This window comes from Osmerus mordax, chromosome 14 (genome assembly GCF_038355195.1).
Source record: "Osmerus mordax isolate fOsmMor3 chromosome 14, fOsmMor3.pri, whole genome shotgun sequence".
NCBI classification, from domain to species: domain Eukaryota; kingdom Metazoa; phylum Chordata; class Actinopteri; order Osmeriformes; family Osmeridae; genus Osmerus; species Osmerus mordax.
Genome location: NC_090063.1, coordinates 12186163 through 12318356, shown reverse-complemented (window position 1 = coordinate 12318356; position 132194 = coordinate 12186163). Strand labels below are relative to the sequence as shown.

The 132194-nt window shown below is 44.7% G+C and overlaps 15 protein-coding genes and 3 non-coding genes across 28 annotated transcripts in view; 12 read left to right on the top strand and 6 right to left on the bottom strand.

Moving 5' to 3' along the window:
• ctnnd1 (catenin (cadherin-associated protein), delta 1) overlaps positions 1-1665 on the top strand; it is an 11345-nt gene extending 9680 nt beyond the window's left edge. For both annotated transcript variants that reach the window (XM_067249804.1, XM_067249803.1), the window contains one exon: positions 1-1665. This exon is cut by the window's left edge and continues 679 nt beyond it. The gene's annotated coding sequence lies outside the window, so the exon portion shown is untranslated.
• Positions 1666-8862: 7197 nt separating this feature from the next.
• On the top strand, positions 8863-9892 carry timm10 (translocase of inner mitochondrial membrane 10 homolog (yeast)). The gene is made up of 2 exons (XM_067250844.1): positions 8863-9055; positions 9517-9892. Exons 1-2 carry the CDS (start codon positions 8985-8987, stop codon positions 9710-9712), a joined length of 267 nt encoding a protein of 88 aa, XP_067106945.1. The 5' UTR covers positions 8863-8984; the 3' UTR covers positions 9713-9892.
• An 807-nt stretch (positions 9893-10699) lies between these two features.
• On the top strand, positions 10700-15834 carry unc93b1 (unc-93 homolog B1, TLR signaling regulator). Its single transcript, XM_067251091.1, has 13 exons — positions 10700-10867; positions 11143-11262; positions 11514-11652; positions 11759-11912; positions 12030-12191; positions 12357-12486; positions 12629-12722; positions 12895-13019; positions 13277-13459; positions 13643-13916; positions 14098-14216; positions 14293-14415; positions 14624-15834. The coding sequence occupies exons 2-13, from the start codon at positions 11143-11145 to the stop codon at positions 14846-14848; spliced, it is 1848 nt and encodes a 615-aa protein (XP_067107192.1). The 5' UTR covers positions 10700-10867; the 3' UTR covers positions 14849-15834.
• An 841-nt stretch (positions 15835-16675) lies between these two features.
• Positions 16676-18431, bottom strand: LOC136956053 (beta-crystallin A1-like). The gene is made up of 5 exons (XM_067249864.1): positions 18357-18431; positions 18146-18264; positions 17775-17916; positions 17398-17540; positions 16676-16823 (listed from the first exon to the last, which is right to left on the bottom strand). The coding sequence occupies exons 1-5, from the start codon at positions 18429-18431 to the stop codon at positions 16676-16678; spliced, it is 627 nt and encodes a 208-aa protein (XP_067105965.1).
• Positions 18432-21638: 3207 nt separating this feature from the next.
• Positions 21639-24413, top strand: crybb1l2 (crystallin, beta B1, like 2). The gene is made up of 5 exons (XM_067249863.1): positions 21639-21734; positions 22737-22855; positions 23072-23204; positions 23412-23554; positions 24242-24413. The coding sequence occupies exons 1-5, from the start codon at positions 21639-21641 to the stop codon at positions 24411-24413; spliced, it is 663 nt and encodes a 220-aa protein (XP_067105964.1).
• Positions 24414-32362: 7949 nt separating this feature from the next.
• On the top strand, positions 32363-34957 carry rtn4rl2a (reticulon 4 receptor-like 2 a). The gene is made up of 4 exons (XM_067250924.1): positions 32363-32420; positions 33167-33393; positions 33649-33882; positions 34085-34957. Exons 1-4 carry the CDS (start codon positions 32363-32365, stop codon positions 34955-34957), a joined length of 1392 nt encoding a protein of 463 aa, XP_067107025.1.
• Positions 34958-43359: 8402 nt separating this feature from the next.
• Positions 43360-44899, top strand: LOC136957028 (N-acetylaspartate synthetase-like). The gene is made up of 3 exons (XM_067251118.1): positions 43360-43561; positions 44088-44252; positions 44505-44899. Exons 1-3 carry the CDS (start codon positions 43360-43362, stop codon positions 44897-44899), a joined length of 762 nt encoding a protein of 253 aa, XP_067107219.1.
• A 4370-nt stretch (positions 44900-49269) lies between these two features.
• On the top strand, positions 49270-50418 carry LOC136956423 (CD209 antigen-like protein C). Its single transcript, XM_067250319.1, has 5 exons — positions 49270-49390; positions 49567-49752; positions 49864-50012; positions 50094-50203; positions 50292-50418. The coding sequence occupies exons 1-5, from the start codon at positions 49270-49272 to the stop codon at positions 50416-50418; spliced, it is 693 nt and encodes a 230-aa protein (XP_067106420.1).
• An 11755-nt stretch (positions 50419-62173) lies between these two features.
• LOC136956422 (uncharacterized) lies at positions 62174-75602 on the top strand. The gene is given in 16 exon segments (XM_067250318.1): positions 62174-62290; positions 62909-63101; positions 64538-64640; positions 64753-64798; positions 65629-65733; positions 67013-67108; positions 67312-67437; positions 67639-67758; positions 68159-68295; positions 68456-68675; positions 68959-69141; positions 69643-69787; positions 70234-71550; positions 71853-72217; positions 72365-72823; positions 72881-75602. Coding segments are annotated over 16 exon segments (6417 nt in total). The 3' UTR covers positions 75566-75602.
• A 1588-nt stretch (positions 75603-77190) lies between these two features.
• trnaq-cug (transfer RNA glutamine (anticodon CUG)) lies at positions 77191-77262 on the bottom strand. The gene has a single exon. It is a non-coding gene; the product is annotated as a tRNA-Gln (tRNA).
• A 736-nt stretch (positions 77263-77998) lies between these two features.
• On the bottom strand, positions 77999-78070 carry trnaq-cug (transfer RNA glutamine (anticodon CUG)). Its single transcript has one exon. It is a non-coding gene; the product is annotated as a tRNA-Gln (tRNA).
• A 561-nt stretch (positions 78071-78631) lies between these two features.
• trnai-aau (transfer RNA isoleucine (anticodon AAU)) lies at positions 78632-78705 on the bottom strand. Its single transcript has one exon. It is a non-coding gene; the product is annotated as a tRNA-Ile (tRNA).
• Positions 78706-82956: 4251 nt separating this feature from the next.
• Positions 82957-97161, top strand: LOC136955946 (high affinity choline transporter 1-like). Its single transcript, XM_067249721.1, has 9 exons — positions 82957-83226; positions 88933-89132; positions 89541-89654; positions 90061-90216; positions 92595-92743; positions 92883-93026; positions 93167-93320; positions 94625-94842; positions 95568-97161. The coding sequence occupies exons 2-9, from the start codon at positions 88949-88951 to the stop codon at positions 96084-96086; spliced, it is 1638 nt and encodes a 545-aa protein (XP_067105822.1). The 5' UTR covers positions 82957-83226; positions 88933-88948; the 3' UTR covers positions 96087-97161.
• A 499-nt stretch (positions 97162-97660) lies between these two features.
• slc25a51a (solute carrier family 25 member 51a) lies at positions 97661-104267 on the top strand. 7 transcript variants are annotated; one of them, XM_067250679.1, is made up of 6 exons: positions 99628-99720; positions 100015-100117; positions 100255-101009; positions 101247-101389; positions 101526-101608; positions 102191-104267. In XM_067250679.1, exons 3-6 carry the CDS (start codon positions 100863-100865, stop codon positions 102700-102702), a joined length of 885 nt encoding a protein of 294 aa, XP_067106780.1. In that variant the 5' UTR covers positions 99628-99720; positions 100015-100117; positions 100255-100862; the 3' UTR covers positions 102703-104267. The 7 variants fall into 7 exon arrangements, with proteins under 7 accessions (XP_067106785.1, XP_067106780.1, XP_067106784.1 ...); XM_067250682.1 differs by having other exon boundaries at positions 99643-99720; positions 100015-100032; XM_067250681.1 differs by having other exon boundaries at positions 99643-99720; positions 99944-100032.
• A 115-nt stretch (positions 104268-104382) lies between these two features.
• On the bottom strand, positions 104383-107505 carry exosc9 (exosome component 9). The gene is made up of 12 exons (XM_067250678.1): positions 107365-107505; positions 107108-107202; positions 106902-107021; positions 106708-106810; positions 106316-106453; positions 106114-106196; positions 105837-105969; positions 105568-105656; positions 105262-105408; positions 104885-105024; positions 104691-104773; positions 104383-104542 (listed from the first exon to the last, which is right to left on the bottom strand). The coding sequence occupies exons 1-11, from the start codon at positions 107428-107430 to the stop codon at positions 104691-104693; spliced, it is 1197 nt and encodes a 398-aa protein (XP_067106779.1). The 5' UTR covers positions 107431-107505; the 3' UTR covers positions 104383-104542.
• Positions 107506-107811: 306 nt separating this feature from the next.
• Positions 107812-115159, top strand: clgn (calmegin). Of its 2 annotated transcripts, none has more exons than XM_067250114.1 (15): positions 107812-107962; positions 109436-109624; positions 109863-109936; positions 110069-110127; positions 110253-110394; positions 110916-110997; positions 111141-111333; positions 111592-111781; positions 112026-112139; positions 112243-112399; positions 112615-112830; positions 113007-113123; positions 113245-113404; positions 113540-113670; positions 113785-115159. In XM_067250114.1, the coding sequence occupies exons 2-15, from the start codon at positions 109436-109438 to the stop codon at positions 113866-113868; spliced, it is 1908 nt and encodes a 635-aa protein (XP_067106215.1). In that variant the 5' UTR covers positions 107812-107962; the 3' UTR covers positions 113869-115159. The 2 variants fall into 2 exon arrangements, with proteins under 2 accessions (XP_067106215.1, XP_067106214.1); XM_067250113.1 differs by having other exon boundaries at positions 113537-113670.
• Positions 115160-115161: 2 nt separating this feature from the next.
• Positions 115162-120168, bottom strand: scoca (short coiled-coil protein a). 3 transcript variants are annotated; one of them, XM_067250110.1, is made up of 4 exons: positions 119903-120168; positions 117686-117757; positions 117476-117556; positions 115162-116978 (listed from the first exon to the last, which is right to left on the bottom strand). In XM_067250110.1, the coding sequence occupies exons 1-4, from the start codon at positions 119964-119966 to the stop codon at positions 116836-116838; spliced, it is 360 nt and encodes a 119-aa protein (XP_067106211.1). In that variant the 5' UTR covers positions 119967-120168; the 3' UTR covers positions 115162-116835. The 3 variants fall into 3 exon arrangements, with proteins under 3 accessions (XP_067106211.1, XP_067106212.1, XP_067106213.1); XM_067250111.1 differs by lacking the exon at positions 119903-120168 and adding an exon at positions 118588-118699 and having other exon boundaries at positions 115208-116978; XM_067250112.1 differs by lacking the exon at positions 119903-120168 and adding an exon at positions 118295-118322 and having other exon boundaries at positions 115208-116978.
• Positions 120169-130639: 10471 nt separating this feature from the next.
• The window catches only part of maml3 (mastermind-like transcriptional coactivator 3), a 42146-nt gene continuing 40591 nt past the window's right edge, over positions 130640-132194 (top strand). The window contains 1 exon segment of the mRNA XM_067251052.1: positions 130640-131707. Within this exon segment, the coding sequence (XP_067107153.1) occupies positions 131273-131707 (435 nt within the window). The 5' untranslated portion in view covers positions 130640-131272.

The following is a 132194-nucleotide window of genomic DNA, read 5'->3' as shown; positions in this document are numbered from 1 at the left end:
GACGTCGTTCTGGGATTTCCTGTGCATTGCTGCATTTGCTACAGTGATGTATGCGTGCCAAATGTGACCCCACTGAAGCTGAAACTTTATACAAAGTGTTTCTTGATACCTTGCTTTACGCCAACTTATGCAGATGTCATACTGAAGCACTAGGGTTGCTTTTTTTTAATTAATACTGCTGTTTTGTTTTCGGGGGAAGGAGATCGGAGAGATTGGATAGGGTGCGTTTTTTCCAAAAGTGGGCTGTTATTTAGTCCCACAGAGGAAGGAGTTGTCACACATGCAATGACATGCCGTTGGTTAGTGAGCCAATGTGGTTTATGGGCTCAAAGGCCACTGACTTTCATTGTCATTGTGCGTACATTTGACTTTATAATGCCAAATTCATTTTTTTGTACCTGATGGAACATTTAAACAAATTCTGTCATGTACAGAATCATATCTGCTCTTAAGGAGACGTGCCCATCTTAACAAACCCCTATCTCTGATTCTTGTGAAGTTTTCAGAGAAACCATGATTTTGATTGTTGTTGATTCAGTGAGTGCATTTTTTTTCTATCTGCAACTTTGTCAATCTTTCTCTACATATATATAAATATGAATGTGTACATATGAGACTGCCTCTAACAAAAAGTCTGTGTTGCTAACTGGAGTGCCTCGCTTGTTGAGTAGTCTAATCGGTGGATGAATGTCAGAGACCAGGGACAATAAATGGAGCCAAACTATTCTTTGTTCTTTAAGACTCCTGGGTAGAGTTTCCCCAAAGGCCTTGTAGTCCTAAGATTATTTCTAGTCCTGTTGTAGGCCTGTAGAATTCAGGCTTCTGAAGGAACCCATCATTGTTCTGTAACCAGTAGCTACAACACAGTACGCCTTCTAGGTTTTTTACGTTCCTTTAGTGCTTGTTCCCTATTCTATGTGCTGAGCAAGATGTAGATATTTACTGAGTGGATAATTAAAAAGCACTAGGGGTGATGTTTGTGGCTTTTGTTTTGTTTTCCTTTTTTATTTAGATGTATTTTTGCGTCATGCCAGACCAACACTAATGATCATCAATGATGTGTTGAAATGTAAAAACAAGTTGCCTTCCGGAAGGGTTCTAGAATGTTCAGAGAATTCCTCTTTTCAGAATCTGTCGCAATGTAGAATGTGTACTTGTTGGGGTAAACGGGGATTGTGGCAGACAAGGGGTTAAAATTGGCACGTTTGTTTCAATCTATGGGGGGGAAATCTGACTATGGGGGCAAATCTGATTTAGATTCTAGTTATTTAGATAAAGTACAGAAATACAAATAAAAAGCACATTTAACTATATAATACAAGAGAATATTTGTTAATTTTTATGGTTTTATGTATTCCTTTTTTATATTTTATTTGGGGTTTAATTGTTTGGGGTATTTTGGATGAACGCATATGCAATCAGTTTTATTTTTGGATTGAGAACATTTACAGTTTATATATTTTAATTAAACACAAAACTAGCAAAAACAACTCATTCTGTCATGCTATGTTGGCGATTTGTTATTGGAACACTAATTGAAAAGCTGATTCAGGAGTAAACCCTTATCTACTTGCCTTGGCTCTTAAAATTGCACAAAGTTATCATAAATTAAATGTGTAACTAGCAATACTGTTTTTAATAAACAAAAAATGATTTTTTTCCCCACTCGCGTGTGTGTGTGTGTGACGAGCTAGCTGACCCTTTGACCTTTCTTCGAGATCTACGCTGTCAATGGTTTTTGCTTTACAAGTGAACTTGTTTAGATCCGCATGTTAGTTAGGTGAAATGCCATTCCGAATCAGGTGCAAGCGGATCAACCAACAAACGTCCGTATGGGAACTGGCCCACGTTGTATGTCATTAAGATATATATATCTTATATGTCATATATAAACTCATTTTCCTTTTGAAAGGTGTTTGTTACTGCATTAATTGTATTTTTACAAAGAAAAAATATATCACAAAAACTCGGCTAGATAACGAAAGGTAAGCTTGTGTGCAATACCTGTCTGCAACCTAGCTGTCTTAATCAGTAGCTAGCTAAAGTTAGCTAAAAGCGAGCGTGCTTGCAAGGAAACCAATCCATCGCATGCTCTTGAGTGATGCGCTGCTCTATACTTGCCCAAACATACAATAGGGTTACACTTTTAGCAAAAGTACCACATTTATTGTCCTTTAAGTGATTGTTTTACGTAATTTGTAAATAATTAGCCACATGATTAAAATAATTTTACTGACCAATTTGTGTAATTAGCATATACGTGAGGGCATCCATAACGTTTACATTAATTTCCGCAAAGTATGAACTCTCTTTCTTTGCCCCTTTGTTGTGAAGATGTGGCGTTATCGTCTGCCAGACTACGAGCAGAGACTCCTAGGAGAGCTGCAGAGACAGCAGCATCGTGGCCTCTTCTGTGACACCATGTTGCAGACAGACGGTAAAGAGGGGAGGGTGGAGAAGAATGGAGAGGGTGAATCACAGGTTGCAGGTTGAGAAGGAAGAGGGGGGGCTTTACCTGTTAAGTACAATTAGGGTGTTGCTTTCTTGGGAAGGTGCGATATATAATCTGATTGGAGAGAGAGAAAAGCACACTGACAATTGAATGATTTTCAACGGGAATAGAAGCAGAATGGATAAGAGTGAAGGCAGAATTACTGTTCTCTGAAAAGCCCTGCCTGTCCCTTTGTACCAAACCTCTCTTTTTCTCTCTGTGTTTCTCTCTCTGTCTCACTGCAGGAGTCACAGTCCCAGCCCATGGTTGCATCCTGGCAGCCCTCAGACCCCGTCGGTCTCAGCCCCTGTCTGCTTCACCATCCCCACAGGTTGTCCATCTCCCGACAGTCAGGGCCCAGACCCTGCTCAAGCTCGTGAGCCTCCTTTACTCAGGACATCTGGAAGGAGAGGTCGGAATTCTATACATTTGATTGATATATTATACTTTTTTAATGTACTGTTTTCTGTGTCAGAGAGAGCAGTTCAATATAACTTATAGTAGATTTTGGTTGTGTTCATATGTCTGCTTATCTGACTAGGGAGAGAGGGAGCTGGATGAGGTGATGGCTGCGGCCGGCCATCTAGGTTTAGGCCGCCTAGTGGAGGGGTTGAAGGAAAGGGGGACAGAAGGACAGGAGTGGCAAAGGCAGTTCAGAGAAGCAGCTATGCAGACGGAGGTTGGAGAGAGAGGGGTGCGAGAAGTCGAGGTGCAGACGATGGAGAGAGTTACGGATGGAAACGCTCTGGTGGAAGAGAGGAGTGGTGTGAACACAGGGACTCAGACTGTCAACTCTGACACTCTAACCCTTGCGGAGCTTCCAACCCCCTTTCATAAGACCCCATCTTCAAACTCATTCTGTGATGATGGGCCCCCTGTTTTGAGTCCCCAGAACAACTTTCTGCCTCAACACCTGGTCCCTTGCCCTTCCATACCTGCCGACCAATCAACTGTTGCCTTCAGAAGTCCCACGCCCTCAGGAAACCCTGGTCTATACTTCGAACCAGGGGCCTATTCTACCTTCGACGTCTCAAAGCCCACCTCCTCGTCAAAGCTCCCAGTTACCCCAAACGATGACGCAGCCCCCCCTGTGGCCCAGGGAGACGGGGCTCACCCAGAATACTTAACAGCTAAGGAACACATCACAAATGAGTTGTATCCAAGGAGGAAGATGGAGAAAAAGGGAGTCACAGAAACACTGGACCCCAGCCTTACCATCACAGGAGGAATAGAAGAAAATGAAATGAGGGAGTCTGAAAGAGAAGGTGAGTTACACAGAAAGGCCTACATGAAAAGGAATGTGATGATGAGTATATCGTATTTATGAAGTAATCGCCGATCTGTGATGATAATGGGCGATGATGATGATGACCACGACAGGGGTGGTGTATGACAATGAGGTTGCTGAGGAAGAAAGGAGGAAGAGTCGGAGGGGGAGGAAGAGCCTGTCCAGAGTTTTGCAGATGGAGGCCACGGAGACCAGGATCTCCATTAAGGTGAAGCTTAGGAGGAAGACCAGAGGACAGGTGTGGCAAGTTGTGAGCCTCCAGGAGAAGATACGGTCCCCTCAACGACAGGTAGGTGGCAAGATAAATATACAGCTGGCTCACAGTTACATACGTATGCAGTTTAATTAGCCTGTGCAGTTTATGTGATTTTTAAAATGCTTCAGGAATATTGTCATAATCTCTCTCCCACTCACATTCCTCATGAAGCATCCAGCCCATGTCACAACACCAGCCCCACCTTACCAGGCCCACGACCCCAACGATGACCCGGCTGACCCCCAGCTCACCATGGCCCCAGTAGAGGAGTCAGACGAGCAGATAGAGAAGTTACTAGAGGACATCATGATGGGGCTGAACATACTGCCCCCTATTGTCACGGAGAGGGACTACGAGCGCCAGTCTCCTCACCAGGACAGAGAGCCGGCATGCGAGCACCTGAACAACGATACGGGGCCCCACAGGATGCAAGGCTCTGTTGGCGCCACGCCCAGCGTATGTTCCCATGGCAACGGAACAGGCGGGGACGAGACATCGACAGAAATGGGTAACTTGATGAGCCCATTGATTATAATAACGACACACCTTTCCAATTTGCCATGCTCACCTTTTTTGATGTCTCCTGTTCAGTGCAATACCTTCCTGATCATTTATACCCCACACACATTCTGTGCTGTCATAGGTTGACATCTCATTTTCACTCACAGCTTCTACAACCTTTTCTCCTTCTCCCCTCCCTCTCCCCCTTTTCAGCCTTCCACTCAATACCCTCCTCCAGTTTTGTCCCCACCCGCACCAACCCTGCACCCCCGGATCCCCACCCTCATGTCCAGCCCCAACCCCTCACTGTTTTCTGCCATTGCGCCCATCACCCCTCCACCCCCCACCAACACCCAAACACCAACCCTCACCAACCTCACTGCAACCAGAACCAGGCCAAATGCAGAAATATGTCAGTCCAGCCTGCACCCACCAGGCCCAGTTGCCACCAGTGCCCAGCTTCCAAGGGTCATGCATCTTGGAGAGACACTGGGGAGGGAGATGCAGGCCACTGGCAAGGTGGTCCTCTACAGAAGGTGCTTTCACAGTCAGCCAGAGAGCATGTTTTTAATCTGTCTATGGAATGTCCAAGCGCTAATGTTGAGGAGACCACGCCAAGACAAACTAGTACCAACAAGGACTGGGCACAACACAATCCGTCCAGAGCTGGTTTGCACCCCCCCATTGCTGTCCATTCCAAAACAGCCTGTGGTCATGACGAGCAACATCATCTGGCATGCCAGGGGGCCACCCCCCGTAACGAACTATGCTTCCCAGAGTTCATTATACCTATGTCCCAAGGCAGCGAGAACCATTCCTGCCAAACCATTGCCATGCCCACCTGGGAGGATCTACGTTTGCCAAGATGTGTGTCTCCCATTGACTCAGAACCCCCCTCCTCTCCTGTGATCAACCACCAGTCCCCCTTTCACCACTCCACGCCACCTCATGTCCACAGAGCTCCTCAGCCCTCACTGAGATGGCCACCGTGGCTCTCCCAGTTTCCAAGAGAACTACAGTACCCACTTGTATGTATGGTTCACCACTCTGAGATTTGCCCAACCACACTACAAGATCCAGAATACCCCTGCAGGTCGAAGAATTGCTTGTCACGTCTGTCATGTTTGAGCCGCTCCAACCATACCAGTACAGGAAACTGGTTTAGGAGCACAACACCAGGTAGCAAGAGGAAGGAAAGAAATGTAAGGGAAAAGAAGATAAGAAATGCCAAAACTTCCAAAGGGGTCCAACTGAAGCCTGAGAAATTGAAAGACGAGACAGGAAAAAGTACAAGAAACGGGGTGCATGATGGTCCAAATCCAAAGAGGGAACCACAAGAGTTAACAGAGCCTATATGTAAGAGGAGGAGATTAGAAGAGAGTGATGCCACCTTTCTGAGTGGTGAGGGGGGAAAAAACCTGAACAAAACAAAGAGCCATATAAACATGAGTGTCTGTTCTATCAGTCTGTCCAGCAACGACATAGTAAAAGGAAGCAACATTGACACCAGACCTACAAAGACATGTCCTGGATATGCATCAGATACAATGATGAACTCTAGGTCATCAGAGAGGCTAAGAACACTTGTGAAGGTCCCAGAAAAAGAAACCCAGGCAAGGAAGTTAGATACAAGTGGAACTAGCCTCACCCGCCGGAGAACAAGGAGTTCCTTTGTAGGACATGGTCAAGACTCCCCGCAAGAACATAAAATAAAGGACGATTCAGGCTCTGAAACTAAAGCCTCAATCGTTCAGCAAATGGGACTTGCCAGTGGGATTCAGCCAATGAGACTTTGTAACATTATGGTCCCCAAACGAAAGCGTGGAAGGCCTAGAAAGATTAGACGGGGAGATCAGGAAGTCCCCCAACAAGCCTGTCCTGGTCCTATTATCAATGGTCACAAACGAGAAGATGTTGAGCATAGAGGAACAAGAAACCAATCGGTGAAGAGGCGGGTCAGACCGAACAGAAAGTATTGGAATGGAAAGAGAAGTGTGGAAGTGGAGGAAGACGATGTGAGTTCAGCAGGGGACAGAACAGAAGAGATCCTGTCCTCTCCTGCCGGTTGTGGCCAGATCATAAGCCTGCTGAAGCCTGCTAGTAAAGCAGTAGATGTGACGGAGGGTTTCAGAACTGAACCAAGATCAGAATCCCAATCCTGTATGGTGCACCTGCAGATCTCCAGTCCAGAACTTGGTGGACCTCAAATCGAAAAAAAGAAAGCGGGTCGGAGTCCGGTGGAAGTGGGGGTGACGGCAGAGGACAAGATGACCGCAATCAGACGGCCTCCCACAGTGATTCTGAAAAAGTTCCAAGAACTCCTGAAGCACCGGCACCCGAAGACCAGGAAGACAGATGAAGTGAAGAAGAAACAAGGGAGCAAATCCGATAACGATGTTGGAACTATAGAAGAAGAATTAGTGAAACTAAGTGAAAAGTGCAACGGGAAGGAATCAACAGAGGGGATCTTCCTGTCTGTTGATGGCTCACATATGGCAAATATAAATACAACTGATGAAAATCATAATGAGATCATCCGACCAGCGAAATCAAGCAAGCAATCAGAAGACAAGACTTTGGCAACATCAGAGAAAAAAAAGAGGTTGCATGAAGAAAGAGAGGCTATGACTGGCATGCTGGAGAACCTTAAAGGAATGATGGCGTTGCCACTGGAGATGAACACAGCAACAGTAGAAATAACCATCGTGGAGGATCCCAAACTAGTTCCAAAGAAACAAAACAAGGAATATGGTGAGAACACTAACCCCAAAAGTAAAACAAGACAGTTGCCAACTTTAAGTGAGATTACCAAAATGACAAAGAGAGGAGAGCCAGAGATGGGTTTCAGAGGAGAGAGAGAAAAAAACTCAAAGGAAAAAAGAAGACTCGAAGACAGATGTGTGATTGAAAAAGAGATGAAAGGCAGTATGGATGTGGACATTTCCAGTGAAGAGTTGGATGTGGTGGGCGACATTCAAGGGAGGCATATCTATACCGCTATCGAAGACGTGAGCGGAAAAGAAGAGATGGATGTGGGCGTAGATGAGGTCAGTTTGGAAAAGGAGCATCCGCCAGCTCAGCCTAATGCAGCAGGTAAACTGGCATTCATGCTTTTTATGTTTCAACATTTGGATGTAGACCATGTATCAAATGCATAGCATATTACATTTTAAGAATGCATCACATTTTTGACTGGAAATATGTTTGTCATGTACTCCTGTATTTTTTTTTTTTATAGCTTGTGTAGCTTCAGAGAGCACCAGACAGGAGGATACTGAAGGCTTTAAGGCCACTATGGGATGTCTCACCCCCAATCCCATCTTCCTGTCTCAGAAAAACAAAATGACTCTGCCCGACCACCAGACCCAAAGTAAAGAGAACCCATCTTCCAAGAACTCTTGCAGGGTCACCCCAGGGTCAACAGGAAGCTCTGATCCGGAGGAGGAAGTGGAGGTTGACATTCTGGTTTGCTCTCCATGCGCACAGCCAATAGTGTGGGAGGAGGGTCTTACAGTTCCGGAATTTACCACTGAGGAGGAGATGGAAGAGGAGGAAAACGAGATTGATGTGACAGGGTATCAGACAGACTAACTTTCTTTTAAAAAGAAATTCCTTTGTTAACTTTACCAAAACAAATGGTATCCCTAGTTTTACCAGTCTCATACAACTGGTGGGTGAAATTTCGATTTTAGCCTTTGCCATTCAAATCCTGCACAAATCTACACTCGCACTATGAAGGTGTAAAAATATAACTTTTGTGAGGCCTCGCTAGCTTTTAGAATTATTGACCCATGATGTGGTGAGTTTTGCTTTAAGCTTTGCAAAATATAAAGTGAAAGAATTAAGTTAATTATGCTCCTTTGGTTTGTATGTGCATCATTCAAAATGTCTTTGTGAATGACCTGTTACCAACCACCTTTCTGTTACATATTCGGTCATTACATGGTTGATCCAACAGTGGGTTCACTAATGTTTTTACCGATACTATCCATAGCTGTTTTTGTTTTGCGTTCTACAAGTTCTTTATAATGTACTACTTCTAAAGGTGTTGTGTATGGTTTAATGGTATGCTTGCCCGTGCAGCCTAAAATATAAATATTTTGTTTCATTAAAGTAACTATTAAGCTCAGTTTTCCTCGAATTACTTTTACTCAAGTTAATATTTTGACGTTTTATTATTTACCACTTAAACCTAAATTAATTGAATACGATCTAGTTTTGCAACATATCGATGCCTCATCAAGAGGTTCATTTATTCAAAATATTAAACTTTATTGACACCGGAAGTTAGTGCTGTCTATTGCTGACCGGAGGGAACACGTGTATTTTCCTCCTATTCTGAAGGTTACCGAAGAGCCACAGAAGCAGTGCCGGTTAGCCGCTGTTTGTGGTCATTTGGACGGTTTAGCTTTGGTGAACGTCGGGTCCGGAGCAGTCTTGAATCAGACATGGACCCTCTGAAGGCACAGCAATTGGCGGCGGAGCTAGAAGTAGAAATGATGGCCGATATGTATAATAGGTAATGCTGGCTATCAAGTTAATAGTAGCTAGCTTTCGACCTAGCTTCCTTTTGCTACGTGTTATTTAATTATGTTTGACTCAGCCTCCCTCGTGTTTTAGATAAATAGCAAGCTAAGTAAGTGTGAAATCTGATCGCTCTTACTGGTATGGGAAAATATTGAACAACAAGCTTATGTTCTTGAACGGTTATGGGACATGGGTAACCAGCAAAACGTTGTGACAGTGTTTCTATTTGTTCATAACTATGTTTACAGTGTACAGTGAATTTACACCCCAAAGACACCCACAATATATTTAACGCTACATTATCATGTTATTGTGTTTTCCCTTGCTAGCATTCATGAACATTGGTAGATCACGACTGTTGTGATCTTACCAGAATTTGTGCATATTGATGACCCCTACCTTACCCACTTCTCCCTCCATCCCTTCTGCCTCCTTTTCTTCCTCCTCTCCCAGGATGACCAATGCTTGCCACAGGAAGTGCGTGCCCCCCCACTACAAAGAGGCGGAGCTGGCGAAGGGCGAGGCGGTGTGCCTAGACCGCTGTGTGGCCAAGTACCTGGACCTCCACGAGAGGCTGGGCCGCAAACTCACTGAGCTCTCCGTGCAGGATGAGGAGATGATGAGGAAGTCTGCTGTCGGAAGCGGATAGAGGGATGGAGAAACAGACAGAGGAGAATGGGATTAGAAAGCGAGGGAAAGTAGAAGGGGTTTGAAGAAGGAGGCAAGAGGGGGTGGGGTAGAAGTTGACTTGCTTGAAGAGGAGATGAGGAGAGATGGGACAGGGATTGTCCTGTCAGAAATGGGGTTTCACTGAGAGTTGGGATGAGGGTAAGGGGGTGTGGGGTCATTGGGGCCGTCCATTGAAAGTGAGGGAGTAGGGTCCAAAGTGTTATGGAGGAGAGAAATGGAGATGCATTGGGGAGGGGGGGGGGGTACTTGGAGTTAATTTATGTCTGTTATAAAAACTGGTTGCACTTCTGATGTGAGTCAAGTAATTTCTATTTATACTGAAGAGACACTATGCATAGTTAACTCTTTAAAGGCTGATGATCATGCTCTTTTGGCATTGACCATTACAAGGTTTCATCAAGAAGTAAATAAAGTTTCCTTTATTGCCACCATGAAACTAATCAGGTCTGGGTTCTCAAAGATTTGGACTGCAAAGTTCACCCAGGAGTCAAATCAAGTTTTGTGGACCAGAGATAATTGAAGTGCTTTTAATGATTTTGGAAAGAATTCATCCCTTTATCATAGTCAATTTTCTATTGAGGACTGTTGCTATGTCAATGTGGAGTACAGCATGTGTTTTTTTTGGGCTGTTAATAAGCATTTTGTTTAAACGGTATGCTTTTCTACAACGTTTTCTGTCTTCTACTGATGTTTTTGTTAACATTTCTGTCCTGTCATTCAATAAATCTTTGTTCTGGCCTCATGAGTCAGTCATGCACTTTCACTTTATCATTTCTACTTTCTTTAGGTTTGATATAGACTAGTTTAAATACGTGTAATAGTGCTAGATTGTATCTAGAAAACTCAGCAGATGCAGTAGCCTACTCTGTCCTGTATCTTTAAGAGGCACTGGATACGGATGAAAACGAGGAAGTGAGAAGAGCAGAGGTTTCATTTCCTTGGTGAAAGTTTATATTTGTTCTGGTTCACACTAAAAAGGAGAAGTGCAGAGTATGGTACAGGTTGCTTTTGACAGACGACACATGTCATTCTGCAAATATTTGAGAGACGACACACTGTGTTGTATGCGAACTCGGACATTCTTCAAACCACTGTAATACATGTCATAATTGTGGTAAGTGTTTTCGCTCATCAATCGACATTTACGTGTTGATATATTTTATACCATGGACTTGAAATTAGTGTTTGAAATTTCACCAAGTTGTCAATATGACTGTTAATATTACAACGTGTATGTTCAACGTTATCCATTTTATTGTCTCGACCTGCTTTCTAGCCTTTCGGGGTTCTACCGCTAAATGTGTCAATCTTAAAATATTATTTATAGAAATACATGTATCAGAGAAGTGATACTAGATCTTCTTATTGTAACACCATCATGTCCGCTAGATGGCAGCAGCCGACACAGAAGATAATCTGAACGGTGAGGCCGAACACCCTGGCGTACCCTTTCACGGCGATGTGAACAATCTGCTGGAAATAGGTCAAGAAGGGAACATCCAAGGAAATGTAAATATACTACTTTGTGTCCCTCTACGTTGTGCACGACTTACTTACTTAAAATTTTTTTTTTTATATAACTTCATAAATATTCTCTCTCTCTCTCTCTCTCTCTCTCTCTCTCTCTCTCTCTCTCTCTCTCTCTCTCTCTCTCTCTCTCTCTCTCTCTCTCTCTCTCTCTCTCTCTCTCTCTCTCTCTCTCTCTCTCTCTCTCTCTCTCTCTCTCTCTCTCTCTCTCTCTCTCTCTCTCTCTCTCTCAGGAAGAGTTTCTGGGCCCCCAGGCAGAGTACGATGAGGAAGAGGAGGAGAGGAAGTACTACAGGAGGAAGAGGCTGGGTGTGGGCAAGAACGTTCTGGGGGCCAGTGTGGGGTGCATGATCATCTACAGTGTTTATATGGGTAGGTGAGAAAACGGTGGTTTGTGTGTGCATGTGTGTGTGTACATATGTACATCTCTTATGTGTCCATCTCACTGTTTTCTCTGTGTGTGTATGTGTGTGCGCAGGCCTACTACAGATGCAGTTAATCCTCCACTATGATGAGACCTACAGAGACGTGAAGTATGGGAATCTGGGTCTGGAGGACATTGACCACAAGATGCTGATTGGGATCAACGTTACACCTGTTATTGGCCTACTCTACACCCCTGTACTCATCAGGTAGAAACACACAAACACACACACAGGCACACACGCACATACAGACCCACTGATGTGTTGGTAATTACAGTTGCATGCCCTCAGACCCTCTCTCTCTCTCTCTCTCTTTCTTTGCAGGTTCCTTGGCACCAAGTGGATGATGTTCCTGGCCTCTGGGATCTACGCCCTTTTTGTCTCGACCAACTACTGGGAGCGATACTACACCCTGGTACCATCGGCCGTTGCGATTGGTGTAGCCATCGTCCCTCTGTGGGCCTCTCTGGGCAACTACATCACAAGGTTAGAAGGAGGAGGACAAAGAGGTGGAGAAGGAAGTATTACCGTGTCATACTGTTGATACTGTGAAGTATTTTCTCTTTCTTATCACGCTGACCACGCATAAATACTCATGGAAATAAACAAATTGGACATTTATAACATGCACGCACACATACACAATTTTAGGATGGCCCAGCAGTATTATGAGTATGTTAACTACAAGGAAGAGCATGTCCAGGAGCAGAAGAAACTGCCCAAAGGAGCTTCTCACCAGTATGTGATTGTGTTCCAGGCTGTCTTTTACAGCATCTTCCATGTAAGTTGTTATTGTAGTGTGTGTGTGTGCATGTGTGTGTATGAGTGAGAGAGAGAGAGACCAACTTCCATTGAGCCTCCCAGATAATGATGCGCCTGTATCTGTCTAAGTTGTGTGTGTGTCTTCCTCTCTGCCCCCTCAGCTGAGTTTTGTGTTTGCGGAGTTCCCCATGCGGTTCTTCATCCATGGCCTCCTACAGAAACACGAGCACACTCTGTTCCATGTCCAGGACTGTGGTAAATCTCCAATCTTCTATGCACTGTGTACATTATCGAATGTCTATCAGTTATATATTTCAAATACTTAACTTTAGAAAGAATGTAATTATTATTGTAACAAGGGTATGTCAGGGTATATCATATGTATATGATATGGAATCATTTATGTTATTTTTATTACCCCAACCAGGTGCAAATTCCACTGGGATCCTCATGGGGTTCAACAACACAGTGCTGAAGAGCCTCCCACGCTCCCTGCTGCTCATCCAGGTGGAGAGTATTCTCATGGGGGCCGCCTTCCTCGCCATGATCATAGTAAGACCACCCCCCACCCCACCTCATCCACTCCACTGGTGGGCCAGATATATCTGTTAGATATGTAAATGTATAACAATTTAGCTTTGTTTTTTTTTGGTGTGTGTGCATTTGATTTAAGAGTTTGTAATCTTTTGGGACTGCTTCACTTGTTCCATGGAACAGGGTGACCACTCCCCTCGCCCCACCCCCACCGCACACACAGACACACAGTTTACCTTTACCTGTAACTGCCGCCTCCCCCCACCTGCCCACAGTTCCTAGTTGTTTGCGGTGCAGCGTACCGTCCCACTGAGGAGATCGACCTGCGCAGCATTGGCTGGGGCAACATCTTCCAGCTGCCCTTCAAACACCTCAGAGACTACCGGCTGCGGCTGCTCTGCCCCTTCTTCATCTACAGCGGCCTGGAGACCCTCTTTGCCATCACTGGGCTCACCCTGGTAACCAGCCAGCGCTGCAACATTATAGGAACTAGAACAGGAAGTAGATTTAAAACTGTCCGGCCTTGGGACACAAGACTCATACTGTTGCTTCCCTCCTCTCTCCCTCCTCTTTCACTCCTCTCTCCCTCTTCTCTCCCTCCTCTTTCCCTCCTCTCACCTTTCTCCCCCCTCCCGCCCCAGTCGTACGGAGTATGCACGGTGGGTCTGGAGTGGCTCTGGCTGCTGGTGGGGGTGTATGGCCTCTCCTGCTCCCTCTTTTCCCTCCTCTCCCTCTCCCTCCTCCGCCTGCCACGCTGGGCCACTCTGGTAGCGGGCGCTGCTGTCCACGGTCTTCTGCTGCTGGTGCTGCTCTGGTGGTGCCCCAGACCCAAAACCCCGAGCCTCCTCGCCCCCCTCCTTGTCCTCACTGCCCTCTGGGGTCTGGGCTCCGCCCTCAACAAGACTGGCCTCAGCAGTGAGTATAACACAGTACTGCTGTCTTAAGACGCCCTGTACACTAACATATTACAATAGTAACACCAACCCCTCCCTGTCCTCATCCTCTCTCTCTCTCTCTCTCTCTCTCTCTCTCTCTCTCTCTCTCTCTCTCTCTCTCTCTCTCTCTCTCTCTCTCTCTCTCTCTCTCTCTCTCTCAGGCCTGCTGGGGATGCTCTATGAGGACAAGGAAAGGCTGGACTTTGTGTACACCATCTACCACTGGTGGCAAGCTATCGCCATCTTCATTGTTTACCTTTGGTCTGGCCTCCCAATGAGGGTGTGTGTGTTTTTAATATTTACTTTCCTTCCAGCTGTTGTTGTCATGCTAATTTCCTCTTGTTTTTTTCCGCCAGGCTAAACTTTCCATCCTATTGGTCACTCTGATACTGTCCTGTGTCTGCTATTGGCTGATGGAGCAACGTCAGGCCAAGAAGATACCAGCCAGAATCCCCCGTATACCCCGCCCTCGACACAAGGTAACCAGTCCCTTCCTATTGAACTTGGTTGTTTCTCCTGTGTGTGTGAGAATGCATGTGGGTGAGGGTGTACAGGGACTTTTATCCATGAGTGTGTGTGCGCTTTTTTCAGTGTGTGTGCTTCTTTCTTTCAGAGTAAAAAGAGTCAGAGTTAAATCTCCGCCTACATGTGAACAGTTTACATCCAGTTGTTCTTTCACTTCCTCAGGTCAAAGGTTACCGTTACCTGGAGGAGGACAACTCAGACGAGTCAGACTCAGAAAAGAGTGATGAGGAAGAGGAGGAGGAGCATGAAGGGGAGGAAGGAGGGGAGATCAGGGAGGATGTGGGCGTAGACTCAGGCTCAGAGGGATCTGATTCACTGAGGGCCAGGATGGGAGGTGCCAGGGATCGACGGAGGCAAAAGGACGAGAGGGTAGGCCACAGGGAGTAGAGCTGTTCCAGAGAGAGAGGAGGAGAAGAGGAAGAGAGAGGGAGGAGGGAGAGTTTAGGAGGGCACAGGAAGATGAGGTGGAGAAATGCAAAACAGAGAGGAAGTAATCAAAAATGAACGATTCTACCACCACTGAGCTAATTTTGTTTATTGCAACTTCAATAACAAATGAAGTCATCATACTGTATTTCTGACACATACTTTTACCTGTTTGACTGATTGTGTCTGTATCTCAAAAGTGTATCTTCTCCTTAATTCACACACTGGTTGGAAGGCACACTAGCAAGTTTAATACTGTACTTTTGCCTTGAAAGAGAAATGGGGTTTTTGATTACAGCGGTACATAAAAGAATGAATGACGATCTCTAACTCAAGAAAGGGAGGAGTAATTGAGTAATAAAGGTTCTTGTGACTCTTAAAGGGGAATCACTTTGTCAGCACTGTACTCACTTCCTCTCAGGTGTCTACAGAGATATAAGTTTATCTTGGACTCTGGTACTTTTAGTGAGTTTGAGCACATTGAAAACAGATTTGTGTTATGTTTTCTTGATGTATCTTCTTAACGTGCCATGTTTCATCGTTATATATAAATAGAAAAGCTAAGTAGAAGTGTTTGAGTATAATTCATTTAGCTTGTGTAGGCTGCTGTAAATGTTCCTGAGGATGAGTGTCACAGTGTGTTTTTGTTTAAACCGTTTTAATTAGGCTTTTCGCAAGGATTCCAATGAAAAACGAACGTCCATGATTGGATGATCACCAAAATGTCAAACAAATACACCCCTTATTGTGAGAGGACATTTCAGTTGTTTCTGACAGTTGAAAGGGTCACCAGAAAGCCCAAGTCATTGTGTTCACTTACTTTGTACTGATGCATACAAGAATATGTAAAGATTTAATGATCTCTAAACAAACTCTGTACTTATTTGATTCAGAAATAGTATGGTGTTATTGTGTTTTCAATGATAAAATAAGTTCAGTGACTGGGATCATTAAGATGTGACTTGAGTTTTGATGCAAGGTTTGAAACAGAATGATTGTCTCTGAGTGGGTGTTCTCTTATGAAAGACAAATACGTGTCACCATGGAAACTTATGCACTTGTCGTAATGAAAAAATGGTTATGTTATAGCATACGCCTCAATGAAGGTAACTTTCACTTTCCTACACACAACTGTCTAATATATATATATAGCATGCACACACATTTGCTGTTTAACAAATATTATATACATTATTTTGAATAATGTTCACGGTATCTATTACCATTTCTCTTTCTTTTTCTTTCTCTTTGTGTTTCTCTCTCACAAACACACATGAACAAACACACAGGAGTTACAGCTCAGGACACAGGTTTGAGGTCAGCATGAGTTTATTGTTCAGAGGTACTCTCTATCTCTTTCTCCTTGTCCTCTCCCCTCTCTCCCTCCTTTCTCACTACCTCTGGTTATTGCTGTCAGTGTACCTAGTGACCCAATGTCCCTGATTTAGATCTGATACACACCTTTCTAAAGGACTGCTACACTAACAACCCTTTACACACACACTTTCTCTCGCACACGCACACATAGTGTGTTACTGAAATGAGCTGTATCATGCTGCCGATGTTATTAAGCTGACTCAAGTTCTGACCGTCAGAAAAACACCCTAAGTGCTGAGTGTTTACAGAGGATCAACTGAGTGTTCGAATGTTGTAAAGTCGATGTGTGCCTGAACGGGACTGAGGTGGGTGGGTAACTGAGTAAATGCTGACTGACTGGGGTGGATGTGGTTTCAGACGCCGGCCCAGGCCTGGGTTAGGCCCGGCTCCGTATCTGGTCCGGTCCCGGTCTTAGTGGTGAATACGGCGGATAGACTGGATCTGGGGGGTCTGGCAGTGAGAGCCCCAGTTCTTCCAGTGCTGGTAGTCTCCGCTGTGCCTCTCACACTCCATGATGTACTGCTGCCCTCTATAGCCAGGGTACTGGTAGCACACAAAGCTGAGGGAGAGGAAAGAAAATACTTTTAACACACTCACACTGGCTATAACAATGACACACTAAGTGTATACGTACGGCGAGGTGTTGATGTATTTGCATGTGTGACGAGTATGTAACAGACGTGGTCTTGCAAGTTCCGTCAGAGTTTTCCGGACCGTGTTCATCCTTCACCGAGGATCGAACACGCCATCTCTGACTTCCCAAGCGCCACCACTACCAGCTACGCCAAAGAAAAGCTAGCTATTCAACGATGCGGGTGGCCTGTTATATACTTGCGGAGTGAGTTTCACCGATTCACACCGACTACACATGGATTTGTATTGTTTATCTGTTTGTCAATGTATCTGTGTGTCCATCTGTTGTTCAGCTGTTCAGCTGTATCTGTCACGCGTGTGTGTGCGCATATTAGTCTGTTTATCTCTGTGTTATCTCTCCCTGCTTGGGTTGTTGCCCCCGCGACCCGACCCCCGGAAAAGCGGCAGATGATGGATGGATGGATATCTGTGTCAATAAATATGTGTGTGTGTTTGCGAGTGTGTGTGGCCTTGGCATCCGGTCTAGTTTGTCGACTCACGCGCCACACTGCACGTGCATGGAGCCCACTTCGGGCATGCACCAGCCCATGGCCTGCAGGGAAGGGTAGTCATCGCACAGCTCCACGCTGCGGCCCATGAAGTTCTCCCTCTCGAAGATCATCATGCGGCTGCTCTGGTGGGCCTGCGGGACAAGCAGAGAGAGGGCTCACATACAAAATACTCTGAATTAAAAAAAATAGGAGTGAGACGGAGAGGAACATTTTTCAATTCACTCACACATAGGTTTGTGAATGGCACACACTTCACAGACAACCACGCACAAACTTCGAAATATAGATCCCATAATGAGCATGTGCGATCCTCTGTCTCTTACACCGACACACACACACGCACACCCATCCCTCGGTGTACTCACGGCGCAGTAGATGGGGCGCAGGGACATGAGGCGCTCCACGTGGTAGGACAGGGAGCCACTGTAAGCGTCCCAGTGGGGGTACTCTCCCCTCTCCAGGATGAACTGCTGGCCCTGGAAGTCATGGTGCTCGAAGCCCACCCAGCTGCGAGGGGAGGAGGGATGAAAGCGAGAGTCGGTGAGCAGGACGTGAAATAGGCCAGCTGTATGGGCGCAGCGGTGTTTCAAGTTCCCTGTCACCCCATAGTGGTCGAATGTTAGCCATGGACGCTATAGCACGCATACGTTAGAGTTGGTTCGACAAACACTTACTCATAGTGGCACATAGACACACATACACACGGACACACAGACATACAGGGTGTGTGACTCACGCTCCACTCTCCACTCTGATGGAGCGGATGTAGTCCATGCCACAGTCATGGATGTTGCAGCACTCGGAGGTGAACTCCTGGCACTTGCCCTGGAAGTGCTCCTGCTCGAACACGGTGACCTGTAATTGACATGTACAGGTTAGTGTGTCATATATTTGTTTCTATTTTTTTCCCTCCTTTTTTATGTGCGTGTATGTGTCTGTAAAGTCACCTTGAAGAATGGGGCCATACCCATGCCAGGGAAGAACATGGGTGAGGTCATGTGGGTTTTAGTAGCTCTGTTCATATCTTCATAGAGAAAATGAGTGGGAGAGAAAGATACAAAATAATCATCTATTGACTTTAGAGACATATTCAATTTAGATTGTCCAAAACGCGCATGCTCAATAAAGCTGAAAACACCCCCGAGGCATTAATATCATCTTCAATCAATCCGAACTCCAAGAAAATTTTTATAAATACGTTCTTCTCTTTGATATGAAGCTTGTCATCCCCTAATAAAAATCTTTAATCCTTTTTGCTGCTCGAATAATGTTTTTAAACATTGAAACCGCCCCAAAAGTAAATGTAAAGGGTACGTTTCAGGCCCACTAAAAATAATTAAAATCTAAATTTTAAACGATCACAAATCAAATCTTAATTGTAGTTTCCAATCATTCGCAGTCAAATATCAGTGGAGCCCAACATACAGTTTTCCTTTTGTGCAAAAAAAAATAATCTGTAAATCCACCGTTTTTTGTTGCCCCGGGACCTTACCTGCTTCTTCTCTATCTTTGCGCTGGAAAGTGACATGCGCCAATGCTCTTTACATAGACTTTTGTGAGAATCTGGCGCAACCGTTTTATACCGGCGTCCACAGTTGCTCGCGCGTAACCATTGGCGACATTGTTCGTGCGTGTGCGTGTTCCTCTATAGGCTATACTTGAGCGTCAGTGTATTGGTGTGAGAAAACGTGGCCGCGCGCTCACTACACTCGAGCGTGCTTTCGTTCGTTGGTCTGTGCGTAAAAGTCAGTGTGAGCGCGCGCCTGTTCGACAACTCATTCTTCGCTCCCTCTCACTCCTCTTTGTTCCCCATGCAATAGTGGGCACCATGTCGACTCAGCACATAATATAGCATAGTCCCCGCTGAATACACGGTGGATAGAGCCAGTGCGCGAGCTCGTTTGGAGTGAATGGGGGGCCCGTGGTTGGGTTAGCGCTGTTATATTCGTATAGGTCAGCAGTGCTATCGTATAGCGCAACAATGGACCAGACTAAAGGTAGAGAATGAGGAGGATTTGGCCCTTCTGTGACAATCAATTAGGAAACCTCTTTGCAGTAAGAGTTCATAGTTGGGGATATGATGGGGAAAACAGTAAGCTAATGGTCTTTAGTATAAATAAATAAATAAATAAATATGAAATGTAGGCCTATCACCGACAGCAGACAGGAGTTCTATTAACATCACAATCCACTTTATCAGGTAATTTGTTATTGTGGTTAGTTCAAAGCCTCATTGTGGTGTCAATGCTCTGACTATAGGCTACATTGTCATTGTGAAGCCATTATGAGAGAACAGTGATGGGGATGGCACATGACGCAGCCAATGGAGGAATAGCCACCTGTTTACTGAAAGCCCTAGCAGAAAAATGACATTTCCGTTGCCAAGGTGACCATCCTGCACCCCACAGCTTCACCCCACCTTTAGATCTGCTTACCTCATTTGACCCTTGAACTGTACCTAGAACCTTTGGAACTTACGTTCCACAAGTCATTTGCAGTATGTCTGTGATGTCAGTGATGATTTGCTTCATGCAAGTGAAAAGTGTTATTTATAGAAATCTGTCTCGCAATATAATAGTAGTTCTTCTGAGTTGTATTAATTTAATTATTGTCAACTTGATTGGATAACTATGAAAATGAATGACTCATAAAATTCCAAAAAAAGAACAAACATTGTTAGTCCCATTCTATTGTAATGGTTTTGTTTTACAGTTTCTGTGGGGAAAGAAATAGATTGTGTGAGGCTGTGTCAACTGTGGTAACCCCCAAGGTATGTGGTCATGTCACCAGGAGCCAATTAATAGCCTAGCATGCAAGGGTCAAAGGTCGCACAGACCGTTCCCCTGCAACTGGTCACAAGGATGATCACACAGATTCAAAATGGCTGCCGTACAGTACTGTACTGACTCTGACTTAAAAGTCTTCAAACTGCAACATTTGAAACTCTCTAATGTCGAGTAGTCTTTTGCAACTGTTTATCTAATTGTAATGTGTAAATTATTGCATGTCATCTAATTGTGCCAGCCCGTCATTCAAACTATTTTGGGTTTAGAAAAAGAAAGATAAATATATACTGTAGTGAATATCTATATTATTGCTCGAATTCCACGTGTCTTATCCTCCCCCCTCTTTCTCTTTCTGTTCTCTATATTACTCACTTTCTTTAGCTCTCGCCTATCTCCCTCCTTGCTGTGTCTATCTTGGCTCTTTCCCATTCTCCTTTGCTCTCTCTCTACTCTCATTCTCCTCTGCTCTCTCTCTTCTCTCATTCTCCTTTGCTCTCTCTCTCTCTTCTCTCTCTCATTCTCCCTTGCTCTCTCTCTCTCTCTTTGATGATGGGGGATTTCTATTCTTTCTCAGCTGTGAGCTCAGCGGGTTTGCTTCTGTCATCTAATCCCTCCTCTCCGGGCGCCAGGATATAAAAGCTGAGAGTGGCCCACCGCACTCACACACACAGACAACACCACAGAGCCCGAATCAACCCCCCATACGTACACACTGCCACAGGTAAGAAACACACACACACACATGCATACTCACACACACACACACACACACACACACACACACACACACACACACACATGCATACTCACACACACTGCCACAGGTAAGAAACACACACACACACATGCATACTCACACACACTGACAGACAAAAGGATCAATGGCCAAGACAAAGGGGGGATGGCATTTAGAGTTAAATTAGTTATGTTAGTTTCAAATGAAATAAAAAAAATGCATGTAGATTAAAAATCAAGAGCTAAGGTCACTATAAAAAGTATAATTTTAAATTTGAATGAGGACAATTCTATGAGATTTTCGCATAACCCATATTTTCTGAGTGGCCAACAATTGGACCTTTAACTGTAAATGGATTGAAACGGTTTATGTTTAGATCTTGTGTTCCTTGACCAATAGAGCACGGCAAAACTCTGAGCTAAACTCTAGCATAAAGTTTTTTTGGGAAATATGGAACCACAGAACTACTACCACAGGCTACTAATACCTAGTTTTTCATGTATTTAAACGGACTATTAAACACTCTTATTATTGTAAACAGGAATTAAACTAACACATTCTGGACTAGGAGGAATGTTAGGAATACAATCTGATAATTTCATCCTGCTAGGCATTAAACTTTCTCTCATGCCTTTTCTTTCTCCTTCTCACAATGTTTCTGTGGTTCCCCTTTTCTCCTCTCTCTATCGGTGGTTTGTTCAGTCATCATGTCAGCAGGAGGAGAGAAGGCTAAGACTGCTTCCCAGACCGACGGGAAGGCCGCTCAGGGCAAGAGGTCTGAGATGGGCATGATGTCCTACAAGGTACACTCATGCAACCACACACACAAGCATGCTCACACACACACACACACGCCATGATTTCACACGCACACACACACACACACACCATGATTTCACACGCACACACACACACGCCATGATTTCACACGCACACACACACACACACACCATGATTTCACACGCACACACACACACACACACACACACGCCATGATTTCACACGCACAGTGAGAGGCATCAGACTTGTCTTATATTACAAACACACACACACGCACATCTTAGATAATTGCTTTTACAGTTTGACACGTTTATCAACACTTGAGTTCACACATTGATTCTCTTGCATTCTTGCTTGTGGTCCTGAGTTTCCTGTTGCCATAGATATGCAAGTGGGTGGTAAACACTGTAGAGACAATTTCTACATTAAAGTTGATATTGATATTGAAGCCAAAGGTATCAAACCTTGGTTTTAATTAATCACGCTCTTTAACTAATAAACTGCTTTAGTCTGGTATTATGCAAGAAGCAGATGCATCCATGCATCTTCTAAGCTTACGGATAGCAAAATGAGTGAGGCAACTGGCAATACATAGCATTGAAACATGATTTCAAACCGATTTCTTGACAAATAATGTTCAAACTAGGAGTTGTGGGGTATCTCTTATGATGCTATGAGTAACAGGTGTGTGATGGTCTTTGCAACACTCCTGAGTAGCTCATTGTAGTGATACAGTACCTGATCCTGCAATACACCATGGTATAGAATGACCATGACTGAACCACCAACCCTGTGTATGGGGGCTCTCACTTATACCACAACACCGAAGGGCAAATACATTTTCTGGTGCTAATAATTTGCGATAAATTGCAATTCCTCAAATGATTCACATTAATTCATAACATTAATTAATTCATTTTAATTAATCGAAAACAAACTCTCAAAATCTAAAACTCTCAATCCCTCAAAATACCAATTTAACCTGTCTCCTCTCCTGTCTCTCCACCCTTTCTCTCTCGTTTCAGATGTGTGTGTTCGACCAGGAGAACTTCCAGGGTCGCTGCATTGAGATCACCAATGAGTGCATGAATGTGTGTGAGATGGGCATGGACAGGGTTCGCTCCCTTCGCGTCGACTGTGGACCGTGAGTGCCTCGCCGCCGCTAGTCAATCTGAAATGCAACAGCAAAGATTAGACAGCTGACACACTGAGAGCAAATCATGTCTAAGCTTCCCTTCCTTCCTTCCCTCATTCACACTCCCTCCCCTTATCACACTCCCTGTCTGCCTGGTTTACGCTCTCTCCTCTCCCTCCCTCCCTTCCACATCCCCACCCCCTTCTCACTCCCTTCCAACCTCAGTTTTGTGGGCTACGAGCAGATGAACTTCTGTGGAGAGATGTTCATCCTGGAGAAGGGAGAGTACCCTCGCTGGGACTCTTGGAGCAACTGCCAGAAGAACGACTACCTGCTGTCCTTCAGGCCTGTCCGCATGGTAAACTTCACCCACATTTGTTAATCTGTCCACTCTACTTATATTCGTTATTCATAATAAGAATAATTTTCAACAATATTTATTAAGCGACCATGTCAAAAACCCGTCTAATTGCTCTGTCACACTATCCTTTCGGAACTAACTTTTTTTTGCATTCATCCATCCATCAGTTCAATATTTCACCCTTCCGTTGTCCTCCCTTCACAGGACCCTGAGAAGCACAAGATCTGCCTGTACGAGGTGGGCCAGTTCAAGGGTCGTAAGATGGAGATCATGGACGATGACGTTCCCAGCCTGTTCTCTTACGGCTTCACTGATAGGGTCGGCAGCATCATGGTCAGCTGCGGAACGTGAGTAGTCCTCATACAGCAACGTCCACCTGCCACATCCCATCACATTCATCCACTCCATAGCCTCGAACCGGAGGGAACAAGAACACATATCATTCTACAATTAAATATAATTTAGAATGATGACTTTAATGTAAAGTATAGCCCACGAAAGACATGTATCAAAAGTGGTTTTGACAAAAGTTTCCTAGACCATCCGAGCAGGTCGTTTTATTTTTAGCCTCCTGCTCCTACGTCACCCTCCTCTGGGGTGCGTATGTGATGTCAGTGAGACCCTGCTGAAGATGAATTCTCTAATGGATCTATCTCCTTCCCCGCCAGCTGTAAATCAGCCGCGCTCCAATCGTAGCACATACTCACACACGCAGGCAGACATCCCCCTGTGGGTTTTCCAGACAAACATGTAACAAACAAATCAAATTTGTTATTTTTCTTTTTCAACCCCTACCTCTCTCTGTATCTCAGTACCTCTCTCCCTCTCTCGTTGTGTCGCTGTCATACCCCATTTTATTTCTCTGCTTCCTTCCCTCCCTCTTTCCTTCCATCTCTCTGCACATTCTTTTGACTTGCTTTTACGCTTCCGTCTGTTATTCGTTTATACACTTATCATTTTTGTATCATCTTTTAATACTGCCTCCATCTCCACCTCCTTTCTTCCTTTGTTTGCCCTCCCTCTTCTCTACACAGTTTTGTGGGCTACCAGTTCCCTGGCTACCGTGGCAGCCAGTACCTGCTGGAGAAGGGAGAGTACAGGCACTTCAACGAGTATGGCGCCCGCTGCCCTCAGATGCAGTCTGTCAGACGCATCCGCGACATGCAGTGGCACCCCCATGGCTGCTACACCATGGCCAGCAAGTGAGACGCAGGGAGGGTGAAGAGGGGAGTGAGCGGGGCGGAGGGAGGGCAGGGGTAGAGAGGTGTAGGGGGATAGGAGATTGAGAAAGGAGAGCAAAGAAGGGAGGAGAGGAAACTGTAGGAAGATTGCTCCGCCTCCACCTTTCCACTCTGAAGTCTTGCGGTGGATAGATCTTGTAGGATGACGAGTAAGGAAGAGAGGGTTGGGGATGCAATGAAAAAGAATTTGGGGGGGGGAAGAACGCCACCTAGTGGGAAAAAAGAGTGCTCTGTTCTTTTTGGGGGATAGATAACCAGCAATGAAAATACATTAACCACGATTAACAGATAAACTTAACAGATCAAGATCTGGTCTGTAAATAGATCTATATTTTCTCTCTCCCTGTTTGAAAGCCTATTTTGCCATCCATTCCCATTGATCCTCTTTTTGACCCTCACACTGCTTAATTGTCATCCCACCTATCTTCCACCTGAATTCATCATAAGATCACATGGCTTAATTGACACTGATAGGGAAGGGTGTGTCTGTTTGCTTGTGTTTGTGTGGGTGAGGAGGGAGGGCATCGGTTACTGTGGACACTGCTTGAAAGGGATTTGTGGGAAATTGAGTTTCCACCCATACCTTTTTTGGCAGCCATTCCAAATGATGTACACAGACACCAGACTCTGCTCCTTCTTCAATCTGAACCCAAATAAAGAGACTCTAACCCATTCCACATCGTCCCTGTATCCTTGGCCACATCTGTGTGTTTTCATCCATAGGCATCACAGGGTGGGAACTGTTATGACCATTGTCATTCAACATGGAAGACCTACGACCTTCAGTAAATTACTTTAAGTGATGAAGAAACAATTATCTTCAATAGACTGCACTCCATCTGCTTGAATTCATATTGAGTAAATATGTGCTGCTTGAAAAGATGAGGATCATGTAAGTTGAGTCTTACATGCTATATTAAGTCTGTATAGTGACATCACACTGTTTTCAAAGACTGAAGAGTTGAAGCACACCCATTATTGCGATGCATCCATTTTCACAAAAGACACTACTCTCTTAGATTAGTGGTATACCAGGGTCAATAAACTCAAACATATGGTAAGTAGGTTGACGGGAAATATATTTGTGGATAGAGCATGACATCCATGAACACAATGTTAATGATTTGAATCTGACTCTATACAATGACGTTTTAACAATATTAAAAAAGCATGCAGAAGCAAACATTGCTCACAAAATATATCTATAGACTGTGGTAACTCAAGTGTGTTCTGTTCACTCAATGTGTGTTTGTGTACAGTTCTTTCATTCGAAGGATCAATGAAGTGCTCTTGGCACCTACAGGAGCCCAGCCTATTGTGGTAAATCTGTTGAAGACTGTGAATAATTAATTTGTTTTTGAAAACAACTTTCTGTGACCTGTGAAACCAGCCCCTTAGTCCTGCCGTCCTCCCCCTTCCCTCCCTCTGTCTATCCATTCTTCACGTAAAAGGAAAACTTTACTTCTTCACCTGCTGCATAATTCCATCTATACACACTCCTACTCCTTCACTCTGTCTCCCCCCTCTCCTACCTTTTTCCTCCTCTAACAAAAAACATCTCCACCTGTTCTTAAGATTGCAATTAGACTTCTGACTATAGACGTTCCTTCCTCTCCATCCAAGCCTCCCTCCACTTCACTTTCCACTATACCCATTCTTTCATCCCACCTTCCTTCCCCTTCTTTCCCCTCTTTCTCCCCCTCGTTACAAACCTACTAGTACTATTTAGTTTCCCCACCTGCAGCCTATCTACCTCTTGCTATAAATACTGGCAGGAAGGATACCTTAGAGAGCCAACACCCTCCTCCACAGGCTGCTAAACTTGGATCGGAGCGAGGAAATTGTTGACGTCAGTTCCCCCGACCTCGGTTCTGCTTGCCCCCCAGCTCAGACGCCGACTCGACTCTGACGTCATTGTGCGAATTGGGACTGCTCTCGGCTGACCAGGAGTGCAGTGGTTTGTAATGAGAATGTGTGAGTGTGTATGTGTGCATCATCTTTCAATCCACACAATTCCCACTCCCCCTCCACCCCCCCCCCCCCCCCCATCCCACTCTGCTCCTCCTCAATCCTCTCTTCTTGCCTGAAGGGTTTACGGCAGCATGAGGACACATACGGCTGGTTAGTTAGAGAGGCTGTCACTAACATGGAGGAGGCTGAGACTGGAGGCAGGTGGTCTGGATGAATGAGGTCTGGATGAAGTGCTGTTTTTACAACGAGGCATCGTTGCACAGCAAACAACTCAACTCACCTTAAATCAGTTTCTATCCAATACACCAGTATTATGGGTGTCTCAGTTTAACTATATTGGAGAGCCTGTCTTTGAGGAGGGCCTGTAGTTAAGCTCTCCTGGCACTAGAGGGTGGGGTTTGTTATTTCACAGTAAAGGATGAACAGGGTAGGGACCAAAATGCATTAATTCCACATTCAATTTAATTCAATTTACTTAGACTAAAAAGGTAATACATGAGAGAAATCTGGAAGGAGCTCATGTTGGAAAGTGCTCAAAGCACGGCCTGCTGTCTCTACGTAGCTTCTGTCTCTACCGCTCTCTTCTCATCTCCATAGTCGGGCAAATGAAGATGCTAAAATGAACAATTATATTTACATCTATTGATCTGTGCTGTACACATATAATGTATGCTCAGGAGACATGAGCTGAATGTTTAAAACAGTCACATACACAACACAGCTTGTATGTGTCACGTCACTGGGCTTTCTCAGCCTCCATAAAGAAATCTTTCCGTTGGTGATGTAAGGATGGTATGTAACTCTGTCAGTGAACGAGTGGGTGAGTTAACGTTATAGGAGAGACAGAGACAGAGGCTTGATACCCCACAGAACTCAATGCAACTACATGGAATACATGAACTCCAGGTACTGACATGAGTAACTCACAGCAGGTGTGGAACTTGTCATCATACCTATGGGGGGACCTCAATTTATTCCAGTTAGTTGTCTGTCTCTGTCAACCCTCCCATCTCTTTCTCACTCTTCTGTCTCTCTTGCCGGCTCTCTCTCTTTCTCTCTCTTTCTCTCTCTCTCTCTCTCTCTCTCTCTCTCTTTCTCTCTCTCTCTCTCTCTCTCTCTCTCTCTCTTTCTCTCTCTCACTCACCACCTTTTCTTTCTCTCTTAGCGATCTATCAGTGTTGCGCCACCATCTGCGTCATCAGTGACACGCACTTGAGGCTGTGTGTTTAAAAATAAAGATGAAGAAGGAGGAGAAGAGCAGAAGGACAAGGGGCTGAGGGAATAGAGTCTGGGGTCTGGAGGAGAGGAGGATGGGGCAGGGAATAGAGTTTGGGGTCTGGAGGAGAGGAGGATGGGGCAGAGAATAGAGTCTGGGGTCTGGAGGAGAGGAGGATGGGGCAGGGAATAGAGTCTGGGGTCTGGAGGAGAAGAGGAAGGGGCAGGGAATAGAGTCTGGGGTCTGGAGGAGAGGAGGATGGGGCAGGGAATAGAGTCTGGGGTCTGGAGGAGAAGAGGAAGGGGCAGGGAATAGAGTCTGGGGTCTGGAGGAGAGGAGGATGGGGCAGGGAATAGAGTCTGGGGTCTGGAGGAGAGGAGGATGGGGGGGATGAAAGAGGATGCAGAGGAGACTGTTGTCTGGGGTGTGGGCCTAAATGGAGATGGGGGGTGAGTGGGACCAGAAAATATATTTCTCTGGAGGCATCTACTGGCTAGTGGTATTTGAAACAATATTGTGGAACAATAAATGCCCATTTGTAATAGATGGGGAGCGAATTGCAATTAGAGAGAATGACAGAGAGAGAGCGAGAGAGAGAGAGAGAGAGAGAGAGCGAGCGAGAGAGAGCGGGGAAGAATGAGAAAGACCGAGAAAGAGAGAGATAATCACAAAAAGAGAGACAGGAAGAGTAAGCGCACAGAGAAATTGGAGGTTTAAGTGAGAGAAGTGAAAAGCGACAGAAAAAAGAGGGCAAGTCGAGAGAGAGGATCATCACTATGCAGTGTCGATGAATATTTTCACAACAAGAAGAACTGGCGGACGCTTACACCTGCCTTTCAGCGTTAACGAGGGGGATGCTTACACACACAATGTTTAACATACACAAGGCATGTTAGTGTATGTTTGTGCACATACACGCACACACACACCCACACATGTCGAGGGGGCTGAAAGGTGATGTTGTGTAAATTCAGTACCTGAAGTGGAACTGCTTGGATGAATGGATAACGAACAACCACACTTCGTAAAAAGGGGAGTGAGAGAATAAAAGAAAGAATGAGAGATGAAGCACATGAAAATACTAGTACTGAGGAAGGCGCACAGGAGAGAAAGTGTGTGGGTGACACAAAGACCAAGTGTGCAATGAAGAATGCAAGGAGAGTGGAAGATCATGAGAGAGAGGGGAGGGAGAGAGAAATAGAGGGGGGGGGGGAGAGGAAGGTACTAATGGTATTCCACAGGGAAGGGTGGGTGTGGGTGTGTGTGGGTGTGTGTGTGTGTGTGTATAGGTGTGTGTGAGAGAGAGAGAGAGGTATCTTCCATCTAGAAGCCTCTAGATAGAATGAGAGGCAACATATCAAGTATAAAGGAGGGAGGACAGAAGATGGAAGAAGGGGGGGAAGAGTGGACTGGATGGCCATGGGCATGCTCATGGGGGTCAGTGTTATACAAGAACGTGACATCATACACGTTTTAGGGCCAAACAATTACTCTGGAATGCTTTCACAGACACAGATTTCGACGCGCACATTCCATTGTGCTTATACAGTGTACCACTTGAACTAAACCGAACATGAGCCTCAAAGTGCGGCAAATGAATAGAGATGAATGAGCTCTAAATGGTCCGAGCGGACAGTGAGAACCAGGCTGCCAGGACTGCCAGGATGGAGAGATGGGAGAGAAGAGGGTCAGAGAGTTTGTGCAGGGAGGGCTAAACAGTATGACGGTGTGGCGACAAGGCACTGAGACGGAGGACAGATATGGGAAATCGGAAGTGGTGACGCCAAGGGGAGGAAAGAATGAAAGCAGAAAAGTTGCACTGGAGGGGAGGATGTGTGCGTGTATGAAAGAGAGAAAAGGACCGGAGACACAGAGGGAGATGGAGAGAGGATCTGAGCAGGCAGGGTATAAAGAAAACATAAAAAGCTTTTGTCAAAGTGGTATTCTTGGAGTTCAATTAAAGCATGCACGTCTGTGAGTGTGTTTGTATGCGTGTATTTCCGGGTCCGTGTAGCCTACATCTGTCTGCATGAGTGAAAATGTGTGTTTATGTGAGTGTCTTCTCCATCATTATCCGATCCCCACAGGTGGTGTCGCCACTGTTTCCACATCACAAGGATAACCGCATTGCCATTGCCCTGGCAACCCTCCGTCCCCTCACCACTCGTGTGTTTGATTGCGCCCGGTCCACTCTAAACGGGACGCTTCACACACATAACTGGGTAGTGTGACTGTACCTGAGGCAACCTGCTAACACATTCTCACACACATTCTCACACACACACACCCTCTCCCAAACACACACACACAAACTTGGTGCCCCGTGTCTCGTACCACACGTGTGAATTTTTTACATGGTACAGTTTGGGAAATTGCACCATTAAAATAAAATAAAAATGTTGGAGTATTAATGGAACTTACAGTATAGGAACTCCAATTTGACAAATGAGATTGATTTGCCTTATGTAGAAAACTCATATAGTCTCATAAAAAGTATGCACATCTATAGAGTTTACCATTGATAGGTTGAACCCCTTACAGAATTCCCCCCGCCCCTCACACACACACATGCACACACACACATGCACACACACACTAACTGGGGAAGAGGGAAGCCCATGTATGTCAATGTAACTTAAACACATAGAAGCCGTTGACTGTGACTATAACCAGTGCCCACACGGCAGTTTCTTCCCTTCCGCTGTTGGCCTCTTCAACAAGGCCAAGGGACCACACTGACTCAAATGACTTATTGCTTAAAACACACTGCTTTTGCACTGCACCACAACATGGTATCTTGTACATTTGTATTTTTTGTAATATTTGTATTTTTGTATTTTTATATTGTAATTTACGGCAACTTATATTTATCCCACTTAGTACTGCTAGTTTATGTACCCTTAGTATAGTTAGTCCACATATTTAAATTTTAGGTATATGTTTATTGTATGCACCTTCCTGCCAAAGCAAATTCCTTGTCTGTGCAAACTTTCATGGCGAATAAATCCCTTTCTGATTCTGATTCTGATTCAATACATGCCAACCATAGATGCATAGATCAACACTGTTCGATAAGACTGCATTTCAAACACACAGCTGGTGGCGTGGGAGTAGAAAGGGAAAGCCTGTGTGTGTGTGTGTGTGTGTGTGTGTGTGTGTGTGTGTGTGTGTGTGTGTGTGTGTGTGTGTGAGAGAGAGAGATAAAGAGAGAGAGACTTAGTCATGCATGTGGGCTGGAATGTTAGCAACATTGGGTCCAGATCGCCAGAGGAGGAGGTGTGAAAAACAACACAAATGGATGAATGGATGGATGGTTCCCCTGGCTTACTCATTTGTTTATCTGTCTGTCTGACTGACTCTCTGACTGACTGACTTATTGATTGACTGTCTGACTGACTCTCTGACAGGCTGACTGTCTGTCTGACTACTTGTAGCCAATTACCTGAAGTTTCAAAAATGTAATCCAACTTCTGTCTACCTGCATATATGTCATCAGTCGCCCTTCAGTCTTCCTGTCTGTTGGTCTACATGCATGTCTATCCCACTTATTTACCTGTCTATTGGCACTACAAATCTCTCATCTCTTTTAAATCTCTGTCTGTCTTCATGTTCCCTCGTTTTTAGCTAAGTGTGCCTATGCAGTAAGCTACCAACTCAAAGGAACCCCAAAACCTACTCCTAAAAAAAATTGTTCTCTTAGTTCCACCTGCAGTCCCAAAATGAGGGGGTTTGTTATACAATTGGACACAAGCTTAAACTTAATACTTAAGAGTCAATAAGCTTTGGTCTAGTTCTGATTAACTGACTGACTGACTGACTGACTGACTGACTGACTGACAAGATACCCAAGTTGATCTGAGTTTCTGTCCCAGCCATGACACACAAGTGTTGAATTTGAAATTATAAAGCCATTCTGAAGTGCATAATTTTCACCATCACCCTCGTCAAAACCATCAATATTATGACGCTCCTCATTACCAGTAACGCAATCATCATAATCTATTCTGGTTCAGCTCATGCATGACTGTGTCTCGGTCAACCAACACTTTAAATCCTACATCAAATATGTCGTTCAAAAGTGTCGATTTTTTGACTGCCTCTTTCTTTTGGCGGTAAATGGGTCCCTTCGAGTGCTTAATCATATTTCAGGGGTTTACTCCTGGCCTCTATGAATCACATCACCACTATCTTCTTTTCATTCAACTGTTTGACTCTGCGAAATGCCGGAAGCAGACCATACCGGCCTCTCTAAACGCAAGCCAGGAAGTGAGCCTCTTGCCCATCTCCTACCCGTCATCCGCTCCTCCACAAAGCGCAGTCATTACCGGGCACCGTGCCGTTCCTTGGGCCCCCCTTGCTTTATCGGTATCTCCACGCCTCTCTTCCTTTCATTTGTGGTGATGCATCGAGTCTCCTCCTTTCTCTTGTCTGAGACAAGGAAAGGTCTACTAACTGCGATTGCGCGCGCTCAGTTCTCCAAGAATCCTCCCTCCCATCCTCTTTTCGTTGTGCGCCACCCGCCCGCATTATTGACCTGGGCTGTGACGTATGAGAGATTCCACGGTGCCCACTGCCGTAGGCGCTACGACAGCTCGAGTATAAATGGACACCGGGTTCTGACAATCGGCACTCTCTCAGTCGCTCCGACTCAGGAACCAGATCATCAGCAGAGATAGCAGGCATTACTTCGCCCTTTCAGGCTAACTCGCTTTCGACTTTGGTTCAGGATGGAAACCCCTACGACTGCTCGGAGCCGACGATGCTCCATCATACGCAACTGCAAAAGTAAGTTTCATTCGTGTCTCCTGCGGTTTATGTGCACTTAGTTGTCTTGCATACATGTGAGCAAATTATCATTGCATTACGCATTTGATAGGATTGTTGGATCCTTAGTAGTCTAAATTATGCAGTGTTTAATACATTGGGAAGTTTTGGTATTGTGTTGGGAAAAGTTTAGTTCTGTTTCATGTGGCACGTAGGCTATACCTTAAATATGGAACTGGAGTTTGTAGCATTCATTACATTTTGGGGTTGTAATTATCTAATTATGTTTTACCTATTGCATTCCAATTGCACTGTGCGTAATTGTTGGCGCAAATAGAGTGAGCTATCTGAGTTTTACGCATAGACTTTGCAACACCTACACCCACTGAATCTATCCTCTGCGTCATATTTCGTAATCATATGAGGAATTGTAGACGCAGCAATGTTCATATTTTGTAATATAACTCGAGAAAACCTCAGCAATGCTTTAAAATGGGCCTACCGGGGAAATATTTCCTATCTTAAATTGCTTGATTGATGGTTAAAAAGTCCCAACACTAGTTATATATATATTGTTATGTATTCTACACATAGAAAACCAATGTTTGCATACGAAATAAGCAATTTTCTATTTCATTAGCGGGAGTGCAGCGGGAGTGCCTATAGTCATTTTAGCAGCACGGCCGTTGGACAGCTCCTTGGCCGAACGGCCTCTCGCTCAGCCCGCAGTTGGACTAAATTTTCACGGTGACCCCCTTTTTTCCCAGGTGGTCTCTCCATGTGGCTGGTTGTGTGGTTGGTCCTTGGCAAGCCCAGTCCGGCTCAGGCGTGCCCGCACTTGTGCGTGTGCTACCCGACGCCGATGACCGTGAGCTGCCAGGCGCAGAACTTCACCCTCGTGCCAGCGGGAGTGCCCTACGACTCGCAACGCGTTTTCCTCCAGAACAACCGGATTACGGAGCTCAGAGTGGGATCTTTCGGATTTGGAACTCAGGTAAGAGAAATATTATGAAGTAAATAGAGAGACAATGCAGACTGAACTGTTTGAACTGTCAGACAGACAAACTTAGTTTGTGAGTTTTACATTTATTTAGTGCCCTTTACTCAGAAAAAAAATAAAAATAAACCTCAAGTGTTTATTGTGTGTCACACGTTGCCATATATAAATAGCTAGATAAACAAACGGCATGTAGATAAATATAGATCAATGATCAAATTAAACATGATCCCTATTGAACCCTCTGTCCAGGTTCTGTGGCTGTTCTCCAACAACATCACATGGATTGAAGCTGGTGCTTTCAGTGAGCTGAGGGACCTGGAGGAGCTGGACCTTGGAGACAACCCTCACCTGCACAGGCTGGAGGGGGGCGCCTTCCGGGGCCTGGAGAAGCTCCAGAGTCTCCACATGCACCGCTGCAAGCTCAACGCCCTGCCCCATGACATCTTCCACAAGCTTTACAGCCTGCATTTTCTTTACTTGCAGGTAGGTACTAACACACACGAATGCACACACACGGACACACACACACACATATACACCGGACAGACATACATACACATAGAGCATGCTCATCGTGTACACTCATGTCAACACAAAAACATACTCACACACACATAAGATTGTTTTGAGAATGTTGGAAGCCTTCCTCTCCCTTACCCAGCCTCTATTTCCTGCCTCCTTTTAGGAGAACCAGCTCCACTTCCTGCAGGACGACCTCTTCTCTGACCTCATCAACCTGAGCCAGCTCTTCCTGCATGGCAACCGTATCCGCACACTGTCCGAGAACGTGTTCCGTGGCCTGGTCAACCTGGACCGCCTCCTCATCCACGACAACCGCGTGCGGCAGGTCAACCGCCGGGCGTTCCGCGACCTTGGCCGTTTGACCATGCTTTTCCTGTTCAACAACTCCCTGGCGGAGCTGCCCAGCCAGGCTCTGAGAGACACCCAGGGCATCGAGTTCCTCCGTCTCAACGACAACCCCTGGTCCTGCGGCTGTGAAGCCCGCTCCCTGTGGGAGTGGTTCCGTGGCGCCCGCGTCTCCTCCTCCGAGCTGATGTGCTCCTCCCCCTCCAATCGCCGTGGCACCGACCTGCGTTTCCTGCGCGAGATGGACTTTGCCCCCTGCCCCCTGCCCGACCCCGGCTCCATCGGCGGCTCCACCACCACCACCTTCAGCACCAAGACTCGCTGGTGGTTCTCCAAGAACAAGCCCCAGTCCGCCAGCAAGGGCCTCTTCGAGAAAAGCTCTGAGACCATCAAGGCAGCCCCCTATGGTGGCAAGAGTCCCTCCTTGACCACCTCTGTCAAGTACGAGCTGGGCGAGGAGGAGATGGCGCTGCCAAAGCTGGAAGCCGAGGAGTACTGGGCCAACTACGGCAACGAGGATGCGGGCGCCACGCTGCGCTGCTTCGAGCTCGAGTGCCCGCCCGACTTTGACCTCCTGCCCCCCTCGTCTGCCGCCGCCCCTTCCTCCACCCCTCCCACCCCCTCCCTCATCTCCCTCCTGGCTCTTGCTGTCCTCTCCTTCACTCTCAATCTGCACCTTCTATTTGGCTGAACTCTTTAGTTTTGTCCGATGCCCTTTTTAGGACAGCGAGGACCCATCCACCTCCCTGTTGAAAACTCTGCCACCCCCCTTTGCCTAAATGTTGAGAATATCTTACCTCAACAGCTCTGGAGATAGGGGGGTATAGTTAGAGAGATAGAAACATCTATCACACACAGGGCTATGTACACACTACACTGGGCTGTTGAATGTTAACAGCTAGGGCTATAGGACTACACCACCAACAGGTGCAGGTGCTCAACTATGACCCTTGTGATATCACAACGGTCAGAGGTCACACTGCCAGTGTTGCCATGACAATCCTCAGTGCTACTGCTAACTACTACTACTACTACTACTACTGTTGTAAATGGTTCTCTCGGTGTTGTCACTTAAACTAAACTTCCTAACAGTACAACTAAGATGACATAGGTTCAACTAGCTGCTAACGACAATAAGTACTGTTAGCATCAGCGCTACCGCTACAGTTTCGTTGATAGCTATACAGCAGCCATAACTGCCATTGTTGCATTAACTGTAACAACTGAAGATGTAAATAGATTCATTGACATGCTAGCTGATGTTTACATACCCACCAAGTCTGCTGTGAACATTTCATTTAAGCATATTCTTTCTATTGAAAGAGTGAAGGTGATTTTGTGCAGGGCTGAGCAGAGAATAAAACAAGTAAGGGATTTGGATTGAAGGACAGTCATTCAGAGAGAAAAAGAGTTGAAGCTAGATAGGGAGTGGTAGGATGAAATCAAGAAAAGAAGAGGCAGAGTGAAAGCTAGGGGGGGAGAACGAGCATGCAAGAATGCTGTTGCGATTCTACGAGGAAAGCAAGGCAGCGGGGGAGTGAGGGATGGACAGCAAGGTCAGAACAGGCAAGAGAGAGTTATGAAAAGACTGAAAGAAGCTAGAAAGAAATAAGAAGATGGTGTACGCGACAGTGCTGGCCCTAGACACTGAGACAAACGGAGAGACAAGTAATACATTCATTGCATCAAGCATTGTTTTATTAGCCATTTAATCATTTCGTGTTTTTCACCTCTTGTAAATTTTATGTCATCTCGGAAGCCACAGGGAAATAATGTTTCCTGAAAGGCTCTGATTGGTGATTTCTGTATGTCATACAATTGATTGTTGACAGAATGTGAGTTTACGAATGAGCTGTCTGGATAAAAGAGTGATGGAATATTCTAAATAACCTTGTGAGACATTTCTTTGGGGACATCTCCTTCCTACAAATATGACCAACATAGCGAGTACACTCACATCTCGGAAGGCTAAAAGAATCTCAAGAACCTAAGAGAACGAGACTCTCATCTCAAAAATATCCTTGCACTTCTCACCTTGTCACCACCCTCAGCCCTCAATCCTTCTGCTTTCAACTGAAATGTGAGCAAGACAATACATGACATTGAGCAAGAAAAGTGAAAGGTCAGAAACTGGCCTCATTGGCACCCGAAAAAAGGGAGAGAAAGAACTGGAATTAGGGCGCGGGATGACTAAAACGTGACAAAACATGTCTGAACCGAACTCCAAACCCACCCTTGGGAATAAACTGACTAACCAGACCTTCTGTTGTCCTAGTGCCGCCCACAGGATGGACATCTGTGGTTGGAGACTGGGGGAGAATGGATGTATAGATGGATGGATTGAATAATAGATAAAGGTATTTGCAAACATATGGATGAATGGATGGATAAAAAACAGTCTGGCAGATTATTCGATAACTAAGATGCCAAGATGATGAGGTGATTCAGTGATGGACAGACCGACTAGGGACAAACTGTCCGGACAGACAGACTTGTATATGCTTTTACAACTAAGTATAACCAGCAGAAAATAGATCAGTCAGACTGAGAGAGAGTGAATAACGAGGGGGAGAGAGAGCAATCCGATTGGTGTAATGCTGGGTTGACGTCAACTGGAAGTGACCAAAAACAGGCATCCATTCAACTTCACACTTCCATCACTTCATTCACTTCCCCATCCCTCTTTCCTGCTTTTCCTCTCTCCTATCATCCATCCTCCCAGCATTCTCTCTTAGTCTTCACTAGGCTTCATGGGAGATCGGATTTAGGAGGCGTGATGACGTCTTTACTTATTTTCGCCTCTCCTCTCGATTCTTTCTTTTTTTCACATGCTTTCGTGTTCACCTGTTCCTTTATCTGGTCACCTCTCTCTCAATCCTTTTATGAAGAGTTGAGTGAAGAGAGGCAGATGGAAAAGTAATATAGAATGGGTGGGAGAGAGAGCAGTTCCTCTCTCTTATGAAGCTTGTTGCCGGTAGGTGGGAAGGGTAAGGACAAGATCTGGGAGAGTAGGAGGCCAGCGAGGCGTATACAGACCCACACACAAACAAACACACATATACATACATACCTACACACACACACACACACACACACACACAGACCCACACACAAACAAACACACATATACATACATACCTACACACACACACACACACACACACACACACACACACACACACACACACACACACACACACACACACACACACACACACACACACACACACACAACTAAATGCAGGACAGACAGCTCTAATGGTTATGTACTTGGAACATGTTTTGGTTTTATTTTAATAATACTTACTTGGAGCTTTTTTTTTTTCAGTATCAGTGAATCAACAGCAGACTGTTCACTAACAAGAAAATAGTCCAGTAGTTCATACTGAATATACTGTATCTCAAGTCTCCTGACTATGTCAGAGTGTTTGGCCTTTTGTGTACATGTCAACCATGAGGGTGAGGTCAAACTGGGCCTTGGTGCTCTTTAGCTGCCACAACAGTAAGGTCACTTTCAGATGACCAAAGCACCATTCAACATAGCATTTCAACCCTGTGTGAGTTGTTTGTATTTGTTTGTCTCTGTATGTGTGTGCATGTGTGTATGTGTGTGTGTGTATACACACTCAGGCAAAAGAGCATTTATTGTTTTTGCTCGTCTGTGGGATTGATTTGTCAATCTGTCTAATCTCTTTATTGTAAAAGATGAGTAGAAGGCAACATGTGATCATAAATAAATATGTACATTTATTTGAAGAAAAAAAATCTCTTTGTGTGGGTGTTTCATTTTAAGCCCTGACTATCATCCAGATACTGTTACTGAAGTCCAGAGGGACATCCAGCTCACACATACACACAAATACACACACACACACATACATACTATAGTTCCAGGCAAATATCTATCTTAAGTTAATAGTAACCAATAGCAACACACAGGATAATGACATACCAAAAGATTGAAGCTTATGCCCTGCGGGACATTCTGGAACACACAATGCTGCTGCACCAATCTGCTCAGTATACACAATTGGTGGCCAGAAGTCATTACCAAGCAACACACACACGTCTGCACACATGCCACACAGGCAGCTCCAAAAAGCCTGTGCCTAGCCATTATCTTTGTCTTGTTTCTATATCTCTGTTGATCTCTCCCTTCCTCTCTTTTTTCTTCCTTCTCTCTCTTTCACACACTCCCATTCTCTCACGTGTCATCCACTTCTTTCTCACCACCTCTTTCTATTGTCTCTCTCTCTCTCTCTCTCTCTCTCTCTCTCTCTCTCTCTCTCTCCATCTCTTTCTCTGTGTTTGGGCAGATGGTGATGGTTGAAAGCAGCTGTGCAGGGTAGGCACTGCCAGCTTTGAGTGTGGCCAAAATCAAACAACGCACCTGTAACATGACACCAACACGTGACAGTATATACATATCCACAGGAAAGTAGCTGTACAAACTTATCATCCATGACTAACACAACAGCTTTCCAAGTCTATATTAGGCAGGGGTGAGGCAACACTGTGGAGGGACACTGTCCAGCACCCTGATTGGATGGGGCAGACTGAGTGACGCAGTGACAGCACGCAGGATGCGTGGGCATTGATTGGATGGCGTCCATGCCAATCAACGGCGAGGCAGTGAGATCATTTGTGAGATCACAGAGGCCGGGCCTCTAGAGGAAATATGCGTACTGATGTGAATATTAATGAGTCTGAGTAGTGAGTCAGAAGAGCGGGTGAATGAAAAAGAGAGAAAAAGATGGAGAGGACAGAGAGAGAGAAGGGGGGGATGAGGTAAGGTGGAGATAGGGGTGTGTCTCCAGGCGTGATTTCGCAACACAAGTCTGTGCGTCAACAGTATGATGTACCATAGAGATAATGCAACTTGCCTGTACATTCTATTCATAAGCAGACACACAAACACTCACAGCCAACTAATTTTAGCATCTTCTTTGCATCTTTTTTGCCATGTTTTGTTGAAAAAACACCCACGTAATTTTGAAAGATGTTCTTCTCTTGTCTTGTTCTTTCCATCCCTCCAAACTGTAACCCTTTACTGCTTTCACACATCCCTCCCTCCAACGCCGTCATCAGACGTCACCGATCCTCCTCTCCCCCTGCGTCCATCGCACCTTTCTCTAACATCTTTCTTTTCAATATGACACTCAGATAATCACAGGTTGCAACATGTTAAAACTTCTCCTTTTTGTTTCTCTCTCTCTCTCTTTATGTATGTGCAGGATGACTCACACCGGGCTCTGATCTAACTCTACCTGGTCTGTTTGCCACTTTGTTATTTCTTTGTTCACTTCATGTCGGCGTACTGTGCCCTCGTCTCTCTTTTTTCCTCTGCCGTTGGGGATTTAATTAGTGCTTGACTCAAAGAAAGGAGAGGAGAGTTGTGTCTCGCTAACAAGATCTCCCTCAAAAAAGCCTTTGATTTGGATCTTGAGTATCTGTATAAATGCCGCACAAATCCATGCACACAGACACAAGCACACATGCACATTCACATGCACCCACACACATGTACACTCAGGCAAATGTTCATCTGACAATGTGTCACCATGAACTTTCTGACAGTCCTCCATGTACAAGGACATCTGACTGTCCCCTGCATGTCACTGTGAAATGGCATACATTTATGGAACAGTTTAATTTTGCACAGAAACATGAAAAACACACACACACACAAAGAACGCACTCCAACACACACACCCCCCCGAAAAGATGCCAAACTGTTGCAGAGGAGGGAGGGAGGCAGCTCAAACATGGGGGAGAAAAAGAGGAGCAGCAGAAGAAATGTGATGTTTTAGTCACGTAGTTGGATCCTTCTCTCAGCGAGAGAACATTTGGAGGGCTTATGTGCTCACGCACACAGACACACAGGCATACAGACACACACGCACACAGACAGACACACACTCACACAGGCACACAGACACACACGCACACAGACACACACGCACACAGACACACACGCACACAGACACACACTCACACAGGCACACAGACACACACGCACACAGACACACACGCACACAGACACACACGCACACAGACACACACTCACACACTCACACAGGCACACAGACACACACGCACACAGACACACACGCACACAGACACACGCCCGCGCTGGCAGTCTTTGGTGTCGTCAGAGCGCCCGCTGGGAGACAGACGTTATTCCTCACGTCACTGTCACACAAAACGCAACACACACACGTGCAAACTCCGCACACGTGATACACACACACAGACACACACACCTCACGAGGCAGGCACACTCACACCAAGCTCCAAAGCCTAAATAGCCTAAGACTATGTCACAAGATACGCATGAACAACTGTGCTACAGTGTATTCCAGTGATATGATATTGCATATTGCATTAGATAACTAGGTAATGTGTGCACATTTTGTTTATGTGCGTGCATGTGTGTGTGTGTACATTATGTGACGTATGTTCACTGGCATTGTTCTTCAACCTCTAAGCATGTCTCATTACCAGAAGTTCATCGAGTTCTCGATTCACTCCCATATAGAGTAATTGGGATTAATCAGGTATGCTCAACTCATCTGTGCTTTATATGGGTCTGAGAAAGTAACCTTACAATGACTTTGATGACATTCATGCAAACTTCTATAACATAAGGATTGTACAGGAGAAGGTACAGTGTCACTCCAATAATCAGTCACGTCATGGACTTGCCAAGCAGTGAACAGATGACTTAAACCATCCGCCCCTAGAACGCTTTAGGTGGGAAACAAAAGATTTGTTAGGAGAAATGTGACAGGCTTGTCATTGTGAAAATGAAATGACATGAATGAAAGGCTCCCCCACCCCCTCCTCTGTCTGTCTGTTTTGCTAGCTACTATTTCTGAAACATCTTGTGTGACTATCTTCCCTGCCATCCTCACCTCCTCACACACCCCCCCCCCCCCCTTCGCTCCCACTGTTCAGCTCTCCCTCTCTCTCCGGTCACACTCCACTGCTATTTTCACTCTTTCTCTCTCCCCGTTTCTCCACATCCAAGTTTCTGTGAGACTCGTTAGTCGAGCCTACTCCGATCCTGCCCATGGCGCTGTGCAACCACTCCTGTCAATCTCTCTGCCTCTCCTCTCACTCTACCACTCTCATCGCTGTATGTATGTCAACTTGTTTTTGCATCATTTCAGTCAACAAGGTATTCAGGTGTGGGTTGTATTGATCCTTTGATGAAACATAAACTATATGACAGTCAGGAGGTTATTCCATCCCACATAGCTCTAACCCAATGTAACACATATGCACACACAAACACACACATCTCCCTCCCAAACACAGGACGGCCAGGAATCGCATCTGTGACAAGAGGATTATGTCACCATATCTTTGTGAATGATGAGCATGTGACACTGCTCCCCTTCGACCTCTATCTGCATCCATTTTAGAACCAGTCCTGAACCGCTCTTGTTTCACCTCTTCCTCTCTCTCTCTCTGCCCGTGCCCCAACAATCTTGCCAAAGATCTAGATAGATTTAAATTGATGGAAACATAGGCAATATCCCAGAATAACAATCTCCTGCTGTAGGTGACATGTTCATAGAAGTCTTCCTCTTTTAATGGAATGCAATGCTACAGTTGAATACATTTTTGCCATATTTATCCTGTGACAATTGGGACAGTGTGCTTTCAGGTGGAGACACTGCAAAAAATTGCATAATTTCTCACTCTTTCTCTGAGTGTAAAAATAATGTTCAGCTGCATCATCATGCTTTTTTGGGCTTGCCTGGTCTGACATTTTTCATGATCCTCTCTGATGTCGACAGGTCCTTCAGTCTGTCCGCCCCTCCACGACTCATCCTACTGCAGAGCTTTACTCGTCTGTCAGTCTATAGTGCCAGCTGAATTTGGCTCATTTTCTCTCTCTCTCTCTCTCTCTCTCTCTCTCTCTCTCTCTCTCTCTCTCTCTCTTTCACACTCTCCATCTATACATTCGTTTTAATTCTTCAATACTTTATTTAATGTTTAACACTAGTGCAGTGTGCTTTGGCGTCTCACGAGATCCATGGCTCCATCTTAATGCAGCTCATCATGCGTTTATGCATTTATTATTTCTTTGTTGTGATAAGCTCATCCAAACAATTTCACACCCTACGCTGCAAGTACATGGGTCTTCAGCAGTATACCTGTTTATTTTCTACTTCATACAGTGCCAGGTTTGCAAGATAATTGAACCACAGACACACACACACAGATGTGTGCTATGACAGTATGATGATTGCGTTCCCTTCTAGTTAAACGTTTCTGTAGCGCCCTCTATTGCTTGTACTGTTGAACTGAAACAACACTATCTCTCAGTACCATTTACAGCTCATCATGGTGAAGTCAAGGGAGATGGTAGTTGACTTCAGGAGGAAGAAGGCACTACTGACTGCCTGTTGTCAATCCAGGGATGCCGAGGTGGTCCACCCAGAATGTGTACAAGGGTCAGTGCTGAGTGACTCTGAACCGTGTATAAACATTAAAGAAATAATGCCAATACCAATGGAATTGCAGGTATTTCAGTCTATGGGTTAAATCAGATCAGGAATGGTGAAAGTAAGGTTAAATTAAAATTAAAATTTAATAACATTGCAATTGAATGAAATCAATTACAATTACAAGGCAAACATGTTACAAAATGAAGGTTAACTCTTATCTACTCTACCTTGATTATTGTAAACCAGAGAGAGAAAGCAAGAGGTGAGGAAGGAGAAGGAGTAGGACAAGCCAGAGCTGAGGAGAAGGCCTGCCTCAGGAGATGAAGAATCCCCCAGAACAATGGTTCACAATTCCCTTCATACACAACAAGATCAACCAGTTGCTTAATATGACTAGCAATGCAACAGTTAGTTACACAATGAGGTGTGAGACCCATCAAGCAGAGACTCTGTCCAGCAACTCCAGATTTGAGCAAATGAGAGGAGGGGCAGGGTGACAGCCAGCCTTACACAACTTTCAAATGAATTTGGGAAGCGCGTGACAAACTAATTGTTGTAGGTTGTCCTTGCTTAAGGGTTAAGAACTAACAGGTAAAGGTTGTAGGCTACTGATCACAGTCCAACATCTGTCAATATGAAAAACCTTATACATAGACGAGAACAGAGGAAAGTTGTTGGCGACAAAAACGCCATTATTGTGCGTCAATTCGAACACTCAGATAACCCAGAGGTCCTGCGCATTTTTCAAGACGGACTGCATGAGATGATTCCGGACACTGCATTTAGAGCTTTAAAATATCATCCTGAAAGTATGTCCTTGTATGTCATTATGACACGTAAGTGAAATCAAGATTATTATTTTTTCTGGCCCGTGTAGGCCAGTTTGTCTGGACAGTTTGTTTTTGGTTCCAAAATAAATCTTAACATTTTGAAAAGGCCATAAGGGCTTGTAAAACAAACCATAGAATATTATTTGTTGGTTCATTAAGAAAACGACACGCGTTGTCTTTTTTGACAGACATGGACGAGGACACCTTGTCACCACACAGTCGGTCCGATCGCAAACCTTAAAACTTTTAAATTTTGCATTTAGTTATTTACACTGCCTGGGTTAGTTTATTCTTTATTGCCCTTCTTCATACAGACTAGGCGTACTCTAAAAATTCAAGGATAATATGGATGCTTAGACTTTCCGATATGTTATGCCAAATGTTATTCCTTTGGGCATGATAGTGAAAGAAGTCTTGAAAGAAAAGCAATGGCATTTCGTATTAGGCAGTTTGAGTCCAGTGATATTATGACAAATTACAGTATATACATTTTTCATGTTGTAATTTAAGTTGTTAATGGTTTCCCTTCCAGTTGTGTGTCTTATTGCAACAAAATCTTGGTGCTTGACGGCACTGGTGCCTATCGCTGTCCTGTGCGCGAGGTACTACTACAGCAGGCAAATCGCCCTAGGTTACCTGGAGATTGCTAAACGCACTGACATGGGAGACATCGAGGGATGTTATATGAACACACCAGGTAAGAGTGAGACACTATGTTGAAAAGGTGAATACAAGTGAGAAGTGCACGTTGGAGGTTGGTTTAAATTTTAAATTGTTGTAGAACAGGATGCAAAGAAATGGGAATGTACAGTATGTAGCCTATTAACTGAGCATGTTCAGCAGGCCCGGTGCGATAAGGATAATATCATTTAGGAATAACTGCTTTAGCCAACATGAATTGTAAAAAGGCCAGATATCTCCCATTCTCTTCCTGTCTCCTATATTTCAGACTGCTGCCTGTGGGTTGCAGTCCAAGGGGACAGAGTAATAGGTGTGGTAGCAGCGGTCAGTCACCTGAGTGGAGATGGTGCTGTGGAGCTGAAGCGTATGGCTGTGGACCGAAGCTGTAGACGGCGCGGGGTCGGCGAATTGCTGGGTCAGAAAGTTCTAGAATTTGCTTCAGCTCGCGGAAACCCTTCGGTCGTTTTGGGAACCACCTCATATTCGCCAGCCGCCCACAAGCTGTACCAGAAATTGGGGTTTCGGTGCAATGGCGTAACCAACGGATATACGGTACCCGGAGCAAGACGCTTGGTTCTGGAATGGGTGTTCTACTGGGTCCGGCATCATCACTACCACCTGGACATGCCTAAGGCCAAAACAAACACTCATGGACAACACTAACTCTCTTGACTTAACCTAGTTTAATATTATGAATCAGTAAGGAGTATAGAAGTTTGAGGATACAATGTCAGGTTTCACAGTTTTTCACAAATAATATCCTTGTCTTTCAAAATGGTTTCTTGTTACCAATGAGTGAATTCTGCTGATGGACTGTTGTCTCAGGGGCTGGAGGCCCCCCAGATGTTAACTGTACCATGCTACATCTGCCAAGGCATGATAAGGGACAACAACTCCACCCCACCCTGCCCTGATGTCAGGACCTCCTGTACCTCTTCCTCTCGCCCCTTACTCCTCTCACTCTCTGTCATGCATGTATGAATATGGAAAAGGCGAGAAAACAAAAAAAATATTTATAACAAAATGGAATGAGGTGTGTTCTACAAGAAATAAATGGATCTGCAAGAAATAGGTGCTATAGGAGAACAGTTGTTTGTGTCATCGGTGTTACAATTTCCTCTTGTGTTCAGTTTTGTTCTCTTTAAGATTTTGCTTTTGATGTAGTACACTTTGAGAACACAGTCTGGTCTGGATTACAAAAGCTAAGTTTTATGATTAACATTTATTTTATGAGACTTAAGTCCAGCTGCATAATGCTCACAGTGAGATGATGGACAGAGACAGTGCTGACTGAGATCTGGTGAGAATAAAAGGGAGGAGAGATTAACAGAGAGGAGGAATGGTGCAGAGTGAATATGTTGACTTTGTTATTTATATGTTATTTATGTATATGTTATGTATATGTTGTAACTATACCTCAATAGAACTCTATAGACTGTTCATTCTATACAGTTTAACCCACGCAGAAAATTCACAACTGTAGGAACTCCTTTTACAAACCCACTCTCATTCTCGAGGTGTGTTCTGCAGAAAATCAATGGATCTTTGAGAAATAGGTGTTCTCTCTGAGTAGTGACGTTGATGGCATTAGCTACTGTACAGCAATTACAATGATTTTACTAGCAGATTAATAAATATGATGCTTAGTATATAAAGTCCTGCTTATTTTGTAAATACTTTATATTTTACCTGCATCCATTTACATGTAATAAAATCTCTCCAAAATTGCATTTGTGTGTGGAATTATGTATACTGCTGAATACCTTGATCCATGCCATAAAACAATATACCACACAAAAGGGAAAACATTTTATTGAAGGCTTGCTTTGTGTCACACTGCCCTCTTGAGTTCAATGCTGTCAAAGTTATTTTCAAGACTCAGTTTAGGACTCCATAGATATGTGTGAGGTAGGACACACAGAGAGTAAACAGTCTGGACAGGACAACAGCTGTTGGCTGTTGGTTAACATTTATTACATGCTATTTTATCATGGTCAGACTTATAGAAAGCATGCATGTTATTCTCAGACATTATAAATTAGAGTTAGTCTTCCCCTCTAGATACCCTGCCCCCACCTTGTATAAGCTAAAAGCTTACCTTGCTGGGTGAAGTTTTTGCTTGATGTTTATCACACCTCATTGTGTAATTGACTTAATTAATTTGCATTGCTATTAAATATCATTTTCATGTCACTTTACTTTGACCATTATTGCTCTAACTGAACTCAATAACTACATCTCCAGTGTACTCAAAACTTAATACTAATGCACTATCCAGTTGACCCCTCTTCTGTCAGACCAAGGGGCTTAGTTTTGGTTGTTTGGCCAATGTAAAAAAACCTTAAACTAAAGGTTACATACTGTGCTGACAAACCAAGCCTTTACAAACTTGAGAAAAAAAAACACATCAGAAAGTCTGAGGAAGTAGATGACCAGCACTCACACTCAGACGCTTGACACAAGCTCACAAAGAGAGATGAGGCACTGAGACTGTCATTGTGAGAAAAGTGAGTGAAGATGTCAGAAGAAATCTATGCAAACACAGATGAGATTGTAGCTGAAGCTTATTCTAAGAAGAAGAGGACCATCAATATGGATGATGACATTTATCAAAATGTGAAGACCTCCTGTCCCAGCACAAGAGAAGATCCATCTACTGCTCAGCTATCAGGTAATATTACACTTCTGACCTATACATATTTTTGGTCTGGAACACTGTAGGAATCTTTGATCAATATTTACAGTTACTTGTATTCATTTAGCAGACACTTCTACCCAAAGTGATGTACAAATTGCATATAGTAAGTGCAACAGATAATTCAAGACTTGAAGCGCACAGACACAGAGTAAAACAATAACAATCTCAACTATATATCAGAAAATATCTGAAAAACAACAAAAGTAATAAAAGAGCACATATTTGAGACTTTATAGATCCTACTTGTACATATAAACTAATATTCAGGTTGTGGTCCCTAAACGTCCACTCCATCCATACATTGTCATCCACATGTTTATTAGTCAGCTAACAACAACATGTTCAGGTCAAATCAGGTAGAAGTAAAATTCACCATCAGATGTCTGTTAAGAAACAGCCCTATCATTTTTACTAGTGTATAGATATAGACATTAAAAGAGGCAGGTAGTGCATATCAGCCAGAAGCAGTGAAAGATACTTTGTGGTCTGTACTGTTCCTTTACTATTGCTGCTGTGCGGGCTTTACAAGTCAGTAGCACCTCCACTAGCTTTGTACTTCTGCTGCATAATTAGCTTTACAAGCTTGCTTTGAAATGTTTCTTGTTTTCTATAATGCTGTTTGTATCCTATGGTTTTTCAGGTAATATAGGCCCTTTTAGGCAGGTAAGTACTGTATATAGGCCTCTCGTTAATCCAATATTTTCCAGTAGCTTGCTCTTAAATGCTTAGTGGGTTTTGTAATGTATATACTCTTAATGCACATATATTTCCCTTCCTTTCATTTAAACTGTTGTATTTATTTTATGAATTCACTTAATTATTTTTTAATTTTTGTTTGTATAACATGTAATGCTTCCTATAATGTAATAATAATTCATGCTATGTGTGTGCTTTGTAATATGTTGGCACCTCACATTCCCCAGGAGAGTGCTCGATCGTCTCATTTCAGAGAGGTCAGGGATGATTATTTACAGTTCTCCTATATTGGTCCAAAGCAGATTTTTTGCTTCCCTCTGGAAAATTTGTGTCAAACATAAGTGTTTGTATTCCCCCTCCCCTCTTTTCCCCTCTTAAAGCGCATTGTATTGCCATCTGGTATGAAATGCGCTATATAAATAAAGTTTGATTTGACATCACATGGGCTGATGTTTTGAAGTAGGGGTTAAATTCTGGTTCGTTTTCTGCATGTCTTCCCCTCTCTTTCTCTTCTGTATGCCCTATATATTCTTCATATATCAAAACATTTGTTAAGAAAAGGAAGCTTTTTTTCGACATGATAGATGTGCTTTTTTACACTTCCTTCAAACAGTTAGCTCTGTGTTTTTGGTTTAGCAGGTGTTAAAAAAAAGTACTACATTTGCAGTTGCTGAAGAGTTATAGAAATCTACTGGCAGCATGGTTTACCACAACTTGAGGAAGTTTCACCGTACTGCTGGGCAGTACATTTATCATGAAAGGGGAAGGTTGCTTCCGGTGTTAACTTAGTTATATACTATTTCAGTCTTAAATAAAATGACGCTACAGTGCTCTGGGAGAACACTGACAGATTAACCCAAATCTCAATTTGATTATGGGTGTTTATATAGCATTCCTCAGAGATTTTGGTCCATCTTGACGTGATAGCATCACTAAGTTGCTGCAGATTTGTCAACTGCACATCCATGATGCGAATCTCCCATTCCACCACATCCCAAAGGATCTCTATTGGATTGAGATTTGGTGACTGTAAAGGTCATTTGAGTATAGTGAACTCATTTTAATGTTCAAGAAACCACTTTGAGATGATTTGACCTTTGATACAAGGTGCATTATCTTGCTGGAAGTAGCTATTTAAAGGTACACTGTGGTACACTGTGGTCACAAAGGGATGAACATGGTCAGATCGTTCATGCAATTCCCTTCATGATAAATTGGCTAGTTTACACTTCCTTCAGCCTGTTAGCTCTGTGTTTTTGTTTTAGCGGGTGTTAAAAATGTAATACGTTTGCTACTGTTGCTGAAAAGTTACAGAAATTTACCGGCAGGACGGTTTATCGCAATGTGTGTTGCCTAAAAAGTACTTCCTGCTGCTGAGCAGCAAATTTATCATGAAAAGGGAAGGGTGGTTTCACTGTTTTCAAGAAAATGACGAATGCTCCTTATCAGCTGCTGTGGTATTCTGCACTGGGAGAACCCTGACAGATGGTTCTAGATCTTTCTATGATTATGTGTGTTTGATATGGGGTAGCAATACATCAGTATGAATGTCAAAATGTATATATGTTTTACTTTGGATTAATTCTACAAAATTATATATTAATAATAATGATCTTACATGCTGAGTCCAATACTTATAATGAAACCCTGTGATTCAGTCTCTCAGCAGAGGGGGAGGAGTCCCTACAGAGCTGCTGTAGTGTGTCTGGGTCTGCTGTGTGTTCTCCTGCTGGCTGGGATCACTGGACTGGGCCTCCACTGTGAGTAGGATGGGTTTCAACCTACACTTTTTCAGTACTGGTGAACCATAAATAGAACTAGACCTTTTTTATGTCACTGTAATGATACTGTAATTCTGTAATTCTCTTTGGACATGAGGTTGTTGTCTAATAGGACCTGGTTCCTGTACATCAAATCCTCTGTTTCTCTTTTTCAGATCAAGGGTTCAGAGGTCAATATCATGCTGAGGTGAGAGACCAACAGCTCCGATACAGTAACTTGACTGCTGACAGAGACCAGCTAGAAAGGGAGAGAGACCGTCTAGAAAACAATTATAACACCCTGACTGCAGAGAGAAAACAGTTGAAGCAAGAATCTGACCAGCTGAATGAAAGAATCAGAGGTAAGCTTACATAAGTTGTCATTAATCAGTGTTGTGATTAATGACACAAGTCATTTAGCATGTTCTTCCTGGTCTGATTTGTCACATGATCTCCATGTCAAAAATATATAGTTCTAGAAGGTCCATGTCCACAAGGATGGCAGAGGTTTAGCTCCAGCTTTTATCATATCTCCACTGAGGATAAATCCTGGGCTGAGAGCAGACAGGACTGTAAGAGCAAAGGAGCTGACTTGGTGGTCATAGACAGCAGAGAGGAACAGGTGAGAGCCAACCATTTCAATTGATGTGATTACCTTGACAACTCTGAGCCCAACACTGAATCATGTAATTATCTACTTTAGACCTTTCTCCAAAATTTTGGAAAACGAGTCTGGATTGGTTTGACTGATGGTGAGATTGAGGGGACCTGGACCTGGGTGGATGGAAACAAACTGATCAATCCATCACTAAAGTAAGACAACAAAACCTGTTGCTTATAAATGTTCATTATGGTATGACTATGATGATAATGTGTGGTGTTCTCTGTGTGTGGATTGTAGCTTCTGGGATCAAGGGGAGCCGAATAATGCAAACTCAGGGGAAGATTGTGTTGAGTTTGACCCCTCTAGAATGGCTTGGAATGATATGCCTTGTGCTAAAAAATTGCATGCGGTCTGTGAGAAATAGGCCCAGGTTTTACAGTTGGTCTATTGCTCTCTTTTCCCAGTCAGAAAAGAGAGGAACAACATTATCTGCACTGTCTTTTTAGATAATCTGTTGTAGAAAGACAACAATTGTGGTTCTGCCATGTGTATGGATTTTTTAACATAATGTGTTCATCATTATTCCTCATAACTTGTCTGTACATTTATTATATTTCAATTTGACATTGTTTTCAAGTAGCCTACTACGACAACAGCATAATAGAATAACTGAAATTCAGTTATGGCTTTTGATTTTGGTTTGTGCTTTATTTATCTGAGGGCCATAGACTAATACCGGCACAGTTAACATTTTGAGTAAAATTAAGAACAACAAAACATTCCAGACAATATGTGACCCGGGAAAACATGCTTTGTCAATACAAATTAATCAGGCCAACTCTTGTATGAATCAAGTTAAAGTATGAACTAAATAGGCATTTGTGTGGCTGGCTGTGACAGTGATGGTGTCCAAACATGCTTTGTTTTCAGTTATTTAGCATTTGGCATCACTTAGTCATTTTTTAATGATTTTGAAAAGCATGCGTGGTTGCCTGTCGTAGAGTAGCACATTTATATTTTTATATCAATATATTGGGGGGGACATTTTGACCAGATTTGAATATTGGGGGGGGGATGTGTCCCCCCCAATATGTATTATGATTACGGCCTTGACTGGCATTAATAAAACATATTCCGCCCTCAGTGTCACACTGGCCAGTTGTGTTCAGTTAAAATGTCAAAATGTTCTCTTCAACATTTAGCTTAAAACATAGGTCCATGTAAGGTAGGACACTATATGCCTGCACACATGCAGTACATGACAGCTATGTGTGTGTGTGTGTGTGTGTGTCATCAGAGACTACTGCTACAGTATCAGTAAGCTGACATAGAAGCCACATTCAGTACCACAAGTGGAGTTTAATCACTCAGTGATAATCATAGTTATTGCTTTTACAAATATGTCCTGTTATTCTTATAGTTCTGTTGGGTTGAATCACTCTGCCATTTAGACTTCACGTTCTGCTTGTACACTGATTATATATATATAAAATGAAATTGTATTTAAAAAAAAAATCTTTTTACAAATAAATAAGTTGAGTCAAGAAGAATTACTTGATAAGAGTATATCGTACAAAATAGTATCAACAATTTAAATCCTAAAAAGTTGCAAGATGCATCAGATTTTAGCACAGTTTGCGACTACAAATATTAAATTATTGTTTGGCTAGCGGCTACCCTGCGAAGACATGCTGTGCACACAGGGGAGAAGTGGAGACAGAGATCCACTTCCTGTAACACTGTGTGTGTTTCTGTGTGAGCATGTGTGTGTGTCTGTGTGAGCATGTGTGTGTGTCTGTGTGAGCATGTGTGTGTCTGTGTGAGCATGTGTGTGTGTCTGTGTGAGCATGTGTGTGTGTCTGTGTGAGCATGTGTGTGTCTGTGTGAGCATGTGTGTGTGTCTGTGTGCTGCTATAGCTCATCCTGCAAGCTCACAGAGCCATATGGACCACAGTGTCCTAGACTGATTCCTACACTACAATGCATCCTAGACCCTAGGACCTTCATCAGGAATAATACTTACCTGTGCTGTACAACAATACAGGTAGGTACAACTCTGTGGTAGAACATATCACTGTAGATCAAGAGGTCACAGGTTACAATCCTACACCTGTATGTTGCTTTAGCATTGGTGGAGAGCTACAGGGTGGAAGACATGGTGAAGAAGAAGGGGCTGAGCAAAAGAAGGTTAGAAACACTGAAGACTCGAGGGCACTGAAATCAATTCATGTTGTGTTGTAGTGTTCACACCATCACAGAAACACTTTTTCTTATCTTTCAAACTCTTTCATGAATGAGTTGGCCTGTGCAATGCAAGACTATACTGCATGCTAACCATAAACGCAATATGAGAGTAAATGTTTACGTTACTTTAAAATGTCATTTTTTGTTCTTGCACTCTTTGCTATCCAAATAAATGGAAAGTAATGATTCTAGTGTAAGGCAATTTCCTGTTGTGAAGAATTATAAGAACTTACAATGATATTGAATACACACAGAGTGACTGAAGTTTTCTGTCATCCAAGTTACAGCTTTAATCAGAAGATATAATGATGTACAGTCATGGCCATAAGGTTTGGCAATAACAAATGTTGTGTTGTCGGCTGTACAGAATATACTGTTTCCTGAGGGCCTCCCCCTTCAGGTCCAGAAGGTTCTTTAGTCATGGAAATGGAAAATATAAATATAAATTCTTGAAGAGACAAACATATAATATTTTGTCTGTTTTGGTGATATTTAGATTTTTCTTTTTACATATATATTTTGGCCTGCAAAACTATTACTTTTCAAATATTTGAGAACTTCAATTTTGTTACAGTAAGAATCATTTGATGCTAACTCTGACTGGGAAAGTGCCATGTATGAAGCTTACTCTGGTTACTCATACTAGTCCCCTCAATGTACAGTAAGAATCATTTGATGCTGGGTTATACAGAACTGAAATTATATGGGGGGTGTATTTCAGGGCAGGGCTGTAGAAATGAAGCGACAACTTTGAACTCAATCAAATTCCAGAACCCTGCTTTCTTGCCTTTTTCTAGATTTGTGTTTTTGGTCACCCAGTATTTAAAATGTTATGTTCTAGTTTAAAGGTGTTTTGCTCCTGTTTATGTAAAATTGCTTAACTACTGAACTGACTTCCGGATATACTTCAATGCCTTCCGGATATAGTGAAAATGTTCATACACTCTTACATTCTCAAAGCTTCTTACTCATCCTTACAAGACTTGAGCATTTCATATATGATTTTGTGAATGTGTTTCACATCCGTCTATGCGAGCATTTCATAGGCCTATGTATGTGTATCAAAATGTTCAGTAGTATGAATGTGTGTCAACATTTCACATGTGAACGCGTTTCATATGTGTCGATGCGAGCACTTCACATGTGGATGTGTTTGTTTGTGTAAGGAGTCGGACAGTCTGAATTATTTCCTAAACGGCCCCTCATACTCTCAAACATAAACTCATCCTATCAATTAGCCTATATTTTGCCTTTTTTCTCAGTCTTTTACGTTTTATCCCTTTATCTTGGGGCTTGTTGGCCGCCCCCTTTTCATCCTTTTTCTATGGCATGTTTACAGCAGTACCATTTAACGAAGCCAGAAGAGGGCGACACACCAAAGGTAGGCTACTGGCAAATACACATTGATACTCACAATTTGGAATGGATGATGGGGAGCAATTCACCACTGAGGACAATACCATATTTCATACCTTTGGGTGTCATTATAATAATGACAATATCGTATGTACGTACGTATCAATATTTAGTTTTTTCCGCACAAGTGCACGTTATACGCTAATTAGAGACAATAAGAGATAGCTTTGCTCAATAATAATAGTAATTATTATAGGCCTTCGGTCACCATTTTTCTAGTTTCTGGTCACTTGCCTATGTATGTATGTGTGTGAGAGAGAGAAAGAGAGAGAGAAAGAGAGAGAGTATAGGAGGGAGAAGGGGAAGATCAGTCGGATTAACGTCGTTTAACTACGCATGGTTTTGCCGTCAGCATCCCGCGCGCACCTGCCCTGGGACTACGGTACACTGTAGCTGCTCCACCAAAGCTGCCTTTCGGTTTTAACACCTTTCTCCAGTCCAAAGGTAAACGGGATGTATAACTGATTTATAGTCTTTCGATGTCGGAGGCAAGTGTTAATCTTCCTTTACCGTTTTTCTGTTGTGAACGAAGTTGTTTTACGTCAAAGACACGCGGGACGGATCGCCCTGAGCGCAGAAGGCGGATTAGAGAGGAGATTCCGGGTACCCGGTAAGGTTTTAAGGAGGTCCGCTATCGTGGACCAAACTAAACAACAGACAAGAGACAAACGTAGACTAGGGGACACTGTGATATTTTCTTAGACATATGAAGTTACGTGCGTTGGTAGGCTCGTGAGAACCCTTGGCTACCTAAGGATGAAATTACAATCGACAATTATTTTTAAAGCCGTTTCCTAATCGGACAACATGATTAGAGTGACAAGACCATACCAAGCTATATACAAGACTATTGCTATAGAACTGTCCGATACTTTTAGTAATATTCTGTAGGTGTCTCAACAGCCGATTTTTGACCCTAAATACAGTTTTGGTGACAATGGCATTAATGATCGATTAATGAAAAGTCGTATAACGTGTTTTCTGTAGGGCTTAGTAAGCCTAGACCTACATTCTAACAAACTCAGTTTGGTTGTTTGTTGGTGGGTGCCATCGGTGTATAATTGGTGTCAACACCAGTACAACAACAGTACACACACACACTCAAGGAGCAACATCATTCAAAACATATCTTTCTCTCAAGTATAATGGTGTCAGTAGTTATTTAGACCATTAATGTTCTATGTCTCTCAACCCTTACTCTAACAGACACACACACACACACACACACACACACACACACACACACACACACACACACACCATAAAGGCATTGTCCTATTACTATTTACTTTACTATTTTGCCATCAGTTTCGCATGTGTCTATGTGTCTATGAGTAGATGTGCCTGCATGAGAATGTGTGCAAGTGATGTGTGCTCATTCAGCGTTCAGGCCATTTAAAACAAACGTGACTACAAAGCCTCGTTGTGGAACCTGCAACGGAATATCGGGCACAGTTCTGAAGGACCTCCCATTCTTAGTTATTTATGATGTTATTTTTAGGCAATGCTACATTTTTGATGCTGTATATTTGTCAAATTTAATACAGGTTGGAATTCCAGGTGTCTGTCAGCCTCTATGTACAGTACTTGACAGCTTGCAAGTCTCCTATACTCCAAGACAATTCCCAAAACACAGCTTTACTATTGAAAACAGACTTTAAACTGATCTCTCATAATGGCTTTGTCCATTAATGAGATCTCACGGAGCTTAGTTAGTAACACAGTTAAGTTCACATCATAAAGTTTCTAGTATGGAGTACTGTCTCATACAGTCTAGAGAACTATTTATTTACCAACTCTATGAGGTAGTTGACAGCACTGGAATTTCATGAAAGGAGAAAGAAGTCCAGGCCCTGTGGTCACGCCCACACGCACGCCCAAACACTCACATGCACGCACAATCACACACATGCACACACACGCACACACACACACACACACACACACTTACACACGCTCACCCATGCAGACACAGGAACACATGCTAAGTTGCATGACAGAGTGGAAAGTGATGCACAACATTCATAGATAATTAACAACCAGTTTATCTCATCTTTCCAAACGATTGGATCCGACATCTACGTACATGATTGTGGGTATTTAACAGGTGTAGCTCAGGTTTCACCCCCCCCCCCCACACACACACACACACAAACACACACACACACACAGACACAAACATACACACAGCTGCTATACTCTACACACTCTTGACAATCGAGTGTGTTCTTTTATCAGTATATGTGAGCATGTCACTTGTTCTTGTTCCTGTGCTTATGTGGCCGTTTGTTTGTGTTTGGCCGTTTGTTCGCATATGTGTTTATGGATCAGAGATAATTGGCAGACAGTCGGAAGCCATTTCCTGGCCTATGGGTGGGGATTTGAGAGCTAGGAGCTAATTGGATTGTGTCCCTTGTCTCCTGTCATCGGAACACAGCAAACTGCAAATCCTGGAGAGAGAGGGATGAGAGACAATACACACAGGCAGAAACACAAATGCATATGTGCACACACATGCCTTCTTGGCTGTTGACCTGCCTGTCTGTCTTTCTGACTGTTTCCCTTTTTGTGCCTGTCTGCCTGCCTGCCTATCTGTCTGTTGACCTGCCTGTCTATCTGTCTGTCCGACTGTTTGCCTCTCTCTCTGCCTGTCGGTTGGCCTGCGAGTCTGTCTGCATGTCTATCTGTTTGCCTGTCTGCCTGCCAGTCCGTCTATCTTTCTGTCTGCGTTAGTAGGGCTGTGAGGATGGAGTTGTTGATGGAGTGGTGCGGCTGCATTATCTAGATGCATTATTGATGGGAGCAGCACTCTGAGTTACACGCTCGCACATAGACACACACGCACGCACACACATGCCGACATACAGGCAGGCATACAATCACCACCGCACAACCATGCACACATGAAAACACACAACCACACACACACTCAAGAAAAACACACCCACAACAAAACAAACACACTTAAACATGTAAACGCACCCAAACATGTGCACACTCAAAGATGGAAACACAAAATACCTCCACCACATTTGCTGTCAGCTTCACTTTGGTGATTAAATGCTTGTGTATGAGTGCATGCCTGTGTGTGTGTGTGTGTGTGTGTGTGTGTGTGTTGAGTGCACAGACCTCCCAACTGTATGGAGTACTGAGAAGAGGGTGGTGTCAGGCTTCACTCAGCAGCCCAACCCAATGGAGAAGTCTAGAACAAGCCATTAACATCTGCGATTCACTTCGGTCTAGAATGGCTTTGAAATTTACAGTCGGAAAACCTCCTGTGGTGTAAACCAGCTGATCAATCATGCCTGCTACACAGACAAAATATATATAGATAGATAAATAGACAGAGAGAGAGAGAGGTAAATTAAGAAACAGGTAGATAGACAGACACAGACAGACAGACAGACAGATGGATAGAGAAGAGAGGGAGGAAGAGAGGTAGCAGAAGAATTCCAGCATCTCTGTTCCTAAGGCTTTGTAGAGGCTTAGTTAAATATTGATGATGTTTGGAGCAGCGTAGAGGCAAGTGGGACTCCGACAAACAGCAAACCCTTTCTACTGCGATGGGGCTCGCCGCGCACCCTCCTCTTCTCCGCTCTTCATTTGTCGGACCGACTTGCTTATTCAGCCCATACATCGTCTTTTTTGTGCGTCTTTCTGCACCCTCCCTTTTTAAGTTGTCTATTATGGTGCCTGTCTGTATCTCTCCCTCTTTGGTTCTCTCCATTCTCTCCATGTTCCCCTTTCCCTCTTCGGGCCTCTGTCCTCCTCCATGGTGTCTCACGCTCTTGACGTATCTCTTCTTTGCCTGGATGTGTCTCTCTATCAACCTCTCCCTCTCCCTCTCTCTCTCTCTCTCTCTCTCTCTCTCTCTCTCTCACACTCTCTCTCTCTCTCTCTCTGATGGCAGCCAAACGCTTTGATTAGAACGACAAATGAAAGCCAGCCTCCCCTTCTCATTGTTTCATTGTTGCGTCTCCTCTCTTCAGATGAAAACACACACGGTGTGAGGAGCCAACACAGAGACATTGATCAGACACCTGCCTCTCTCCAGATCATGCACTGCACGCAAACACAATGAACCGCACACACGCACACGCATGCTGCCCCCACCATCAGACACGTAGCTTTAATGAACCTTCTCATTTCGATGTCTATTTCTAGGAGATGAAGAGGCAGCACCCTCCTCTTCCTCAGCCTGAGGACCGGAGAGAGAGCCGAGCAGGGGTGTAGCTACTGCCCCCACCATGGAGCCCTGATACACGGGGGCTGAGAGCAGGTCAGTGTGTGTGCATGTGTACGTGTGCGTGGCTCCCATTATGTAGGTCTGTTGGTTGTTGGTTGAGGTGAGGCTCTAATCTGGCTCAGCAGGGGTGACGCAGTAACACCCTGTCCACAGTCTAAAGAACACACACTCTAATCCCATTAGCTGTGTGTGTGCGCGTGGTCAGTTTGTGGGTGTGTGTGTGTGGGGGGGGGGTTGATATGATATGTCTTCTGCTATATTTTTGAATTTCCTGTCGTTGTAACGGAGAGCCCTAGATAGTGGAAGTAGAGACGCTTGAAAGACGAGAGAGAGAGAGAGAGAGACAGAGAGAGAGAGAGAGACAGAGAGAGAGAGAGAGACAGAGAGAGAGAGAGAGACAGAGAGAGAAGGTAAGAAAGTGGTGGAGAGGGAGAGCGAAAGAGCTGAGTAGGGCCTAATCTGTATGGGCTGCCATAGCCCATTAGCCTTTACAGTGTGTGTGTGTGTGTGTTTGTGTGTGTGTGTGTGTGTGTGTACAAGCATGTCCTTTGTTGCTCTGTAGCTACTCAGTTTGAATAATAGCCCCCACACAACCATACATATTTTGTAGTATTAGATCAGAAGTACAGATGTACTGGAATTGGAAATCCGATTGTTACATAGACCACTCTAAGCTGAAGGAGAAAGAGAGAGAGAAGATACAGAGAGACAGAGATACAAACACAGACACAGAAAGAGAGTGGAGTGACAGATTCTGACAAAGACTACTTACACTCACAGTAAGTGGCTAAATTCTATGGAAAGTGATTAAATATTTAACTTTTCTCTTTAATGAGATTAGTTATCTTTCTTGTACAGGGTACGGCACTCTTCCAGATCAGATCAATTCTTTTTTTACATTGTAGTTAGGAGGATCGTAAGGCCGGAGACGCTTGGTGTTTGTCCCCGGCTTGGGAAACCCAATTCAATTCTGGTTAGATGTTCAAGGAGAAAATTGACTTGTTAATATCTGACTCCAATTTTAGAAATGTGCACAAGTGCGTTACCTGTAACCTTGAGCGCTAAACAGTTAATGACATGAAACTCTGGCGTAGGTAAAAATCGTCTGCTTGATCAGAGCATCAACCCTAAAGTATGCATGTTCACTAATCAGTCATTTATCTCTACTATAATATGGATTTAACCACCGACCTAGTAGGATATTTAAACCGATCACTCAGAGGCTCCGGTAAATTCCTTCGGAGCGTGGAGATCCACTGTAAGTGACTCAGAGGCCTTAAGTTAAAACCTACTTCAAAAGTCTATGTTTATAATCAGTTAGCCGCATCAACCAGACTAGATCAAAGTTTTCACCGCCGTTGCTTGATAGATAAGTTTTAAAGGAGAACAAGTAACTTAAAATGCACAATAATAGTTTATTATCTAAATAGTAAGATAATCAATACAATGATAATGAAATATCATCAAATACAAAACATACCTTCAGAGCAATGGTTAACAAAGGTATTCACAATGAAGACTAGGCGCCTAACGCACCGGAGCTGTATCGTAAACAGAACTCAAAGTTAGTGGTAAAAACTTCTTCCTATATATACCCAAACCTGACTAAAATGGGGACACCGGTCATATGACTGGAAAGTTGTCTAACGCATACACATTCAAATTGGATCATTAATCAAGGCAAGTGGTGCTCTTGCAAGACAAGGGAATATGTTAAACACATGTTGGTCTGCTGCAAGCACAAACTCTGTAAACCCTGTAAATGTACATGTTACAGCAATACAATTATTTCTAGAATGTAATACATAAAATAAGAAGCAAAATCATATCAAACATGACATTAAAAGCTGTTTAGAACAATATTTACAAGAACACAACACTTTTAATGATAATTTCAGAGTCTTCCTCGGTCCACCTTCCTCTTCAACTGTTGAGACCACCTTTCCAGAGGTGTGTCATTAAGGTGTGATTGTCATTTTAGCATTCATGCAAATCAACGACTGTCCCAGACGAGTGTCTGGGTGACCAGTGACAAAGGGGCTGCCAAAACAGCCCTACAACATGAAATGAAAATATGTTTACGAAAGATTTGAAAGATTGGGACACTTGGATTACTGTTATGAGATAATATGGTTGTTTTGCTATTGGATTGTGTTTGGATTTTGTTTCATAAAACATGACGTCCAATAATCCATTTTGAAAGCAAAGCAACATGTACATTTCCAACATTTGGAGGGTCAGATGGCTGAGCGGTTAGATAGTCGGGCTAGTAATCAGAAGGTTGTTGGTTCGATTCCCGGCCGTGCCAAATGACGTTGTGTCCTTGGGCAAGGCACTTCACCCTACTTGCCTTGGGGGAATGTACCTGTACTTACTGTAAGTCGCTCTGGATAAGAGCGTCTGCTAAATGACTAAATGTAAATGTAAACATTTACTACTGTAGGTGAATCCAGATAAGATATTTAGGTTATGGCATGTTTTGCTGTTGTATTTTCAAAACAGCCGGAACAAGCATTTCGTCACTTTGAACACTACAAAGGCCTCCCATACCTATCCATATCTCTGATATAACATGATCAGATAGGTCAAAGCTCTCATTTATTTACATTATTTTTCCAGCCACCTATCCACATCACTGACTTCTCAAAAGGCTATGGAGAACGATAGGCTGCATTCAGTGAGTTGGAAGAGGGGTTTTTCATCCTTCAAAACAGTGGGAATGGTCTGATGGCTGAGTGAATGATGAGAAGATGATAATTCAATGATTTTGTAGCGACATCAAAGCCATTACCCAGTTTCTGGTACTTTTTTGCCGGTGGTTTAGCCTGGTTCAGCCTATTTCTCTCTCGTGGCCATTGTGTAATATGAGAAGGGTGAGATGGGACAGACAGATGGAGACATAGAGTGGCCATGACTCATATACAAGGTCTCTGGAGATACCCCTCTCTCTCCGGTACTCCTCTCACGTCATCTCCCTCTTTCCAAATCTGTGTGTGTATCCCCTCCTCCGGGTTCCATCTCTACCCTTGCTGTCGATCCTCATCCTCTCTCTGTTCCCCATCCTCAGACCCTCCACTCCCCCTGGCTCGCCTTTCACTTTCTGGCTCCCCTCTTCCTTCCCCCTTCTTTATTCACTCTTCCTCTGTCCATTATCTGCTTTCCTTTCTGCCACCCTCTTTCTGCATTTCTTTATCGTCCTCCATCCCTCCATTCTTTCTGTCTCCCACACCCCCTGTGTGCTCTCCCGCTGAACTCCCTGCCCCGTCCCTCCATCAATCCCCGTCTCCCTCCTCCCTCCCTCTCTAATGGACGGTTTTAATGCCTGATCATCAGTATTGATGATCAGGCACTGTTCGTTGTGGCTTCCTGTAGCCATGTCAAGTGGGAGTCCCAGAGACACGGTACAAGTCATTCATTCAATCATTCAAGCCTTTTTAAATGCAAAACACCAATTCATTCATTCATCCAGTCACTAACTTGCTAGTAAATCTAATGCAAATTTCTGCAATAATCTTTACACAGTCAAATCTTTGGAGCACTCGGTCAAAGCAGATCACTTTCTGAGGTGAGCCTTTAAGAGCCCTCTTAAGATTGACCAAACATTTAGGAGGGTCCACCAGAAACTATAACATGTAACAAACACTACTTAAAATCACCACACACTGTACACACACCATCCCTGTACACCACAGAAAAAAAAAAAAAAAAAAAGATCATAACCAGAAATTCAGCAATAACCAGACTTCAACTTTCTCAGACTAGTTTCTAACGAGCACTTCACATAAGTGTCCCACTGAGGGACCCATTTTCAGGAGACGCCACACCCTGTACTAACAATTAGAGATCATATTAATTCAGGCTTATTGACATGATTGGCCATCAGAACCCTTTTAGCATGAGATCACCAGACTGAGACTATTAGGACGTGGCCACAAGTGACATCCCCTTTTACCCCAACCCATCGCTAATGCTCATCACCCAGCTTAGTCTTAGATGAGAGAAAGCAGAAATCAGCCTATACTTATTGGACTACGGTTACTTTAATTTTGTCTTTCTAATTAAGATAAGCAGAGTAAGCTATGAGGAATGCCCTTTACTTCATCTACATATACGTTTCCATAATTAACTGTGAATACTGTGTGTCTCGTAAGCAGTCCTGTTCCCCACATGTGCCTACCCATGGCGCATTTCGAGTGGATGGCCATGTTGACCTATGCACTCACCCCTGTCCTCGCTGACCTTTGACCACGTGCCCTCTGACCCACGCAGCCAGATGGAGGAGCGGGATCGTAGCCGCTCTCCCTCCCGCAGGACCAGCCGGGTGGAGCAGGTGGTGGGGAGGTGGCTCCGACGTTCCCGGGACTCAAGCAGCAGGTCAGAATTAATTTAGGTTCAAGTGTATTTCAATTTGACTGTGTTTAAGAGCGCAACATTCTACATAGGAGGCGTTATGAAGTAAAAGACTAGAGATTAATGCCGCATATGGAATTGCATATTGGTGTCTTTAGAAAAACAGCTGACAGCCTCCACAAAATACCAAAATGAACATTAAGTATTATAAACACTGAGTTTATAATAAAGATAGGGTTTGATTCCCCCAAGGTTTATTAGATTACCTTTCATCAACTATTGCCGCAATGGGTTTTGTCATCGAAAATGAGTGGTGTGTTATCTCACTGTATGAGATCTGGCCTACTAGGTTAACCAAACACCTTAACATACACATGGTCTTTAGCTTTTCATTGTTGATAAAGAAGTGCTTGGTTAAACATTACCAATAATATACATCAGCGTTTGATGAAAGTTGATAAACAGACTTCCCTCATGTACTCTTAATTATTACTAGACGCCAGCTGTTAACAATTACAGCTCTGTCAGCATGGCAGCTTGTTTAAAAGAGGACACAAACACAAGCACATTGCAGTGCTTCAAAATCAATGTATTTCATTAAATGTATCAGAGTGTTAGGTGCAAACCAAATGGGACGTGTCTGACACTCATCCATGAGTCTCCATCTTGTCCGTCTTTGTTCTCCAGAGAGAGGATCCTGGTGGACGGGAAGGCCGGGGAGTCCGGCGCGTCGGACCAGAGGAACTATCCGGTGCGCCTGACGGTTCAGATCCTGAAGGACCCCCTGCTCAACTCCCATGGGCTCAGCCTGTCTCCCCAGACCCCCATACTGGTGCAAGATGTCCACCCAGGTAGGGTCTAGAATCAGGTTCAGGCCATATTACAAACGGCCATGTTTGTTGACAATTTGTATAAAATCGATGTACTTACAAGCTTGAATTTGGGAAAAAAAGAAACTCATATGCAAAAAAAAATCATACTTTCATGAAAAGAGTTTAACAGAGAATGTAATGAGGCAACGGGAGTATTTTTTTTTACTGCGCTTAACCTCTGCCCCTCATACACACACACAGACACAAAAGGAAGGTATTGTGACACTAACCTGTTGCACAGTACCTGGAAGAGTGAGGGAAAGGTCTTCTTTGCTGAGGCAAGGCTGCAAGTTGCCTCAGGACCTACCAACTGGCATAATCAAATCTACCCTCACTGCCCATGACGGTGTGTCCATGTGACACTACACCAGCTGCCTTCTCTAGAATCTGAAAGAGTAAACTTCACACCCCAATTTCTGTCTCAGTCCGCCTCTTCAGATATGTATATATATATATATATAAAAAGCTTTTGTTAAAAGGTGCTGAGTAGGGGATGTTTCATGAATATTTTTGTGGGCTTCCTAAATCAAAGTACCTAAAAAACACTCATACATTAAGTAAATTAAGTCTGGTGGTTATTTACTCAGTTGCAAATATCTTAATGGCATTTTTTAATTCAGTGGAACACTAGCCTATGCAATGAATGGTGAATCCATTTGTCATGTCAGAGAGTTTGACTGACTGTCATATAAAATGTTTTACAGTGTTTTGTGGAACCCATTAGGGGTTTCTGTTAAGACTTGTGGTGATGGAAATAGGTATAAGATATTGCTGAGGTTGTGGAAGGAACTGGCATGGTCACAAGAATTACAGGAAACAGGGAAAATAATGGTCATGTGAATCAATAGCAAAGTTCCCATCAAAAGTGCTACGAAGACAGTGATTGACCTCTTGGGTGGTAAAAAAATATCACATCCCAAAAGTAGATAATACATCCTATATAATACATATACTGTGTATCATATATTAAGAGTTTTATTGAGATATCCCAAATTATTCACAAAATCTCATACAAACTAATCTGACCCCCGTAAAAGAACAGGAATGTTGTTTACAGCTATATGTGTTGGCATGTGGGTGCATTTGTTTGAGTGTTGTCCATAACGTAGGCCACGGGGGTCTTAGTTGGGAGACAAGTGTTTATAGCCCAGTGCCCAGCCTGTCACCATCTGTCCCTGCCTGTCATCTTGGTGCTCTCACTGTGGTCCTGCTAAGCTCTGGCTCAACCTGCTCCTCCCTCCTCTCCCTGTCCCTCTCCTTGTCTGGGGGAGGGATTCATCTTCACACTGAAATAGGAATTTGTTATGGATTGTGTTATGTTGGGAGAGGACACACACACAGCTGTTTGATGTGTTCTCACTGGTGAACTTGATGGCTAAGGGAGTGGTGAGGATTATATGTGTGTGTGTGTTTAGGAGGTCCTGCTGATGGTCGACTCATCCCCGGCGACCAGGTCGTAAAAATCAACAATGTAGCCGTTGATGACCTGACCCCGGAGCAAGCTGCTGACATAATCAGGTCTCTCACCCACACACACACACGCACACACACAGACATGTTTGTCATTGCAGTCCTGTCTCTGCTCCTCCCCTGTCTCCATACTCACGTCATCTTCTCTCTCTCTCTTTAGGGAATGTCAGGACTCAGTGACAATGACTGTCCTGCGAACCACTGTGGTGAGTGACACACACACACACACACACACACACACACACACACACACACACACACACACACACACACACAGGTATACGTATATGCACACATGCACACCAAAAATAGGCATGCAGGAACTTCTCACCCACACACAGAATGCTGAAGCGCTGTTGTCATCGAACCTATTTTAGATCTGTCATCGTAGTTGGAAGATTGCGGTGCTTACACACACACACACACACACACACACACACACACACACACTAATTCAGGAGGCCAAGGTCTCACTTAATCATCGTAAAAGTGACAACACTGAGTCCCTCCCTGCAGAGCCCTTGATGGAGAGCCTTGCACCTGGACACACACTATCATGTCTCCTGTGTCTCGTAATCATCGTGTGTGTATGTGTATAGGCGTCTGATCTTCTGAGTGTACAATATGTTTGTGTGTGTTTGACATGAAGAACAGAAACGGCTAGAGTGCCTCTGATGATCACAAATGCACCATATCTGATTCAGACAAACAAATCCATCTAAATTAGATGTTTCTGTCTGGCGGAAAGCATTTGGGTGCTTCACCGGATGTCATCTGCTGTATTCGTCTTTTACATTTGGAAATCACCCTGGTCTAATATCACTTTGAGTGGAAAGCGCTTCAAAACAGCTCTCTCGTTCAATTGCACTGGGTCCCTAACATTGATCTGTTTTACATGAGAACTATAAGGACATAACAACCGTCCTCATAGAATCTTAATCGAGCATTCCCCAGTGAAGCTAACATTCCCCAGTAAAGCTAACGTTGTGGTGACGCTATTCACCTCTTAATCTGTGTCCCGGCCTCAATTCTGCAGGGACCCAAGTCCTCTTTTATCACTCCAGAGAAGAGGGCCAAACTGAAATCCAACCCGGTGAAGGTACGCTTCGCCGAGGAGGTTGCAGTTAACGGACACTCTCAGGTGAGACTTGAAAGACACCTGCACGCCACCCTCCCAACCAATCAGCTCCTCACACGCCACCCTCCCAACCAATCAGCTCCTCACGCCACCCTCCCAACCAATCAGCTCCTCACACGCCACCCTCACAACCAATCAGCTCCCCACACGCCACCCTCTCATACTGGGGACTCATGTCATACTCATGTACAGGGTTTCCCGCATAAAATGTGTTAGTTAAGGTGGTAGGGTGGGGTTTGCCGGCGGACCAGGGGGGGAGGGGGGAGGGCCAGGCTCCATGCAATCCACTGGAACTCTGGACGGCATTGGTCTTTTACAGTGTGCAGCTCTGACTGCTTGTGATCTTCATCCTTTAAGTAAACTTTTGAACCGTCATTATCAAACGCTTGATATGGCGTCGCAAGATAATCACGCTTAGTCTCCCTTTTCCTGCCTGTGTTTGGAAGGAAACCCAATCTGGCGCGGTTTAGAGTTCCCATCCTCCCAGTGGATTTATAAATAAATACTATGGGTCAGAAAACCGCACAAGCAGACTGGGCTGCCATTATTTTTCAGGAGGGATCAATCTTTCCCAGTCACGTTTCCCCTCCTGAACAACAGTGATTAAAGGACAATAAATACCCCGTTAGAGACAGGGATGGAGGGAGAGGGGTGGAGAACAAGAGGAGGTGGAGAGGAAAAGCGAGAGAACGGTGAGAGGAGAGAGCAGAAGGGAGTGGAGGAGAAAGCAAGAAAGAGAGCGGGAGACGGAATCAGGCCAGGGACAGAGAAGTGAGGGCGGAGAGAGAAATGATGCCGTCACAGAAATATGGAGAGAGACCTAGTTGTGACGTGCACAGCATTAGGGAAGATTTGAGGGAGGCGGGCAGAAGGATGCAAGCAGAATGAAAGAGACAGATGGAGACGTGGTCTGAGAGATATGAAAGAAGCCCCTATTAACAGAACTCTATTAACAGATTATGTCCCTGTAGACACACAGCTTCAGATTTGATATTAAAATGTTTTCTTGTTCCACTTGCTGTCTCTCTCTCTCTCTCTCTCTCTCTCTCTCTCTCTCTCTCTCTCTCTCTCTCTCTCTCTCTCTCTCTCTCTCTCTCTCTTTCTTTCTCCCACTCTTGCTCTATATTTCCTGCTTACCTAATGACAAAGAAGTCAAATTTCCCTTCTTGTGTAATGTTGGTTCAATGCATAAATCATCCTCGTACTCATTCCCCTCTCCTCCTTCCTCTTGTCGTCCCTCTGTTTCTCTATGACCCTGCTCTGACTCCTACACGGTCTCCAGGGCAACTCTCTGCTCTTCCTGCCCAACGTTCTGAAGGTGTACCTAGAAAACGGCCAGACCAAGGCCTTCAAGTTTGAACCCAACACCACTGTAAAGGTACCTAACCCAACACACACATTGAGGGTGGGAAAGAACACAGTCGCTACTACAACACAACCGTGTGAAGCACAACACCAGCACACCACTCTCACGCGGTGCTATTAAAAGCACAATACAAGCCCACGTAAGCTGCTTCCACAGCACTACTGTTATATTTCCTACAAATGTGGGATGATCTCCGTTTCTCTGGCCACTGCTAGGACATTGTGATGACTCTGAAAGAGAAGCTGTCCCTGTCTCGTATCGAGCACTTCTCTCTAGTGCTGGAGCAGCAGTACAGCATTACCAAACTCCTGCTTCTACACGACGAGGAGAGGATACAGCAGGTACACTGCACACACACAGTTCCACATGCTGCACTACGCCAAATTCCCAGTTGCACTTTGAAGCAAATGCCGTATTGACGTGCATGTGCAGGACACACACACTCACAAGCACATAACTCATTTGACCCGTTTCGAACAGTCACCGACCATTCATTTCTGAATGTGTGTGTTTGTGTGTGTGTGTGTGTGTGTGTACTACAGGTGGTCCAGAAGAGGGAGTCTCATGACTTCAGGTGCCTGTTCCGTGTGTGTTTCATGCCCAGAGACCCTCAGGACATGCTGCAGGATGACCCCACAGCCTTCGAGTACCTCTATCTGCAGGTGAGTGCATGTGAGAGAGCGGACGCGTGCGTAAAATGAGGATGAGGTGTGCCTTTAACAAAGTCTCACGTGCGTAACAGACACGTTTACACTCATGAAAATACATCCATATATTTTGATGACCTATCAGTGAAAATGGGACATGTAATCGTTTGAGATGTTTATGCTAGTGTGTACAAGGATGTGCGTACAACATTTAGTTATTTAACAGACGCTCTTATCCAGAGCGACTTTCAGTAAGTACAGGGACATTCCCCCGAGGAAAGTAGGGTGAAGTGCCTTGCCCAAGGACACAACGTCATTTTTGTATGGGCGGGAATCGAACTGGCAACCTTCAGATGACTAGCCCGATTCCCTAACCACTCAGCCACCTGACTCCCCAACTCGCGTGTGTTTCCAGGGTGTGAACGACGTGCTGCAGGAGAGGTTTGCGGTGGAGATGAGGTGTAACACGGCCCTGAGGCTAGCTGCCCTGCACATCCAGGAAAGACTCGCCAGCTGTGGACAGTCTCCCAAGACCAACCTGAAGATCATCACGTGAGTCTCACAAGCTCACGCACACACTCCCACAATGCACTGCAAGTACGGATACAGGCACAAATGGTTTCCACACACACGCACACAATGTACACACGCAGCCCTCTTTCTGCACCCTCTTACGCACATGCACGGTGGGCGGTTCTGAACTCACCTGTAGGAAAACGTGGGGCATCGAGAACTTTGTGTCGTCCACCCTACTGAGGAACATGAGGGAGAAGGATCTGAGGAAGGCTATTGGCTACCACATGAAGAAGAGCCAGGCACAGATTGAGCCCAAGCAGAAGGTGCTCACGGCAAATCAGGCGAGGACTAACTACCTGGAGGAGCTGAGCGACCTGAAGTCCTTTGGGGGGAAGTCCTTCAGCGCCACCATGATGGTAGGAGAGAGAGAGAGAGAGAGAGAGAGAGAGAGAGAGAGAGAGAGAGAGAGAGAGAGAGAGTACAAAACTGACAATACTTTGTAATAAAAAAAATATTGTGAAAATTAAGACTTGAACACCCGTCTTCCTTCCTTATTAACCGTACACAACGCGCCCCCACCCCTACACATAGCAATGGAGTCTTTCACCTGTCATGTAAAAAAACTTGCTATGCAACGCAAGTTCCGCCACCCCCTTCACGTGCACACCGTCTCTACTCCCCCCCCCACCCCACCACCAGCTGCAGGATAGGGAATCCATGGTGACCCTGTTGGTGGGCGCACGCTATGGCGTGAGCCAGGTGGTCAACCACAAGCTGAGCATCATGACCATGCTGACCGAGTTCAGCAGCATCACGCGCATCGAGCTGCTTCCCGAGTCGGAGCGCGTGAGCCTGGTCAAGATCTACCTGCAGGAAATCAAGGTCAGATCAAACACACGCATATACACACACACATAGAAGCATACTATCTCTGTCATGCACACGAGAGACAAAGACACACACGCTACACTTAAGGCCCTCGCACACTGAGTGTGAAATTTTCGTATGCGTTTTTTCGCAATCGTCAGCCTCAACATTCGGTGGCTCTGAATTGCCCAAAAAAACTATCAAAATGCTGGCTATGGATGCGAATACGCACAAAATCGAACCCGATTTTTTTTTTTACGTGCGAACATTTCGGATAGGAATTTCGGACTCAGTGTGCAATGGCCTTTACTGTATATACGGATACACTTAACACTACATCTTTCCACTTCTTCTTCTATATTCATTACATTTGCCTAAGTTGGGAAAGAAAGCTTGTTAAGAAAGTAACCCTGTAGCCAAACATCTAAATTGGGCTCAAAATCAATATCTAACCTGCTGAGTTGAATAATATTACCTTAAAAATCTTCTCTCTCCTCCTCTTCTCCTCTGCTCCAGCCCATAACTCTGCTGTTGGAGTCTGTAGCAGCCAAGGACCTCTCCTGCCTGGTGGCTGGCTACTGTCGTCTGCTGGTGGACCCCAACATCAACATCTTCCCGTGGACAGACCCCACCAGGAAACACCGGGTGTCGGCAGAGGAGGGTACAAACACTTGCACCCACCCTCAACCCCATTAGCCGCAAACCAAACTCGCTACCTCTACCATTTCTCTATAGTGTATTGACATAACTACTCCTACCTTCTTTTTCATCCAAATTCACCACCTTACTGCTTATTTCACAAACCACGAACATGGGCCAGTGCGCTAAGGCCAACTGGTATGCCTTGATTTAAGGCCTTTTGGATGATGAGTTCAATTCTGTAAGCCATGAGCCATACCTTGACATAGAACATTGTACAGAGATGAGGGAGAAGACTGTGTCTGAAACTATACTGCCATTTCCGGTACACTGATCGATGATACTTTGATATAATGTAGATCCGATTCCAGAGAGGACATACATTTGGTCTGTTGAAAGTAACAGGAGAAGATGTAGTCGGAGGTTTCATGTTGTTCTGAGTGTGTGTCTGTGTGTGTGTGTGTGCAGGTTACGTGTCGCGTTGTGGCAGCGATACCGATGACTCGTCAGATCTGGACATGGACACCCTGGTCACCCTCGTGTCCTACAACAAGCAGCCCAGGCCCAGGTCCACGTCGGACCCCGAACAAGCGAGGGAGCAGCTGAAGAAGAAACGGAAAGAGCGTGAAGAAAAGAGGAGAGTGCAGAGGAGGGTGAAGTCGTGTCAGGAATCTCACAAGAAAGAGGAAGGGGAGAAGGACGAGGAGACAAGAGCGGAGCACGCTGAAAGGGTTTCTTCTGAAAACAGACAGAACGAGAAACCGGTGGAGGGAGGAGGAGAAACGGAGGGGACGGAGGAAGAGAAAATGCAGGGGGCTGGAGAAGGGGGAAACGAGAAGATAGAGGAGCAGACTTGGGATGGAGTGGGGAATGAGGAGGCGGGGGGAGGAGGAGGAGCAGAAATTCTAGCCGTGGAGGACCACCCCTCTGTGTCGGAGGCGTCCGAATCCTGTAGGACAGACTCACGCTTCATCACCAGCATCTCCAGCGACTCATTGGACGCCCTAGAGGAAGACGACCTCATTTCCTGTTCATCCTCTGCCCACCATCACATTCACCCCCATACTTATCCCCCCCCTCATCCCCACCTCCTCTCTCCCCCTGCCCCACATGCCCATCCCCTCTTCCGCCTCACAGTTGACCCCCCTCATTCCAGGTGGGAACCGTCTGCACCCCACCAGGTGAGAGAAGGGGGACACAGGACGACCAATGACGAGGACGACCCCCACCTCTCCCCCGCGGACATGACCTTTGACCCTGTGTCGGACAACTTCCTGTGTTTTGCCGAGCTTTCCCGCATGGTGGACTACCTGCCCAGCCCCCCAGAGGCCAGCGAGGATGAGGACGAGGACGAGGGGGAGAGGGAGAGGAGGGAGACGGATGACACGTCAGAGACGGGGGGCGAGGAACGAGACAAAGGCGGGGAGGGTTGTCTTGAGCGCCTCCCCACGTCCCCTTCCCCCCCCTCCCACCTAGACTGCGTGTTCAACTTTGAGCAGAGCGACGCCAGGTGTTACTACAACATCTGCTCGAACGTCACCCCGGATAGCGCTCACAGCCTTTCCCGCCTCCACAGCGACCGCAGCCCGGCAGCGGTAGAGACCGAAGAAGAGGAGCAGGAGCAGGAGGAGGAGGAGTCGCAGCCCCCGACGCTGGAGCTGGAGTCCGTGCCCATCCTCCAGCCACCACCCGGTTTTGGAGACAGCAGTTCGGAGGAGGAGTTCTTTGACGCCAGTGACCGCTTTGCCTCGCCCGAAGACCCAACGTCGGGAGCCGTACCTCGAGGTGAGTGGGGGTGGGGGGGCGTGCTGGGTGTGGTGCTGGAAGGGTAAACTGTCTCTCATACTGTAAAAAATAATTATGGGTCTACAGGTCTGTCAACTGCGACACCCGAAAGAGCACTAGTATTATTATTGAAGCGCTGCACATTTAAAACCCAATTAACGATAAAAGATTAGGAGGTCGGGGAGGTTGGAGTGTAATTATTCACAGTCACATTTGTGGTTCTCCAAGGAGGCAATTGTCCCCTTTCTTTGATAACATTTGATTTTGACATTTATTTTGACTTGAATCATTCTTATTTCCAGATTTTGCCGCAGAGATGAGAGAAGATAGTCGAAGTGTGAGCCCGAGCGATATTGGAATCAGCATTCCAGTACAGCGGCGGGACGGAAAAGAGGATGAAGGGGGAAGCGAGGAGGAGGGAGGAGGAAGCGAGGAGGAGGGAAGAGGACGAGAGGCGAGGGCCAGACTGAGGAGAAGGTCCAGAAAGCGACGATCCTTCATGGAGACAAACTTCACCTCCAGAGTGTCCTTCCCAGAAACAGACCCTGACAACAGCCAAGACCAGGACCAGCATCCTTACCAGAACTCGGGCCAGAAGAACCACATTGCACAGGCCGATGACAGCCAGATGCTGAGCTCTGACCCAGAACCTTCTGAACAGACCCAGGTGTGCAGTCTACAGACAGTAATGAACCGTAACCATTTTATTAGTACCCTGTTGTGGTGTCAATAGGTGTAGAAGTAGATAGATATCATAGTAGATGTCAATGAGCACTGTTCTTGACATCCAACCCTATCTAATCTATTGTCTTAGAACCCGTCTCCCACCGTCTCCTGCCTGAAGCACACAGAGGGGGAACCAGCCCAGCTGGAGTCCAAGCCCATCCTCACCATGCCCAGCCGACACCGGGACCCAGACGAGGACAGGAAGGACCTCCTGAGGAGCTCCAGGTCCAGGCAGCAGGAGATGGAGATGGAGCCAGACTCCATGGAGTTCAAATCGGTCACGGCTCTGGTGACGGCAGCCTGCCCCTCTATCTCTGCTGTCCGCTCCAGGGTGGAGCCCGACGGGAAGGAGAGCGCCGACCGAAGAGGGGATGGGGAGGAGGAAGAGAAAGAGGGACAGAAACAAGTGGGAATGAGTGAAGAGGAGGGGGATGAAAGAGGGGGGTCATTGAAAGGAGCCTGTGCTGGTCATATGTTCCTGGCTGAGATCCTGGAAGAGGAAGAGAAAGAGGAGGAGACAGGAGAGGAGAAAGGGAGCAGGGAAAAGGCAGGAGAGGAGGAAGATAGAGGGGAAGAGACAGGAGGGGAGGACAAGAGAGGTATGGAAACAGGAGAGGAGGAGACAGGGGGCAAAGCAGGAGAGGAGAAAGGGAGAGGGGAGGAGACAGGAGAAGAGGTAGACAGAGTGCCCTCACCCAGCACCGAAGAACCAACTGTATTTGCTGAAGAGGGACTTCAGACCAATGACCCACCTCACTGTTTCAACAAAGAGGAAAAGGGTGAGGATGTTCCTGTCAGACCTCTTCCAAGACCCTCATCCCCTAGTTCACATAACAAGGCATTTGGGGCTGGTAGAGTTGTGAGGAGGAATTTTATCCCCCCAAGCCATCCACCACCACCGCCACCCACCCCCTCACTACCTCCACTCCACGACCTCTCTACACCTCACTTACCCCACCCAGAAAGAGGGCAGGGGGGCAACAGAGGCATGGAAGAGCACATGCCAACCAACCCCCCTAACCCTTACCTAGAGCCAGTATATGATGGTTTGTTAACCAAGATCCACGGCGAAGAATTACCAAATGGTAAACAGAGCGAGAGTGGGAGAGCGTCCGTTGAAATCAGTTATGTCCCCACTATAGCTGTTCATACTGCCACTGAGAATATTGTTGGCTCCATTACTTCCATCCTCGGTGATGGATATAATAGTAGCTTGAGTTCTTCTAATGCTATTGATGAAGCAAATGTTCATAGTGTCAATGTGGTAACCGCTAGTGATGATGAAGGCAACGCTAACATCTGTGATTTGAGCTTGGATCGTGCTACCACTGCTAACGTTGAATCCCCTGCACACATTCAGTCAGTAACATCAAATACAGATTTTGCTGCCACCATAAACTCCATTACAGCAAAGCTTGATGCTACAGCAGGCATCACACCTACGCCAGTCAGCAATGCTTCCACTGTGGCTAATGTCAAAGCCTCCATCCTACAGGATTCTCTCGCTGACACCAAAAAAGCAGTTTGTAAAACGGCTAGCTTGGAGGCTAATGCTAGCACAGCTAATGACAATGTTGACACAGCTAAGCCTAAGGTGACCACTTTCCACAAGCTTCCCAACGAACCTCCATCACTTTCTGGGTTCCTTCTCCAGGCATGCTCCCCTGGCATCATCGGCGGTCGCTTGTCGGCTTCCACCCTGCGAGGGAAGATCCAGAGCCTGCCCCTCTACTTGTCACGTTCCCAAGAAACCCTTAGCCAAACCGGGCTGGGGAGCACAGTCAAGAGCCCCTCCAGAGAAGTCATCACAAAGGTCACTGCTGAAAATAAGGTTGGCGTTGTCAAGGACACAAGTCAAGTAGAATCAGCAGAGTCGGACGATTCTGAGATAACGCTGACAGGGTCAGATGTGGAAGGGGAAGTGGTCATAGAAACCACGGGGGCGGAGATCACGCGGTCGACTGTGTCGGAGGTCAAGGAGCTGATGGAGAAGGTGGTGAAGGTCTATGAAAGCCCTCCCCTGCCAATCCACAATGAGCTCAAACCTCTGAATCTAGACTCAGAAATTTACATTTCTGAGCCAAAAATAGATACCTACAGAAATAAAACGGACATCTACAGACCCCAAATGAACAACCCTGTCCATCCCGTTCCCGCTGCAATAGTGGTGACCACGCAGAGTCTTAATGGTCCAGGCCTCAGTTTCCCTAGCATGGCAGAGCCAGTGGGGGGTAGCAGTGTCACTTCTAAAGACCTCTGTAAGCCTGCAGGAGGAGACTCTGGCCAGGTAAAATTACTTAGCACAAGCTGTGGAGTGTTCACTGTCTGTGAGGCACAGCCGAAGACTCAAAGCCAGGCCCACCCAGAATCTTCCCCACCGATAAAGCCAGATTTTGGATGTAGCTCTATTCTGGCCTCTGGGTGCGAGTCTGTGCTGGAAGGTGTTCAGACTCCCCTGGACGCGTGTGGGTGTCCTATGGTCTATACCAATTGCTTCAGCGGGGGGGACAGCTTTGACGATGAGCTGACAGTTTACGAGTTCTCCTGCCGCACGCAGAGTGACGTGACCCATGCCTCTGGGGTGCTTCCTCTGATGACCTCTCTCCCTTCCTCCTCTTTCCTTTCCTCTTCTCCTTCCGCATCCCTCTCTCCCTCCTTCCCCCGATTGGTCATCCCTCCATCCTCCTCCACCGAAGTTAGCCCCCTCCTTTCCCCTTTGGAGTCATCCAACTGCTTCTTGTCCGAGGCGCACAAAGAGACCATCAGCCGACTGCGCCAACGCCGTTATCCGGCTCCTCCAGCGGGTTTCCAGACACTCCGCGGAGATGTAGACCAGCTACTCTCCATCTTAGAAGGCGGGGCCAGGGGAGGACGCGGGGGGAGGCACCCCAGGGACAGCTGCCCTGCCCACTTCAGCGAGAACAAGCGAACACTGCACGGGGAGGCTCGCCGGCTGATGGCAGGCTGCCAGAAGGTGGTGAGGGTGGGCCAGAGCCCCGAGGAGATGCTCCTCTCCCTGGCCAACAGCTTCCAGACCCTGGTGGAGCTGGCCGGGGTGTGCCTCTGGTTCTCTGGCTGCGACCGCTGCGACAGGCGGAACAGCGAAGCGGTGGCCGGTTTGGCGGACGTGGCGCGGGCCTTCCGGGAGTTTGCACTGGCGGCGGAGAGGGCGAGCGGGAGACGGACATGTCACGACCTCAGCACCAAGCTGCTGGCCAAACAGTGCACTGCACTCACCGCCTCTGTCTTCTGCCTCACACAGCTGTTTCGTACGCTCACCGCCCTTTGAATGATGTGGCTGCCTATTTAACCTTTAACTCTGAGGGAGGTCTGACACTTGACGGGTCACAAACGGAGGATTACTTGTAGTGACTAGATGACAAGTTCTAAAGACCCATTGGTTGTTTTACAGCCTGTGTGATGTCAAAGTTCCCGTAGTGATTAATCACTAACACCCTGACATCCCAGACCAAATGAGACATTCCTTATGGTGTCATAACAGACCATAAGGCCTCCTCTAGGGTACAGTGCTTGTGGTTGACCTAAACAGTGGCATAATGTGCATTGGTCCCTAACTGGTCAGTCACTCTCAGTAGTACAAACTGTGTAATAAAGTGTCACACTGTCATAAAGGCCACACGCAACGACAATCGCTAGACTCAAAGCAAACCTGCCTGTGTTACAGTATTTAAGTATTTATATTTGAATATACTATATATTTATTGATCTATTTATTTTTTATCTTTCATGTTATTGGTTTGGTAGTTATCGAACAGGAAAACAGAGGAGTATCTAGAGGAAAACAGAACGAACAAGGAATGTTTACAAAAAATGTTGTAGACCAGAAAATGATTTACACACATACACACACACATGCATCTCCAAAAAACAGGGGTGCACCTGGAATCACTCCGAGTTCAGACATGGTCTGTGATTCCTGTCTGTCACAGGGCTGACTGTTCCAGTGGACGAAAGTAGTAGACTGAACATGAATGGACCGTTTACAAAACCAAAATAGTTTTCTTGAGTAGCTTGTATAAATGTTTCTGGGAGCTCTGTTTGATATTTTATAAACACCAGCTCAGTGCTTATTAATGTGTATGACTTTTTCAAATGGGTGGATAAGGAAGGGATTGATGTCTTATAATTATTTGTTGTCTTTTGCACAATGGTTATGGACAGTTTGGAGAAGTTAGAATGGCTGCCACATACAGAGAATGATTGTAGTGGGGGTTGGCTGTGTTGCTTACTAAATGTCAAGGGTGACCAGGGCGGAAGAGATTTCTGGAAATAAAGAAAGAATTGAACTTGCATGTTCTGTTCACTGCAGAAATTCACAGTTTCTCAACAAAGCAGTACTTCACACTTAGTCACCAGGCCAGTTCATTATATAATTTTAATGACATTACAAATATGTATTAATTATTTAGTTTTTGTTTTCTGTTTTATTTATCTTCACCAACCAAATAAAGGAATCATATTTAGCATGGGTTATGTTTAATAAAGTGATACATTTTGGTCATAAAATGTTCACATAATTGCTTTAGGAAGAATTAACCTTCGAAATGAAGAGCTAAAATATGCTTTCAATTCATCTGTGCCCACAAAGCATGCCATATTTAAACCATGTCTGCATTGTAATATCAGGGATCAAGAGTGACTGAAGAAGTTATACGCCTGCTTTTGCTTTGTGATGCTTTGAGTCCCCACCATTAATAAAAAATGTAAAAAACAATGACATTGTCAAAGGTATTTGCCTTCAAGCACACAACGTTTCTGTTCGATAGACAGGTGTTCAATTTGTATTCACACCAATGACAAGTTTCAGGGCAATTGCGTTACACAGCTGTATTTGAAGTTACAATTTGCGATCATATCCACAAATACAGTACTTGGACGACATCTCAAAAGTTCAGGTCCTACCGAGATTTGAACTCGGATCGCTGGATTCAGAGTCCAGAGTGCTAACCATTACACCATAGAACCCCTTAGGTACACTATTGTGTGACATGTCTACTCGCCTGACGGTTAATGGTGGGTGGGTTACCATAGGTGGTGAGGGTGGGCTAGAGCACCTCCTGTCTGGCTGACGGATTCCAAACCCTGGTGGAGCTGGCTGTGTGTGTCTCTGGTTTATCAGAATCAGAATGGGATTTATTCGCCATGAAAGTTTGCACAGACAAGGAATTTGCTTTGGCAGGAAGGTGCATACAATAAACATATACCTAAAATTGAAATATGTGGACTACCTATACTAAGGGTACATAAACTAGCAGTACTAAGTGGGATTAGAATAGAATTAAATATACAATAAAATATAATTTGCCGTAAATTACAATATAAAAATATAAAAATACAAATATTACAAAAAATACAAATGTACAAGATACCATTATTGTAATGCAGTGCAAAAAGCAGTGTGTTTGAGCAAAAAGCAGTGTGTTTTAGGCTGTTTTAGCAGTGTGTTTATAAGGCTGCGACCGCTGCAACAAGCGGAACAGCGAGGACTGACTTTTCCAGAACTAGGGCTCAGTACTCTGTTTGTAAATGGGCAGTTTACAAAACTATAATAGTTTCCTCATGTTGCTTGGAGTGTATTTATATGTTACGAACACAAATGCTTTATGTGTATAACGTCTGCTTAAGGAAGTCCGTCATATGTTTAAACATAGCCATTGAAACCACAGGAACTTGAAACGCACAGACTAGTTCAAAAACGTTCAGGTCCTACCGAGATTTGAACTCGGATCGCTGGATTCAGAGTCCAGAGTGCTAACCATTACACCATAGAACCAGATATTGTGTCTTGTGCAGTAAAGGGTTAATCTACACACATTTGGGATGCCTGCCAGAAACGTTGTATTGTTGAAAAATGATTTTAATAAAAAATTCTAAGACGATCTCAAAATGCAATATATTTTCCTTCGTTATGATGCAGTAAGCTAGCCTACCTGAGGTTGTCATTATGGGTTGTCTGTAAGCAGTGATTCATGTAACTTTCCGTTTATTTAGACTTTACAGTAGGCCCACTGGAAATGTGCAGACCTCACAACTCTACCATTAAAGTTTAGGCCTACAAAAAAAGATTTGGAAATCGCTAGTTTGGATAAACGGCCTGACAGTGGGTCAAATGTGTAGGCTTAACCTGTATGTTTGTAGCAAAAGTGGACCTTGACCATCAGCTCAGCCTGCAATTAAGAAACGTTACACATATTAGTTGTAGTCTATACCAGGCAGGCAGAGAATAATGCGAAACATTTTATTGAACTTTTGGACCGAAATCATATTCAACCAGATAACACGTTCTTAGTTTATTCGCGTTATCTCCTTCTCAGGGTTTGAAGCAAAGAAAATTTGGCCAGTACGGGTATCGAACCCGCGACCTTGGCGTTATTAGCACCACGCTCTAACCAACTGAGCTAACCGGCCTCCCAACAAATGTATTGAAATTAACATTATATTTCTAAGACAGTGTCTCTAATTGGGTTCACAGACATTTGGTGTCAGTGGATTCAGTCACAGTTTATTTATTGCTGGTTTTCTACAATATTACTTCTGTTGTGTTCACAGTACAAATCACTTATAGCCGGAAAATGTGGACGTGCTTGTTAAAATACATCATGTCACCGCCTGGTGGCAATCAATGACAACAAAAGTAACGTGAACCCCTCAAATATACTTGACTAGGTTTGTATGAGATTGCAGAATAAAGGTAGTCTATAGTTTACCTAGGGCCTATTTGTTGGGTTCATTCATGTCAGTTTGGGACTTTAATCATGCTTTATGGAACATGCCCCCAAGCAGGTTAGGTGTGCAGCATAGTAATTGCTGTGGCGATCTACCCTGCAGTAAGAAGTCAACGACCGTCGTGACACTGAAAAAAACAGGGGTACGTCGCTTACCCCGAATCCTGATTCGTAGTAGCCTATCCCCTGGTTAGTTTCGCTCCTGCCAAAGCAAATTCGTTGTCTGTGCAAACTTTCATGGCGAATAAAACCCATTCTGATTCTGATTCTGATTTAAATTACCAGTAGGCCTATCTGAGTTTGGACTAAACTGAACTGGTTTAATGGAACCTAATTAACTGGAAATTAGTCACTGAGTTCGGTTTATCCGGTGAATTAATTTTATGGAACAGGCTTCCGCTTGATTGAAACAGTTTTATTGCTGTTTTCTCTGGTGTGTTCTTACTTTAACCAGCTTTGTGATAATTGTACGTATATGGGTTGTACGCGCTGGTTGAGGGAGTACATCATGCGTCCGGATTGCGTCCCTGAAATGAGTCTCTGCAGGTTGGGATGTCTGTGTTAAAGCTGGTGGCATCCTCTGCATTGCTATGGCAATAACGTAGGTCACTGTCACGTCCCCAATCTTCATAGCTTCGTCATAACCTGTGTAATTTAACTGTTATTACAAAATAATTCACCCCTCCTGGGCAAACCTCTACATTCCAACCAATACTAAAGAAGCCGGTTGACTGTTGAAGTGTTGACAGTATGCAGCTGGTCTACAAATAATTGGGTCATAGGCTTCCGTGGGGGGTGGGGGGGTGGTGGTCAGGTTTGAGCGATCATTTTCCAGAAGCACATGCATCGTAAATGTGTCCCAAAAACACATGACTCAATGGCATTTGGTATGAGTCCACCACACCAGGGCCTGGCCCGTAACTAAAGCCTAATAGGCTTAGCCATGAATTATGTGGGGGCCAAGAACAAAAATAGGCCTAGTCCTTGGATTATGAGTCAGAGGGTATCCTCCAAAAGGGAATTATTATTTCAAGGCAGTCTTTACCTATAGCCTAAATTTAAAACGTGTATTAATAAGTTTGCTCACCTCATCCAAGGCAAGTCAAATCCAAATATTGTCATATGTACAAAGCATTATACAAGATCATTCTGGATAGTGAGATTCCTGTCGGCAAGCATAAGCATAAACAGAAAATAAATCTTAATTTAAAGGCAGTGTGGGTAATGTTGAGAATGACCTCCCTGCAATATTTGATGCCACATCTGATTGGCTGCACCAGGCGAGGTCATCATGATGAACATACAGAGAAACTTGAAGCAGGAGGCTCTCTTCAGCTCAATCTGTGTGAATGGGAAAATGACCCCACCCCCCGACACTTCCTGAACTCCACTAGCATCGCCTTAGCCTCGCAGACATTGTTGTCCTGGCACCACGTTGTCAAGACATTGACCTCCTCTCTGTAGGCAGTCTCATCATTGTTGGGCATGAGGCCCAGGATGGTGGTGTGGTCTGCAAACTTCAGGATGACGTTGGGGCTGGGCGTGGCCACACTGTCATGAGAGGACAGAGCTTACAGGAGAGGTCATGCACCCTTGAGGGGCTCTCTGTGTTAGGGGTCATTGCAGAGAAGGGGAGGTTTTCCATTCTCACCACCTGGGGTCTGCCTATCAGGAAGTCCATCCAGTTGCAAAGGGAGGTGTTGAGACCTGAGCATGGCACGCACAAATGTGTTGAATGCTGAGCTGTATCTATAAACAGAATCCTCACTTATGTGTCGCCCTCATCCAGGTGGGAGAGGGTGGTGTGAACTGTTAGGGTGATGGCGTCGTCCGAAGATCAGTTGGGATGGTATGTCAGTCGAAGGGGGTCCAAGTCGTCGGGGAGGAAGGAGCAAATGTGGGATCTGACTGACCGCTTGAAGCCCTTCATAAGGATGGAGTGCTTCAGGGTGGTAGTCATTCAGACAGGTGATGGAAGTTTTCTTCGGTATAGGGACAGTGGTTGTCTGTTTGAAGTGCCGACTGGTTCAGGGAGAGGTTCAATATGTAGGTGAAAACATTTGATAGCTGGTCTGCACACCTGGCAGTCTGGAATTCTATCAGACCCCGGTGACTTCTGTGGGTTTTCTCTTCTCAGGGCTCTCCTCACGTCAGCTACAGATAGGAACAGAGTTCTGTCGTGCAGGTCCTCAGCTAGTCTTAACAACGGGACAGTGTTGCTTGCCTCTAACCATGCGTAGGTGTCAAGCTTGTGGGAAAGAGAGGTGGCAGGCTGAGCGTCACTGATATTTCTTCCTCTGTAGTCCCTGATGGAGCACAGTCCACCCCACTAACCCTGAAACATGAACACAAGTAAGTGTAAATGGAAGGTGTCCATTGCGGTACATTAGCATGTTACAGCTTTACTGGTGGCTTGATGACCAGCAACAGAAAGGTTGGCCCCTAATGCAGTGTTCTCTGGGGAAGGGGGCGGGGGGTGAGGTTGTGTGTGTGTGTGTGTGGGGGGGGGGCACTTTCTCTGGTTGTTTTGGGCTGCAGGATGGTAGGAGGCAGAAAGCAGGCAGTCGTTTGTAATGTATACGGGTGTTAAGAGACTGGAGGGGGCCACTTTAGAGGCTAGAGGCACAGACGCACAGAGCCACTGTTATGTTAGGAGATGAAGGTGGGGGGCTAACTGAAGTGTGTGTACGTGCACGTGCGTGTGTTGGGGGGGCGAGGAAGGCTGTTCATAAAAGGGTGGATGAAGGGAAGAACACTGTCCTAATTTCTTTTTACATCAGTGGTCGTACACTGCAGTAAATACTAGAGCATGGGTGGTGTACGCAAGCAGAGAATCCAGGATAGAGTATCAGATGATGGAAGGGCATGCTGTGCAGGAGAGTGAGGGTGGTTAGTCACTCCTCTCATGGGTCTGGTTCAGGGAAGGGTTGGGACAGCAGGAGATTTGTTGTGTGTTGCACCAGTACAAACCTGTGTACTATTACCAAAAGATTCCTGAAGAGAGTTAAGAACTGTGATGAAATCATTTTGAGGAATAATCTTCCATACAAGACTACAGAAACTCTCACTGATGTAGCCCAACCAGTCAGAGAGAACTATTTCCACTCAGCCAAATGCCCACCGGCTTACCGTGTTTAGATTTTGGACACTGTCGCCAGGGAGACTAGATATGATAGGAATAGCACAAATGGACAGAGGGGCCGACATATGAGACAGACAGGACGATGTGCTTTGGAGCTTTTGTTCCAAGCTCCAACTTTTTAAATACGCATTTCAGCGCTGTCTAAGTACTTTATTATCTCTGGCTAGATTTGGATTGACATCAGTAGATACACTTTTTAAATGGTGAATGATTTGGTAAATATCAAGATGGGGTGGAGAGAGAGAAAGAGAGAGAAAGAGAGAGCAAGTAAAGGAAAAAAACTGTAGAGGGGGCAAACCAGGGAGAGGGTGGAGTGGCAGTCAACAGGGTCGGCATGCAGAGCGCGTGGGCACCCCTGCCCCTCTAATACAAGCGCATGCATGCACATTCATGGACACACTCACTTACACATGCATGCACACACACAAGATAGTCTTATGAACAAGAAAGGGCACCTTAAAGACAGAGACAGCTCTGGAACAGGTCTGTTTAACATGGGCTGCTCTACTGACACAGCAAAAGGGAAGACAAAATGTAATGTATAGGAATAATGCTTAAGGACCATTAACAATGCAACACACACACCTACTTAGTTAGTGAGGAGAGGTCGAGGGAGATGAAGTGAGTGAAGTGCAGCTAGTACTCTAAAGGAGCTGAGCGAAAACAAGTAAGACAGGCATCAGTTAGCGTTTCTGAATCAACCAATTGGGTCTCACATAATATAGCCTCGTGCTTTTTGTGCCACCCCCCCTGGAGTTTTTAAAGGAGGGCAGGGGATGGCGAATCGTACTAAGTTTTTCCAAGCTTCCTGAAGGGACATCCTAGACCTACATCTTTTAATTTGATTCTACTCTACAATCTTTACATTCTTAATGTTCAGGACGTTTCTTCTTTTCTTATCTAGTTTTACATAATCTCTCTGTGTTGAGAAAGTTTGGGACCGTCCACCGTTACACAGCATCTGTTTTATACTGTTGGACCGTCTGTTCTGATCCTTTCTCTCACGATACCCTTCACACTCCAGCATCACTATTGGACAAGCTTACACACGCATTACGTTCGGTATGTATCATTTCTGACCTCTTTAGATTTTCTGTTAATTCCCTGGTAGGAAACAATGATTTGCGGTGGAGTGTAGTTTACTTTGAAATGCTTTATCGTACTTATGTGTGTGTGTCCCTACGCGTGTGGACTGTACAATTGTAGGAATTATTATTTATGAAAATGCCTAATAATTATGCTCAGTTTATTCGTCACTTTTGGCAAGTCAATTTGAAATCTGATAGCCTAACATACATTCAAGCTTTAGAAGCATAATTTATTTTATTGAGTATAGCTTATCCTGACGAGGTAGCCTTCGATGGAAGCGGCCAACATGTTGATGTCCCAATTTGAAATCCTGTGTTTGAATACAGGAATGGTTGATTGCCTCTATATAAATGCTTTATGAGACCGTTTTTTTAACCTGCGTCTGCTCACTTTGTCTGCCTATTAATGCGAAAATAATGCACAGTATCTTAATAGCAGTATGCATAGGCTGTGTAGCCTATGTGAGAGTATAGCGCCAGGTTGAAGAAAAAAAGTATGCTGAAAGATTGTGTACATTATTACGTAATTTACGTGACGATAGGGATTCAAGCCCAAACTGCTCTGGCTCTTTTCTGTTTAGGAAATAAAGTAAGCTATTCTCCGACTAAGCCCTTTGCTGTCGGTTAAATATTCAAATGAGTTGCTAAAGGGCACCAAGTGATAGTGCATGCTTGACTCAGAATAGACCACTTGTCCGTTCCCACATTTAGCCACAGATGCTGGTGGTCCTCAATGAGACATTTTTGTTTCTGTAAAAGTGTTCTGCAACTGTCAAAAACAAGCCATTTTCCATTGTAAGAGAAACAAGTTGGCCTTGCTCCACAATGTGGGGATGAGTTATCTTGATGTTTGTTTTACTGTGTCTTCTCGATGGTTGCAAGAGGTGCTATTGTCATTAATTATGTTATTGTACTTGATAGCAACATGCTCTTGATGTGAGCTGTCATTGCTTTTGACCACAATGTTGACATAGTGGGAGGATGCGTGCCAACTATTTTATATCTCACATTGTTTAGCTCTTTATTATGTTGTTTAGCTTAGTATTGGACTTTAAATAAATCTATTTATACATAAAACTTTTTGGAAAAAAAAATTAAGATCCATATATGTTTATTGTATGCACCTTCCTGCCACAGTAAATTCTGTGTTTGTTTAAACTTACTTGGCAATAAATAAATAAACAATTCTTATTCAGATCAAGGAACAACTTCATGGTACATCAAATATGGTAGGCAACATCTCTGTTTTCCTCCTTTTCTTTCTCTCACGCTGTACCTCTCTCTCTCTTTTTCAGTAAGGTTTCTCCCACGTTGTTTATCAGTAAACATAATTAGGTTGCTTTAGCCTGCCCCGCCCACAAACAGCTGTACATGAGCAGACTAAGTGATAAGAGATAGTTTCAGACTGATATACGTCCCTATACATATGGCCGACTGGATTTTGACGTGATATCAGTTGAGATCAGCTTGAAGGTACACTGTGTTCTTTGTCGACTAGTTGCAGTCCTAGTCAAGTCACATGCCTTCTACAGAGGGTATTGTTTGTCTGTGCAATGATACATTAATAGGTTCTGTGGGAGAGGTAAAATAATCAGTTATTTTCTTCAAGAGAGTGACAGATTTTAGTATTTAGTTTTGAAAGCTATTATTTAAAAAAAATATACACGTACTTTTCCACATAGGTACAGTTAGACTGGAGGTGGGGGGTGGATAGGTAGGGATGGGACTGGTGTGGAGGTTTTCCAACTAGGGTTTGGCACAACTGAGTGTTAAACTGGGCTCCTATGCAAAGCATTTCAGATAGAGGCCGAAGATGATTGAGGGGATGTCTAGATGCCTTGCCAGTTGCACAAACAAATAAAAAGTGTGTGTGGGGGTGGGGGGGGGGGGGGGGGGGGGGCAGGGTTCGAATTACGGGGGGGCCTTTGGGGGGTTTGAGGTTAAAACAGTTCTTACCTGTAATCGTAAATATTACTTTTCGCCCTGGAGAAGAAGTTGATCCCCTCTGATTGTCATTGTATAATGACAATCAGAGGGGGGGGGGGGGGCAAACAGGCGATAGCGGAGGAGTTGGAGGTGCTGTAGGTTGTCGAGCGCATACTTGTTTTTTTCCACTATCATGGCAAGAGTGCTCTCTCTCTCTCTCTCTCTCTCTTACTCACTCTGTGACAGCCAACACAAGGCTGTCAAGAACATTGAGGCCCTCGTACATTGTAGTCACTCACTTCTTGTTTTTCCACAAACGTGACTAGGGTATGTTGAAATGTAATGGTTCAATTTCTTATATTGTCTCTCTGATGTTGTCTTTCTCATGTTGCTTTATAAATCAAGAGCTAACATGATAAAGGATCACTGGTGGGCAATTACAGAGTTCTGAGAACTGATTCCAACATACCAGATGAATTAGTCATGTCTTAGTAGGAATCACTCTTCAGTGCCTAGCAGCCTGGTATGAAGAGCTGTGTGTGTGTACGCGCAAGTGTCTGTGCATGTGTGTATGTTGTAAGACAGTGGAGCTCTCAGTCTAAGGGGGGGGGGGGGGCATGTTGACATGGTAAGATTTTGCGAATGGTCAGTTTTCTGAGTAAACAGTCTAGAAGGAGGAGGGAGAGGAGGAGGGAGAGGAGGAGGGAGGGGAGGATGGAGAGGAGGAGGGAGGGGAGGGGAGGAGGGAGAGGAGGAGGGAGAGGAAAAAAAGGATCGCAGTTCTGCTACTGTCGTATAACAAATGGGATTGTTTTACCTTCAATCTTTTATTGTCACCTCCACGTAAACAGGGCCACGGCTTTTGCATAGGTTTCTCTGTATTTTTAGGAAAACTTTTGGCACGTCTTAACACCTCCACAAAATACCGGGGAGAGAAGAAAACAAGGGGAAGACCGAGAAAGAGTGCTAGTCAGTGTGAGTCACTGAAAGAGGGAGTCATAGTTAGAATGAAAGAGTCAGTGATAGAGTGATAGAGAGTCAGAGAGAGCAAAAACAAGTAGTAGTTGGAACAACAAACAACAAATAGTTGGAAAGAGAACCCTACAGGGTACAAGGTTAAATAATGTATTTTCGGTTACAACGTTAGGATTGCTTTGTTGTATTGTCGGTAAACTGAGGACATGATGCTCTAGCTTTCAGGAACATTCCGTTGTTTAACAGTCCCGTCATTCATACACGACAACAGCCGCTCGCTCTCCCTGTCCAGATGTCAAACATTACAACCTCCTTTTAAAGTCCTGGACTGTTTTGGTTTGAGGAATGGTCTTTGGCATCCATTTTGGTTCGATGTTCTGGGATAAACACAGTTGCCAAGGAGTTCCAGGCTACTCTAATGCCTGGCAGTCAACCAAAACTGTCCAGGCACCTTGCACAACAAGTGAAAAGATACATTTAGACTGGTGGAACCTGAGAGTGTGAATATTCACGGAGGTAGTGTTAATGAAAAGACGAGCTGCTGGCCCTGGGCACATCGGATAGAGTGTGTGTGTGCAAGTGTGTGCACATACAGCTGTATGACGTGAAAAGCCCTGGCATGTCGAGAAGTGAGCAAAGCGCCCACCATCAGTGGTGAAATGACAGGAAGTGAAATGACAGGAAGTGTTTATCTTGTGTAAAGAGGCTTGTGTAAAGAGGCTTGTGTAAAGAGGCATGTTTCTTCATGTTTGTATGTTCCTTTGTGTGTGGACGTGTGTGTATATGTCCCTGACTCATTGGTACCGCCTCCAACCCTTCCCAAAAGTCGTCGAACAAACCCGTCACTCCCCTAAAGACTGTGCCTTTACAGTAAACAAAAGCCCTTTTGTTGTGGCTAAAGAGCACTTTCTTTACTTAGCTTTATGTTTACATCTGATTCTGCACAATTGTGCATTGAACTCACTATTATGGTCAGTGAGACTATAGTATTTTTTTTGACTATTTATTCTCTGTCTCTGCATGATTCTGGTGGGTCCAGGAGAAGCTCTGTTGCGTTCCCTTCAGTTTTGTGCAATCATAAGTCCCCAACTAGTTGGTAAAGGGACCAACTGGAATTAACACTATTTGTTATAGGAGTAATGGGGATTTCTGGTCTAGCAGGTTTCGGCAAACTCTATGCTATGCACACCACAGTCACATACACGTGACCGTACATGCCAGGAGTACATGAGACCTTTTTCAGACTTAGCCCAGCCCCCAAACACACACACACACACACACACCCTTTTGCTCACATATTGTACACGTGTGCAGAAATGCAAACAGTACACACACAAAAAACCCTCCTCTCTTATGAGTTCAACCCCTTCTCTTTTTCTGGACCCTTCACAGTTCAGATGGGTTCCTTACACGTTTTCACATTCAGTTGTCATTGGTCTTCACTTCTTACACTTTTTACTGTATCCACAATCATTTTTTGTCTTTAAATGACTTTAGGTGAATTATTTTCCTGTAGAGTGGGAAGCTTGTGCAATAAACCCATCATTTGAAAGAAACTGCCTTACTGTGATCCTTACCTGATTTATCAAGCACAGGGTTTTAAATGCAGTGGTTGTGGTTGATATTGAGTAGATACCAATGAATGAGGTGAATCAAGCAACACAAAACTGGCATTTTTAGCACACTTTTTTTTGTTTGTTTTCTTTGTTTGTTTGTTTGGCCATTATACTTCCCCAATACAGTCTTGGATGTAACTGATACACTTTTCAATGGCCATATACTTTCACACTTGCACGCACACACTAACATAGCTCTGAGTTGGTCTGCTGGCCCACTAAAGTTTTGGGTGCGATCCTCGGGACCCATCACCACACTGAAGAGGGGGCAGCTGCTGCCATTTTGTCAACGCTCCTCAGCGTCTGGTGAGACCCACCTCTCCCCACTCAACCCTTTGCACCCCTTCTCTCCTCCGCCTCTACTCCACCTCCCCTTCATCCCCTCTGCTGAGCAGAGCATGGGTATCAGAGAAGCACCTTTTTTTGCATCTTCTCTTTCCTTCTTCCCCCATCCTCCTCTCCTTTTAAAAGTAGGTGTTTACTTTGACCATGTCCTTCTCTTCTCGCCATTGCCCACTGACATCACTTCCTGCCATTTATTTCGCGAACCACCCCCACAATTTCACAATGGCTGTTTATTAATCAACGTCTCCGTTCTTGTGTTCTTGCAAACTCGTTCAACGTCATCTTTCATTGCCCAAGTACGGTTCCAATCCAAAGAACACAAGTCACCAAGAACACCAAAAATACCCGGAAATGTTCTTGATTCGCCCCTTTAATCGAGGATGCATCGGATGGTGACTTGGTCAGCGAGAACGCATCTTATTTCCCAGAAGTCTTTGCAAGAACATGCGCATCTCAAATCTTAAAAGACCGTTCCCGCGAGGATGTTCTTCTCAAGAACGCAAGTACGTTCTTAGCGTTCTCTCGGATTGATAAACAGCCATTGTTTAGTCTTGTCATCATCCTCCGCTAATACAGTATATTAAGTGTTGATTGTGTAGTTCATAAATTAAACCCTATATTGGAAACACGCAAACACAAACTTTGTCTCATGTTTTGATTTGTCTTTCTCTTTTCAACACCTAATAAACCCTCCTTTCCTCCTCTCTCTACCACCATCTCCTCATATACCCCTCCACTACCTTCCCCCCTTGCTTTCCTTTCTTCCCTCTCCTCTCCTGCCCTTCCCTACACTCCCTCTCTAATGTAAACTATTGAAGGTTTTTCGCGGAGAAAATGGCTCTAAACATTCCGGGCATCATCGTCATGGCTGGGTTTTACGTTCTCATCTTGGGAACCGGCATCTGGGCCTCCATGCGCTCCAAGAAGGAGGAGAGGAAGTGTACGGGGGACGGGATGGAGATCACGCTGCTCGCTGGACGCAACATCAACCTGCTGGTCGGGATCTTCACGCTCACTGGTGAGCAGAGGATCTCCAATAACTTCGGATTTTACTGAAGCTTCTCATTGCATTTTCGATGTATTTATACAATGTCAATGATACAATATAGATTGTATTCACTGTGGATTTTTTTGAGAATAGGCTGTCCTATCAGGCTTCAGTAAATGAGAGTGGAATGACGTAAAGCTGCAGTGACATTGCAGCCAGACCATCTGCTAGCCAATGCCAACAGCCCCCCCCCCCCCCCCTCCCAGAGTCTGAACATAGCTAAACCTTGTGACCCACCTGTCTATCATTAAATGGAGGAACATATTCCATATCAGATTTCTGTTTGGTGTTTCTCTGTGGTAACGTGTTTCTCTCTCTCTATTCTCTTTTCTTCTCTGCCCCTCTCTCTCTCTCTTTCTCTTTGTGTCCTCACTGCAGCCACCTGGGTGGGTGGAGGCTTCATCCTCGGCATAGCTGAGGCAGTGTATAACCCTACCTTGGGTCTGGTCTGGGCTCTGATGCCTGTGCCTTACGTCCTCACCTTCTTCCTGGGTGAGTATGGCCATCTTAGCCCCCCACCATGACATCAGAGGGACAAAGCTGACCTCGGCTACATACACACGTGTGTGTATATATATACCTACATATCAGTATATTTAGTTCGCTTGTACGTGATCCCCCACGTATCCACTTCCTCTTGCTGATTTAACCCATTGACACAAACGAGGCCTGTTGATGTGGTAAGGTCACCTGGCCAGCATGTTTAAAGGCCCTGCAGGAATGCGTGTACTCAAGGTCAGATCTCAGGCTCTGTTGCGGACAGAACCTTTATATCATCTTTACTGGTCGTTTCAGCACCCGAGGAAGATGCGTGTTATTTACTCAGGGAGAGTACCATCTGTTTATTATCCCTTCTCTTTTCTTCATTCTTCCTTTCATCCTTTTCCTCTCCTACCAGGCGGTTTCTTCTTCGCCAAGCCCATGAGAGAGAATCGATATATCACCATGATGGACCCGTTCCAGCAGAAATATGGCAACGTCCTGAGCAGCGCCCTGATCCTTCCTGCGCTGGTGGCCGATGTCCTGTGGGTGGCCCGCACCCTCGTCAGCCTCGGTAAGGAGCCCAAGCAGGGTCCCACACTCAGACGCTTGCATGCGCAAAACAACACGCATTAGCACATGGATGTCCTCACGCTCACACAAGCTCCCATTTTTGGGGTTTTGTTCTATTTCTCCTCAAGCATTAAATCGCCTATTAATCAAAAAGGAGAAAAGATGAATGTGTCCTTCCAGTACATGTACATAACAATGGATGACCTTACATTGAAATGACTGTGTCCAAACTGGATTGAGTAACAATGACATGGTACCCAACTCAAACCTTGTATTTTTTTATGGGTGATTAACTGCAACAATGCTGCATTCTACTTGAGCACATGCAGCCAAAGTTTTTTATAAATGTCTATCAGAGTTGTTGTGGTTTGGGTGTTTGTCTGTCTGTCTGTTTGTGTGTGTGTTTTAACAATGTTCTCTGTTCCAGTGCTGTTTCTAAAGGTGATAAAAAATGTATCAAGTTTCTGGTGTCGAGAGTGAGTTTGTTTTCTATTCAGTGTGTCAAAGCAGTAAGGCTCTCAGACTGAAAGACAACACAACTTTAAATCAAGAGTCCCCGTCCTACATTTACATTTACATTTAGCATACGCTCTTATCCAGAGCGACTTACAGTAAGTACAGGGACATTCCCCCGAGGCAAGTAGGGTGAAGTGCCTTGCCCAAGGACACAACGTCAGTTGGCATGACCGGGAATCGAACTGGCAACCTTCGGATTACTAGCCCGACTCCCTCACCGCTCAGCCAACTGACTCCCTACCGTCCTGGCCAGACTTGATCCTATGTACCCATGGTAATGTTGGGGTGGATTACTAAAACAGGTCTGGTCACTCTCACCTCACAACAGACGTGTAACTAAGGGTGTTTTTTTTAAACTTTATTCGACCAGTGTGGGATGTTCTCACTACACTACACCCCTAGCTGCTGTAATTACGGTTGACCCCCAAAGAAGGAGGTGAAGACAAGTTACAAAGAGACCTGCCTTTGCTAAGAGACTGTTTGTGTTTTGGTGAGCCTGTAATTTCTGGATGATGGTGTGAGTGTATCTTAATTTGTGTGTGTGTGTGTGTGTGTACATACTGGCCATGTGAAACCAATATCACCCAATTAGGTTGCGGGTCGCAAATTATGTGTGTGTACGTGCACTTGTGTGCCTGCATAAGTCCAGCCACTGCAGGCAGGGAATAAACAAGGGAGCTAAAAACAGAGTGAGGTATTTTGCAGATATGTAGCCATCGTTCTCTATTTAGCCCCGGAGTCCTTTAACTGGTATTCCTTCTCTCACCTATATTTAGCCCAGCGAGGTCTATCCTGGCCTGGTACAGCCCTGCACGGCTCAGTGAAGTTAAACCCATAGAGATAGGGCTGTTTTCTAGCATTGATAATATCGCACAAGAACGCAGCCTACACCTATGTGGATTAACCCTTACAGAAGATCTGCAGATGATAATAATTGAGCTATCTGTAAATGATTGGGGCATGGCTGTATTTTTCACTAGACTTAACTTGAAATTGAATGGGCCCATCTAAAAACTGTACCTGTCTTTGTACATCTGTGTGTGCGTGTGTGAGTGATTTGAGTAGTCGGAAAGGATCTAAATCCATACCTGGCAAACACCAAAATCTCAGGGTGTCACAGTGAAGGCCAGGGGAAGAAAGGTCACAGTCAGACTGAAACAGTGGTCAGCGATGGTGCCGATCTGACACTCTTCTGTTTAAGGGCATTGTTTTGGTGTGGCTGCATCACGGCTGGGGAGACCCTGGCATTGAGGAAGACTCGTCAGGTAGAGATGCTTTGCTTGTTTGAGTAACACACAGATCTTTTTTTTGCTTTAATAATTTTGTTTTCGTTTGCTTTATTGTTTTCTCAGATTCGTTTTTATTAATAGATTTCTGTTGACTATTTTTGAGTCTTTATAGTTTTTCTAAAGAGATCATTTCTTCATGATGATGATGATGATGATGATGATGATGATCATCGAGAGACGGTGGGAATTCTTGAATCTCACAACCAATAGACTGCTGTATGCCTTACTTTTCTTTATTGTTCATTTTTATTTTCAAATATATTTCTGTTTTGTTTCCTTGTCTTATTCTTGCATACATTGCTCTTGGTCTAAGACCAACAAATTACTCTTGTGAGTTTTTGAAAAACGACTTTAATTTCAGTGATAAAGCCACAAAAAACGGACTATCAAAAACTCCCAATCAACTAACTGACCATCAATTCTAGAACTTAATGAAACTGCTATCCTAATATAGACAACTCTGACATATACAATCACACACCTTTGTTCGAGGGCACAGTCCCTCTCATCTGTCATGTGTGGTGCGCTCTGTCATGTCGGGCTGTACTTAGTGCTGTGCTGCGTGTGTTTCCAGGTGGGACCCTGAGCGTGATCCTAGACCTCCACTATGTCTACTCAATCTGCATCTCATCCGTGGTGGCCATCATCTACACCCTGCTGGGAGGCCTCTACTCTGTAGCCTACACCGACGTCATCCAGCTTATCCTCATCTTTGTCAGCCTGGTGAGTACCGATAAAGATTTGAACCAGACTTGGAACGAGATCTAGAAACAGGAAATGAAGCTTTCCACGTACCGTCTGGGGGAAAAAAGGTCAGGTTTATTTTTACATTTTATGTTCTGTCAACTTTGCCCTCTTGCAGTGGGTGTGTGTTCCTTTCCTGCTGACCAGTCCCAACTCGCTGGATATCTCCCTGACGGCCTTCAACGCAACCTTCCAGGCTCCCTGGGTGGGCAAGCTGGAAGCCCAAGATGCCGGCAAGTGGATTGATGACTTCATGGTACTGGTGAGTAAAAACAAGTCGCTACACACACACACACACTTAGACCCACATGTATCCCCTCACACATCTACTCGCACCCACATAAACACACTTCATAATAGTTCATGACCTCTCCCATCCCTGAGTCCATTGTTTCTCCCCAGGCTCTCGGTGGTCTGGCCTACCAGGCATTCTACCAGAGGATCCTGTCGGCCTCCTCCTACACCCAGGCCCAGGTCACCTGCTTTGCCTCCTCCGCCTTCTGCCTGGTGCTGGGCATCCCTTCCATCCTTGTGGGGGCCGTGGCTGCATCCACAGGTGAACCACTCATACCAGAACACACGTGAGGTTGAGGGCTGTTCGTGTGCGAGGCCCATTTGAAGAATATTGTAAGTCGAAGCATCAAAGCAAACCCTGCTTTGATGCAGGGATCATGAGACTTAGTCTGCGTGATTTCAGTCGGGTCGCAATTCGGTTTGGGTACTTTTTCCGCAGAATTGTTCAGGTAGTGTTGCAATCCCTTATCTTGTTGAATCCCAGGAGAAGCTTGGTGAGATCCTGTGGAATGACAATCCTGACAGCGTTTACCACGCCATCGTTGGTATCACTTGACTCAGAGATAGATTGTCATCTCAAGAGTTTCATACAGTTCAGAGTTAGGAGTTTCCTGTCTCTGAAGTCAGTTGATTGGGGAAAGCTGAATTCTCAACTCCCCCCTCTTTTATTCACACCTACCAAAGGTGTGAACTGGTTTCTGGCTGGTTCATAAGTGTTCAATAATTGTTCAGGACATCTTTGTACAGTAACAAAATATAGTTGAAGGATTGTTTTAGAATGTTAGCTTAATATAGACACCAAGGATGACTTTGTTATCTTTCAAGGAGAAAGAGTTACTAGAATAAAAATTACAGTAAACACAACATTAAAACAAAGTGGCAAACTTCACCCTACTTGCCTCGGGGGGAATGTGATGGTTGTGACAGGGTGTCGGAATGTGATGGTTGTGACAGGGTGTCGGCTATGTGTGGTACGGTTGACTTTGCTACACGAGGAAGCACAAATGATCATATGAGAGATTTGAAACATGAAACCCACTGAACACACAGAACAGGCTTTCCCAGGCAGAGTAATACACTGACGGAGGCTCATATAGCGACCAGGAGCAAAAGGAAACTGAAATAAGCTTTTGCTACTTTTTGTGATACCTGCACATTTGTCCCTTCTTTGCATGTTATGTTTGAGATCCTGTTGTCCCACTGTCTGACAAGAGACTGCACCCATGGAAGTGTTTGATGTTGCACTGTGCTATGCACTTCTGTAAATGAGATGTTATTGTTGCCCTGTAGTTTTCTTTTTTCTTCACTTTGCCTGGTAGCCGAGAGGTGGTTACTTTGCGAAGTGGCTTGTAAATAAAGACGGTTCCCTGACTGTCACCAGCTAATCCTGTTAGAACTCTGCACTTCTGATCCTCGGTCTTCTTCTGTACTTTCTATATGCACTATTTGTAAGTCGCAGTGGATAAAAGTGTCTGCTAAATGCAAACAATGTGGAAACATTTTCAAATGTTTTAAGTACTCCACAAACAAACCGACAAACTAAATAACCCATTTTCTGCTCCGCAGACTGGAATATGACAGCGTATGGTTTACCCACACCATATGAGCGCGGCCAGGCCGGCTCCATCCTGCCCCTCGCCCTTCACCACCTCACCCCTCACTACATCTCCATCATCGGCATCGGGGCTGTCGCAGCCGCCGTGATGTCATCCATGGACTCTGCCCTCCTCTCCTCGGCTTCCATGTTCTCCTCCAACATCTACAAGAACATCTGTAGGAAACAGGTGAGCACGAGAATCTTGAAGCAATGTAATTTTTAGACCTCAGTGTAATGTCATTGAAATGTCATAGCAGCATTATTGAAACCTGAGCCCAACCTAAGTTTTGACACAATGTTACACCACAACAACAACACCAGAATTTAACTACATTGCCCTAACAACACAACATCACCAAAAGAAGGACACTTTTCTACTGAAAACAAGGACACATTTATTGGTCGACACTTTCTAAAGGCCGACTTGTGTGGGTAGGTAGATGATATTCACCCTCTGACCAGATGATTATACTGTATATACCCCCTCCCATCCCCCACACACATACTACTGGCTTGGGAAAACAAAGTAGCTTTTGAGCTCCTATGTTGTTTCTGCCATGCCTCCTAGGAATGTTCAACATGACAACCAGGGAGGCGTTAAACAATGGCAGAATGTTCTCAAGCCTGTTGAGAATAGTTTGTCACCATATGGATTTAATGTTACTGGGGCATAACTAGTTTTCACTGTGACTACAAAGATTATATTGTTACTGGTCTTTCAGATTGAGGCCTAAATACGGGCAGTTGTACTGTTTATATATAAACAGTGATCAGAAACTTCATAAAACAGACTACATTATACGAATTAACTCTTTGTTATGCTTTGTCACGATTCTCTCAGTTCTCAACACTTTTTTCCCCTTGCATCCCTGTATCGCTATACATCCCTTTCTTCAATCCCCCCCCCCCAAGGCTTCAGACAGGGAGATGCAGTGGGTGATCCGTATCTCGGTGGTGGTGGTGGGACTTGCCGGCACGGCCCTCACCTTCCTGGACAACAGTGTGCTGGTGTTCTGGCTGGTTGGCGTGGACATGTCCTACACCATCATGTTCCCCCAGCTGGTCTGCGTACTCTTCTTCAAGATCTCCAATGGTTACGGCGCCACAGTGGGCTTCTTCTCCGGCATGGTCCTGAGGTTCATGAGCGGCGAGCCCCTCATCAATCTACCGCCCCTCATCCATTACCCCGGCTGCCGTCTAGACGCCGAAGGACGGCTCACCCAGTTCTTCCCCTTCCGCACCACCATCATGTTGACAACCATTGTGTCCATCCTGTTCTTCTCCTACCTGGCATCCCTCATCTTCAATAAGGGCCTGCTCTCGGAGCGCTGGGACGTGTTCGGCATCAGCCAGGAACAGGGCAAGAAGGTCGTCCAAGCAGAGACCAAAAACCCAGCAGCCTCCAAGCAATTGCTAGACACCAGCTTTTAAGAGAGGGGGGGGGGGAAGAGGCCGGTTGTGGGTAAGAGAGGAGCAGGCCATCTTGGTTTCATGCAAACCAAGTCATGCAAAGGTCTCTTGATAGAATCTGAAAATCTGAGAGATACAAACATTATTAAAGTGGACACCACCGCAGTGGCCGCCGTTTGATGTGTTGCAATACTGTTCAAACAAATCCTAGTACCAGCCAGCCAAGAATTGTGCGTTTTAGATTTTTTTTGGTACGCATGAATTTTTTATTTAAATGTGTATGGGCATTCCTGTAAAATACTCTTCTACTGTACAGACTTTTTTTGATTATATTATAAGTGTATATACTTTTACCAAAGCTCAACCTTATGCATTGCACAGGCAAAAAGTTAATAGACTATTGAAAAAAAAATTATAGGACGTTCTTAATCAGTGAAATAAATTAATTGTTAGAAATAATCTGGACAACTAATTTAGACTGAAAAACTAAAAGGTGTTTTGCTAAATGTAATCTGACAATGTCTAATGAAATGCTTATAGCGACTAAGTGCAATATGTTTTCCTCTTCAACTTGGAGTCCTCTTGGTTACTCGTGTTACCATCGCCTTGGATAAACCCAGTTGCCATATCAAGTAGCACAAGGTTAACAGTCTCAGTGCTGTCAGTGTAGGGGAGGTGATTAGGATACACCTTCTCAAAGCCCCATTCAAAGTATTTGAATGCATAGTGCGCAGGGAAATCCTTTATTTACTGGTGCACTAGGCTTCATCCCTAACCGTTACTTTGGCAAAAACACACTTCTTCAGAAACAGAGGTGTGGCAAAAACACACCTCTTCAGAAAGGTAACTATGGTTGTCTTTGTGGGCAAAGCAAAACATAATAATTTGACAGCATTTTTATTAAAATTTAGTTTCGAGACCAAATTGTTTTACATAGAGAATGGAAACGCTAAGTGAATTGTGGTTGCATGTTGCGACTCTGCAGCGTGTTTGTAGTCTATACTGAGCTTCGAGGTAGGTCTGTCCTCTTGAGGTCTTACTATAATCCATTGTAAATCGTGGGGTTGTTTTGTGAAAATAAAAAGGTAAACTACAATTGCTTATTCAGACTCAATCTTTACAAGTGTTGGTGTGTCCATTTGCAACCACTCCAAGCTTAAATTATTCCTTATTACCCTAGTGCGAACAAACTACTTGCAAATTAAGAAACACACATGCACGTTTTTGCAGTCCAATCCACCTTGTCTTGTTGACCACGAAAATATGAATCATGTTAAGGACTGTCATGCATGTCAAAAAGACATACATTTATCTTGATTTACATTTTACCCAACGTGCCAGTACAAGCAATCAATTATCCAAGCACGTGGTTACACTTTTTATGAGTGAGAGAGAAAAATGGGCCGAGTGGCCCGTTTTTCTCCGTTCTTGTGTTCTTGCGAACTCTTTAACGTCATCTTTCATTGAAGTCAAGTACGGTTCCAATTCAAAGAACACTAGTCACCAAGAACGCCCAAAATACCGAAGTCTACACATTTTGTGGAGTATGCATCGGATGGTGCCAGCGTGAACGCATCTGATTTCTTAGAAGTAATTGCAAGATGTCAGGAGAGGCGGACAAACTTCATAACTGTAAGTTTTTACTATTCATATTTCAGCTAAACGGTACGTTTAAATCAGCGTCTGAATTAAAATGTGAAGACAAATGGTCAGTGGCTAAATGTGCTTATTTTATTGATGAAACGGCTAGTTTTTAAATTGTATCCGACTCTTCGATACCCTAGTCCAGTGTATTGCGCAATAGCCAAGAAAACCCGCATCTCAATTCGTTCTCCGTCCTCGGGGAAGATCTTGCAAGACCGTTTTCGCAAGGATGCTTGCGAGAACGTTCTTCAAAACGTACTTGCGTTATTAGTGTTATTCGGATTGATAAACAGCCCGAGTGTTCTTTTTCCTGGGTCTGGCCCTTGTGGATACGGAGCTGTGAAACAACAATCAAATACAACCTAATTAGTCTGTCTCAGATTGGAGAAATAATAAGGAAAGTAGGCTATAGCCTACGTGAAATTAACCTGCCTTGAATTGGTCATCAGAATCAGAAAGGGTTTTAAACTCCTTGAAAGTTTGCACAGACAAGGAATTTACTTTGGCAGGAAGGTGCATACATTAAACATATAGGAATCTAAGAACTTAAATAGGCTACGTGGTCTAAATATAGGCTACTAAAGGTACAACACTAAGGGGATTTATACTTAACAATAAAAATAAATACAGGTAGGCTATATATAAAATACAAAGTAGCCATAATTTACAATATAAAAATACAAAGAATACAAATAGTAGCTACAAAGAATACAAATAGTACAAAAGATACAAATAGTGCAAATTGCAATGTAGCAAGGTGTCATTGTGCAGTTTATTATTAGAGTCAGTGTGAGCCCTTGGCCTTGTTGAAGAGGCCAACAGCGGATTGGAATAAACTGTTTTTGTGGCGTGTGGTATTGGTCCAGATGGACCGCAGCCTTCTGCCGGAGAGGAGTGGCTGAAACAATAGGTGTGTTCGACTTCATGCAGCACCGGCGGCGCCGACAGCCGGCTGCAGCCGGCTGCCTTGAAGTTGAGAAAGCCATTGGGTGATTCAAGTCAGCCGGGCTGCAGGCGGCTGCAGGCGACGCCGGCGCTGCATGAAGTCGAACGTACCTAGTGTGTCCAGAGTGGGAGGAGTCGGCCACAATCTTCCTCGCTCGCCTCAGGGTCCTCGAGGTGTGCAGGTCCTCGAGGGTAGGCAGATTGCAGCCAATCACCTTCTTAGCAGTGCAGATGATACGCTGCAGTCTGCTCTTATCCTTGGCAGTGGCAGCAGCGTTGAAGTGCACCATCATTGTCTTTGCAAGTTGAATTTCTTCAGCTGCCGTAGGAAGTACGGATGGCTGAACGGTAAGGGAATCGGGATATTAATCAGAAGGCTGCCGGTTCGATTCCGGGCCGTGCAAATGACGTTGTGTCCTTGGGCAAGGCACTTTACCCTACTTGCCTCAGGGGAATGTCCCTGTACTTACTGTAAGTCACTTTGGATAAGAGCGTCTACTAAATGTAATGTAAACCCTCTGTTGTGCTTTCATGGTGATTCATTACCTTGCACCTGAAAAGGTATCTCTGAACAAATATTTGTAGTAAGAGCAGATTTACCTTTCTCATTATCTGAATCATTGTATTGGGAGGCTGAGTGACGATAAAGTGAAACGTCATTGGCTGTTTATCAATCCACGTCTTTTTCCGTTTTTGTGTTCTTGCGAACTGGTTTGACGTCATCTTTCATTGCCCAAGTACGGTTCCTATCCAAAGAACACAAGTCACCAAGAACGTCAAAAATACCCGGAAATTATTTTTTGTCTGAAAATAGGGAATGGAATACATTACGTAACCATCGTTTGTTTTTATTTTTTACAGTAAACAAAAAGATGCACTGCTACACATGGCGTTTTTGTTCGAAGATGAAATTACCAATCAGAGACGAGAACTGGTTGGGAGATCGTGACGATGCAGAATTCAATGCGGAAAAGGGCGCTGTGCAATACAATAGCCTTGGTAGGCTATAACAACAAAGACACGAAGGGCATCAAATAAAACAAAGCGAAAAGGTCCCACTTTGATGGTAAATGCCATGTTTTAAACAGTCGTATTTATCGTCAGTGAGTATAATGATTGCTAAAATTTGTTGTTGTGATGAGTTGTTTGTATGATTTGAACAAGCGTGACAGTGTGCGTTCAGACACAGTGTTGTTTTGCTCCTGTCCCGATGTTGCTTTTGCACAATAGCTACCTGTCATAGTAATTGATCTTACCCTGACACATCTACCCTATCTCTTGTTCCTTAGTTTTCCTTTGCCCCTAAAAATGACATTATTTTGATGTCAATAAAAAAATATGGTTTCTGAAAATGTTACAGGATTGCATCCAACGACAGGTGAGATGTTTGCTGTGTATACGCTACGCATGTCGACCCACAGAGAGGCAAACACACCATCAAAGTAGACGCAATACTTGATGAGGTGCCTGTACAAGTCTAGGCACAACCTCTTGCCTATTTATCAAAATTTGAATAGATCTCCAAAATTCTGTTCTTTTCCATTTTCACACACCATGATGAAAGATTAACGAGTTGGGTGTGGTTGTTTTCGTTGACTAGTTGCAAGCTTCCTGTCTGCTGGCCCCTGTCCTCCGTTGAAGATGAGCAGCTGTCTGTCACTACTGTCACTCTGCCACCCCCAGTGTTTCACTGTGAAGCACTAAAACATATTGTATAGGGTATAGAACGAGTTGACATGTTGATGGGCCCCGATGAGTAACAGACATAGCTGTCACAACCATGGAATGCCTTTTCTGTGACACCAGATTAAATCACATCAGAGCTGCTGATTAGCACACAAGTGCCGTGAGCGCTAGGACCAGTCTAACTCCTAGTTGTTAGACTGGTTTTAATGTAAAGTAAGTTTGTGTTTTAGTCTGTAGTACTCAGTACTAATTGAATGCATGGTTTTAGGACCTGATTAGGGAGCCCCAAATACGTTTTCTGATTCATTGTAATCTTTTATGGTGAGCCATTACTGACTGTGTGCTTTTTGAGAATAAAAAGATGATTGTATACAGTATTTTCTCTGGCGTTTTAGCAACATTAACAACTCATTTCCATTCTAGAATTTTGTGTTTTAATGCCGGGAACCTGGTACATGCGGAAGTGTGGCCATGGATGAGACTATGGAGTTTCCCGTCAGTCCAGAGTGAAAGCAGTTCGCCATGACCCCCCAGGCCCATAACACAGAGGGGGCGTCTGGTGGCAGAGGACGGATGCTCCTTCCTAATTTAGACCCCAGGAAGAAGCACTACCTGTGTGGCTCCTGTGCTGCTTTCACCAACATCGTGGTCACCTTCCCCATACACAAGGTCAGCTGAACTGGGATCTTATCACATAAGGCCGTAACACAAGGCTTATTAGTGTTTCAAACTATGCCCCCTTGGCCTGACATAGGCCTCCATCTGTTCAGATCTGTCACAGACCAGTAAAAAGCCGTCCTGACAATCAAGACGTTTATTTATAGCCTGCTGTCAGAGGCACTTTGGAGTCAAGACATGAAAATACATTGATTTGCAAAACCAAAATGTTGAACTCCCCCCTCCCAGGTGTTGTTCCGCCAGCAGCTGTTTGGGGTGGGTGTGATGGAGGCAGTGCGTCAGCTCCAGCAGGACGGCCTCAGGACCCTCTACAGAGGGCTCCTGCCCCCCCTTCTCCAGAAGACCACAACCGTGGCCATCATGTTTGGACTGTATGTATATGACACCATTCTTTCCAACAGCCCTCACACCGCAAACTAGCATTTCCAACTGATTTTTCAACTATAACCTCTTGGTATCTTGACTGACCTGTCTTGACTAAACACACAAACCCTAATATGGTTCCAGGTATGAGGACTTCTCCCGTCTGCTGCCTCAACACACAGGGGCGCCAGAGCTCCTCACTCGCAGTGTTGCCGCTATCCTAGCAGGTGAAGTTTTTTACGCTTTTATCCAAAGCAACTTACAAATAAACCCCTCAAAAAAAGTTCTGAAACATTATTTCGGTCAATTACTCCTCCCTTTCAATAATACCAATTGGTATTAGAGTGAATATCAACAGAAGAATATTGCAGGGGATTATGGCAAAACATTTTGGGCCGCCACCCGCCCGGTTAGCTGTGTTGCTCGTTCCACGAATGCACGATCCTTAGGTTGTACCTCGTTGTAAAGGTGACTAATCAGGCTCTCCAACGATATAAAATACAATACCAGTTGGTATTACTGAAGGGGAGGAATAATCGACCGAAATAACGTTTCCAAACTGAGGGGTTTAGTTCATTTATTAAGTACAGCAGAAGATCAAGGTTCAGAAGTGCATAGTAAGGAACTGTCAGTAGCCACATCGCAAAGTAACCATAGCTCAGCTACCCGACACTTTGAGCAAAACTAACATTACGGTGTAACAGTAGCATCTTACTTACTAAACAGCTCATGGCTGCTTCTCAGAAGTCTTTCCTTGTGTTGCTGTTTGTTTGACAATTAGGAATGCTTTCAAAAACTTTTTCTGTCAGGCACTGCCGAGGCCGCCCTCACACCATTCGAGCGTGTCCAGACCCTACTCCAAGACCCCCGGCACCACGCCCGCTTTCAGAACACGGTCCACACCTTCCGAATGCTCCTGCAAGAGCATGGCGTGCGCGAGTGCTACCGTGGCCTTGTCCCCATCCTGCTCCGCAACGGCCCAAGTAACGCCCTGTTCTTCGCACTACGCGGCCCCCTCAAGGACCTCCTCCCCCAGGCTGACTCCCACGCCGCACACCTCCTCAGCGACTTTGTCTGTGGGGGTCTGCTGGGGGCCTTCCTGGGGGTCCTTTTTTACCCTCTCAACGTGGTCAAATCCCGTGCCCAGGCGCAGATCGGGGGCCACTTTCCATCCGGAAGGGAGGTGCTGGCGGCCATTTTGAAGGAGCGGGGCGGGCGGGTGGTGCTGCTGTTCCGCGGTGTGCACCTGAACTACCACCGCTCTGTGCTGTCCTGGGGCATCATCAACGCCACATATGAACTGCTGCTCAAGGTGCTCTAACTGCCGAACAGCACGCTGTGCAAAACCCTAATAATACTAATATTAGTTTCTAGTATTACTTATTTTAATTGCTGTTCAAATTAATGATGCCACCTATCAAAGCACACTGGCATAGCAAGAGGTGGTATGAGTCGAGAAGTATAACCCCCCAACCCTAACCCCCCTCCACACACACACACACACACAAGATGGTAGTCTTCAGACTGGGGGGAGATACATAATGAACTAATGTCCTTTTGTTACCCATATATGAATATATAATTTAGACTGAACCATTGAGCCTACCTCAACTTGGTGAAAAATTATATAGTAACAATGATGGTAGTGGACAGTTTTCTACTGCAGGTGTGTGTGTGTCAGACTGATCTGTTATTTATTTAAATTTCAATGTTCAACATTTCCGAATGTTCTGTGTCTGGAATCTGCCAAAGAGTCATTCAGGGCCCACTTTATTGACATGAGAACCACACCGTTATTTCTTTAATTATTCCAGATTACTTCAGCATATGACAACATTTAACATAATTCAAAAATATTTGATCTTACATCTCACGCAATCTCATTACACACACTAACATAGTTCTCTGACTTGGCAGTGTTTCAAACCAGGGCAGTGTGACCTATTTAGTACTCCTCTGAATTAAATGTATACAGAACAAAACAACTTGTTGGCCCGTTCACACTGTTCAATAGATTTACTCTAAATGCATCTGTATCTTGGCTTTACAACACTAGATTTAAAATAAAAAATTGCTATGAAATAGACAAATGGCAAGTATGTCAAAGTGTATATGTATTTATTTATAATCACTATTGACACTTGATCTTAAGGGCCAAAGGTGGAAGACATTGACAATGTTATAATGGGATGGGGATGTTTTCTGCACCTTATTGTGTTGGTCTCCTGTGGCAACAATTCTAATGTCATGTCAATCTTGGCTGTGCTCTGTCTTGATAAAGCACTTATCTCTGTCTATATAATCAGAGTGGATGTTAGGTTCTTTGCATGTTGTGTTTATTTGGTACAATTTTGGCTCGTCATAATAATATGGCTAGTATTATTTTACAGTATTTAGCTTTGATGCAAAAAGATAGTGTTTTATCAAAATACTTATGCCATGTATACCCAAGTCTTTCATGTTATTGAAATGTGTATTAGTTTAAGCGCAAAAACTGCCTTCAATTTGTGCCTTGCTTTTTTGCAGACACATATCATCCCAGTAGTGGTTGGTGTGTCATACATGTAGGTTAACATGTTTGTTGTTATAAGTGTGATAATATAAAGGATTGTTGTCTGTGTACAGTAGACTAGGTTCCTTCCTGCTGCAAAGTGTATTTAAATGTAACATTTATGGATTTCATTGTATCTTGCTTCTGTGACAAGACAACGCAAATATCTATCCTGTCAACTAACTTCTTGAACAGTCAATGTATAGCACACAAACAGCCACCTAGTGGCCATGGAAGTTCTTCCGAAAAACAATGTGTTGAGCTGCGTACCGTACATACTGGTTTACTAATGTTGAAATAAATAGTTGCCTTTGGGACATGTCACAATGCTACAATACTGTCTGACCACTGCAAAATTCTAATTAATGCTAAGTGATGCATGACATTGACACTCTTAATACACACATACAACTTGATAAATCTCCCTAAGTAAATCGAAACTGAGAGACATTGGAAAATGTCGCTTTTAATAATAATAATGAGTAATATATTTTATAGCCCATTTTACAAATGTAGATAATCTGTCAGACTGAGGAGGTGTCGAGAGGAATCTGGGCTGGTGTCTCACTGCACGGACCTTGTTGTTTTCTTCATGGCAGACCCTTTAATCCTGAGGGAAGTACAAAGAATGATTTTCAAATCCCAGTCCATGACTTGCATTTTATTATTCATGCAATTCATGTGGTGCCTCTTAGTGGTAGAATGATGTAAGTGAAACTGCAAAACAAAAACAAAATACTAGATGACAATTCAAGTACTTATTTGGGAGCCGGCTCTGATGTTTCCTGGTTAAGCATGACCACTTCCTCCTCCTCACTGTCCGATATGACCACAACATCCACTTGAGGAAAACGGAAACAGGAAATCAGTCTCAGAATAGACAAACTCCTATTTCTCCAGATCCATTCATTCATCCATCTCACTCTTAAACCACAGCTAGTCTCTCCCATACCTCTCCTCCCACGCTTTTCCAACATCACTACATCGCCCTCATCTTCATCCTCCTCCTCGTCTTCCTCCAGACCCCAGCTGTTCTGGAGCCCTTCGCCCACCTGGCCTGTGCCTGGAGCCGGCAGCACAGGAGACGACACCCTGACAGACCAATGGTTAAGGACAAGGGAGATGTGACAGAGGTAAAAAAAAAACATGACGAGAGATCTGGGAGATATAGAGCTGGATCTGAGAAAGAGACTTTCTCACCTCTGTTCTAGGTCTCAAACCTCATCTCCCAGATCAGCAAGCATTCTTATTAATTTTGTGTGTGTGTGGCATTTCAGTCTTTTGATCATGCCCCAGACTGGTGACTTTAACATATTGTGGGGAGGATACAATTGGGACGGGGGCTCTGCTCTGTGGATGATCTCTTTGGCTTTCTCTTTGATGTCCTTCGTTTCCACCGGCGTCTCCTGCTTTTTCAGCACGGTGATTCTCTCTCGTGGCATAGACTCTGCGAAGCCACACCTACCGCCTTCTTTCCTGGAAGGGCAGAACATGTCCACAGTATATGTTTTATATGTGTATATAAAAAGTTTGACGCTACTAGAATACTTCATTACAATCGTTTGTTTTTTTCCAAAAAGACAACTCGGATCATTATTTTATTGCAAAGTCATTTAAAACCTCTTTCCATCCTACCTGGCTTTCTTGTCGTTCTCCAGGGCTTTGTGAATGAGCTCTGTGATTTCTGTAACTTTAACACTGGCGATCTTGCTGCACCTCAGCACCTGACAACAACAAACGCATGATTACAATTCTCAGCCGAAATGGCAGCTAGTGGCAATCTAAAAACATGTAGATGTGCCGGAAGCCATTTTGAGCCAAAATGGCTTCTTTAATATCTCCGTCCATCCATCTCCACGTCTCCTCCCTCCACTTCCCACATTCTAACTGTCCCTCCCTCCCACCTGTTCTTTGAGCAGCATGATGCCCCCACTGGACTGGATGGAACAGATCTCTCTGTGCTTGTTCATAGCGATCATCAGCAGGCCATCCATCACACGCTCCTCCCTCTCACACGGGTCCACCAACAGGTAGGTCCTGGGCACATAACAGTGTGTGTCAGTGTGTGTGCGCGTGTGTGTTAAGCAGAAGACAACAGAAGAAATGTGAATTTGAGAAAAGGAAGTCAGAGAGATCCATGATTGCTGTAGTGTCTGAGAGATGAAGAGCTAGGGTGCTTACCCTTGTTGGAAGAAAGAGAAGCTAACGCAGATTGGCATGTGGTAGATGCTGAGAGGGATGGGGTCTCTCTCCTCTGAACCGTACTGCACACACAAAACAAGCACACACCCCAACACTACAGTCATTGACAAACACACCTGCACTGAAAACGCCACAGTCTTTGTGTTTCTACAGCAGCTGATGACCACCAAGGGGTCCTCACCACGGTGACCTCCTCTCCATGGATACCAACGTCAGGCCGTCTGAAGTGGGAAAGAGCAGTGATGGCGGCCACGCTAGCCGCATCCATCAGGTTGCCGTCGTGGTTCAGGACATGAACATCAACCCTTATCTGCCACACCTGGAAAACAAAAACACGGTTACCGAGGCAGACATAGATTTGGTACGGGCTACAGTAACTAAGGGGAATGAAAATAGACTTACACATGCACTATAAATTCACACAGCTCAGGGGCATAGCTTTCATAACAGGTGGGTGAAACATGTCTCACACACACTTTTTTAAGAACATTATATTTAATGGCCACATCCTCTGTCATAAATTCCCGTCCCACCCACCTTTGAAAACAAATCTCTGCCCCTGACTGAGCCTACCTTCTCACCAGACACCACACATAAAGACTCTGTATCAAAGCATTTAGAGTTCCTCAGACATCTCTCCAGTTGTCTGTTCAACTTCACCAGCAGTTCGGACTGCCTGTAGAAAGAAAACAATGATAATACTCATTTTTAACTGTGATGGTGGTGTTAGGTTTATGCGTGGGTGTAATATACTTAAGTATATTTACCTGCCAACTTCAAAACCAGGCGACGCCATAGGTGATAACTCTACATTGAAAAACATTATTCCGTCCGATGGTCGGTTGTCTTTCGGGACGACGAGCTCACATGAGACTTGCGTCATAACTCTGAAATTAACACATTCGTATAACAAAGGAATTAACTTACGTTTGAGTAACTATTCTAATGGAAAACATGGGGCTGAAAATCTCACCTCGTCTTCCCAAGATCAACAAAGCAACATCCATAGTCAGTGCCGAAGGATATCTTTATAGTTCTATAGTCATAAATCTGTCTTCCATCCAGGCGCTAGAGATGATGGTAAATGGTTCACGTAAATGAAGTGACAATTTGATTTGTTACTAAATAGTACGTTGTGATGTGCAGAACTTCGTGCTTTGTGCAAGCTACTAGCTAGCACGCAGGTGGTACGCCATACATTCAGTACGTACCCTAAATATAGCAACTTACCTTCTTCTCCTCAATAGCTTTCAAAAGGAACTGTCGCTCACAATTTGACAACGGTGTTTCTTTCATTGTGGCTCTCAAAAGGTTGCAGATATGTTAAACACTCGGTGCCAAACGTGTGTCCACCATGAATTATCAACACATGTGAACTCCGCCTGGTGGGAGAAATTGTCAAACTAAAGGTCTTGAACATGTTTTAATGATATCAAGATGAAACATTCTTTGTCCTAAAGCGACAAGGCAATCCTATATAATTTTTGAACAAATATACTTTATCTGATCATGTAAAAATACATCAGAGAGGACGAAAATGTGGATGACAGGGACGAAAATTAAGTTCATGGTAAGAACGTTTATTTTGAAATTCTCTTTCTGGCCTTGCGCAGTTCGCAGTGCGCTGAAACCGCCAACCACTTATTGCCACTTGCTGTCATCATCGAGGGTCTTCAACCCTCAGTAACCATCAGGCCTAGCTTGGTAGCTGTTTTTCCCCCACTCAAAGTGGGTCAATACACAGTGAAGATTGTCGTTGGAAAATATTACCAAAGAATATTACCAGAGAAAGCCTTGCTTAGTTTGAGTACTTTCACAATTTGACAAGGTTAGTTTGCTTTCACCCATTCATTCCCCCAACATGCTCTATCATCGTTCGCGTTGTGTTAGCAAGCTAACTAGCATAAGCTAACCTCTATATAGCTTAATAGTAGCTTGTTAGCTAGCTAGCTAGCTGCATTATGTGATGATTCGTTTTCAGTGTGTGCCTTGACTACTTTAGCTACCACTAGCTAGATTTCATGTTCTGGACTTTTACAGCCATAAACTAGCTTAAAAAAATGTCAAGCTTGTTATAGGCCAGCTACTCTACAGTAGGGGGCTCCTAGCTAGTCTTTGCGCTGGAGAGGCGCGATTGGCGCGCCTTTATCAGAGGAGAAGTGTTACTGATGATGATGGTGCTGGTGAGGACGTCCCGTACCAGTTCAGCAGCGGTTGGTGATCCTTTTAATAGTACCACCCAGAAAAGCTGACCCAGATGAGCTTGTATAAAGCAGAAAACGGCCAGTTTATCTGGTATTTGCTAAACCCTGTGTTAAGTTACAGCTAGGCTAGTTACACCATGCACACGTATTCTTGGTGCAGAATGTTCCAGTAACGTATTCGTATAGCTAGATTAGACAAATAGCTAGATTGTTAGGGCTAGCATGGCGGATAGCTTACACAGCAGCTGTAGGTTGATGTACAACCCGGTTCCCTGATGTTAACATCTCCGAAAATGATAAAATGCTAGGCAGGCCATTAATTCCGTGTATGGTTGGCCACCCTTACCCAACCAACTCTGAAATGCCCTTCTAAAGCTAACCGAATGAGCATAAATAGCTATTTCAATATAAATAGTTATAACGCTATATGACGTGTCAATTCCCTAAGATACCAGATGACACCTGATAAGAATACAGGGAAAGTAATTGTAATAATGTACGAACCCTATCTACTTACTGAAATGCTATGTTCATAATATCCTATTAGACATGTCTGTGTTCCAAAACGAAACCTTACTGTTTGTGGTTGGAAGCTCTTTTTTTCCACTAGCGATATAAGGGAGGCTACATCAGTATCCACTAATGTGGTTACCACTCACAACTGTAAAGTGGAAAGGATAGTAAGCTGGTTTTATCTCATGGGATATGGAAAGATTAGGATGTTGCCTTAACTTGAGGACAGATTAAACAACTGACCTATCCGTTTGTCTGCCTCCCCCTCCTCTCCTCCCCCTCTCCTTCTATCCTCCCCTACCTCTGTCGCTCTCCTGCCTATTTATATCTTCGTCTTTTATGGCACCTCCTCTTTCTACCCTCCATCAACTGTCTCCTCATGGGTCTCACTCCCACTCCCCACCTCAAACTCCTCCAAACTGTCCATCTATCGCTCCTTCCACCTCTGTCGCTCTCCACATCCTCCCCTCCCTCCTTTTCATTCCTTCTTCCTTCTTTTTACCCTGACCACACCCGTCCCCTACTCATCCATACCTTCTTCTCTCACCTCTCTTTCCCTCCCTTCCTCTCTGATGACCTTTCAGATGAAGTTGTGGTGGAGCTGGGTGCTTGTGCTGCTCCTGTCCTGCCTGCTCCTGTCACCGATTGAGGCCCAGCAGGAAGAGGAGGACGAGCTACTGGGGGAGGAGGACGAGGGTCTGGTGGAGGATAGCGACTCTGCCGAGACGGAGGCTGACGAGGAGGCCGGAGTGGATGCCAATGTCTCCTTCCAGGTCAGTCGAAGGTCACAGGACGGACCCACACAGGAAGTGTTTGTGTGTGGCCAGGGGATGAATAAGTGTTCCTATTTGGATGCTGACCTGGGATTGAGTTTTGCATTGATGAGCGGCTCATCACATTTTGTAATAACTAATTAATTAGCTGTTGTGGTTCATTTAGAAGCCTAAAGGGATAGTTGGTTTAACCAAACCTGTTATGGTAATAATGTCTTCCATTGACTGAACCCCTCAGGTCACGTACAAGACACCAGTTCCTACTGGGGAGGTCTACTTTGCCGAAACGTTTGATGACGGCTCACTTGACAGGTATTGATGTTACTTCATTACATGACTGGCCTTGAAGAGAGATGTATTCTGTTTAAAGCCATGTGACACAACTACCGCCTTTTAAATTGTCATTGGATAAAGAAACTTTTGACCTTGTGTTGACCTCTGCAGTTGGCAGGTGTCGAAGACAATGAAGGAGGATGCAGATGATGACATAGCAAAATATGATGGTAAGTGACGATAGAAGTGTGAGAGGTTGGCACTGACCACGGTTGTTTTGATCTTTCTCTCTGGTTGTGAGTGGGAGCCAGAGAGTGTGTCCCTTCTCCTCCTAATCTCCTCTTGTCTCTGCCAGGCAAGTGGTCAGTGGAGCAGCTGAAGGAGAACAAGGTGCCAGGGGACCTGGGGCTGGTGCTCAAGTCCCGGGCCAAACACCACGCCATCTCTGCCCTGCTCAACAAACCTTTTGTCTTCGAGGACGACGCGCTCGTCGTCCAGTGGGTCCTCGCCTTTCAGCTTTCACTCTGCAATTTTATTTACTGACAATTAGGGCTGGGCGATATATTGGTATATATGATTGAGAAAAAAAATATTTTGATTTTTAAAAATGCAACAACAACAAAAAATAGGGGAAAAAAACGTTTCTAAAGGTTAGAAAAATATTTTCTACTCTGAATTTCGAAAGGTTGAAAATATATTTTTGGAGAGGCTGAAAAAAGGTTTTAGCAAAGGTTACAGAGGGGATACACATTATATCAGGCCTTTTTTTCACCTGATATAATGTGTATCCCCTCTGTAACGTTTGCTAGAAAAGAGCAGACATCTCCATATTATCTCAGGTTGTTCATTGTGACCAAAAGAACACAGAAAAGAACACACATGATGGAAAGCCTACTGCTGATACTGCTTTCCTACTGAAATGACACATTGCGAACCGACTTATGAATCTAAGGAGGACGACCGGATGAGTGTAGTAAATCACTTGAGTCTCGTAATACCAGTGTTTTTATCCTCTCAGGTATGAGGTGAACTTTCAGGATGGGATTGACTGTGGCGGAGCCTACATCAAACTTCTATCAGACTCCGACCATCTGGATCTGGTAAGTCATGATCGGCATCATCTTCAACATCTGCCTCACCTTCATGATCCATCACAATTTACTAACTGTTAGTAGATTGTGATGGATCATGAAGGTGAAAACCTTCTTTCTTGTGAAAACATGAATTTATGCTAATTTCGCAGGAGCAGTTCCACGACAGGACGCCCTACAGCATCATGTTCGGACCCGACAAATGCGGTGAGGACTACAAGCTCCACTTCATCTTCCGCCACCAGAACCCCCTGAACAAGGACCTGGAGGAGAAGCATGCCAAGAGGGCCGACGTGGACCTCAAGAAGTTCTACACCGACAAGAAGACCCACCTCTACACCCTGGGTGAGGAAGGGCAGGGAATGTGCCGGAAGGGAATATAGGGTACATGGTGGTGAGGGATTAGAATGTGTGTATGTGCTTCTATCCAAAAAGGTGAATTCCAAGATGAAGATATGAGCTCAAATGCTTTTTCATGGTCATGAGGCTGTTTGAAAGGTTAAAGCTTGTGCATGTTTAATAGTCCCCAACAACATTTCTACTACTTACTGTACATAAACTGACCATCCTTCATATTCTTCTCCTCTCCTGCCCCTCCCTTAGTCCTGAACCCTGACAACAGCTATGAGATGTTCATCGACCAATCCAGCGTGGGCCGGGGCAACCTGCTGCACGACGTCATCCCTCCCGTCAACCCAGCCAAGGAGATCGATGACCCCAACGACTCCAAACCCGAGGACTGGGATGAGAGGGCCAAGATCCCCGACCCTGAGGCCGTCAAACCTGAAGACTGGTGAGGAGAGGAGTGGGGGCCACCCTCGGGGGGTGATGGAAAGGGCTAGCGTTCTATCACAGTACATCCTTCCTTCTTTCCTTCATCTTTACCTCTTTCCTTCCTTCTTTCTTCACTCTTTCAATGCTCTTTCTTGTTGCTACCTTCCTATCTTCCATTCTGACGTAATCGGTGATGTAGCGTGGCAAGGCTGAGGCAGTTTGTGCCTTGGAGGGCTGTCTGATCTTCCTCCATGTGATCTCAGGGATGAGGACGCTCCTGCCAAGGTGGAGGACCCCGACGCTGTGAAGCCAGAAGGCTGGCTGGACGAGGAGCCCGAGTTTGTGCCTGACCCCACCGCGGAGAAGCCAGACGATTGGTAGATACCCAGGCTCACACACGCATGCAGAAATAGAACCCTTTGAAACGATCAAAGGACCGAGCCTCCTCTCTCTCCCCCCCCATCCTCCCTCTCTCTGCAGGGATGAGGAGATGGATGGTGTATGGGAGGCCCCCCAGGTTCCTAACCCAGCATGTGAGACAGCCCCCGGATGTGGGGATTGGAAACCCCCCATGGTGAACAACCCCCTGTACAAGGGGAAGTGGAAGGCCCCTCTAGTGGAAAACCTCAACTATCAGGTTGGTAGCTCGGGGGGGGACCATGTCCTTGACCTGTCCTTTCCAGTCCTCTCTCCATTATCTCTTCTATCAATTGTTCCTTCTTCTAAAATATAACTAGTGCACTCATACATGAACCTCTATGTCCTACGTCTTCACAAAAAAGGTGTTTCTGGTACTGTTTCACTGCATTTACTTTCAAACATACCTTTGAACCCTCCACCCTCCCATATCAGGGCGTGTGGAGCCCTCGTAAGATCCCAAATCCGGACTTCTTCGAGGACCTGCACCCGTTCCAGATGGAGGCCTTCAGGGCCGTGGGCTTGGAGCTGTGGTCCATGACCTCGGACATTTACTTCGACAACTTCATCATCACCTCCCACAAGGAAGTGGCCGACCGCTGGGCCTCCGACAGCTGGGGGCTCAAGAAGCTGGTTGCCAGCGCCAACGAGGTAGAGTTACACACTGTATTATGCGGTAACCACATGTATCCCGACAGATACACAGAGGCTCAATTTAAAGCTGCACGCCATTTGTGCAATAATCATTTCTGGCTAGCTAAATTGTTGAACAGTCTGTCTCCTCTCTCTTTCCCTCCTTCCCTCCTTCATCTGTCCTTGCTGTCCAGCCTGGGGTGTTTGCCCAGCTGACCCTGGCTGCAGAGGAGAGACCCTGGCTCTGGGTGGTCTATATCCTGACTGTGGGGCTGCCCATAGGATTGGCTGTGCTTTTCTGCTGGCCCAAGGTACACACACACACTCTACCTTACATTAGTGCTGTTATAAGACTGCTTGTAGTATCTGTTAGACTATGGTTTACACGGACGCGTTCACAATTCCATTATTCATCACTTTTTGCTTCTCCAGAAATCCGATGATGATTACGTGTACAAGAAGGTGGACCCCCCTCGGGCTGAGGTGGAGGAGGAAGAGGAGGAGGAGGAAGAGGAGGAGGAGGAGGAGGAAGAAGAGGAAAAGGTGGCCCAGGATGGGGAGGCCAAAGCACCTGACAGTTCAGAACCTGCAGGTGAGAGGAAAAAAGGTTTCAAATATCATCCCAATCAAAGTCATGACTTCTGAAAATGGCTTCCAGACTGGTTTCAAACTACAGCGTAGCTGTGAAGTCATGCGTAGTTTGCTCACCCTCACTCGCTTCTAGCAGCGGAGGTGGAGAGCCCGGAGGAGGAGAGCGGAGGGGCGGCTGGGGACAGTCCTGAGGGAGAGGATGGGGAAGAGGAGGAAGAGGAGGAGGAAGAAGAGAGCAAGTCCAACGAACCTGCATCCGATGATGAGGTTAGTGTTTGGGTTTTACTACAGAATAAATGTGTTTTTTTTGTGTTGATGACATCGCACCCTCCTCACTATGGTTCAATATCACCTTTATTCCTCACATGCTCTCCTTCCCAGATGAAGGGCGCTGACGAGGGGGGCCATAGGGCTGGGGACGGGCACAAACAGTCCGTGAGGAAGAGGAAGGTACGGAAAGACTAAGGAAGATGGAACACCCAACGCCTACGCGCTAGTCCTTCTTTCCTTCTCGTTCCTCTGTTTGCCCTCTCCTCTGCGAGAGTGGGGTAACTCCCCCCTCCTCAAACAGCATGCAATCCCTCCAACCGACCGACCTTGAGTCCACACGACTTGGGTACAGTTTCCCTCTGAAGAACATCCCCCCCCCCATGTTCCTCACCCTGTCACTGGCTACGTCAGCTGTTAAGGGAATCAGTGCTACCCTAAAGCCGAACCCTTCACCTCCATGTCCTCCCTGCTATGAGCTCCAGCTCTCTCCCTCCCCCCCCCCCCCCCCACACACACACTCACTCTCTTTTCCTCTTAACGGCAACCCCAACCTCCCCATCCTTCACCTGCCACCAGTCTTCCTCTCCTCAGCATAGCAACATCAGTTTTCTTTTATACCGTTGGTATTAGACGAGTTTACCAATCCAACACCATCTGGCTCTCTTGTCTGACCACCGAGAGCCACTCTCCGATAGTACAAAGGCTTCCTGAGTCACCTAGTGGCTACCTGTGTGTCTGCACCGTGCTCATATCGACACTGTCGGACAAGACAATAACACGTCTCACGTTTCCGTGGTTACCTCTTTTTAGATGGGATTTTTTTTTTTTTTTTTTTTTACATATGAAAGGGAGTTTGACAGTTCTGCAGTAATGAGTGTTGTTTTCTCATCTTTTTTTCATGTTCTTAAGTTATAGAGGTTTTCAACAGAATCCAAATAAGCACTGGAGGAAAATGTACCTATTTATTCCGATTTTAAAACTTCTCGTTCATTCATGCCACTACAAAATAATATTTTACGATGCAGTTACTTCTGTAGTTTTGCCACTGATTTGCTTGTAGTGAGCCTTAGTACTGGACATGGCCAGTCTGCTTGTCCACTGCCATCAGCTCAGCGTGTGCATATTTGTAGTAAAAAGTGGTTGTCTGTATTGAAGCAGGACATGACTTGTTTGTTATTTATTTTGAATGTGTTTGAGCCACACACAGAGTATAGCTGAGGTTTATCAACAAGCGAGTCTGATATAATTATCAGTTCACACACAAGGGGACGGTGTGTGTGTGTGGGTTCCCATTACTTGAACTTTCAGTTCAGCTCCGTCTTGCCTGGAAAGAGATGTAGGAATATTTTGTATTCTTTTTGCTTTTTTCCCCCCTTTGTCTCAAGTTTTCTAGTTCATGTTCTGGCCCAATTAAGGCCCATTCCCTGTTTTCATACTTTGCAAATTGTACAATGCTCTTGGAAATAAAGTATTTAATACAAAACAATCTAAGCTTTTGTGGCCTTTTTATTTAATGGATATCACAACAGGCAAATTAAGTCAGTAAAAGTATTTTTATTAAAACAAAAAGTGTTAAAAGTCAACACAGTCATAACATTTACACATTATCTACACACAAGGCAGTTTGTCTCATAGGTTGTGTGTAGTGGGGCATACTCAACATGCCTGAGAACAGAGGGAGAAATTGGAGCACATTACACAACTGAACATAAAAAAATACAAAAGAATTCAATTTAAAATAAAACATACATTATGAGATGCACTTTGTTTTTGTGTAGTGGGACCTTCCAGAAATTCCCTTTAAATCTACTTTTAGCACCCAAAATGAAATATTCCCTTTCTCTACTGTTATTTTACTACCTTCCTCCATATATTTATATATATATATCTTTTTAAAAAGCCTCCGCGTACAGCCTTCCAGAATCAATTTTTTTCCTATTACGGAACAGAAGTTTCCGGTCAGCACATGACTTGGCTAATGCACAGATCCAGACAGAGTGTGGTCTGGATCTCTTGCAGAGGTGGTTCTACAGGTCTGAATGATTGGATCAATAGCACTCAAGGCCTATTTACTCCTCTTTTACAGTTTCAGTAAGGGAAGGGCTCTGCCAACTACCCTCTCCATCTCTTCTCTACTCCTCAGCTGAGATGGAGGCTGCCAAAAGATATTCTGAAGGGTCTGAACTTGTAACCACCACTCAGTTTTACACAGCGTTTTAAGTCTGCAACCTTTTAATGTGCAGCAAGAAACATTACTGTATGACTATCTGTAAAACACTTTTACACATCAGTTTTTCTATGCTTCCCCCCCACCTAACCCATCATCAACGAAAAGCCTTGCACTCTCGTCAAAACAAAGGCCTAAATTCATACTGGATGCGTACCACCAGTGATGATACATTAAAACATATTTGAATGAGTACATTAGTAGCTCAGTCATCACCTGAATCATAGTTTAAGCCAGTAGTGTTCAACCAGTGGAACATCTGGCTGAGAGACATTTAGTCAATTTAGCTATTAGTTAGCTATTGGCTAACATTAGACAAAGAAAACAGAAAATCTCATGGAGTGCATGAATAATACGTTAATTAATCACATTTCCATGCTATTCAAATATCTTAATATTTATATTCAATAACACTGTCCTCTCCAATTTCGATCAAACCAGTTAAATATGTAAGACATCATTATGACAATGACGAGAAGGTAAAACAAAATAGATTTAAAGAAAAGTTAAATTAAATTTGACTGAAGGTTTGTGTTGATGTTATGAGGTAAAGGTCAATCAGGGATACACTGGACTCAGGGGCCCTGTCAGAATACCCCTTTCTCACTATGACTTGATTGGCCAAGTTAATCTAGAACTGTGGCCAATCACATCATAAAGAATCAATAATTACCTCATGGGAGGAAGGAAATATGCATTTCCACAGTATTCTGACAGAGCCAGGATATGTTGGTTTAGGAGTGAAGATGGATTAATTACAAGATGCATATGAGCCTCTAGGTTCAAAGTACCAACAACATTTGATCAAGAGTGAGATCCCTCTCTAACTAGTTGATGAGTTAGAAAACAGCCGATACTGGATCATTTGTTGGAGGTAACTTCAACCTAGACTGTATTTATGTTTTGGGATTCTAGGATTCATTCTCCGACGTCGGCTACTTCCGTTTGCTTTTGGTGTCCGTGGTCTGGAACACACTGGAGGCCGACATCAAGTTCTCAATGTACTGGCCCAGAACCTGGTTCTCCGATTTCAGCTTGAGGTTCTCCTCCTTGACGGCATCCACCCTTGCCGATAAGTCTATCGTAGAAGACAAAGAGAACCCATGGAAAGATAAGCATCAGCAATAATTCAGAATATCGGTTGAACAGACAACCTGGAAGAGAACAACTATTTTCTGTTCCCTTAACATTAATGTGCTACTACAGCCAAACAACTGCCTAAAACTCCCCTGACTGAAGGCTTTGGCAACACTCGTGGTTGTGCTAATCTGAGAGGACGGACGGTTTCGGGGGAGAAATTGCTTTTTAGTCTTGAGTTCGGGTGGACAGAGACAAATGGAGATGCATTTAGGAGGCCATTAACACTGCGTCTACTGATAGACTGGAGGAGTGATGAAGACAAATGAAAGCAGGAGAGAAGAGAGATAACAGTAAGCCAGCGAGAGAGAAACAAGTGCTTGCAAAGGTCAGTGCTCAGTGGACTAAAAGGGATATTTAGGAGGGGGAGGGGGCAGTAGGGCTTTTGTGTGCTTATTTGGTATCAGGGAGAAATAAGAAAGAGGGTGTTGCCTTTACCTTCCAGTGTGTGTTGCAGCTCCAGAACCTGGTTGATAAGCCTCGTCTTCTCCTCCACTTCTACTTGGTTCTCCATGTCTCCTGGCATGTACAACAGACACTGTTAATGTCACCTGACCAGGACACACGCATCCTTCACTTTAATACAGAGCCAAATCACACAGGAGGCTTGTACATTAGTTGCATTAGTTGCTTGGTTAGTTACTATACCATCCATGTCGCAGTTCATGGCGAAGAGATCGGTGTCCGGTTTGATATACAGGGCTGCAGTTCCTCTGTCCACTGCATGACACAAGACAAAAACGTGTCATGAGTTCAAGCCAACAGCAATGGAGATTGTATGTCTTTTCAGTTTAACGCATCGTAGAAACATGACATGACACGCCACGAGCTCTGCCACCCTGTGTACTCCTCGAACTAAATAGGAAACTTCAAGTCTCAGTCTAGATTGAGGCGATACCTAACTGTGTCGCTTAACTGGCTGACCAAAATGCTTCGTAAAAGGTTAACCGGCTGAATTTCTGCAGGTTGACGACTTCCCAAAGAGTACACTAGAGTAAGTAAACAGTCCCTGCTCTGGTACAAGTAGCTACGCTAGTAAGCGACATTTTATACCTACAGTACTACTGTACTATGTAGTTGTTGTTTGCCATATCCTAAGAATCTCAATCTCATTGTTCAGAATAACCTTGAGTTATACTGTCCATTTGATAAATGAATCCCTTGACATTAGTGTTATGCTAACTAGCTGGCTAGCTAGGCTAGCTTGCATGTTGGACAAACACAGACACATCAGCTTGCTATTGACGATGCGCCCACCTTATATCAAACAATACCTGCCAAAAAGTGACAATGATAAGTGAAACAAATGTAGCTCAGACTGCCAAATTAAAATCAAAATTGTAAAATGATGGTAATAGAACTCTAGCTAGCTCACTTGCGTTCTATATTAAAAGTTAGCTCGCTAGCCACCCGGGCCCTGTTGGGCTGCGGTAGTGAAGGGAATTTGTCTTATCCACTAGCCTTGCATTTAGACTAGCTGACGTATAATTTAAATTGTGAGGCGTGTAGATAACTAAGTAATCAAAATTACATAAATGTCAGTGACTTACCCGTTGGATATTGTATGGATATTTAGCTAGCTAATGGAAACCGAGCCGGTTTGTGTCAATATCGTTGTAACACGGCACTGCGGGTTTCCCTGCCTGACAGTGAAGATGGGACAACCTGACTCACATTAGTCGGTTGCAATTTACAATGTACCCTACAGGGGGCGCTACGGTTATGAAAACACACGAAGTGACTACCCCAGTCAAAGTCTGCATGCACGCTTAAAACGACCACTCTAGTGATATGTCTGAGATACTGAAAACTGAGGTGTTTTTGTTTGTTTCTTTGTGTGCCTGTATTTAAGTAATTATGAGTACTAACTAATGTCCACCACACACACACATAAATACAGTCACACGCTGCAGCCCTAAAATGACAGATGCTCAGGCGTCTCCCTGCCATTCCCTTGATAGGCAAGTAGTGCACTGCCGAGCTGAGCGACAGTTGGCCGAGCTGAACCAGCCCACCAGGATCAGTGTGGAGCGTTATACGGGACGGTGTCGCTACGCTCTGCTCAGTGGAGCCCATATGCTACTGCCTGTAGCCAGAACGAACCCTGGGGAGGGGGCTGTTTGGCCAACTATGACCGGGCCTGGACTGGCTCGTACAGTCCAAGACAGTGACAAGGCCAGTGCTACTCGCATGCTGTTGCAGCACACATTTTAGTATCAAACGCCTGTTTGTGTCATAGCTTTTTCTGTCTCTTTGCCTACTCCCTCTCTGCTCCCTCTCTATTCGCCCGATTTGTGAGTCTCTATGGAACACCTTGCTTGTGTCCTGCTGTTTAATTAGACCTTGTGCTGCTCTCAAGAAAATATACTTCCAATTTGTTCCCTGACCGACACAATCATTATTTTACCCATTGAGTTAATTACTTACCTACTTAGGCTTAGTTGCTCATTTAGCCTGATAATTAGTTACATACTTAGGGTTTGTCATTAGTCTCTCTAGAGTTGCATTGTTGGGGAAGTAACTAGAACGCTTGTGTAATGATGGTGGACTTCAATGTAGCTAGACTTCTCATAGACTGTGAGTCCACTGTGTGTCTGGAATCACAGCTTAAGAATGTAGGACGGAATGCCGCTGTAGATGTTTCATTTGAACATTTGCAATCTTGTGTTTACTTCCTCCATATCATGACAAAGCATTGTTAGCCTACTACAAAGAGAGGAGGAAGGAAGGAAATTGAGCATTCAACCTGTCTGTGCTCAGTGTGTGAGCAGGTACTGTAAACTAGGTCACGTCAGGTATTTAGGCTTAAGGTACAGAGGAGCGAGGGGCTACAGGTGTTCAAGTACAGGTGGTGTTGAGTCTTACCTGTGTCGTCAGCTAGCGAGATGTTGGTGAAGGTTCCATCGTCTTCCTCCACCTGGTACTCCATGGCTAATGCTAAAGGCTAACTCGGCATACTTTCTCTTCCTCTCTAAACTCGGAGAGTGGGATATCCTCTCTTTTTGTCTGTCTCTCTCTTTCCTACAGAGACTACCCTTTGAGTAGCGTGCTAGCGATAACCTCCAAAGCTTGCAGAGAGACTTGATGACCTTCTCTTTCTCCCTGTCTCTCTCACACTTTCTCTCTCACACACACACACTTTCTTTCTCAATAACTTTAAGTATCTTTGTTTTCTTCCTTGTTCCCTTGTCAGGGTCACTCCCTTGGCTTTCTCTGTTTATCTATCTTTCTCTGTCTCTCACTGGCTTTCTCTTACACACACAGACATACACACACACCAAACACACATACACTACATAGTCCAAGCCCCACCCTGTGGGACACCTGTTCCAGTCAGGCTGCTCTGTCTCCTTCTGAATTATTTACGTTTCCACGGTGACCAGCCCTACCTGACTGGTGGCTCGGGTGACAGAGTTGTCGTGGGAACGATTCACCAAGGCAATGCATTGGCCAGACTAGGTGATTGTTCCTCAGCTGCTCAGGGTTCAAAGTTCAAGGTTCAGCAATCCACTGTTGGTAGAGAAGCTCAGTCACAAGTGTCATAAAGCAGTGTCATATGCTGGAACCACACACATCCACACACACACACTTGTGCATGCTCGCTTGATTACACATTAACCAAAGAGGTGAATGAGGGAGTGTAGAGTACACAGAGAGGTAAACAGGCTCCACAAACAGATTCTCTAATTCTCTCTCTCTCTTACTTTCTTTCACTCTTCCTGCTCTCTTTTGATCAGTTTTTCTCTTCCTTTCTCAGTCTTCATGCTCTTTCTTCTTTAGGGCTGAGGGGTCTTTGGTGAGAATGCAGACACATTTTAGTGGACCTGTAGTCCTTTGCTGATCATTTAAAAACATAAATTCAGCTAATGTTTCATTATTGTGTTACAATGTATCTGACCGTATAACATCCACTAAGTACCAGACTGACTGCATTCAGGGCAAAGCAGCATTGTATCCAAACTGTCTTTTAGTTCTGCTTAACTAGATCTGTCACTATGCAATGCGTAAAAGCTAGCAAAAGCAAAGGCTGTCTTCCTTCAGCCATATTGCCTTAGCCTATCCATGTCCCATTTAAAAAAAATCTGTTGAAAGGAGTAGGGTGACCATTGTCACTACAATGACAGGAATCTGAGGCATAGTGACAGTGTGCTCTCTAGTGGCAGAAAGTGGACATTGCAGACGACAATTGCCATCTCCATCCATAACCTTTCTAGACATGTCAAGTGTCTTCAAGTCTGAGTCTTTTGGTTGCGTGTTAGGCCACTGGATGGAAAGACCCGACTGAAAGACAGGCAGGGAGACACAGGTAGGCGGACCGGCCGACAGATAAACCGACCAACCGACTGAACATCTTGATATTCTTCATCATTAGCTCACAATGACACTGTAAAAATCAGGTATTTGAGGGCTGAAAATAGACTGTGCCATGGAATGTCCAGACCCTGTAAATTACAGCAGCATGTGTTTCTATTGTTGAAAAAACACTGTGCTTGGACAGGATCCGTTTGCCCATAAAGCTTAGAGGAAACTGGCATTTATAAGAGAGCAATTTCACGGCGGAGGATTGCTGTTAACACGCGAGGTTTAGTGATTATCTAAACCGTGCCCTGGAATCCTCGGTGTGTGTCGGCTGGCAGTCCAAACAGTCTGCATGTTTCACTGGGCTCAAGTTTGAATTTTACCTGACGCGTTTCAATGGCGAGGCTTGGTGCATGCTGGTTTTGTCATTCGTTTGCCTTTCCTGAAAGGAGCACAGTGGAGTCTGTGCAAAAGTGCCACCAAATGATAAAAGGATGCTGTGTGTGTGTGTGTGTCTTAACACAGTGTTGTGTCCAGCTGTCCAGACTTCTGCTCATGCACCTGCATCCCTTCTGGACCCCACAGCCAGACTGACCTCTACTTGACCTGGAAGCAGTCCAGCCCCCTGGCGGAGGGTCTGGCCTATTCACTGCCTCACTGTCAACACCCTATGCCAACATGCACCCCTGGTGTGGCACGGTGTGTGTGTGAGAATGTGTGGCATCTTTGTGTGTATGGTGAGCACCTATGTGTGTATGTGCGTGCCATGTGTTTGTGTATGTGGGTATCATGAGTGTGTCTGTGTGTGTTCGGAGCTTGCATGTTAGTTAGAGGAGGTTGTGGGTGGTACTTTGGAGGTGTACTGGACAACTGCCCAGGATTCCAGGTTGGCTCCTGTCTACCTACATCAAACAAGATGGCCAACAAAATTCCCATCTGCCCGAGGCTAGAACTGCATTTGTCAAAGCTCTCCATCTATTAACCAATAGTCGTGGTTCATCAGTCCTTGGTCATAACCAGAGTGGTTCATACCTGTCTCCCTTTTGGTTGTAGAAAGCACAGTAAGAAAAGAAAGGCAGAGCTGTGGGTGAAAGAAAACAATGATGGATTGTTCATTTCTCACGCCTCAGCTTACGTTACAGCAATGAGTTAATTTAGGTGTGGGCTTGATGGACAGATAGATAATGTTTGAGGTATATATAGAGAGAGAGGGACAGAGAAAGAGAGGCAGAGAGAGAACGAGAGAGAGAGGGACACAGAGAGAGAGAGAGAGAGAGAGGGACACAGAGAGAGAGGGACACAGAGAGAGGGACAGACAGAGAGAGGGGGGAAGCGGGGGAGGAGCACGAGAGGATGAAAAGTGGGCTGAGTGGACTGGTGGATGGTGTGACTGCTCTCTCTGTGGTCCCCTCTCTCTCCCCTGCCACTCCACAGACCAGATGCCCACTTTGGCAAGAGTGCTTTGCCAGAGCAACGCCAGGCAAGAGGGTTAATACACACACACACACACACATATTATCCACTCACACACACAGAAACACACACATACACACACATTATCCACTCACACACACATACAGGGAGAAGAAGAGGCTGTAAAAGAGCACTCGTCCATCTGTCCATCCCACTGCTTATCTGGCACTGAGGACACGGTGTGTGTGTGTGTTAGGTGGGAGGGGGTCTCAGAGCACTCTTAAATGGCACAGCCACAGTAAGGCCCTGCAGTGGACACAACATTACAAGGAGTTACACCTCTGACACATAACTGGGAGACAGCAAGGTCCAGTATAAATATCGTTTTTAATGGATCCTTTTTACACAGTTCCCTCACTTACTGGATGCGGCCAGTTTCAACACGTTTCGTACAGTAATTGTCTTCTGATCCCAGTTAACTTTGCTGAATGGATGCAGGGGATGTTTTGGATGTTCCCTTAAAATGGATTGATCCCCTGAAGATCCACGAGCTTCTCTCATCCAATCAGAATTAAGCTGCTGACTGAGTAACCGGACGATGACCTATCAGGGGTCAGGATGGTTTTTCCATACCATACTCAAAACACTACCACGTCTCTAAATGCTCGATGTCTCTCTGCAACACCACGGGAACGTCTCTCTCGTGTCCGCCTCCCTCACACTCTCACCCTGTCCACTCACCGTCTTAATCGCCATGGAAACGCCTCATGAACCCCGCAACCTGGATCTTTTGGCTCAATAATGAGGCGTCTACTTGGTCGGAGTGTCTGGCAATACAAAGCTTACCCAGGAAGTGACATCACAAGCTCCCCTTCAAACCACATAGTGGCCCCTCCCCCCCTCCCTCCCTCACAGTCCTCTTTCACGTGATTGGAAGAATGCCCACTGGAAGGCGACGATGAGGAATAGGACTGTGATGTCACACCATTAGGCTACAGGAAGTAAGTGATCATTGTAAATCCTCCTATGAAGTGTTAAAGTGAAAGGAGATGAATGAAACTATTTTGACAATGAGTTTCCATGGATACTTCCTGGTCTATTTTACGACCCTATCTCTTGCCGTTAGTGTAAAGGCTGCAGGTGAAGGGGGAGTGTGTTTTTAACTCTTTTAAGCCTGCGAGGGGCCATAAATGTTGCTGGGTGCCATAAAGCAGGCCTGGAGATCTGAGGCAGCTATTTATCTTGGGGGAGAATCTCCTCCTAGTCCAGAGCTGAAGAATGCCTTTCATCAGAGAGTGAGAGAGGAAGAGATGGAGAGCGGAAGGAGAGAGAGAAGGAAAAGTTTTCGGGATTAAGAAAGAAAGGTAGAACAGGTAAAGAGAAGTGACACAAGAAAGAGAGGAGAAAAGGGAGGAGGCTGTTTGTGTTGAGAGTGGGATAGAGAAAGGGGAGAGAGAAGAGGGAAATGTGAGGATCAGTACACACAGATTCAAGGGAGTAGAACCCATTTGGCCCTGATTCTAAGAGGCCTCATAGAGTGGTTGAGGAGGTGTCAAGCCTGTTGTGACCCACGTACACACACACACAGCACACAATTCACACACCTCACACACACACACACACTTAAACATACTAATATTTAAACACAACAGATCATGTCCTTAAAGTACCCTGCAGTCATTATTGTCACAACCAACTAACAGAGATAATCAGCTTTTGGGGTGTCTGAGTGTGTATGTGTGTGTGTGTATTTCCCTCCATACAGCTCTATCCATTTACTAATTGATTTGCCTTTGAAATATTCAGCAGCTAGCGGGCAGACGAGGCGTTTGAATGGATGTGTGTTTTGTCTCTCGTCATTCACCCACCCCCTTTCTCTCACACGCTCTCTCTCTCTTTTCCTCTCCTTCTCTCTCGCCCTCTCTTCCTATCTCTTAGGAATTAGTTTCTCTCTCACACACTTTCAGGAATATTCACTGCTTTCTAATTTACAAAGACTTGTAAAATAATGCTCAATTGACAAATTATTTCATTTCCCTTTTGTGTTAAGTGTAAGGGCACTGGTTAGTTATGAGTGGGCATATCAATTCACCCTTTCGTTTCTGTGTTTGTGTGTTTGTTTGTGCCCCACGTAGTAATCAATCATACGTCCATTCTCCAGTGATCCGATCTACTCTGCTCCACGTTTTGGCAAAAACCGTGAAAAGCTACAGTGTTGCTTTACGATCTCCTTCACCAGCCTTTTCTCACCCCTGCACTTCTCCTCTCTTCTCCCTCTCTCTCAGTCCATTCTTCTTGTTCTTTCTCATCCCACTCACAGTCTTACACACACTCTGCAAAGACAGTAGACAGACACACTCACACACTCACCTAAGAATACTTTGCAGAGTTGTGGAGAGTTGCCTGAGTGTTGAATTGCTTTTTGCTTTCTGAAGGTTTGAAACAAAATGTTCTCTTCTTCTTTGAGTGTAAAGTAAGCAGAGAACTGATGAGGTTGTTCGTGTTTTTTTGAGCATTCGTGTCATTTTGTAAACATTTTGGACCACCTGTTGTGGCTGGATTGACAGCATGAATAGTTCCTGTGGTAGAATAAACTGATGTTTTTAGCTCTAAAGCCGATGTTTCTGTTAAGGAACACCGAGTGTCTTGTTTTTGTCTGATATCACTGTGACTTGACAAAAAGGGGAAAACAGTAATTTTGGAATTATAAGGGTTTTGCAAGGGGGTGTGTAGGTGTGTTTGTGGTCGTGACATCATTACGTGCCCACTTGGTGCTAACCCCGTCTGGCCAAAAAACATCTTTATGACAGTGACATCACAATGCCTTGGTGAGGTCAGAAGATTGAGTCGACACTATTCTGATATTTAATCTTTGTGCTTTGAGGACAGTCCATTCACTGCCCATCCACTCCAACATATAAACACAAGATGCAAAAGGCACTTGTGTGTGTTGGTGTTTGTACACTAACATTATGCATTTTAAGTACAGTAATTACTATTCAAGGAGTTCATCTGTCCTGGTGAACACTTGGGAAATGTAGATCAGACGGTTATATTAAACGGAAACGCCTTATGTCTTACTGTCTTATTGCCTGAGAACTCTTTTGTGTGCGTGCGTGCGTGAGTCTGAGTGTGTGCGCGTGTAGTGTTTGTGAAATTAGCATATCTTTAAAAGGGAGAATATGGAGCTTCTTAATGAGAGAGGCCGCATGCATTTCATTATCTGCTCATTAGCATGATTACCCAGCGTCAGTTGTTTTGATGACACAAGGATGTGTTAATCTGTGTTTGTACGTGTCTGCGTGTGTACGTTTCAGCATCAGCGTGAGCGTGTTTGAATGTGTGTGAAGGAGCTGGTGCGTGTGTCTGTGCGTGTGTACGTTTGAGCTTGTGTGTGTTTGAATGTGTGTGAGAGAGCTTGTGTGTGTGTGTATGTGTGTGGCGGGGGTGGAGAAGGGGCCAGGGTGGCTGGGATATTTACACTGGCTCCTGTTCTACTTTTCTGTTCTCCACTATGCTCCTCCTCCTCGATGTACTTCTTCAAAGAAAAAACTGTCAACACGGTTCAACCTTTCTCAAGACATAGTTCCAATTCAACCTCTTTGCTCAATCGACACTCCATAATCCCTTCCTCTTAAACAAGCCCAGTGTTTTCCAACCAGGTATAACAAGAAGTTAGAAAAAAGGCTATTGTTTTCTCTCTTTTTTTTCTTTTCTTTTCTCCAAAACAGCTGATCAGGCAGAACGTTCTGGGCATTTTTCTTCAGTCTCGTGGAGGGGGTTGTGTGGTTGTTGTTTTCAACCCCAGAGTTTGAAACATTGCAGGACTGTGTGCTGTGAGAGGTGACACTAGATAAACACTGTGGTGAGGTGGTTTGACCAGAGTGTGTGTGAAACAAAAGCATTCCTCCATGGTACAATGCTATGGAGGGCAAAGCGACGTTTATCGCAAGACACACCAGTCTACTTGCCAGGCCGCAGAGGCACAGGAGGAAGCACGCACACACACACACACACACACATACATATGCACACTCACAGATGACATCTGTTGGTCTGGGTGGTATAAAATGCAGTCTGTTCAGCTCAATTCTATAAATCTACTGTGTTGCAAGTTGATTTGGATAAAAGTTTCTTCTAAATTACTGAAATACATGCTCAAGCTTCAGTACATCACAAAACAAATGAATTTTTGAGGGGGCCACATGCATTGCCTCTCATGCAATGCCTCTCTCTCTCTTTCTCTCTCTCTCTGTCTGTTTCTCCCTCTTCTCTTCTTACTCCCTTTGCTGTCAGAGAGAAATCACGACGCCTGTCACTTCTTCCACACCACAGACGTCTTCTGTGTGTGTTTGTGTGTGTGTGTGTGTGTTGTAGAGAGAATAAGATGGGGGGGGAGGGTTGGGGGGACTGAAATGATGCAGGAATACCATGGCTGTGAGTCACCCTGGCCCCTGCCATCCCCCAACAGACACACACACACGCCATAGCTCAACAAACATATGCACACAGCACGGCCCTCACGCAGGTCCCACTCTCCTCTATACCTCGTCTCCCTCTCTCCCTCCCTTTCCGTGAACATGAAAAGGGTATTAGTATTCCTCAGTGCATGAGAGGTAGTGGCGATGGCAGTATCGCCCTTTCTCTCTCTCTCTGCCTCCCCCCTCTCACCCTCCCTCCCTCCCCCTTTTCTCCCTGCGGATAGTCAATATATCAGCTTCATTGATTCTCTCTTTACTATGGCCTCTAATGCACCGGCGGGCACATTAAATATTTAGAGACAGTCTAATGCAACCGACCAGCAACCTGGCAGTAAAGGTAGGGGGCCTTCCGTACACAGCCACCCCCGAGAACAGTTCCTCGGCCTGGGCAGGAGAGGCAGGGGAGTCCCCCTTGGTAATCACAGAGAGGGTGTGGGCTCGTGATTGAGGAGGGGGGGGGGGTGGGATTAGTGCCATACTGTCTACTGCTAAACTGAACTATATGAACTGCCATGAGCTTCCGCTAGTTAGCGCTGGGTCATCGGTCCCGACAGACCTCTTCACTGTCTATAGAGAGAACATTCTTGTCTTCTCCATAACTGTGACGCCCATTTTTACATTGCTTGAAAAAAAGCTATACAGCTTACATTTTACTGTATTTTGGATATATGGGATCCTTGACAAACATGTATTAGTACTCCCAATAAATGCAACATTTTTATTGATCCTGAATAATGTATGGTTATTTTTTTAAGCTTATGTTTTTCACCTATTTATTTTCAGAATGTGCTCATCTGCAACAAAGCCTCCTTACACATGCATGTCAACTGTGTGCACACATGTGTGTTTGTATGTTTAGTGTGTGTACATACCTACCTGTTTTGTAAACTCACTTCTTACCCTCTACACCTGCAGTTGTGAGTGGACAAACCGGCATGACCATGAGAGAAGCATTGTCAGGTCGCCTGTGTGTCATGAGAGGGAGAGAGGGAGAGAGGGAGAGAGGGAGAGGGAGAGGGAGAGGGAGAGAGAGAGAGAGAGAGAGAGAGAGAGAGAGAGAGAGAGAGAGAGAGAGAGAGAGAGAGAGAGAGAGAGAGAGAGAGAGAGAGAGAGAGAGAGAGAGAGAGAGAGAGAGAGAGAGAGAGAGAGAGAGAGAGAGAGAGAGAGAGAGAGAGAGAGAGAGAGAGAGAGAGAGAGAGAGAGAGAGAGAGAGAGAGAGAGAGAGAGAGAGAGAGAGAGAGATTAAAAACTTTCCCTGTGTCATATTTTAAAATAATCCTTTATTATCCCCCTTCATGAAGAGATACAATAAAAAGAAACACATTTCACACTACCAAACCAGAGAAAGACCATGTAAGGTCACAGTCCACATTTAGAATTGCTATTAATACACAACATAATGAATGGACATATCATCACATGAAGATTCAATGTGTAGTAATTAGTAAATAACTGTAAACAGTAAGAAAATTAAGCCATGGAATGTCATTACATAAGGTCTACACAGACGTCACTTATGAGACATCAAGTATATATTGTGATTTAAGGCAAAACCTCAGAGAGCTCTGTGCAGGGGAAAGGCCAGGGGTGAGAGAGGGGGGCTACTGGTGTCCATTTGTGCTGTTGGAGTCAGAGATGTGTGGGGGTGGAGTGTGTGTGTGTGTGTGTGTGTGCGAGCAGACAACAACATTCCGGTCATTCCTTTTGCGCTAAGCCGACTGGACTGGGCAGCAGCACCAGTTACAGCGACACACATGCACAACCACACCCCCACATACGTTCACACACACACACACACACACACACATGTACACACAGACACACTTTTATGCCAGTAACTGGTGTGTTCAAAGTAAGACAGATGCTCAAGTCAGTTCCCTCTGTGGACTGGCATGACTGCACGTTGCAGGATGCTCAGAGGTCTTGTTGACGGTAGGTGGTGATGAAATCTTCAGAAATAGTTTACAGACAAGACGATGGTCTGGGTGGCTTGTGGCGATCGTCTGCAGTTGTTTTCATTGTGCTGTCACAATGGAAAGGTAGCACAATCCAATAGTTTTAGAACACTGACAAGTCACAGAGGGGAAGAGGCAAAGAGAAAGAAGAGGATGATTTCCAGCAGTTTCTTATCGTTGGGAGCCACCGCTCTCCCCATAGGAAAACAATGGCACAGCCAGCGCAGAGCGGTTTTAACGCTGATCGTGTGTAGGCGCCCTGAAGAAGAGAAAGAAACAGAGGAAGAAAGACACAAAGTAGTTCTATCTATGATATCACACTCACTAAGATTGTGGAACTGACAAAGAGTAGTCTTGGCTTAGGTAAACATGTTCTGTTTCAATGTGTGACATCCTAATTGCCAGTAATGGCTGCAACCAGGGGGATGTCAAAACAAACTAACAAAGTCCATAATAAATTTACAGTGAATACGGTACTATTAGACTATTAGAGAGGATCTTTCTCTTGTCTGTAGCCACATGTGACATCGCTGGTAATCCTTTTTTATATGTTATTTGCCTTCTCCTGTTGGGTGAAGGCTGTAATGTGTGACCAGTAGGGTCAGAGGAGGACGAGTTTCAACATGCCCCGGGTCCATTTCCTGTCTGCCTTCCTCTATCTCTTCCTGGGAGAATTTGCCCCGCAGGCATTTCGAATGGGCAACATAGCCAAACATACACACATTAACACTTGGGCACAAACACACATTCACATGCATTAACACTTGCACATACACTGATTGTGTGTGACTGGCCTCTTTCTGTGAGGAATCTGATGCTGTAATGTTCCTCAAGTATAAGCAGAAGTGGTAATAAACAGCACCAATCACAATTAAATGCTAGCATCCACATGCTGTACATGTCATCACTGATGGTGGTGATGACTTTGTGTGTGTTCCCGTGCCTGTGTGTGTGTCTGTGTGAATGTGAGAGAAAGACAACACATATGGCCGGAACAGTCGGAGATGGAACTCAGAACTCCCACATGACACAGCATACAAAAAATAAAGAGGGAAGTCTAACACTACACCGCTATGAAGTAAACTCACTGTTTGAGTGTGTACTACGTGTGTGTGTGTGTACGTGTGTGTATGTTCTACTGGTAAGGGTTCTGATCCCACCAGTTCTGCTATAGAGCTTCAATTATATTTTGTTTTCTATTTACATGAAAAAACATGTCAATTGTAATGCTTAGGCAGTTGATGAGATAATTAATTTTGGTCCACAAGGACATCTACAAAGCGGCTGGGATGGTAGGCTCGGGATTTCAGTAGGCTTTCAGTCCACTCCTAATCCAGCGACAAATACTTCTACTCCGTGTTTTCCTCCGCGCCGTCGGGCTACTCACAGCCTCTAGCTGGTTTTTACTCAACTCTTGTCCTGATATCACTCCGCTGGCATGGAGGAGAGGACTTGATTATTGTGATGGTGGCAGGCAGCAGCTTCTAGCGACGAGCCGAGATCACGGCGTCTCTAGGATTTCCGTTCGCGTCCCTCGATACGGACCGGGACGATTGGACTCTACGCAAACCTTTTTACCGGACAGGGATTTTTACCGACCAAACCAATGAGATGCAAGTTCACGGAGCAACTCCGGAGCCCGTTCGCTTCAGACAGCAAAACTTTTTCTCAAAGGACAACACAATAAAACGGCGAGCTCGCAACGTCGGGTTGTTGGGTTGTTGTGTGAATGAGTGATGACCGCTTGTAGCCTAATATCCGGATGTTTCCTTTGGAGTTAAAAGTGTAGCGGCGGTATTGAAGTGTGGACCGGCTGCATAGCAAGCTCTACCCACGCTGGGGGTGTTTTGTTACCTGTTTTCAGGATCGAGAACGATGTTGTTGTAAACAGTATTGAATGGTGGAACCCTCCACGTACTGTCCCGGCGGAGGGAAGCAGCATCGGTCACCGTTTGCTACGGTCCTTTGAATCCCCCCTCTCTTGTCTCTGAACAAGCTAGTTACCTTCTCACCCCTGTGGAACAATCTGAACGAGGTGAGGGGGCTTGGGAAAAGTTCTTCCAAAATACCAGCCCTTTGGCTAGAGGATGGGGGACTTTGCATCCCCCGCTGCCGCCAACGGCAGTAGCATTTGCATCAATAACAATGCCATGAACAGCGGCATCAACCCGAGTGGAAACTCTAACAATGTGGGCATTCCGAAACACAGCACAGTGGTCGAGAGGCTACGGCAGCGGATAGAGGGCTGCCGGAGACACCATGTCAACTGCGAGAACAGATACCAGCAAGCTCACGCTGAGCAGCTGGAGATAGAGCGCAGGGAGACCGTGAGTCTCTACCAGCGGAGCTTGGAGCAGAGGGCGAAGAAATCCGCCAACACCAAGCAGCAAAGTAAACAACAAGACCCCGACTCGGCCTCGACTACAGAGCAGAGAAATAACACTCTCATAGCGGTAAGCAGTACTAACAATCACAGCCAACATTTGAGCTACACCCCCCCTCCTTTGCTATTGCAGCATGGGGTTGTTAGCCCTCCTGTCCCTTGCTCAGAAAAGTTTGACGGTAACATTTTCCCTACACTTGGCAGTAGCTACGAAAAGTCTCAGCTATTCAAAACAAGAGGCTCGCAGGCGTGTTTGTAAAGAGACGCACAAACTTTCACTTTGGTTACGAACTACAGGGAAGTCAGTTACTGGTCGGAAATGACTATAGGCTATTGAAAGTTTTTTTGTAGGGGGTGGCCCTTTTTGTTGCTTCGCTTTGAGATTTGCCAGTAGCCTTCTAAAAACTCTTGCCCTTTGAAAACTCGTAAAGTTTGTTGAGACTTTTGAATAGCTATCAAGCATAACCTACTGTTAGGTGGACGAGAAAGCACCGCAGGCCTACTTGTAAACATTTCTTTGCAAAACAGCAACATGCTATCATTAAAAAACACCATTGCTACAGTGTTCAATGTAGTTCGTCAATAGATCTCGAACTGTTGCATATATTTAGACTGATGGACAGAAC

Excerpts from the sequence above, each read along its gene's own strand:
- timm10 (XM_067250844.1), top strand. The coding sequence starts at position 8,985 with ATGGACCCTCTGAAGGCACAGCAATTGGCGGCGGAGCTAGAAGTAGAA. Across the intron at positions 9,056-9,516 it reads ATGGCCGATATGTATAATAG|GATGACCAATGCTTGCCACA; the intron begins GTAATGCTGGCT and ends CTCCTCTCCCAG.
- unc93b1 (XM_067251091.1), top strand. The coding sequence starts at position 11,143 with ATGGCAGCAGCCGACACAGAAGATAATCTGAACGGTGAGGCCGAACAC. Across the intron at positions 11,263-11,513 it reads AAGGGAACATCCAAGGAAAT|GAAGAGTTTCTGGGCCCCCA; the intron begins GTAAATATACTA and ends TCTCTCTCTCAG. Across the intron at positions 14,217-14,292 it reads GGTCTGGCCTCCCAATGAGG|GCTAAACTTTCCATCCTATT; the intron begins GTGTGTGTGTTT and ends TTTTTCCGCCAG.
- LOC136956053 (XM_067249864.1), bottom strand. The coding sequence starts at position 18,431 with ATGAACAGAGCTACTAAAACCCACATGACCTCACCCATGTTCTTCCCT. Across the intron at positions 18,265-18,356 it reads GTATGGCCCCATTCTTCAAG|GTCACCGTGTTCGAGCAGGA; the intron begins GTGACTTTACAG and ends TGTCAATTACAG. Across the intron at positions 16,824-17,397 it reads ATGCACGTGCAGTGTGGCGC|CTTTGTGTGCTACCAGTACC; the intron begins GTGAGTCGACAA and ends CCTCTCCCTCAG.
- crybb1l2 (XM_067249863.1), top strand. The coding sequence starts at position 21,639 with ATGTCAGCAGGAGGAGAGAAGGCTAAGACTGCTTCCCAGACCGACGGG. Across the intron at positions 22,856-23,071 it reads CTTCGCGTCGACTGTGGACC|TTTTGTGGGCTACGAGCAGA; the intron begins GTGAGTGCCTCG and ends TTCCAACCTCAG. Across the intron at positions 23,555-24,241 it reads ATCATGGTCAGCTGCGGAAC|TTTTGTGGGCTACCAGTTCC; the intron begins GTGAGTAGTCCT and ends TTCTCTACACAG.
- rtn4rl2a (XM_067250924.1), top strand. The coding sequence starts at position 32,363 with ATGGAAACCCCTACGACTGCTCGGAGCCGACGATGCTCCATCATACGC. Across the intron at positions 33,394-33,648 it reads CTTTCGGATTTGGAACTCAG|GTTCTGTGGCTGTTCTCCAA; the intron begins GTAAGAGAAATA and ends CCCTCTGTCCAG. Across the intron at positions 33,883-34,084 it reads TGCATTTTCTTTACTTGCAG|GAGAACCAGCTCCACTTCCT; the intron begins GTAGGTACTAAC and ends GCCTCCTTTTAG.
- LOC136957028 (XM_067251118.1), top strand. The coding sequence starts at position 43,360 with ATGAAAAACCTTATACATAGACGAGAACAGAGGAAAGTTGTTGGCGAC. Across the intron at positions 43,562-44,087 it reads CTTGTATGTCATTATGACAC|TTGTGTGTCTTATTGCAACA; the intron begins GTAAGTGAAATC and ends TTTCCCTTCCAG. Across the intron at positions 44,253-44,504 it reads ATGTTATATGAACACACCAG|ACTGCTGCCTGTGGGTTGCA; the intron begins GTAAGAGTGAGA and ends CCTATATTTCAG.
- LOC136956423 (XM_067250319.1), top strand. The coding sequence starts at position 49,270 with ATGAAACCCTGTGATTCAGTCTCTCAGCAGAGGGGGAGGAGTCCCTAC. Across the intron at positions 49,753-49,863 it reads GCTGAATGAAAGAATCAGAG|TTCTAGAAGGTCCATGTCCA; the intron begins GTAAGCTTACAT and ends AAAAATATATAG. Across the intron at positions 50,204-50,291 it reads CTGATCAATCCATCACTAAA|CTTCTGGGATCAAGGGGAGC; the intron begins GTAAGACAACAA and ends TGTGGATTGTAG.
- LOC136955946 (XM_067249721.1), top strand. The coding sequence starts at position 88,949 with ATGGCTCTAAACATTCCGGGCATCATCGTCATGGCTGGGTTTTACGTT. Across the intron at positions 90,217-92,594 it reads CCGCACCCTCGTCAGCCTCG|GTGGGACCCTGAGCGTGATC; the intron begins GTAAGGAGCCCA and ends GTGTGTTTCCAG. Across the intron at positions 92,744-92,882 it reads TCCTCATCTTTGTCAGCCTG|TGGGTGTGTGTTCCTTTCCT; the intron begins GTGAGTACCGAT and ends GCCCTCTTGCAG.
- slc25a51a (XM_067250684.1), top strand. The coding sequence starts at position 100,863 with ATGACCCCCCAGGCCCATAACACAGAGGGGGCGTCTGGTGGCAGAGGA. Across the intron at positions 101,010-101,246 it reads TCACCTTCCCCATACACAAG|GTGTTGTTCCGCCAGCAGCT; the intron begins GTCAGCTGAACT and ends CCCCCCTCCCAG. Across the intron at positions 101,609-102,190 it reads TGTTGCCGCTATCCTAGCAG|GCACTGCCGAGGCCGCCCTC; the intron begins GTGAAGTTTTTT and ends TTTTTCTGTCAG.
- exosc9 (XM_067250678.1), bottom strand. The coding sequence starts at position 107,430 with ATGAAAGAAACACCGTTGTCAAATTGTGAGCGACAGTTCCTTTTGAAA. Across the intron at positions 107,203-107,364 it reads AAGCTATTGAGGAGAAGAAG|CGCCTGGATGGAAGACAGAT; the intron begins GTAAGTTGCTAT and ends CATCATCTCTAG. Across the intron at positions 106,454-106,707 it reads GTGTGGTGTCTGGTGAGAAG|GTGTGGCAGATAAGGGTTGA; the intron begins GTAGGCTCAGTC and ends TTTGTTTTCCAG.
- clgn (XM_067250113.1), top strand. The coding sequence starts at position 109,436 with ATGAAGTTGTGGTGGAGCTGGGTGCTTGTGCTGCTCCTGTCCTGCCTG. Across the intron at positions 111,334-111,591 it reads GACCCACCTCTACACCCTGG|TCCTGAACCCTGACAACAGC; the intron begins GTGAGGAAGGGC and ends CCCCTCCCTTAG. Across the intron at positions 112,140-112,242 it reads GCGGAGAAGCCAGACGATTG|GGATGAGGAGATGGATGGTG; the intron begins GTAGATACCCAG and ends CTCTCTCTGCAG.
- scoca (XM_067250110.1), bottom strand. The coding sequence starts at position 119,966 with ATGGAGTACCAGGTGGAGGAAGACGATGGAACCTTCACCAACATCTCG. Across the intron at positions 117,758-119,902 it reads CTCGCTAGCTGACGACACAG|TGGACAGAGGAACTGCAGCC; the intron begins GTAAGACTCAAC and ends TGTGTCATGCAG. Across the intron at positions 117,557-117,685 it reads CATGAACTGCGACATGGATG|GAGACATGGAGAACCAAGTA; the intron begins GTATAGTAACTA and ends TGTACATGCCAG.